General features: G+C 32.5%; 2 protein-coding genes across 9 annotated transcripts; both read left to right on the top strand.

Moving 5' to 3' along the window:
• The first annotated feature begins 24,326 nt into the window (after positions 1 to 24,326).
• Positions 24,327 to 42,494, top strand: LOC143233994 (G protein-activated inward rectifier potassium channel 3-like). 6 transcript variants are annotated; one of them, XM_076470973.1, is made up of 3 exons: positions 24,327 to 25,026; positions 34,450 to 35,977; positions 39,999 to 42,494. In XM_076470973.1, exon 2 carries the CDS (start codon positions 34,692 to 34,694, stop codon positions 35,970 to 35,972), a length of 1,281 nt encoding a protein of 426 aa, XP_076327088.1. In that variant the 5' UTR covers positions 24,327 to 25,026; positions 34,450 to 34,691; the 3' UTR covers positions 35,973 to 35,977; positions 39,999 to 42,494. The 6 variants fall into 6 exon arrangements, with proteins under 6 accessions (XP_076327088.1, XP_076327089.1, XP_076327086.1 ...); XM_076470974.1 differs by lacking the exon at positions 24,327 to 25,026 and adding an exon at positions 26,449 to 26,578; XM_076470971.1 differs by lacking the exon at positions 24,327 to 25,026 and adding an exon at positions 26,458 to 26,582.
• Positions 42,495 to 54,626: 12,132 nt separating this feature from the next.
• Positions 54,627 to 117,375, top strand: LOC143234879 (3-phosphoinositide-dependent protein kinase 1-like). 3 transcript variants are annotated; one of them, XM_076472569.1, is made up of 14 exons: positions 54,627 to 54,762; positions 77,894 to 78,067; positions 89,160 to 89,202; positions 91,576 to 91,722; positions 100,306 to 100,450; positions 101,915 to 102,006; positions 107,737 to 107,830; positions 108,480 to 108,548; positions 110,235 to 110,331; positions 111,378 to 111,554; positions 112,413 to 112,649; positions 114,064 to 114,161; positions 114,722 to 114,776; positions 116,000 to 117,375. In XM_076472569.1, exons 1-14 carry the CDS (start codon positions 54,739 to 54,741, stop codon positions 116,096 to 116,098), a joined length of 1,551 nt encoding a protein of 516 aa, XP_076328684.1. In that variant the 5' UTR covers positions 54,627 to 54,738; the 3' UTR covers positions 116,099 to 117,375. The 3 variants fall into 3 exon arrangements, with proteins under 3 accessions (XP_076328684.1, XP_076328686.1, XP_076328685.1); XM_076472571.1 differs by lacking the exon at positions 54,627 to 54,762 and adding an exon at positions 66,243 to 66,452; XM_076472570.1 differs by lacking the exon at positions 54,627 to 54,762 and adding an exon at positions 71,820 to 71,838.
• The last annotated feature ends 2,090 nt before the right edge of the window (positions 117,376 to 119,465 follow it).

Genomic DNA, 119,465 nt, shown 5'->3' with positions numbered 1-119,465 from the left:
ATAAAATATTGGAATGTGACATAAAGAAAACGGCGATACAAAAACCGGAAATTCGAGAAATATTTTTTTTTAAAAAAGACAAAAAATAAATTGGCTAATTAATAATTTAAATATCGTATTATTCTAATGTTGTTACCAAAATATGTTACAAAACTACTCTACAAAATCTTGTTTCTGCCCCTTGACTTGAATTTTTTAACCGCTATATCCGACATGATATACAAATATTACCACTTTGCCATAACACTGTCTTTTCATTCTAGAAAAAATTCAATAATTAAAAAAAAAGACTTTAAAACAAAGACAATCTTCACCAACCTATGTTTTAAACATTTATGGGAGTTAATGTGCATTGCAATGACACTACAGTATATAACCTTACTAGATGTTATTTTGTCGTAGACCCTGTTATGTTACCTGTAATCACTTTAACAGTTGTACTCTAAATTCTCTCTAGTGGCACAGCGGCATGTCTGAGGACTTGCAACACTAGAAACCGGGTTTCTATTGGGCAGAATACAAATAGTCCATTGTGGAACTTCGTGCTTAATCAAACAAACATACCCTAAACTAACTAATCATAACACACTCTACACAGTTCACTAGAATACTACAAATAACACCATACATACAGTGACCTGAGGACGAAGGGCAGAAGACTTTTGAAACGTTGTCCTTTCATCATGAATACTTTGCCTATCATAGTAGTCATACCACTGAAATTGAATTTGCGATCAAATAGTTGTTCTCACTTGCACCAGAGTCGAGCATTTATTTTGTGATACGCAAACTTTGTCATAAGCGTTTATGTCAGTAAAACTGGACACAAGATTGGACCACAATTCAAAATCCATTGTCAATGCAGATAATGACAACACGGACAAACATATTTTTCAACGTTTTACTGAAAAAAAAAAACAGGATTTTTTCACTTCTACCTTGTAATATAAGATCTGCTCTAAAAAACACTGAAATAAGAGGAACGTAGATTGATCACTATTCTCGGCACTTAGTACTTTAACGAAACGTGTACCGTTCGGTGTTATTTCTTAACACTTCTATAAATATATAAAATGGTATTTTGCATTATACTGTAGTTTTTATTATCTCTTTTGATAATACATTTCACTCTTATTTTTTATTGAATTTGGTCTACTTGTCATAAATTTGCAATAATTATTCTTGTTTGTTAATATTATGCTTCTCTTCGATAAATGTTAGCTTTCGTTGTTGTAATCGTTATCTCGATACGTCGCGTTACTGTTATTATGCCACTGATTCGTGTCTCTAGTGTTAACTGTAATCAATCGACAGCTTATAATTAAAATAAATATTTATATTTCTGAGCTATTGTCATTTGTAACCCAAGTATGTGTCACTGTGTTTTGTTTTTGTCGTATTCTTTTTTAATCTAATTCATGAAGCAAGTGTTCTTGTTATATAGTACGTTTAAATCAGTTTAACTTCAACCTTTTAGTACATTCTGAAGAATCGCTTAAGATCAAACCTTTGAAGAGAATAATGAACCTATAATAATTACTGGTTGAATTTTTATTCCTTATTTCTTACGGAAGTACTAAATAAAGTGTCCAAACATAATCACTTATTTTCACTTTTTCTAGCCGAGTTTCATGTTCATTTATAGCACTGAATAATTAGCAAGATATATAATTTCTTATTTTTTAAAAAAACTATTAAATAATATAAAAACAAAACTAAATCTAATTATAATTTACATATGCAATAGTCCATCAATTAAAGAAATAATTCTAAGCTTCGCCTTTGCTAAGCAAAACTGTGTAGCTCACGCTCAATTATATTATTATTGGCTTAACAATGTTTGTGCGAGTGTCTCACATAATTTGTCCATCGCACGTTGAAATAGCTACTACTTCTAGAGGAAGCCCTTCAATAGACGTATTCTAGGAATAACTTTGTAAATATATATATATTATATGTATTCTCGTAAATATCATAAATTAAACGTGGTGCTCGTTTTATTACATAGATGATCGATAAGTGTACATGTTCAAATGTTGATTAGTAATAACAGTACAAACACTTCATGCTGCTTGTTAGAATCAAACTAATAAAAATAAGCAGACATAAAAACTATTTATCAAACACTAAGCCTACGTTGAGGTTGTTAGGAGCAGCTTGTTTGATTTGTTTAGAGAAGCGTTTTGAACGACCAAAATAACAAATATGCTCGAGGTTTGTTGCTGCTTAGTTGAAAATTGTTTACATTTCATTTATCTTAAGGTGAATGGTCGTACACAAGCAAATAAGCCACAAGTTAAAAACAGGACAAATGTATTTTTGTTCAGATAACTTCTACTGTAAAATGTATAAAATAAAATTGTTGGGTTAATTACGTTCCAATTTACATACTTCTTTATCATGAGATTTTATTTCTTAATAATTAATTGTCTTTGTATTTCCTATATTCTTTTCGTTGACTTAATTTACTTTCATTGTTTTGTGCTATTTCCATGTTTCATTCCTGAGGTAAATTAACTATCTGCACAAATGACTAATATTTGATAATACCGAAACTAACAATATATAGGTTAAACATTTGTGCTACTAGTGTTTTTGTTATTGTTTTTGTTTTTAGACTTTAAGCGCAAAGTTTTCAAATAGTTTGAACTAGTAGACGTCTTTCACAACTACCTGAACAAATAGTGAGATTCGACCTTAATCAGTGCTGAGCACGTTCTTGCAGCAACGAGGCGAGAATTATAAACCCACAGATTTGCAGTCTGGGTACGCTAAAGACCAGTGTTTAAAAAATGATAAAAATTGTTATCACTGCGCTGTCAGTGTTTAAATGCTGGTAATAGCAAGTGATTATGGGTTACTTAAATGTGATACTAATTTTTAGCTAACATCAATAATTTCTGATCACTGGTTAGTTAGCATGTGACAATGATTAAAGTTTAATATGTTTCACGAGCTTTATTATTTAACATTCTAAAAACCTAAATAAAGATTTCAGTTAATGTTTCAAAGATTCTGGTAACACATATACATGTATTAGGTTTTCAAATGAACTATTTTGGTAAAAAAAAAAAGACTTACATATTTGTAAAGAAATAAAACTATAATCAATATAAAATTCAAGTATTTGAAATTCAACAATCTCATAACAACTAAATGAGTTTTTAATCTAAGCCGAAAAGGAAAACGTATCACGATTTCAGCTAGGCCTTGTTCTGACTGCATATGTTAGTTTACACTAATAAAACGAAAAAAAAAAGTTAATATTTGCTAAGCGTACGCGTTGATTCGAGAACTATATGAGCTGTCCAGTTATTTAATAACTAATCGGCAGTTTCAGGTTTGATGAGCCCACTTGTGCAATCAATCTTTTTTTCTCATATGTAAAATATTCTATTACATTACCAAATAGGTTCCAGAAGAACTATAATTTAATAAATGTTCATGTCAATAAAGACTATAAATAAAAAGACACATGTTATCAAAACCTATAACTCGTAATGTTAATAAATCGTGTTATAAAACGATAAAGCCTCTTTTAAATTACATCATAAAAATAATTAAAATGTACAGGATAATAATGAATATTAAGGTGCAAAAGTGTGTCGATTATTACAAAACTGGTGATATATATTGAAAATCACTTTAGAGGATTATGTTGACTTTCAGTAAATATTACTATTTTAAAAATTCAGGAGAGAGCTTTGAAAGTTTTTATCTTAAACTTTGTTCATAACATGTTTCATCTGAATTTTTCAGAAAATGACATGTTATTAAAATAACAAGAGTTATGTAACATGTAATAATTCAATTTTATTTTTCCGTGTTATAGAAAAAACTTATTGGATGACAAAAGCAATTTTTATTTTGTGTGTAATACTTAAGATGAAATTCATACTAAATTTTAAGTACCTCAGTTGTGTTAAAAGATATCTTCCATGTATATAGAATGTGTATTTAGTATATACTAAAAATGAGAAGTACGAACTTTAGTTTCGTTTTTTTTTCTTTTATAAAGTGAGGGTCCATGCTCCGTTGCCACTAAAACATGTTCATCACCGTTAAAAAGAAATGTCATGTAGCCAGCTTTTGTTTTTCAAGCAGAAACAGTATATGACACTCTAAACATACGTCTATTATATCGTTCTCTCAAGTGAATGGCATCTAAAAATTCCTTATGGAAACGGTAGATAGCGCTCGAATAATCTCTGATTGTATCGTTCTTCTATGAAAGTAGTAGATGACATCCAGAAGATGTTTAATTGTATCATCTTATCATGTAAATTGTAGATGATATACGAAACATGACTTATTGTATCGTTCTATCATGTAAATGTCAAATAATATCTAAAACATATTATACTGTATCATTCTACTTGAGAAATAGTAGGTGACATTCAAAATATCTTACTGTATCGTTCTACCATGGAAAATTCACACTCATTTGACAGAATTCAGGAAAAATATGACTTATTTAAAATTATTTTTTCATAAGTTTGTAGCTTTAGGTTAATATTCATTTAATGTGTTATGCATTATAATTAATTTTGGACGAGTCTCAGATTTATGTTACGTATGCTAACGTATTACTATTTCAAATAACCAGAAATTTTACTTTTAATTTAAATGTTAATATGTATCAAATTTATGGTATTTGCCAACAAGATTGATACACATGATTTCCTTTTTTAACACTAATATATTTAAATATACAAGTCCACGACGAGTAATTTAATTCTGAGTTGATATTGTTACATCTTGCCTAATTTGCTTCACATCACTATAAGTTCACTTCTTACCGAAGAACATATTTAATATCCTTGTAGAAATTCTAACGTTCGAAGTTGAAGTTGAACGGTTGGTAATGTTCGAAATCATTAAACTTTCCTGGTCAAATTCTGTAGTTTTCCGATAACTAAGCGTTAATCACAATTACAGCTTTTTAGACTTATATCACACTAATTATACCTGACGAATAATATTATTCTACTTTCTCTTGCTTCCTGCTTTTAACATGAATCACACGAAGTTTTGAACGTTCACCAAAGTTCGCTTGGCAACAATACTGTCAATCACTAGTATTACACACACACCTACTACATTGTTGATTCTTACGCTCAAGGATCTTCTACAAATTTCGAGAACATACGGGACTTGCACAACACACAGTCAAGAATATACGACACATGCAAAAAAGAAAACTATAAAGAAACAAGCGTCGGCACTAAAATAAATTTAAAGGAACAAATGTGCCACGAATGTAAATAATACCTTTTACATATATTACATATAAATTCTAGAAGATTCCATTCTTTTTGCAAATTACAAAAGTTAAATAATATGTTCGATCTAGCAAATACAAATGCAAATATCTAGTGAATTTACTAACAATCAAAAAGTCTACGACCTAAAAGAGCTATGATGCTGTTATATTACTTGTTTGTTTGAAGTTAAGCACAAAGTTGTACAATGAACTGCAGACATATCACTGGGAGGCTGCTGTTATACAACTTGGAAACAGATATGATATGGACGTGAGAAGTCGAGCTAACTTACTTTAACAATAAAGTTATAGAAACGTTAATTCCAAATATATTTTCCTACAGAAGTCGCATTGACCATGAAATATAGCCTAGTAGCACAGAAGTATGTTTGCAGACTTACAACGCTGGAAACCGAGTTTTGATAACCGTAATTGACAAAGAACCATTGTGTAGATTTGTGCTTAATTCCAGATAATCAAATAAATCTATAAAATTTAGCAACCATTCTGTATTTAAGTCTTGAAATTACATTTATTGATTTTTTAAAAGTGAAATAACTTACAGCGAATCTAATTAGGTATATTTAGTATAATAAGTAACGTATCTTTTTCTTGAGCGTTCACGTTTAAAAGCGCAGAAACATTAACGTTTCGTTTTATCAAAAATTAAAGACTTATATTAAAAATAAATTTTGGTAGTTATATAAACTTTGCAGTGTCATAAAAAAGAAAAGGAAACTTATAAATTTATAATGAATTTGTGTATGTCCCAAGATAATATAGTAATTAGCCTTTCCTAGTAAGTTGCCCCCCAGTGGCACAGCTATATGTCTGCGGACTCAAATGGGTTTCGATATCCGTGTTTGGCAGAGCACAGATAGCTCAATGTATAGCTTTGTGCTTAATTCAAACCAACAATCCTAGTAAGTTCTAATATTAGGTAAGATAAAAAACAACAACATTAGACAAGTATTGTTTAGACTAGAATTTTATGAAAATCGAAATAATTAATATGCTACGAAGTGAAGAATAAACAAGATAGCTACAACATAGTTAAAGATAACTGCGATAATGATGATGGAGAGGGTTGTGAACAATCCACTAACATGTCTCTTGTTCCAAACTTACATTCCACAAAATTTGGTTGAGATCGGCTTTACGATCTAGAAGTAGTTAGATGACAGACACATATTTTTTGTGCTTTAAATGGTTTAACGGTTACTTAAGTCAAAAGTATTCATTGTTTTAGCCTGAAAAGCTTAATACTTTGGTTTAAATTGAACTGAACTGAAAATGGTAATGTCATGAAAAATATTAATTTCTTTTATAATTCACTGTATATTTATTTAAATGTTCTTTAAGGTATTTAAGAAGCAGCTCATGTTAAGGTGCCAGAATAATGAAATTACTAAATCAAAATAATTCTTTGTCTTCTTTGAAGAGTAAATCTTCTGTTTCCCAACTTTCTGTGGATATGGCACCGAAAGGTACTGGTGTTATTACAAATGAAATATTAAATATCGTACCTATTTTTTTTTTAATTTTGCCTGAATATTCAGAAATATTAGCCATGCAAAAATAACGGTCAGTTAAGGGATCTTTGGGCTCATCTCGTTCACGGGAACTGCAAATGACATATTGGCTCTCTTTTTATTCAGCCATTGTGACAAACCAGATGTACAAACTGTACGACACACATGTGGAGTATAGTGCTTTTTTTGGCCACCAGTTCTACACCGAAAATAGTGGTAGTAAGCTACCTTTGCCTTGTGTGTGACGGTTGTAACAAATTTTACATAAACATGGCAAAAGCTGTTTGGGTAATGTTTGCACTTGCAGATTTTACTTGAACTGGAGGAAACCAGAAATTCAAATAACTTTCTAAAAGTTATAAAAGAATTTATGTTAGAATAATAACTAAATTTAGGTTTACAAAACTAGAATTGAAAAGATTTTAAGAAACAAATTTTACAGAATTTGAATATATCACAGTAGGAGATTATTAGAGAAATAATTACTTAATTAATTTAAAAACAACCAAATCCATTACCAAAACGATCGAAACAATCCATAGATAACGAAGAGTTCGTCAGTTCACGGTCTTAAGTGTTAACTATCTGATGTCATTGTTACAAATAATGATTTTTTTCAACTAAAAATAGTTTGTCTTATTGTTCCATTAAAAAGCCTAGCCATCTAAAAATGTAAAGCAGAAGGGTTGTTTATATGTTGGACTTTCCCTCCTAAACCTTCGTAACCAATCTTTATCAAATGTAGCATGCATCATAAGAGCCTAGTGGGATTGTTTGGATCTGACCATTCATATCTCCCCGGGGGCCCTTACATCTTCTCCATACTAATCTTTTGTTATCCATCAAATCTCAAAAGCACCCTTCTGATACCTCGGGAGTGACATAGGGTGTCAACTTTCGGATCTGGTTCTCCTAGCAACTCTTCTATGGTCTGTGCTTTGAGGGAGTATGTCGTGGTATTTACATATATATAGATAGAATGACGTTGCAAATGGAAAATAGGCCGAAATTCAAGGGTTACAGATATGAAAAAGTTACTACAGGAAGAGACGCAGAAAGGCAACATTAACGTGATTGTAACTATTTTAGGAACAAGCGCTTTAGACAAAGTTGAAAACTTCATGAAAAAACAAAATGAAAATTGTAAGAAAAAAGAAGAAAAAGTAAATAATTCAGGATAAAAACAAGAATTATTTTAATTATGCCAAATGATATAACCCAGTATAGTTTTAAAAGTAATAGTGAATGCTAAATATTACTCTCGTCCCCCCTTTAAATAAATATAAGAGAGGAACAACAAGATAGGATCCAGTTGAAAACAAAAAAGACAAAGATGAGTATCGTCGATGTAATTTTAGGGAACAGTCCAAATGTGTATATTGGATAATAGTGCAGTAACTCTCACTAGCAGGTTAATAACCATCGAGAAAATTAAAGTAGATATTCCAAAGATGTATATTGGCAACAACACTGATAATGATACTATTAATGGAACTAAAATAAGTTTTTCTTCAGCAGTTGTGTCAGCAAAAACAGAATTTTTATGGGATTTTCATACATGAGAAACTTCAATAAGAAAGACTACAGTAGAGCTATTCACAAAGACTGCAGTAGAGTTATTCACAAAGACTGCAGTAGAGCTATTCACAAAGACTGCAGTAGAGTTATTCACAAAGACTGCAGTAGAGCTATTCACAAAGACTGCAGTAGAGTTATTCACAAAGACTGCAGTAGAGTTATTCACAAAGACTGTAGCAGAGCTATTCACAAAGACTGCAGTAGAGTTATTCACAAAGACTGCAGTAGAGCTATTCACAAAGACTGCAGTAGAGTTATTCACAAAGACTGCAGTAGAGTTATTCACAAAGACTGCAGTAGAGCTATTCACAAAGACTGCAGTAGAGTTATTCACAAAGACTGCAGTAGAGTTATTCACAAAGACTGCAGTAGAGTTATTCACAAAGACTGCAGTAGAGCTATTCACAAAGACTGCAGTAGAGTTATTCACAAAGACTGCAGTAGAGTTATTCACAAAGACTGCAGTAGAGCTATTCACAAAGACTACAGTAGAGCTATTCACAAAGACTACAGTAGAGCTATTCACAAAGACTGCAGTAGAGCTATTCACAAAGACTGCAGTAGAGTTATTCACAAAGACTGCAGTAGAGTTATTCACAAAGACTGCAGTAGAGCTATTCACAAAGACTGTAGCAGAGCTATTCACAAAGACTGCAGTAGAGTTATTCACAAAGACTGCAGTAGAGTTATTCACAAAGATTGCAGTAGTGTTATTCACAAAGACTACAGTAGTGTTATTCACAAAAACTGCAGTAGAGTTATTCACAAAGACTGTAGCAGAGCTATTCACAAAGACTGCAGTAGAGTTATTCACAAAGACTGCAGTAGAGCTATTCACAAAGACTGCAGTAGAGTTATTCACAAAGACTGCAGTAGTGTTATTCACAAAGACTGCAGTAGAGTTATTCACAAAGACTTCAGTAGAGCTATTCACAAAGACTGCAATATAGTTATTCACAAAGACTGCAGTAGAGTTATTCACAAAGACTGCAGTAGAGTTATTCACAAAGACTACAGTAGAGCTATTCACAAAGACTACAGTAGAGCTATTCACAAAGACTGCAGTAGAGCTATTCACAAAGACTACAGTAGAGCTATTCACAAAGACTGCAGTAGAGCTATTCACAAAGACTGCAGTAGAGTTATTCACAAAGACTGCAGTAGAGTTATTCACAAAGACTGCAGTAGTGTTATTCACAAAGACAACAGTAGAGCTATTCAAAAAGACTGCAGTAGTGTTATTCACAAAGACAACAGTAGAGCTATTCACAAAGCCTACAGTAGAGCTATTCACAAAGACTGCAGTAGAGTTATTCACAAATACTACAGTAGAGCTATTCACAAAGACTACAGTAGAGCTATTCACAAAGACTACAGTAGAGCTATTCACAAAGACTGCAGTAGAGCTATTCACAAAGACTGCAGTAGAGTTATTCACAAAGACTGCAGTAGAGTTATTCACAAAGACTGCAGTAGAGCTATTCACAAAGACTGTAGCAGAGCTATTCACAAAGACTGCAGTAGAGTTATTCACAAAGACTGCAGTAGAGTTATTCACAAAGATTGCAGTAGTGTTATTCACAAAGACTACAGTAGTGTTATTCACAAAAACTTCAGTAGAGTTATTCACAAAGACTGTAACAGAGCTATTCACAAAGACTGCAGTAGAGTTATTCACAAAGACTGCAGTAGAGCTATTCACAAAGACTGCAGTAGAGTTATTCACAAAGACTGCAGTAGTGTTATTCACAAAGACAACAGTAGAGCTATTCACAAAGACTGCAGTAGTGTTATTCACAAAGACAACAGTAGAGCTATTCACAAAGACTATAGTAGAGCTATTCACAAAGACTGCAGTAGAGTTATTCACAAAGACTACAGTAGAGCTATTCACAAAGACTACAGTAGAGCTATTCACAAAGACTGCAGTAGAGCTATTCACAAAGACTGCAGTAGAGTTATTCACAAAGACTGCAGTAGAGTTATTCACAAAGACTGCAGTAGAGCTATTCACAAAGACTGTAGCAGAGCTATTCACAAAGACTGCAGTAGAGTTATTCACAAAGACTGCAGTAGAGTTATTCACAAAGATTGCAGTAGTGTTATTCACAAAGACTACAGTAGTGTTATTCACAAAACTGCAGTAGAGTTATTCACAAAGACTGTAGCAGAGCTATTCACAAAGACTGCAGTAGAGTTATTCACAAAGACTGCAGTAGAGCTATTCACAAAGACTGCAGTAGAGTTATTTACAAAGACTGCAGTAGTGTTATTCACAAAGACTGCAGTAGAGTTATTCACAAAGACTTCAGTAGAGCTATTCACAAAGACTGCAATATAGTTATTCACAAAGACTGCAGTAGAGTTATTCACAAAGACTGCAGTAGAGTTATTCACAAAGACTACAGTAGAGTTATTCACAAAGACTACAGTAGAGCTATTCACAAAGACTGCAGTAGTGTTATTCACAAAGACAACAGTAGAGCTATTCACAAAGACTGCAGTAGTGTTATTCACAAAGACAACAGTAGAGCTATTCACAAAGACTACAGTAGAGCTATTCACAAAGACTGCAGTAGAGTTATTCACAAAGACTACAGTAGAGCTATTCACAAAGACTGCAGTAGTGTTATTCACAAAGACAACAGTAGAGCTATTCACAAAGACTACAGTAGAGTTATTCACAAAGACTGCAGTAGAGTTATTCACAAAGACTGCAGTAGAGCTATTCACAAAGACTGTAGCAGAGCTATTCACAAAGACTGCAGTAGAGTTATTCACAAAGACTGCAGTAGAGTTATTCACAAAGATTGCAGTAGTGTTATTCACAAAGACTACAGTAGTGTTATTCATAAAAACTGCAGTAGAGTTATTCACAAAGACTGTAGCAGAGCTATTCACAAAGACTGCAGTAGAGTTATTCACAAAGACTGCAGTAGAGCTATTCACAAAGACTGCAGTAGAGTTATTTACAAAGACTGCAGTAGTGTTATTCACAAAGACTGCAGTAGAGTTATTCACAAAGACTTCAGTAGAGCTATTCACAAAGACTGCAATATAGTTATTCACAAAGACTGCAGTAGAGTTATTCACAAAGACTGCAGTAGAGTTATTCACAAAGACTACAGTAGAGTTATTCACAAAGACTACAGTAGAGCTATTCACAAAGACTGCAGTAGTGTTATTCACAAAGACAACAGTAGAGCTATTCACAAAGACTGCAGTAGTGTTATTCACAAAGACAACAGTAGAGCTATTCACAAAGACTACAGTAGAGCTATTCACAAAGACTGCAGTAGAGTTATTCACAAAGACTACAGTAGAGCTATTCACAAAGACTGCAGTAGTGTTATTCACAAAGACAACAGTAGAGCTATTCACAAAGACTACAGTACAGCTATTCACAAAGACTGCAGTAGAGTTATTCACAAAGACTACAGTAGAGCTATTCACAAAGACTACAGTAGAGCTATTCACAAAGACTACAGTAGAGCTATTCTCAAAGACTGCAGTAGAGCTATTCACAAAGACTGCAGTAGAGTTATTCACAAAGACTGCAGTAGAGTTATTCACAAAGACTGCAGTAGAGCTATTCACAAAGACTGTAGCAGAGCTATTCACAAAGACTGCAGTAGAGTTATTCACAAAGACTGCAGTAGAGTTATTCACAAAGATTGCAGTAGTGTTATTCACAAAGACTACAGTAGTGTTATTCACAAAAACTGCAGTAGAGTTATTCACAAGGACAACAGTAGAGCTATTCACAAAGACTGCAGTAGTGTTATTCACAAAGACAACAGTAGAGCTATTCACAAAGACTGTAGCAGAGCTATTCACAAAGATTGCAGTAGAGTTATTCACAAAGACTGCAGTAGAGTTATTCACAAAGATTGCAGTAGAGCTATTCACAAAGACTGCAGTAGAGTTATTCACAAAGACTGCAGTAGAGTTATTCACAAAGACTGCAGTAGAGTTATTCACAAAGACTGCAGTAGTGTTATTCACAAAGACTGCAGTAGAGTTATTCACAAAGACTGCAGTAGAGCTATTCACAAAGACTGCAGTAGAGTTATTCACAAAGACTGCAGTAGAGTTATTCACAAAGACTGCAGTAGAGTTATTCACAAAGACTGCAGTAGTGTTATTCACAAAGACAACAGTAGAGCTATTCACAAAGACTGCAGTAGAGCTATTCACAAAGACTGTAGCAGAGCTATTCACAAAGACTGCAGTAGAGTTATTCACAAAGACTGCAGTAGAGTTATTCACAAAGATTGCAGTAGTGTTATTCACAAAGACTACAGTAGTGTTATTCACAAAAACTGCAGTAGAGTTATTCACAAAGACTGTAGCAGAGCTATTCACAAAGACTGCAGTAGAGTTATTCACAAAGACTGCAGTAGAGCTATTCACAAAGACTGCAGTAGAGTTATTCACAAAGACTGCAGTAGTGTTATTCACAAAGACTGCAGTAGAGTTATTCACAAAGACTTTAGTAGAGCTATTCACAAAGACTGCAATATAGTTATTCACAAAGACTGCAGTAGAGTTATTCACAAAGACTGCAGTAGAGTTATTCACAAAGACTGCAGTAGAGTTATTCACAAAGACTACAGTAGAGCTATTCACAAAGACTGCAGTAGAGTTATTCACAAAGACTGCAGTAGAGTTATTCACAAAGACTGCAGTAGAGTTATTCACAAAGACTGCAGTAGAGTTATTCACAAAGACTGCAGTAGAGCTATTCACATCAGTCGCTTTGCACATTTATTGATGATACTCTTTTGCCAAAATATCGATGTTTTCTCGATGCTAAAGTGATTTATCCGCCGGAGGTCACTCCATAGCACAATACTTGGATTTATATATCAAAATCATTAATAAAATATTTACACTCAACGTTTTCAATAAAAAAGGCATTTTCAACTCGGCAATTATAAATTTCCATTCCTAAATATGAACATCTCAAACAAGCTGTATTACAATGTTTATTAATTCCAGTTTGTTCATCATTAGAATATTTTGTGAATAGAACTCATAAACTCACTCCCATTTATTATAATCGAGGTTTCGCGTTGTACATTGCAAACACAACATTTTTGCTGCTGATTACGTGTGAAGTAGTTTTACAGAGTATCAAGACATTTTTTTTACATCTTTTACTTTTTAATTTTTTGGGATATTGTTTAGGTTAATAGGAAATCACGTTATTGTGTCGACCTACATTGAATTTAAGACTGTATTATGTATAATTAATATTAGCTATGTAACAGTTCCCTATATAGTATGTGTCATTAGTCTAGTAACAATACTTTTTGATCATTACTTTCTTTGCCCTTTATTTCCAAAGCTTATCATTAATACTAAATATTCTACTTTCTAGATAATTATAAGTTTTCCTTTTCGGTTTTCACAGAAGATTTAACACTATATATTACTTCATGTAACCAGCTCTGTGTTTGTTACAGGGTATTAGTTAATTGAAAAGCGATAACATTTATAAACATGCCATATATTATGTTTAGTTTTCTGTTTTCTTTCTATTACATTTAACATTGTTATAGTTTGATGAATAGTTCAGGTATTATTTTATTTATTATTTGTATTTTCATAAACATTATTCATTGGCTGTACTATCGGCAAAACGCTGCTACTAACTCAACAGTTTAAAGGAGTAAACCTGTCTCATAATTTGTTACAAATGTCACTCTTCTCTAACGTAAGAGAGTAGAAGAAGCTTAATGAGTTTTCTTTGATCAAAAGATGTGTTAGGAATAACTGTAGAAAAAAAAAGTTGTGTTAGAGTTACATTAAACAATTATTTCTTCGACAGTAGTTCAAGCCAAGAATTGATGTGTCTTTGTTCTCTGAGTAAGGTACACTATAGTACTCATTTATTGCTACCTTCTTTAACAAGAGTAATGGTCACACTGTTTAGTATATGCAATATAATTATTTCTTCACTTGATTTATTTTTTTAATATAATTTTAGTATACACATTATTTTGCGTTGTTTAATACCTGTATTAAGGATTAACCTAATCTTCCCAAGCTGACAGAACCTTGTAAAATATAATTGTGATTACGGCAGAATTATAACGTTAACAGCGAGGGTACCTAAGTGATAAAACAGTTCATTCTAATGTTTATAAGTATAAATGTAAGAATGATGTATTTAATTAACTACACTGATTGTCACGTTGATTTTTAACTTCGCTGTTAGTATATAATTTGCTTTAATCGGATCTATTAGTAATAGCTAATAATCAATCAGAAGTGCCAATTGTCGCTACTAAATATACTTCAGGGATAGATATTAATATCAAAGACTGTTTCTAGTACGCCTAACTCTATAAAAAGAGTCGAGACATTTTGTTATTGTAGCTTACAGACAACCGAAAACTTGCGCCTTTTACATTGTTGTGAACAATATGGTGAAAATAGACAAAAAAAAAAAGACATTACTCAGTATAAGAACTTAAACACACAGCTACACGATGGACTATCTGTACTCTGCCCACCACGGGTACCGAAACCCAATTTCTAGCAGCGGAAATCTGCAGACATGCCACTGTGCTTCTTGGAGGCGTGTAAGAAGTTGAGAAGTGAACTCTGTAATTTAGGCTTTATTAACAATACTAATGTCGTTAGAAATATAGATATATAGATCTAACAAATATTCTTCGAATCATAATATCTTTCCCTAGCATTCTGAAAACTATATTTGTATGATAAAAGGTTCAGTACTTTGCTAAATTTACGTTGACTAAAAAGATAATTTAGAATTCAGAATGATGCAGTATAAGTTTCAAGTTGGAAGTCCAATTTGGTAATTTACAAATAAAATAGTTTTTATTTGTTTAGAACTAAATTTATCTGTGTCTGTCAATATCAAGTGTTACACGCAGTCATGATTCCCAGTCACGCTGTTTCTCGTTCTCTCATTCGTTTCTACTACTTTAATGGTACTTTATGTGAAGGATGTTCTACTTCTCATGCTGTCCATTGAACTACTTTCATTAATGATCATACTCTGGTGCCCATAATTATGTGTTATTGCCCAAAGCCGCATTTTCATTGCAGAAAGCTTTTTCGAAGGATATCCATCACAGACCGAACTTCCTAGAAACCTTCTAGTGTACGTGAAAGTCGATTTCCAAAGTCACATTTAAGCAAAACAAATTTTATTTCTGTACGTGTATCTGGAGTATTTAAACGTCTTTGGTTGAATAAATTTGTGCGAATCCAATATCTACAGCCAATTTACTTAAGACAACAGTCATTGTTTTTTGAGGTGTGACTGGGAACTTGTGAACTCATGAAAGATGACCCTTCAAATCCTTCTTTGTTATCTTTCTATCAATACAAGAGACATGTTTAGCTTCGTGATAAAGGCTTTTGTAATAATATAATTCTTTTCACACCTATAACCACCACTTTGCAAATGAGGATATCACTATATAATGACTTTAGTATGGTGTGGTTTAGAACTCGTTATTGTCCTAAACTCCGAGTTTGTTTACTCCCACGAAACACTTTGAAGATTACCTTTTTCAAAATGGTATATCTTATGTCTCTACATTCTTAAACTATCTCGTGATATATGAATATCCTTCCTATAAAAAAATGTATATCCGTGTCAGCATTGCGTTGTCGAATGGTCTGGCATTCATCTTCCATCAAACATATGTCATTGAACTAACACGCACAAACAATATATATAAAACGCAGTTAATTCTTTATCCCAAAACAACGTTTTTCATAAGCAAATGTACTTGTTGATACGGTATCGAATTGTTGACTAATTGCTGCTATTAACATTTTCCTCTCTTGCTTCACAAATAGGAATGGAGAAAAAAGGAAAGTAAAGATCTTCTGAACGTCCGGACGTTAGTTGACATGAATCTCGTAACGTTAGAATTTTAGATAATTCTATTTTACTTCTTAATTTATATTTCAAATGAAAAAATGGTTTTATGCGTCCTAAATGTTTTTTACAAATTATTTTTAAGGGAAAGGACAATAGATCTCTAATATATTTCATGATCAACTAATAAAGTTAGTAATTATAGCGTTTTGTTCATCTTTTCAAAACAGGTGAAAAACTTTAAACTTTACAATTAATTTATGCTCGAATTATGTCTTTCCGATCCTCATTGTTTAATCTGTACCTTTACTGATTATCTATTGGTACGTGTTTTCGCAATACTTCTGTTTTTTATCTGTAACATAAGGCTTATCCAAACAGAGATATAGACATAAACTGACTCCATTTCTCCACCTCTTACGCAAATGATTTAATACAAACACAGTGTAAAACACGTTATCTTCGGTATAAAAAATATTTTACATTTTTTGTAATTTTAGCTTTTAATACAGTAAACGGTCAATTTTCTCTCTCACTAAACGGAACAGTCTGAGTGTTGTAATATAAACACTAGTGTTGAACCAATCAATCATAATGACGATAAAAACTTTGTTCTTGATCTACTCATCCTTCTGCTACGGTTTCTGGTTACAGATTCAGGACAGTGTTACCACTATGCCTGTATTTGAGGCCTTTTAAGCAGAGAAATACACTGATCCATGTCTTTGAACCATTTCTACCCTTTCCATCTTTTACAGGCTCATTTCTCTTCAAGTACGCCCTTCAACCCCCTTCTTTAATCAATGTTACCACGAAAATGAAAAAGTAAGATTCTTCTGAAGGAGATTTCAAAATCAAGAGTTACTTAAAATACGACTTGCTTACTGTTGATTAACAGGTTACAATTGTTGTTACTTTTCTTCACACAAAAAAAAGAAAATAGATCAATATGAACTGTTGATAAAATGGATTTGTTTTGTTCATAAGCCGACTTGTTGGTTCATTCAAGTGAAATTTAAGTAGTCTGGAATATTTTAGTTTAAGTTGTTTCACAGGCCTATGAAAATTAAGAATTTATATTCGAAAACTTTTAGGTACGGATAGAGAAGCAAAACATTAGCATCAGGTAATCGATTAATAGTTTCAGATCAGTAGTCATATAAAGCTTACTAAAATTGTTTTATGGGAAATGTAACAAAACATAGTGTTGATTATAATCAACTGTTAAACCTATTTTAAATGTTTGGTCCTGCTATAGCGATTTCCAATAATGCATTACTTTAGCTATCAAAAGCTCAACAGAAGAATTTCGTAGTAAACAAAACATTAAATACAGAAGTACAGAAAAAGTTCTACGTACGATGCCTCGGACGTTTAATTTTGTGCACGTCTCTTCAGCATACATCAGCTGACTAAAGCAGAGAGAAAGTGTTGAAGGTAATGCCATCTCTTGTCTAAAGGATAAAATATTATATCTGTAATCTTAATCACCATCAGATAACACTTTATTTTGAATTGTTTTCTTATATTTCATAGACCAGTTTTTTGTTTCCAGTTTTTTTAAACTCTCTAATCATGCCACTATAATCCATCAAAATGTGGTTAATTAACAAACTTGTTGAAGTAAGTAAACCTCACGTGTTTTACGAACAACAATGTTAATAAAATAAAGTTTTTGAACGACAAAAATTGTAAATTTTATAAATTATTGCTCACTTAACAACCTGAGAAAAGAAAACTTCAGGAATCTTTTCCATCCAGCAGTCTGATTTTCAAAATTCTCTTGTTCGTATCTATAACTTCTAACAATTAATCTTCAGGAGCCTGGTTCACCCAAAATACTGAAAAAAAAACTAACCTTTAAGAGCCACTTGTCTACATATACTACTGCCACTTTAGATAACTCATATTTAAGAATCTTTTTCATCCAACATCCTGAGCAAGTTAATTTTTAAAAGTGATTTGTTCACCCCTAAAACTTCATACACTTAATTTTAGGAGTCTTATTAACCCAACGTCCCGACAAAACAAACTTCTGTCAGACTATTTCAGATAACCAATATTCAAAAATACTGATCCCTCAACAAACTGAAATAGCTATTCTTCAAGAGTTCTGTTCACACTAGCTACATGTAATTACTAACCTTCAGGATTCTTGTTCACCAACAACTGGAATAAATAATCTCAGAAGCTTTGTTTACTCAATGCCCTCGCCTAACTAATTTTCAGAAGGGTCATTCACCTAACAACCTGAAATAAGTAAGATTCAGAATTTTTTTCACAGCAACAGCAACAGATGAGTAATTTTCAAGAGCTTGTCCACCCAGTGACCTGAGATAAATAGTTAATGTGTCTTGTCGATCAACACCTTTCAAATACTATTAAATGTAGATATGTTTGTTTGTTTTACAATTTTAACTCAAAGCTACACAAGGGCTATCAGCATTGAACTTTTTATTTAAGATACTAAAATTTTAAATTTTGAAATAATAGACTAGAGGGAGAGCGACTAGTTAACAACATCTACTTGGAGCTGACTATCACTCCTATAGCGTATCTCCGGCCCCAATGTGCAGAGTGCTTTTTCTATTTTTCTTTTTTTTTGCAAAGGACCACGAACCACGCACTCTCAGATACGCAGTCCCGGCATCTATTTTCAAATCCCGGCTGACTAGTCACCGGGCTATACCCGATATAATCAACTCTGCTTTGTAAACCGAAATGCTGAAAAATCCTAGACGACACGTATTTTTATAAACGAGCATACTGAAAAATACTATGGTGTTTTATTGACATAAAGAAATATCTAATCGACAGCTGTCTTTTTTTTTATAAGTAATTTCAAATAACTTGTTTGTTTGCTGTTAAGAACAAAGTTACCTGTGTTGTACTGATCTCGGGTATCGAAACTCAGTTTAAAGTGTTATAAGTCCGCAGACTAGCTGTTGTGTCATTGGAGAGGCTTCAGATATTTAATGATTTAATGGCTAAAATCCGGTCTTTTCGACCAGCTTGCTAGAAAAGTAACTTAGCAAGTATCTTTCTGACCAATATGTTTAAATAACTAATCTTCACGTATCTTAATGACAAATAAAATTCATTATGAACAATATGCTAATAAAATAAATTAATGTTTGTATTTTTCAACAACACGATAATTTAATTCATTAAGTTTTGTCTGGGATGCTACGAGAACTAATTAACTGGCGGGAACAAATTTTCAAATTTCTTCTCGACCGACTAGCTCCCCCCTCCATGTGCCAACGTTAAATTTCAGACTTACGATACTAAAACGCAAGCTTCAATGCCCTAGAAAAACAGAGCATAGATAGCTCATTGTGTAGCTTTGCCGAAACCAAACTTTCTCCGACCAGTATGCTGAGTTAGTTAAGGGTCTTGTGTCTTGTTGACAAGCATGCTTCATAAAAATCAGCGCATGACCTTTTGATAAACATGCATATAAGTCTCAGGTTAACCAAAAGGTCAAGATGGCTAATCAAGACGTTCATGTTGAACAGCATTCTGCATAAAAAGCAATTAGCTCTTGATCTCTTGACGAACAAACTAAGTTAATTAAAGACTTTCTTGCTGACCAACGTATTAAAGTAACGAAATAAAAAACGTTTTTGAACAATATGATCAAAATACTAATATTTTCGAAAAATATGCTCCGATATCAGCGTTAACATTTTAATATTCTGTAAAACTGACCAACACAAGTCTCTTTGACTACCATTCCTGTCCGGCATGGCCAGGTGGGTTAAGGTGTTCGACTCGTAGTCTGAGGGTCGCGGGTTCGAATTCACATAACTCCAAAATGCTCGCCCTTTCAGCCATGTGGGCGTTATAATGTCACGGTCAATCTCACTATTCGTTTGTAAAAGAGTAGCCCAAGTGTTGGCGGTGGTGGTGATGACTAGCTGCCTTCCCGCTAGTCTTACATTGCAAAATTAGGGGCGGCTAGCGCAGATAGCCCTCATGTAGCTTTGCGCGAAACTCAAAACAAACCAAACTACCATTCCTCAGAAACTGGTATTTGTGTTTGTCGTTAACAAGCATGTTAGGAAACTTGTTCCTAATTTGTTTTCTTCTTGTTCGTGTTCCCGCGAAGATATGTGTTTTGCAAACCGATATTCTCAGAACACTAAGCAGCATGTTACCATAATAAATCTTTCATTTGTCTTATTAACAAATGTGCTGAGAAAACTTATCATCATGGTTACTATTGATAAAAAAACATTGATGCAGCTACACCCTTGTGCAAATTAATTGAAACAAATGGTCATTTTACAATATTTTCAGCATGGCGGCCGGTGTAGGCTCACTGGACTCGCTGATTTTCTTTAATAGACATTTTTTTCACACAGACGGCGTCATTAGCTGTATTTTGCAGTACGGTCGATCTGTTTTGGGGATATATGACGAAATTTTGTGAAATATTACGTCATTTGAAATTGCGTTAGAAGGGCAAGGAGACCAGTCAAAAAACAACTTCTTACAAACTCAATGAAGAAAAAACGGTATCAATGAGGTCTGAACTGGACGCAAAAACAATGGAGGAAGATGTTATTCAGTGACGAGACTCATTTCTTCGTACAGGGTCAAAGAAGTCTGCATGTTTGCAGATATCCAGGTGAGAAACTTCAAGAATCTCACATCAATCTGTTCGTAAAACATTCATTGAAGAAGATGTTTTGGGGCTTTTTCAGCTACTGTGGTGTCGGAGGCTTACATATATCGTAGAGGGTATGATGCGAGGACCACAGTACATCGAAGTTTTTGCAGAGAGGAGTCGTTCCAGAATTGAAAAAGAGATTTCCAGATGGATCTGGCATTTTTCAGCAAGATATGGCTCCGTGCCACACATCGAAACCTAAGAAGAATTTTATGACTACAACGCGAATATAGGTGCTGGACTGGCCTGGAAACTCTCTGGACTTAAATCCTATTGAAAATATTTGGGCGATTTGTAAAGAAAGACTTCGGGGAAAAGACTTTACTACGAAAGATAAGCTAATTGAGACCATAATTTAGGTGTGGTACCGCGATCCAAGAATTAGTAAAGATTGCAGTCAACTCGTGGACTCAATGCCAAAGCGGGTTAATGATCTTCTAAAAAATAAAGGCGGTCATATCATGTATTAATTTGTGAGTAATTTTTGGATTCTCAGAAATAAAACACAAACAATTGAAAAAATTGTAATTTTCCGTCTTGTTTTAATTAATTTGCACAAGGGTGTAGTAGAGACGGCATTGTTAAACAAAATGCTGAGAAAGTGAGTCAATATATGTGGCTAATAATCTTCACTTAATTTGCTGAGTAACGAGCAGAGAAAACTAATTATCATGTTTCTGTTGACTCGATTTTGTTATATGTTGATATAACTAATCTTCATTAGTTTTCTACTTTACCGACATATAGTTTATCAAGAAGAATTTTATCGATGAAATGCTGAGAAGATTGATGAACGCTTGTTTTTTGTCACAGTAGTTGACATATTCGTCTAAAATCTGTACTGATTATTACCATGGTAATAGATAAACTTATATGTTTATTTTTGACAATTAGTGTTGAAGTATTACTGCAAAAAAACAAAAAGTGACAGCACTTGACCTGTTAACCAACATACTATTTATCAGGTCTCTTTTTGATCAACCTGATGAAATAACTAACCAACGCGGATTTTTTGCACCCAAAAAGCAAAAACAACCAGTCAACACGTATCTTGCTAACATCTTGCTAAGATAACAAATATTTATGTATTTTTTTACCAATGTGTTAAGAACACTAATTAATGGATGTCTTGTTGACCAACTTTCTATTATGTGTACGTAATAATCACGTGTTTTGCTGACCAGCATACTGAGAAAAGTAATCAACACGTGTCTTGTTGACCAGCCTTCTGAAATATATAATCATCACGTGTCCTGCAGACTAGTATACTAACATAAACAGACAACTAGTGTTTAGTCAGCCAACAAACTGATTACCTAATAAATCCTAATCTTCAGCATCTTTATAAACTACTTGATCAACACTGATCTTGTGAGACGCTTTTTAATAAATGTGTCAAAATAACAATCTTAAGGACTGAAATTACTAATGTTCCTATTCCTAGTTAAGAAATCCTCACCTAAAGATTGACGAATACTGAGATAAGCAGTCTTCATGTTTAGATGAGAAGGGTCCTTTGCTTTTTTGTTTTCCCAGCCCACCTAGATACGAAATCTTCATGCTTTTCTGAACAATAAATCAAAATAAGCGGTATTCCCGTCTTCTGTTTAGTAATGTGCTACAATCAGAGTTCTTCCCATGAGGCTTTGTTACTGATAAGTTAAAAAGACGTTAAGCTATTAAAACGTTAATTAAGACGTCTATTAATAGACGTTAAGTCTATTAAGAAGCCACCACTTATGTATTGTTATCAATACTACAAGAAAAGCAGAAATATAAATAATCTATCGTATATCTTCGATTACTGCAGTAATAAATTTATTTGTTGTTAAGTATAAAGCTAACCAGTGGAATGTATATGCTGGTATCGAAATCAGGTTTGATTCGCAGTGTTATAAGCCCTTCAGACTTATCACAGAGTCATTAATGGGCCACCACTATAACAGATTTTGTTAAGTGATTGATTGATTATTTGGAATTAAGTACAAAGCTATACAAAAGGCTATCTGTGCTGTGCCCACCACGGATATCAAAACCCGGTTTCTAGCAGTGTGAGTCCACAGATATACCACTGTGCCACTGAGGGACGACTATGTCGATAACAGTCATCGGGTTATAAAATTTCAAATATTTTATCAACTCAGAAAAGTACAAAAAATGCGTATTGCATGTGCTTGGCCCACCACTGGTAGCTAAAGCCATCTTTTCCTGTTATACATTCTCAGGCTTGCCGCTGAGCCATCTTTGGTTCCTTTGACTAATAATTACTAGTTATGTTACTTACCAAATCCTAAATAAAAATGTTTTTCATGTAGATTTTTGAACAAACCCCTAAGAGTGATAACCTCTTTATTAACAACGTCGGTGAACAACTAACTTATAGTCAGGTAAATAGTTATCACATATTAAGCTGACAAACAGGTTGGCATAAACAACACACAGATAATATTACTTAACCTCTTGAACAAACAAAATATTTAAATAACTAAAATCTGCTTGGCAAAAGAAATCAAAGAAAAAAAGATGCAATACCTGCAATAGTTAGTACTTCGAGTTATTAAATGCTTAACTTCCTTTTAACAAACATGTAGACATAATTAATTTTCACCGTTTTCGTTCACACAAAAAAAATAATTAAGACCAATATTTGAAAGTAAGTAAGCATCATATGTGTACCTGTTTAGTAACATGTTAAAACAATAAATCATCAAGTGTGTAACTGTTTCTTAAAGTGCAGAAATAATACGTTAAAATAGCAAATCATTAAGTGTGTCTGTTTATCAATGTGTTGAACTAGCTGATCACCAGGTGTTCGTTTGTTTATAAAAATGTTGAAATACTAGATTGTCATTATGTGCTGGTATATTAATATGTTAAAATAGAAAATAATTACTTTCGTGCATATTTACTAACATACTTAAATACCAAATCATTAGGTGTGTGCCTGTTTATTAACATATCAGAATAGCAAATCATTAGGTGTGTGCCTGTTTATTAACATATTGAAATAGCAAATCATCAGTAATATGCCTGTTTATTAATATATTAAAATAGCAAATTATCAGGTGTATGCCTGTTTATCAACTTGTTGAAATACCAGATCATCATATGTTCGATTGTTCATTAGCATGTTAAAATAGCAGACATGCTTGTGTCGTTTTGACCACCATGCTGAGAAAGCTAAAATTCATGTATCTTGTTAAAGAACTCCACTTGTTAACAAAGCCTCACCTGCTTTGTACGTAGTCATCATGTGAGTACCTTTGAACCAATAAGTTCTTAGATAACTACTTGTCATGCAGGAAACGTTGTGTGATAGAAGCGTAACTATACGCTATATAAGCGTTAAAAGTGTAGTAGAAGCCTGTAACTGTTCTATAGGCAAGGTTAAAAAGGCCCACAGGCATATCAGAAGTTAATACATTTATCAAAACAAAATAGTTTAATTTTACTTTGGTAGTAAAGCGTATAGAAAATGTATCCGTGTATAGTAAATTTAACAAAAACCTCGTGCATTTTAGAAAAATAACTGAAGATTTATGTATATTAGAAGGACAATAAAATCTAAAAGTGTGTAATTCAGGAAGTTAAAATAATTTGAAATTATACAAATGAAACCGATACCTGCATGCTTGACAAAACTAATGGCTGAAATCGATGTGTGTGATAAAGGTGAAACGAAATATCGAATGTAAAGGATGCATACTGTTCCACACATCAATTTGTTCTTTTAAAAATAACTTTTATGTCTGTTTTTCGTTGTACTGAAACATCGGTTCCACATTGTCAAAGCTGTATGTGGGCTATTTTGAAAGATATATGTAAAAGTTAAAACAAAGAACAACACTTTACAACTCCACTTAATATATTGTTGTCTTCGTGACCTAACAAACCATAATTTTATCAATACTGTTCTTTCATGGTAATTGGCTATAATGTTTGACCCATTTTGATTATCATTTCCATTAACAAGAAGCTGCTGGTGGGATCGTCATTTGATATTTATTTTGGCTACTACAAAAGAAAAACGTCTTACGAGACTAAGAGCTGTCTATCTTTTAACTTTCACTTCTATGAAAATAAACTCCGAAAAGCTAATGAACCTGTAAAGGTAAGTTTCAATATACTTGGAAGTACTGTAACTGTTTGTTTGTTTTGAATTTCGCGCAAAGCTACACAAGGGATATCTGCGCTAGCCGTCCCTAGTTTAGCAGTGTAAGACTAGAGGGAAGGAAGTTTGTCATCACTATCCACTGCCAACTCTTGGGATACTCTTTTACCAACGAACAGTAGGATTGACTGTCACATTATAACGCCCTCACAGCTGAAAGGGCGAGCATGTTATGTGTGACGGGGATTCGAACCCGCGACCCTCAGAGGAGGAGTCGAGCGCCTTAACCACTTAGTCATGCCAAGCCACACATGTTTCTTACTCTTTTATGATAATTAAACCTCTTAACATAAAAAAAACATAGCATAGCAATGACATGTGTAATAAATGTACGATATGGTATTTGAGAGGAAACAATGAGCTACTTCGCATTTCTTAAAATTTGTCAAACTATTGATAAAGCACGTAATATACTTTTAAACATTCTTCAATGGTAATTAAACCCATGTTTTCCAAAATAAATGAAGAAAATCCATTTCACAATGTTTATTTTTAGGACACGACGTAACTAATGGTAAACAAAAATAATGATTAACTTTCATAATTTCTTAGCATGTTAAGAATTTTTAAATCACGTAGAAAATCGGTGTGTTACTTTACCAACAGTCACATAGTACGGAACTTAGCCCTAAAGAAATCGGTGGTAATCATGTATAACTTATCATCAACAAAAACATTTTGTTGCCATTTCCAAGTAACTGAAATTAGCATCGTATTTACTTAATCACCAATTTAGTCAGGTAGACACCATTTATAAGTTATCATCACGAAATAATTTGGACCATACACCTAACAACGTCACCATATTGACAGTAGTTAAACAATGTCACCATATTCATTTACAGTAGTTAAACGAGGTAGTTTTCATGTTTACGCTGGTTTCTAAATAAAAAAAATCATAATGTAATTGATTCTTCCCCACAATTATATATAGTAATTTCCATATTTAGTTTTCAGCTCGTGTAGGCGACATCAATCAAGTAGTTTAATACACACATATATAGATTAAAGAAATAATGGCAATGGATAATATTTTATTGGTCAGATTTCCAAGCTAAGTTCAAGTATCGTCAACCAGTGATGACGAGAAAACCCACTTGTAGAGAAAAACATATACGTAAAAACGGTTGGTTTGGGTTGAGAAAGTTTTACTTGTTAAAATCATTCATCAGGCACTAAATACATACACACATAAATATGTATGTGCGTGCAAAGACGCAATTTGTCTTTACATTTGCGACTTACCCAGCTTTTTGCCAGTTAGAAATACAACGAAAGAAATACTGCATCGTCATAGATACATGTGAAATCACTTTAAATTTTCTCGTGATAAGCGATACCTGAGACGATGTACTTGTAGTATGGCCGTGCTAATTTCTTCTTACATAATCATTAGAAGATTTCAATCATATGACAAAGCATATTGCGAGCTCAAAGTTATTTGTTAAGGTGTTGAAAGTGGGTGATGATTGGAGAGCTGCGCATGAAAACTGTAGGTATGATGATTGATTATCTGATTATTAGTGACACTGTTTTACGTAATTAAGTTCGTTATCGTATCCTGAAGCGAACTTTGTTCATCATTGTAAACTTTATGTAAGTAGTTGCGTATTTATCTATGTTTTTGAGCTTAGCTTTATTTTTGAAGTCCTTATTTATGTTGTTTTTGTACTTACATCAATATTCATTTTCTATAACAACCTATGTGCAGAACTGAGTTCTACAAATGTAGTTTTGTCCATAGTTCCAGCCCAGTTGTTGAATTCTATTTCTGAGCATTATCTTTAGATAATTTTAAATGCTACTTTCATGCGTTTTTATTCGAAATTCTTAATTAAAAAGAGTGTAATTAAAAAAAAATCTAGAGTCAAGTGTTATTTTCATCACTTTTAAAAAGCCGAAAAAAAAACCGTTGATTAGCAAGCTTCGCACACGTTTCACAACTTCATAGTCTGCACTTTTCAAACTTTGCAATGTTATTGTTCTCATAGTTTTATATTATTAAATGAACGAAGGTGGAAAATAGTAGAGAAAAAGGACCACAGGCCATTTATCGCATAAAACAATAACAATCAAAGAGGGTGCTTACGCAACATTGGAAAACAACAACAAAATATTGAAAGGAATGAAATATTTTTATCTAGTAATAAATAAAGCCTAAACAAATATTATAGAACAATCTAAAACGTACAGCTTAAGTATTATTTATCATTGTGGAAAACGTGTTAAAGATATTGTCAAAACGCGAATGTACGAAAAGGAGATTACATAGTCACATGCCTGTCATAGGGCAATGCCACAAGGTGACGCGCCTATCTATCTATGTGATAGATTAAAATAAGTATGAAGTACTATATGTACTTCATGCCCATTCTGTATCGTCAAATCTGATTCACGATTATGAAACAAACAAAAAACGATATTTGTAGGATATATCACACATATTATTTCAGGAACTTCTAATTTGATGTTCACGTAATAAATTTATCAAACTACCAGAAGCAGAACAAATTACGTTATTGCCTTTCTTTTATAACCTATCAACTCCTACTATCTAACATAGGTAAAATGACAGGAGACGTGGGTTCACATATATTTCGTTCAATAAAACAAATTTAAAATTTAACGTTATTACACATTCAAACCTTTTTTCATTCGTCTACATAGTTTACAGGAAAGTAATTTTCAACCAAAATTCTTGGTAATTAAAACATCATTTTCGAACTTTTGCTTACGAAAAATGTAAATCGTCTAATTGGAGTACCATTTTTGCTGATCTAATATGAGTTTTCTAAGCCAAACAAAATCAAATATTTATTAATAAGTGCTAAAAAAGTGTAACTTACGCAGTAGCTAAAGTGAAAAATCTGGAAATATGAAAAGAGTTAAATTATTATATTTATCAGATTGGAACTATGATTCATAGCTTAAGAACGTTTTAGCAATTACATACACTGCTGGCCAAAATCGTAAGGCCAATGAACATAACGAAAAAATATGCATTTTGCGTTGTTAGACTCAAGCACTAATTTGAATAGAGCTTCGAAAGATGAAAATAAGAAAAGGGAAAATAAAAATAAAAACCTTTTTAACATTTAATAGGGAAAATCTGAACACTACGAAATTAGCCTAAATACTAGCTGGTCAAAAGTTTAAGACCATACCAAAAAGAAATCCTAAACGGGGTAGGAAATGCCCGACAAGAGGTCTTAGTAATGAGTTGCACGGCCGTAATTGCGAATAACTTCAAAAATTCGCTTTGGCGTGGTCAATAAAAACGTTTTCAGAAGGCTGACTGGAATGTTATTCTATAGACTTCCCTTGCCATCCACCCCGAAACATTTTCAATGGGGTTCAATTTGGGCGAACACGCTGGATGGTCCAAAAGAATCACGTTATTCGCCATGAAAAAGTCCTTTGTCCTGCGGGCATTGTGGATTGAAGCATTGTTCAGCTGAAAAACCCAGTCATTTCCACACAAGCGAGGGCCTTCAGTCAATAAGGATTCTCTCTCCAACATGCCAATGTAGCCAGCTGCTGTTTCACGCCCCTGTATAACCTGAAGCTCCAATGTTCAATGGAAGGAGAAAGCACCCCAAATCATGATGGAATCTTCTACACAGTAGATATCCTTATTGTGCCAGTAACGTTGAAAGCCATTTGGACCATCCAGGTTAAATTTTTTCTCACCAGAAAACAAAACATTCTTTCACTTTTCTACGTCCCATGTTTGGCGCTTCTCAGAAAGGTTTAACCAAGCTGTTTCGCGGTGTGGAAGGAGGCATGGCCTTTGAAGACGTTTACGGTTTTTAAAGCCTTTCTCTCGTAGATGCCGTTTTATTGTTCTTGAGCTGCATTCTGCGTCCGTAAGGGTTCGACGATCGGCTGGTGTCTTGCCAGACAACCCGTCGAATTCTCCTGCTCAACGCCGGCACAATTTTCTTGGGCCGACCACTTGAAATTCTCGTTCCATATCTCTCAGGGTCTTTTAAGAAATTTGCAACAGCAGTTTTACTACGCTCAATCTCACCAGCGATGGCACGTTGAGAGAGACCTTGCTTTTGCAGCTCGACAATTCTGCCACATTCAAACTCTGTCAACTTTTTAGATTTTGCTATGTTTTTACCCAATGTAACACAAGAAATGTCAGTGGGAGATGTTGACAACGCTAATGCTTGAAAACAAATGACTAAATTTCGTTACGTGTTTACCGATTAACGTTTCGTTTCAGTATAATCTTAAACTTTTGACCAGCTAGTATTTAGGCTAATTTCATAGTGTTCATATTTTCCCTATTAAATGCTAAAAAGGTTTTTTTTTATTTTCCCGTTTCTTATTTTCATCTTTCGAAGCTCTACTCAAATAAATGGTTGAGTCTAACAACGCAAAATGCATATTTTTTCTTTATGTTCAGTGGCCTTAAGAAATAAATATATTATATTGAAACGACTTTGAATATACAAATTAGCATCTCACGTGACAACTAAAGTTGATGGAAAGTCACAGTGGAAAGGAATGCATCAGAAAGAACTACGTGTTTACATTGTTTGGAGTATTTTAGACAGTGTAGTGCCACTGAAAATTGTTCACTTTTGGGAAAAGTATATGTAAAAACCCTTTCCAGCATAAATTATTCATATACTGAGATCACAAAGATATCTTCATATTGGGGATGTAGAATCCCTTATACTTAATAGCATTAGAAAACAAAGGAATATGGATCAGTGTAGGGTCACTGGACTATCCATAATAAATACTGATGAAAATTGTACTTAAACTGTGATAAGCTACTTGTGCCGTCTTATTGCAGGTGAGAATTCATGGACACCAAGATCAATGGTAAAAATGTTCCAGTTATCAGCAGTACACAACATAATTAAGAAGGATCAAAGTGTGTAAGCACGACCAACAGGCTGTTATGGGTTAACTAAGATAAATCATATTCAACCATTGCATACCACATGTAGTTAAAGGATGATATTCCATACATAGACATACTAATTAAGCTTCCTATGGATTTATGTGTGATCAAATTACATGTTACAAGCACTATGAAAACCTCGTACACCAGGGAGTAGTGGTGTGCTTTGGACGTGACAACATTACAATGTAGCCTTTTGCAATGTAAACTATGGTCATCAGATAGAAATAACCAGACGTAGCCAATGAACTGAAACTTTTTAATTCAACTTTATGCGTACGAGGAGATAATGTTTATAAAGTTGGTGTAGCTATTACGCACTAAAATATTTTAAAAGTAGCTACGTCTGTCTCGAAATAACTTAAAAGCGACAAATACACGTGTAAGCTTGTGTTTCATGGTCGCCTCACAACTGGTTACAAAGATGCTATAAAACACTAAAACGTGGTTTGTAAATTTAAAGATTTTGTGAATTTGCCAGAATTTTAAAACGTTGGAGAATTTCGTTATACATGTAAAAATGATCTGATGCTAATCTCGAACATGGTGTTGCCAAAAATGATTTGGAATTTCAGCCGTGGTTGTATTATATGTAAGACTCAATCCCACTATTCGATTCAGGAGCCGGGTGTTATCGGCTGGTTGCCTTCTCTTTGGTCCACTATTCAGAGTTAATAACAGGTATATCCGAAACAATTGTGTCTCTGACTTAGTTGTTTAGTCATAAGGTGTCATCGAGACAAACAAACAAACCATGTAATAATCTGTCACATAAGTATTATAAGATATTATAATATAGTTATGATTTGATCGCAATTCAAACTCGTTAATGATTTTCGGGAAAACCGTACTTGTTTAATTTGTATTTCCTTGTCTGTGTTTTGCTGTTTTTAGTGTAAAAACAATATTTACTGTCAATTGGTCCAGTATGAAATCCATAACTTTGATCGCCCACGTATAGAAAAAGAACCAGATGTTTAGATCCAATAAACATCTGTTCTTGTCCAGAACGTGAAAAATTGGGGTTTTACGCTTTGCTTACTACGTGTGAGAGATTCATAACCCTGGCATTATGGCAACTGAGAAAAATACTTGCACTCTTGCTTGAACGTGACTACATTTAATTCAGAGAAGGATATAACGACAGTCATCAATATATATATATATATATGCATCTGATTAGTACTCTGGTTTTCGATCTAGTATGATCTTATTTACTGAGATTTAATCTTAATCACGTGAGATACTGACGTCCCAAGAGTGTTCAATGATGAATAATAAGTCCAGCCAATCAGCAGATTCAAAGGCCTGGCATGGCCTAGCGCGTTAAAGGCGTGCGCTTCGTAATCTGAGGGTCGCGGGTTCGCGCCCGAGTCGCGCCAAACATGCTCGCCCTCCCAGCCGTGGGGGCGTTATAATGTAACGGTTAATCCCACTATTCGTTGGTAAAAGGGACGGCTAGCACAGATAGCCCTCGAGAAGCTTTGTGCGAAATTCCAAAACAAACAAACAAGCAGATTCAATCCGATTTCGATAGAACTTGTTACAGAAAAATACTCAGTCCGTGGTGAAGAATACTGTTCTGAATATATTCATGATCAAGTTTGTTAAGCTAAACTTATATTCGTATAGAAGTCGATACTTTCTTAAAGAGGGTGAGAGAAATGAACGAGTAAAAAATAAATTGTGTTTCGTCGTAGGGTGGAAACCAAACATTTAAAATTTATTTTAATGGCAGAAGCTATAGTTATTAGTTATTTTGAAGAGTGATTAGAAAACCACCATTTCCATTGATTTGGGCTTAATTGGAAAGATAATTTAAGAGTTTTAAACATCTCAAAGAAAATATATACCGTGTCACCGAATAATGTAGAACAATAATGGAAGTTTGTTTTCTTTTTTAGCCTGTTCTGTCGAATATTTTGTGAAGTTGTGGTGTGCTGAAATATTTTATGTAATTTAGTTTGTTCCGCAAGCAAAACGATCTGTGGAAAAAAGAAAAACACCAAATGCTTTGTTGGGCTTCTTTTTTTTAAATATAATTTTTTTTCTCATTCACCAAAATTTGTATTTTGTAACATATTGTTTCTAAATAATCTATTTTACTACCGTTAAATATATTTAAGTTGTTCGGTAATACACATTGAAAGTTCATTGAAATACATTTCATATGCCTGGAAAACTCATTTTTCTATTGTTTTTCTTTTCTTTTCTTGTTTGTTTGTTTGTTTTGGAATTTCGCACAAAGCTACTCGAGGGCTATCTGTGCTAGCCGTCCCTAATTTAGCAGTGTAAGACTAGAGGGAAGGCAGCTAGTCATCACCACCCACCGCCAACTCTTGGGCTACTCTTTTACCAACGAATAGTGGGATTGACCGTCACATTATACACCCCCACGGCTGGGAGGGCGAGCATGTTTAAGCGCGACGCGGGCGCGAACCCGCGACCCTCGGATTACGAGTCGCACGCCTTACGCGCTAGGCCATGCCGGGCCCTTTTCTTTTCTAAAATTGCACACACACATATAAATGCGTGCGTAAAACGTGTTAACGTAAAATGAATATCTAAGCCTAATCTGAGCAACCTGTTCGTCCTATTTAAGACTCTTCTGTGCAACACCTTACTATCAAGGAAACAAGCACTTGATCATGTAAGTACAAATAATACTGATATAACTTTTTGAAATAATATTATTACAGTTTATCTGTGATTGAACTCATAACATTTTACTTTAGAAGCGTAGATGACTTATATTCCTGTTTTAAAGACCTACTTACTACCACAGGCTGTCTTGATTTCAAATTGAAAGAAATTCCAGGTTACGAAAATTTTAAAAACAATTATTTTTTTTACAATCAGAAATTTAGGATTAGAATAGTTATATACCAAGAAAAACTGGCTTCATTTTATTTATTATTGGTTATTACAGAAAACTTTAAATTCACTCAGGTGAAATTAAAGTTCTCTAACTGAACATATCCTGATATATTCGGACGAAGTTAAAGTTCTCTAACTGAACATGTACATATTTACCCAAATGAAATGAACATTTTCTAACTTTAACATATCTGTATGTATTCGGGTGAATTTAAAATTGTCTAACTGAACATATCAACACGTTTTCAGGTGAAGCTAAAGTTCCCTAACTAAACATATCCATGTTTATTCAAGTGAGGTTTAAGTTTTCTACCTTAGCATATACAGATGTGTCTATGAGAATTGACGTCTTACTCATCTATATTTAACATTGGTCTAAAAATTCCTGTAACTGACATATCCAGGTTTTAAAAAGGGAGTTTAAGACAGCTCATACTTAACTATTTGACACCAAACTGAAAGGTTTCCGTAAACAAACGAATCAAGATTTTTACTAATAAAGTCACAACGTTTATTTAAATAGTGAATACTCATCCAGTACTTCTGTAACTTACTGTTTACATGTTTTGCAGTTATAGTCACAAATGAATCGTATAGAAGAAAAGAAATATTTATTTTAAGATAAATACTATAAGACTAGCTCAGACTTCCTTTGGATAGACATGCTACGTTTACACAACCTTGTCCGAGATAAACGTTATGAAACTAGCTCAGGCTCCACTTGTATATCCAGTTGTATAACTTTTCAGATCAGTATTTAGAAATTAGTAATGTCTTTGTGACAATGAGGAACTGAATTTAAACATAAATTTATGTAGAAAAGTATAGGGTAAGATACAAGCAGCATGATTTAAATAATTTTGTGGTATAAATTTCTATTCTTTCTAAGAAAAAATTATATATCTTTGGTATGCAGACAAATTACATAATGTTAAAACTTTTAGCATGTATAGTAACAATTCTCTATCATTATTGTATATTTGTCAAAGATTATTCTGAGAAAATAAAAGAGAAACGTGTTCTTGACTGAGGCTAAACTTGAACATTAATTTCTGTTATTTGCAATGTATTCTAATTTTGACTACTGAAGATTTACAATGTTATTTTCGTAACTGGATATTCTCTGTTTTAGTTCTTATGCTAACTTTTCAATACGATAATCATTATCATTGCATAGTCAGAAAATCTTCACTAAGTTGTATAAATAACATATTCAGTGATATTATGACACATCCAGTAAATTTATAGATTATTATAATACTTAAAAGCCATTGTAGCTTATTTAATAAGTTAAAATATATTGTAATATGTCTGTTAAAGCTAATAGGATGATGGAAGGTCATGTAAAAAACAAAGAAACACTTAGTCATGTAGACTTGCTGTTTCATTGTTAATTAGGACTTCTTGAGAAACTCCATTTTCGCATTCTCATTCCTGCGAGTTCTTTGAAGTATGGTCAGTTCGAGACTCCAATCTTGTAAGCCATGTCTCAATTTTATTTATTTTTGAATTAAATAATTCTCTCAGAATTGAATGCTAAATAAAATAGTTTATTATACTTACAGGATATTGGAATCGAAGAATGTAAGAATGTAATACGTTGAAGGACACGCAGCAGCACGACACTTGGCAGTAGATATTCTACGCTCATGATATTTAGGAGTAACAAATATATGATACAAATTTTGTTTCAAAAGGCTGATTGTAAATCAACACGATCAACATCACTGTGCTCAGATACAAATTAATAAATACACTGTGAAAATTCGCCGTGAGTCTCTTGTAAGATTTCTTAATATCGCTAAATATGAATAGAGCTACAGTTTGGCAAGAGTTGATCCCCAGTCAGAAACTTAGTAACTATGACATACATATGGGCATGCCTTTAAGTGCTTCCGAAAGTGAGCAACCGAACAGAGAAAAGACATTAGCGAAACATTTGTTTGAAGAGAGCACCTTTCAATGTAATAATAAATATAAACAGAATAGAGTTCTTCCTAGTCGCCATCGGAAAAGATTAATTTTAAAGAACGGAACTGTAAATTCTTCAGTTCAGCACATCGCTAAACGAAGTCAGAGGTATCTTCAAGATATTTTCATAACTCTTGTAGATATACAGTGGAGATGGAATTTATTAGTTTTCGCTATGGGATTTATTCTTACTTGGCTTGGCTTCGGGGTAGTTTGGTGGCTAATTAACTATGCTCATGGAGATTTTGAACACATAGGTGAAGATGGTTGGGAGCCTTGTGTTCATAACATCAAATCCTTCACATCAGCGTTTCTCTTTTCCCTTGAGACCCAGCACACGATTGGTTATGGTTCTCGTATGATCAATGAAGAATGTCCAGAAGCTATATTTATTATGTGCATTCAGTCAATAACTGGTGTTATGATTCAATCTTTCATTGTTGGTATGGTATTTGCAAAATTCTCTAGGCCAAAAAAAAGACAACAAACGCTGATGTTTAGTCGCAATGCAATTGTTTCCGTTCGAGATGGTAAAATGTGTCTGATGTTTCGGGTGGGAGATTTACGTAAATCGCTTATCATTGGTGCTCACATTTCTGCTCAACTCGTAAGAAAAAAAATTACAGCTGAGGGGGAAGTGATTCCTTACTTTTATTCTTGGATCGACATTAAGTGTGACCAGACTAATGACAACCTTCTTCTAATCTGGCCAACAATATGTACACATGAGATAAATGAAGCAAGTCCGTTCTATTCCATGGGAGCAGAAGATATGATGAAGGATAAGTTTGAGATTATTGTCATTTTAGAAGGAACTATAGAATCGACTGGACAATCGTTTCAAGCACGATCTTCTTATCTTCCAAATGAGATTCTCTGGGGTCATCGATTTGAACAATTAGTTTCGTACAGCAAGGAAACCGGGGACTATGTTGTAGATTATGGGAAGTTTAACAACACTTTTGAGGTAGAAACCCCTCTCTGTAGCGCTAAGGAGTACATTGACTATCAAAATGTTTATTCACAATGCGGAGCATCACCCCAGTTTTCCAGGACAAGCTCCTCCTTGGCCAAAATCAGTTGGTCTCAAATGGAATCCGATTATAGTCATCATTAGAAAAGGTAATGTTATGTATACTGGTTTTTAGCTAGGTATTTTTTTGTAATTGACATATAAGAATTAGTTTATTTGAAAGATACAAATAATTATTTCGCAACAGTTTCGTACATAAAAATTTACAATTTAACAGATCAACTTATTGAAGTTGTCTTAAGTTTATAAAGGTTCTACAATGTAACAGATCAACTTACTGAATGTTTATAAGACAGCTGATATTGGTATTAAAAACTTTTATTTAACTAGGTTCAATTAACACAAAGACAACCTTCCGTCTTTTCGAATGCTATAACTCAAATAATTGCGGTGCAATCGCAAAACACTGTAGCATATTAAACAGATAAACAAATGTACACCAATGAAAAATTAAAAGAGTTCTTTCAGTACAAGAACTTAAAATTTCATTCAACTAGTTCCAAGGCAGACTTTTTTGCCTATATTAATTATTTTGTTAAATGTTTTCACATATAATATTGCGTTGTTAATTACCATATAAAATAAAATTAAATAGATGCAGCGCCCCTAAAATATTATACCTGTCATTATAGTTGTCCCATGGCACGTGATCAATAACAGTCACTTTTTCAAAAACCTTTGTTAAACTAACGATGGCTAACTAAAGAAGTCGAAACGATGTTATATGTTTTAATATCCCTATCACCCGTTTCTATAACATATTTACTTCAAGTAGGGTCCTCTTCACCATGAGATAGACTAAGTTTTATTTCTCAATATCTGTTTGTTTATTTTTTGAATTTCGCACAAAGCTACTCGAGCTACAGTGCTAGCAGTCCCTAATTTAGCAGTGTAAGACTAGAGGGAAGGCAGCTAGTCATCACCACCCACCGCCAACTCTTGGGCTACTCTTTTACCAACGAATAGTGAGGATTGATCGTCACATTATAACGCTCCCACGGCTCAAAGGGCGAGCATGTTTAGTGTGACAGGGATCCGAACCCGCGACCCTCAGATTACGAGTCGCACGTCATAAAACGCTTGGCCATGCCGGGCCGAGTTAATAATTGCTATAAAGCATAAAGTAAATAAGATTGTTTTATTTTCCACTAAAACAATCCAGTATAAAAAAGCTAAAACGTTTGCTGTATTGCTTTTATTAAATTTCTATAATTTATAATTTTAATATATTATTGTTTCTCAAATTTCTGTAATATCCTTGATTAGATTATCATTATTTTCGCATTTTAATCAAAAATCATGGCCAAGCGTGTTAAGGCGTTCGACTCGTAATCCGAGAGTTGCGGGTTCTAATCCCGGTCGCACCGAAACTTGTTCGCCCTTTCAGCCGTGGGAGCGTTATAATGTAACGGTCAATCCTACTATTCGTTGGTAAAAGAGTAGCCCAAGAGTTGGCGGTGGGTGGTGATGACTAGCTGCCTTCCCTCTAGTCTTACACTGCTAAATTAGGGACGGCTAGCACAGATAGCCCTCGAGTAGCTCTGTGCAAAATTCAAAAACAAACAAACAAACAATAATCAAAAAATCCTCTGTTAATGGGCATTTATAATACTAAAATATGTTATCGGTGCGGGCATTTCCTACCCACCGAAACATTATTTTTAATAGTTTGCTTTTGTTGTTTTTCAGTGCAATTTCTTGATTTCTATTTTTGTCATATAAGTGTAAGAAAATTATCTTAAAGTTGTTTATAGGGGGAAATGTTGTGTAAGTGTGCCTCTCTTATATTGATTTTTTTTTTTTCTATCAAGGAACGTAATTTCTTCTCGTATCTTATGAACTTCACTGAGATTTTAACTCTGATCTTTGTGCATGTAATTAAATAATGACTTCTAACGTAGAGTGTTTGCGCTAAACCTGAAACGTAGCTGATCCGGCTAGTGTTGTGCTGTGCTTTGCATTAAACAAAAAACAAATTTTCCGTAATATGACCTCTTTACAAACATATATCCTAGTATCATAAGTACGGTAGTATTTACAATAGGAATGGGCCAAATGTGCAATACAAATTAACATCTCAAAAACACTGCAAACAGCATGTAAACAAAACATTATAAGTCGTAAACAAACTAACTGCAGAGTAACAAACCACCAAAGTACTTGAGAAAATCGGTAAAGGAAAAACAAAAATTTCACAAAACCATCAATTTGTCAATCTGATGATCTGGTTGACTGATGTTGTTGGAAAGGCATAGCTTCACCATATGCAAATCTAAATACACGTGACTGAATTACGCTACCGTGATTAAAAATATTTTTCCTAGTTTTACTTATAATCTTGGTAATAACAAGTACTATAAGTAACCATTTTACAACACTACTAACGACTTATCAATGCATCAGTAGCCATATTCTATGATTACAAGCAGATGTACGGTTCTATATGCAAATGAGCTACATGATCAGTCTGAAGTTGAAAAAAAACGTAGACTATGTAGTTTCTCTAGATCTAGATTCTAACTATGATTTAACCTTTGAAAATGAAGCTTTCAGTTCTATACATCTGACTTGAGGGTTCTGTGTTGGACTCAGCAATTCTATAGCAGCATTCACTGTCTAAGACGTGAATCTTATACGTAAGAACGAAAGCTATCACTGCCGAAACTTAGCAAAACTTTTCTTGAATGCTCTGGACTAAAAACAAGATTGATAAGTGGTATAAGTTACCTTTGGATTGTTTTCAAACTAAACGTCACCTATTGACACTTAAGACTGTACTTGAAACAATGCAAATTTTAAAACATTTCTTTTAAGGAAACAAAACGAGGGAAAAGGAGAAAATCTTACGTTGATAATCTTGAAAGGTCTTTGTCCCAGCAAAGAGAGTATTGCTGCAAGAATAGAGGTAAAGTTAGAAACTGTAATGTTGAATATGCGAAACAAGTCTCAGCCATTAATCTAGCAAAAGAAAAGAATCCACCCTTGCTAGATGGAAAGAAAACTATGAAAAATATATAAGTAAAAGCTGAAAATGTTGAAAGACAACTTTAAGAAAAGCCACGATAAGAACAGGTGTAGAGCCCAGCCAATTTCGAGACTTAGTATCAGAGAAACCTATGAGAGAAATATAAAGAAAAATGTAATTTTAAAAAATTAGGAAGTAGGAATGAAAGCACCAAAAAGTAAGGAAACAAGATAGGAATGGAGGGTTAACATTCCTACTTTGTATTTTACTATAGACTTTGATCCTATTATAGACTTGAAATGTGTTTTCTCAGCATGTAATCCTTTTTAAATACTCAACAAATTTAAAATTTTCAAAAACCAGCAGCTTTATACTATTCTATTGACTCACCCCTTATCAATCAGATAGCTATAATGTCTCCCACAAGCATGTCATTATCATGTCATTCATTTCGTTATGGTCACGCAATTTGATTTGAACTATTTGAACTAGGTTGCTGAAGTAAAGTTTACAACAGCAAAATTTAGCTATACACATCTTTAATTTACTTCGAACAATTACCAATTTGCACAAAACACAAGAAGTTGGAATGAGCAGAACAATAGTCGCGCTTACTTTGAGATTACACCATGTCAGAAACCATCAAATGTTGTAAATCTCATCCATTTCTATCTTGTTTCTTTACTTTTTGTTGCTTCCATTCCTACTTCTTAATCTATTTATTTAATTTTTTTAATTCTAACTTTTGCTTCCTTTTAAACGCTAAAAAATCGTAACTGTAACATTTCCTATTGTTCTGCTAAATACTTACATATACAACATTTATTAGATTACCTTTAGTCTGTCAGTTTTAAAATTGGGAACGACTCTGTACAAATAACCTTTTTTGTAGCTTTGCGAGAACATTTGTAAAATAAACCAGTCATTAAAAAAGTAAGTTTAGGCTTTTTATAAAGTTAAATAACATAAATAAAAGCTTACCTCAAATCTATTATTACACGCGTGGATCATTTGACGGACCTCAGTAAGTTCGCAAGCTCTAATGATCAAGTGTACGTATCAATCAACAGTTAACTTAGGTTATAAGTATCACTAAATCTTTTGAAACGTATTATACCGATTAACTTTCAACATTTTTTTCGTAGAATGAGAGCAAGGAAGAAAGAATATTGTGGAAAGAGAACTTGGAACACAACTCTTGTCACAACATTTCGAAACACCCTATAGTTTTTATTAAATGGCATATTACTGTTCGACAGTATTATTATTCTATGACAAATTTATCTCCATAAGTATAATATTTACATTTTATCTTACTATAAGTATACATAATAAGATCTTCTTTCAAATTTCAATATAAATTCTATTGTGTGTGTGGTTTAGCGATGAACATTTTAAAAATCATCTACAAACACAACAACTTGTGGTACTTATTTTAAAACTAAATTTGAAAGACGAGAGTTCCATTCATATCGTAAAAAACATTAGAAAAATATAAACTACTGAATTTTGGTAGTAATTTGGAATTAACATGACATATGAATAATATGTAATTATTCTTTCAAATGTATATTTATGGAAGGACATAATACTTCTAATTGTATTGTATGATGCTAACCAATCACATTACACAGTATGCAGATTGTGAAAATTTATTACATAAGTAATATTTTATTTCAGAACAAGAAATTTATGTTGGCTAGAATTAAAACTAACGTCGACATAGTAATAACTGCCTTTTTCCAAAGGTTCTTGTTTACTTATAAATGTGGTTATGTTTATTTTATTTGTTTCGAAATTTTGTGTATGGTGTTTTAAGTGTACAAAAGATAAAAATATGTAAATTTATACTTGTGTGTAATAATATACTATACCTAGAACGGAATTATATATATATATATATAAGTTGAGAAAAAAACAGTTCAGCTATAATAGAAATTCGAATTGATTAATTATCGTAATTTACTACCAATTTCACTGTAAACAGCAGTACAACAAAATATTTATTGTAACTAAACAAAAGTATTTATTTATATTGCAAACAATGTTTTGTTTACCTTAGAATCCACAGAATAAAATATCATAATGTAGTTAACAACACAGCAGAAAATTATTCATTCAAAACAAGAAGAAAAAAAAACAACAAAATATAACATAACAGTTTATTACAACATTTGCTACTTAATACTCCTTGTGTGATTTTTAAGTTTCTGTTTTAGAGCTGTTGTAAAGCCAGTACATTTTGAAAAGAAAATTGGCTAAGTTGGTATCAGAGATTAAGAAAAAAATTAGGTCATTTCTTTTTCTGATTACTTTTCCTGTGAAATCTAAACATAAAAAGTAAATTATATAGGAACAGTGTGAGGGAATATGAAACCAGTGAACAAGAATTTTTAAAATTCTGTGGCACCTCTGACTCAGTAATCTAATTAGTAAGAAAGTCACAATAAACCAAAGTTCAGGAACCTGCCAAGTAAAAATAAGTGAAAAGCGATACAAATATATTAGTCACCAACAACACAAAATCGGGATTTTGTTTATAACTCACCCTAAAAAATGTTTCCTGGTGATATCACTAAAAATTCTTTGAACGTTCAGAACATTTTAAAGTTTGTTTGTTTTATTAATTTCGCGCAAAGATACTCGAGGGCTATCTGCGCTAGCCGTTCCTAGAGGGAAGGCAGCTAGTCATCACCACTCACCACCAACTCTTGGGCTACTCTTTTACCGACGAATAGTGGGATTGACTGTAACATTATAACGCCCTTACGGCTGAAAGGACGAGCATGTTTCGTGCGACCAGGATTCGAACCGGCGACCCTCAGATTACGAGTCGAACGCCTTAACTCACCTGGCCATGCCGGGCCCATATTAAAGTTAATCCAGCTTGCTTTTGAGTTGGCTTTAAAGATAAATAATAACAATGTAAAATAATATCTTTATGTCTATACGCAGATGAGGAACATTATTTTACGAATTATGAAATGAAACCCTTTAAATATCTCCAATTACACTTGTAAAAAGTAATACCATTAATTTGTATTTCACAAACAAATTTATTGACTGTTGTGGTAAGCAGATACCAAAGCTTTAGAATTGCCATTTAGTTTTCATTTGGAACCTAATGCAGCCAGTCATGTGCTCATTTAACCATAGCTGTTGCTTTGTATGGCTTAAGACAGTTAAGAACCTTATATCATGTTTCATGGAATAGATGTATTGTATCCCACATTATCAGGAATGTTTGAATATTTTAAACATGTCACACGAAACAACGATATTTCCAGATAAGTGCGATCAAACCTGTGATGGTTCAACCACTAAGAGATAATATGAGTATGAGAGCAGTTTTAATTGTTTTAGGGAGACTTTTTATTCTCTTTTCAAAGAGCCAGAACTGCTATACAATTTCGTTTTTGTATGTTTTTTCTCGCTTGTTTAGAGTTAATTTTCATTCTGCTATCCATGTTTGCTGCTCTTAATTTCAAATTCACTGAACCAGATCTTAGTGTAAAAAGTAATTCAGCTTTATTTTCATTTAATTACAATTTATATATCACTTTAAATAAATAGTGCTGTCATTTATCATCCGTTGGCATATTTACGTGTTTAAGCTAATAAAGTGTTTGTTTCTATTTGCATCTATATAGTCTTGTCTTTTACATTCAGTAAAACTTAAGAAAATGTAGTGCTTATTAAAGCAAACAGTATTCGTTTCAGCATAAAAATTAACTAGAATATTGATCAATGAAAGTTTGTTAATAACACAACGCCATGTTAAGCTCAATTAAAGAGTATTTCCGTAGATTATCAATTTAAGAGAAACCAGAACTAAATGTTATTAGATGATGTTTCCAGTACTACAACAAAAACTTTCGTTTTAATATAAAAAAAAACAGGACAATACAATAATTTAGAATTATAGTAAAAAATCAAACCTGGCAACACAATATTTTTAATAATTTCATCTACTAGATGAGTAATAACTATAGGAGTAATATTGTAATGTTACTAGTGTTATGATACGATAACTGTGTTAATATAAACAGGCACAACCTACTGCAACAGATATTTTATTTATTTGTTTTTACTAGTAATACGTGAGCAATTTAATAAGTGATTAATCTATCATAGAGTGTAATAGTTTTAATAATTACAGTATTGTCCAAATGCTGCTCTTAATCAAAATGACGTTTGATGTAAGAGTTTTCACAGAGGTATGCTAATTTGAAACAGCAGCTATACAGTATATTATTTTATTCCACATGTTTATATATACAAAAATTATATTAAATTGTTGCTGTTTTATTTTTAACAATCCTGTTAATCATTTCGATTGTGGATTTTAAATCAGAAGCTATAATTACAAATATCTGATTTGAAATCCCTAATGAACAAATTAGGAAAATGCTAATAAAAAGTCATAGGTTGCCTATAGTTGTTTCTATCAAAAATACTAGGTTTTTTTTTGTTTACAAACTTTCCCCATCTTTCAGCGTTCAAAACCGTAATAATTTTTTGTCGCTCGCTGCAATTCGATATAATATTCTTTTTCGTATATCAATAGCAAGATAAAATATTATTTCCGGTGTATTAGCAATATAATAACAGTTGTTGTTTAAGACTCATACATATGGATTTTTGTCTATGTTAAAATATAATTCAACAAAATACGTTAACGTAGAGAAAAGGACATTTATGTATATAACAACATTTTTACTGGGAATTCAACATGCAATTCTTTTAATGCACAATGAAATAGAAAATTGAGAAAAAAAATAGTAATAGAAGAAACAGCACGCTGAGTGTTGGTTTGTCTTAATTATCGCATATTTTTATTTTAATGTTATAAGAGTGATGCTAAATATCTTAACGTGGACAATGGTATTACCCTCTCGTCAGTAATCCAAAACGAGGGACGAAGAGAAATAGCTTATTAGCCATGTTATAAATAAATCGTACACATACAGAAACAGCAAGTGTATTTTTAAGATTACGTATAAAATATTCCAACATTACAATATTAACTATTAGATGCAAAATATATTATTATAACGTTTCCAACAGACGTGCCCCCCAGTGGCTCAGCAGTATGTCTGCGGACTTACAACGCTACAAACTGGGTTTCGATACCCGTGGTGGGCAGAGCACAGATAGCCCATTGTGCAACTTTGTGTTTAATTCAAAATAACAACCAAGAGACGTACTTTTTCATGTAAAACTTTCGTTTCAGGTTTGCAAAAATACACTAAAATGTGATAATAGTGTTTTTCCAAATCCTTTATTGACCAGATGTATTGTAATTACACAGCCATATGTCAATGTTCAGGGATACTTATGAGAAACAGAATTTCCTTAAACCACTTAAATATCAATACTGTGGAGCATTTATTCTTTCGTTTTAGTGCACAGTTACAATATAAATTATCTGCGCTCTTTCCATCTCAAAGAATCGAACCCCCTATTTTATCATTGCACTAGCAGAAGCGCCGCCTTAGGAGCAACTGTTTGGTCAGGACTTTAAATAACTGGACGGTGAACTTCTCTATCATGAAATTGCTCCTCACTTCTTCTGACTGCATATTGGCAAGAAATTTCATGGGCTTCTATATTTCGGATTTGTTCCTGGTTTCTTCTCATTGGAACTTACCTCATAAGTTTGTGAGCAAGCCTACCTCTTTCTGTCTGTAACTTGCATCCTGAGATTTTTGTTTTCTTTCTGAAAGTTTCAAACTCTCTTTGGAAGAGATCGCTTTTCTGTTTGGCAATTTTTGGCATTTTTCGGTGTTTTTTATCATTTTATACTCACACTGAAATAAAGAAATATTTGTATAACATACGAAAATCGAATTATTGCAAAATGTTTTCAAATTTGCATGTAACGAACTTTTTACGAAAACTTGCGATTCCTTTGGTCAAAGAACAATTTAATTCATAGCGTGCACTTGGATTCTCTACCAGAAAAAATCACTTCTCTTCTGAAATATCACACTGATTCTTCACTAGGAGGAGTCACTATAAAATTTTGCATTAAACTCACTTTACCACAATTTTAGAAGTTTTATTTAAAAAATTAATTTTGATGGTAATAATAAATTTACAAAATTAATGTATGTTCTTAAAGAGGAAAGATGTACCATTTCTCCTTTAAGGAAGCAAATTTGGGAAAATAAATGGTATAAAACAAGTGTTTATTATTATTTTTTAAATTTTAATAGGGTCAGTTTTATAGCATTTTCCATTTTGGTGTGAGATATAAACTTATTTTTGACTTATTTCATTGTAAAAGCAGATACATATACTAAATAAGCTTTTACGTAAGAATGTGTGTGTTTTTTTTATATTAAAAACACATCACCCTATCTTCTACTTATACTGATGGGAGTTGAACAACTGACTTTGAGCGTTATAAATCCGTAGACTTACTGCTGTTCCAGAGGGGGGCTTTTTCATACGCGACACAACTGTGATGAATTTTTTATGAACATATCCTTACGATGTTAAAAAATTGTCCGAAGTTTCATCCAAATCTGACTTAAACAGTATAAGTTTTGTGAACATACAGACATTAGCCTTTTATATATAGTTGTCCGTCGTCTCTAGGTTTACTGCGTACCGTTCAGACAAGGCATCAATATATATAAAGCACCTGAAGCTACCCACAAAGCTAGAACTGGCATGATATAAGAAAATTGTGAACTGTCACCATGGATGCTGCTGCCAGAAAAAACAGCATAGACACAACTCATCAGCTTCACCACAATAAAGAAGTGCTATCACCTTGATTAAACAGTACATGATTCATGGTCAGCTCAAGTTAAGATGTGAGTCAACAGTGTCAATGGTGATCAGAGCATGTGACAAACATCGAAGTGTGCCAACAAACCACAACATTTCATTAGATGAAAACTATTTTGGGGACAGGAAAATGAAAGTCCTATGAGGCTGTAGGTCCAGAATAACACCCAGTTTACTTCTGATGAGTAAATGACAGGCAAGGTATATCTGTGTGTGTGCTAACTGATGGGAGATGTAAAACTTTCCCACAGCATGAATAAAAGTGGGCACTCCTTACTACATGGCAGACTTTGAGGCCAGGTAAACGAAGGCACCCATCTACGACTTGATGATTGGCAATATACCAAGCTGTAAAAGTTTGGAGGAGTCCGGCAGAAAAGAGACTGATGAGTTTCCTGCAATCACCACTCAATAAAAGAAAAGCAAGCAAGACATCAAACCCCTGCAAGTCTCAAAAGGTGACATCCCGAATGTAGGTATATGTGAACTGTGTACAGACCTTCGTTACAATGTAAATTATTACAACTGCATCCAGAGCTTTAAGTAACTGTCTTTTGTTTTTTTGGTTTTTGTCAATGTCAACGTGCGAAATATCTTTCCATTTCGGAAACTGTTTTTACCACATTGTCACAAAGTTCATAATCATGTGAATGTTTAGCATCTTCTCTCCACTGTGTCAAAGACTTGGGTGCTCTAGCTGTAACACATGATCGTTATGGCATTGGTATTAACAGTAAGATATTTAAGAAAAAGCAGCCCAAAATAATGGAGCATGCTATTATGTTATTCCAGTAGTGCGTACTTTACTTGTACGTATATAATAGACAATGGCTGAAATAACTAATATAATATTGTTGTACAGCGTTGTTTAAATTAGTAATATAACAATTAATAACTACTCTGCATGCAGATAGTACAATACTTTTCAATAATAAAACGTACATATTTATGCTAATTTAAATCTAGTTCCCTGTGTAGTGTTACAACGGAATGATGATTTCTTGATTTTTCATTCAGTGTTTGTGGGTTTTATGTTGACAGCTATATAATTGTTTAAACTACATTTCATGTCAAATTGCTTCCAGATTTAATCTCATATCATCATTTTTTAAACAAATTTCCTGGGAGGCATGCCCCCAGACTCCCTTAGTATTATATACCGGCTTTTTCTCTCACAAATTGGAATTCTCCTTTCAAACATTTTGCTTATGGGTCTGATAACATTGCAGTTTTCATTGTAACATTAATTTAGTTTCTTTCAAGAATAGTGAACTTTTCACAAACTCTCCAATGTGATTAAAAGTCGGTTTTCAAGACTACAAATAATTATCACAAAAACACAAAAGTCCATGGTCAAATAGATTTTTAAAATTCGGTTTTTTTGTGTGTTTTTTTGCGCTGTTTTTCTCCTCAAAACAACATTGTCCTCGAAACATGAATGGAACCTTAGTAGATCTTAGGACTTGTGAGATTTTGTCAGATTCAAACTTATTATTTTGTTAATGATACAATGAGATACGTCTAGTTTAATCACAAAGAATTTTTGGACACTATTGTTTTCACTTCATGGATGAAAGTGTCATTATAAATGGGTTTGGGATGTTTTGGAATATGTTTCCTAAATATTGTACCGTTCAAGCTCTTTACGTTCCATGAAGAGCTATGAAGGCCTCTTTTTCTTAGAATGTTATGTCATTTGGCTCAGCTTCGTTTGAAAATATTAGTATATATCATTTTTCCTTGAAAGGTAAAGTGATATATCTTTCAGCCATAAGTCTACTTGTGAAAGCATTGAACAGTTATTAATTCACTGTGAACCACACATTTAGGAATAGCTAGGTATGGTAAATCAAAATTATTTTTAATATGCAAATCAACAACTTAAATGACAATCACGAGCAATACAAAGCCACACTGGAAGTCATATATACCAGAACTACATTTACACAGTATTTGGTATTATACAGAAAGTGTGGTGCCACCAAAAATTTATTGTTTATAAAATATTAATACACTCAGATCATAAAGATGCGTTTATAACGAGGATTTAAAATTTCCAATACAGTGATATCCTTGTAGTTAATGGCATTGGAAAAATAAAGAATTATGGACCAACTTGAAGAAACATGATCATCCAGAAAGAGATCTGCAACAACTCAAATCTATGTTATGGTAAGCAAAATGTTGTATGGTCTAACAGATGAGAATCCAAGAACACTAATGTCAGTGGCAAGAGACTGTTGCCTGTCTCAGGTAGCAGTGTGCAGTTAATAAAAAAATCTTCATCTTTAAAAGTGACACAAGTTTATGTACTGACTCTTAATAAGATGGTATGTACATGTAACAATATAAAATATGAGGTAGAGTTAAATGTGATTTCAAACTCATAACATGCAAACATTAAATAAAATTATGTGAATTTTTTCCAATTGAATACTGATTTGTTTATTATGAAAATTTGGAAATAATAAGTAAATTAATATTTACAAGAGAAAATATCCCAGTGTTCTATTTAATAAAGTGGAGTTCTTGTTGAATACAAGGTCCAACAAGCTTTAATTTAATTTACTTCAAATTGTATTTTATTTTGTAAACTACCACTTTGGACAATAACTGTAGATTTTACACTAGTGAACAAAGATACATATATATGAGTAGAATATTATGGCTTCATTATGACAGTATGACTTCATCTTTATAAACTCCTTTGTTGTACCATCCATTTTGGCTGAAATGCAACACTGTGGTACTGACAACTGAGCTTCCATTGACAGTTTGTTACTTCTTGGGCATAAGTAAAAATGTCATGTCTGATCTTGGTACAAAAATAGGAGTTTTAAATTTTTCTTTGTCAAAGCCATCTGTAAAAATTGCCAATCATGTAAACTGCAAGTCTGTGGTAAAGTCATGAAATGCTAACAGAGCCTAATCCAGGAACTATAGGTTTCTAGATTACAATTAGAAGAATAAATTGGTTTTATGTCAAAACACGTTACCTTTTCACAGTTTCTAAGTTAACGATGTCTCCAAAATTAGAATATATGTAGGTAATAGTGTGTAGTTTTGGAAAAATGGCTAAACTTAGTGTGGACATAATGTGTGAGAGAGAAGTGAGCAAAAGTTTGATACACAGTGGTATTACTTCAGTTACACCACATCTTAAAACAAATACATAGCTTTCATAATATATGAAGTCACTAACAGAAGACTTGAAATCAGTGAAAATAACAGGATGATTTTAGTGAGATGCTAGTAAAATCATATGAGTAGTTTTGCAAAACCAAATAGGTGCATAAATAGAAACAATAGTGATTTGATATCATATGACACCAGAGGTGTGCTACCAATAAAACAAACAGCAGGCAGACAATTCTGGACATAGCTGGCACTAGGTTAGAGAAAATATTGAAAGAAATGATCATGCAACAATCAGATGTTACACAGTTGGCATTAGTATAATATTATAAGTCACTGTGAAAAAAGAAAGGATGTTAAGGTTCTGTATGTGTTTCAGTTTTGTAAATAAAGTAATATGTATTGATGTATTTGTACTTTCTTATACAGATAAATCTTTGTTTTACCAAACTGTATTTGACAAAGAAAACAGAAGTAAATGTGTTTTCAGTATTTAAATATTATCAGTTCTAAGTACTGCCATTTGGACTTTGTAATGTTCCAGTTATTTTTAAGTGGCTCATGAAGAAAATTTTGCATGATTTGTAGTCATCAAATTATTCTATATATGCAAAGACATATTGGGGTTTAAATGCACATTTCAGACAGTAAATGAAAATTAAGAACTTGTAGTGCAGTAAATAAGAAAGACAAATTTGAAGTTGAAATAGTGATTGTATGTGTTAATCCATAGAGAAATAAGATTTATTGGGCATTAGCTGGTAAGCACAGCATGTTAACCAATTTAACCATAGTTGAAGCAGTAAATGACTGGCTAACCTCTGAATAAAAAAGAAGTTCAAAGATTTCTAGACTCAGCATCATAAGATTTATTGTAAATTCCAGCACCACTAACTGTTTCAACTAAGGTAGATCAATGCTTTATTTAGAAGCACAAAAGAGAGTGAAAAATTATCCCCAAATATTGAGGCAAGTAATAGCAAACTCAGAGTTGTAATATTACAAGTACCTGATGGTATCCAATACTGTGTGAAAATGCTAAAACAAAGTGAAAAATTAAATTTCAGGCTGCTTTTAGAGCATAATGGAAGTTAAATCACTGGTGAAACATCAAAAATGTATTAATCTTTTTATTTAATACAACGGAAATGCTTGAGTTTGTAAAACAGTTAATATTCTATGTGTCCTCCATTTGCTTTTGTAATTGCAAACAGTCCTTAAGACATTGTTGCAACATGTTTAATCAAAATATTCTTTGGGATTTTACTCCTAGTGTCTCTAATATACTCCCATAAAATTTCTTTTGAAGCAACTTTTGACTTCACAAGTTTTTGATCTGTAAAATCCCAGATCTGCTCAATTGAGTTGATATCAGAGCTCTGTGGGGGCTATTGCTTATTTTGAATGACTCCAGCAGCTTATTTCTTAATTAAGTAATTTCTGCTTAGGTTGAAGAATTTTTGGACTCATTATCTTCTTGGTAGTATAATCCTTTACCAATAACATGCAAACCACTGGATAAATATATAATGGTACTTTTCCTGGTTCATTATTCCATTTATTTTGCAAATATCTCCTGTTGCTTCAGCAGAACACCCCAAAATCACCACACTACCTCCCCCATGCTTCATGGTAAGTGTTATACATTGAGATAATTATCTTTCACCTTTCTTTCATTGGACATACAACCTACACTTTGAACCAAATATTTCAAATTTGTATTCATCTACTCACAACACCCTTTTCCAATCATAAACAGTCCAGCTTTTGTACCTTTTAGCAAATTTCAGTCTCTGGAGATTAAAGTAAAGGTGTGTTGTTTTTTTAACTATTACACGACCAAATATTCAATTCTTGTTGAGTCTTTTTGATACTGGATACTTTTCTGCCATTTCATACATGGTCATTTATCTTATGCTTGAGATCAGTGGAAGTCTTACTTCTGTCCAAAAAGCTGCATAAGCAAAGAAACTTCACACCAGTATCATTGAGTTTAGGTATTCTGCCTCTTCCTTTCCAATTTTCAAATCTATCTGTCTCAGTCTCATGATCTTGGGTGTACTTGACAATTTTTGAGGAGCATTTATTGTCTGCAACAATTTGTTGGATAGTCAAGTCAGCATCACATAAAGCTTTTATGCAAATTCTCCATTCTACTGACAATTCTCTATGCTTTTTGGACCCTGGCATGACAACAAAACTTAATATATATTCCTAAACACTGCAAAGTTCAAGGTTTATTTGTGGAGCGCTATTAAATTGATTTCTTCGAACAGTACTATATGCTAGCTCCTTGCTAATTTTTTCTATATGGTTAAGACTGCATGGGATATCGTCATAGTTATTTCAAACCCTAAATTTGATTAGTATCTTCATTTAAGCAGAGCCTTATGACATGCCCTTGATACAAGTCTATAGGAATTCTAAAGAATGATATGTGTTCTTACCCTGGCTCATTCAATTGTCAATAGGGATCAGTGAAGCTTTACCATAGTGTTGAAATTTACATTCTGTAATGGAAAGAATAAAACAAAATATTGTCTTGTCCTAAAACTTTTGCACAGTAATGTATATAGATTGTAATACAAAAGATTTTCACAATCAGTAGCAGTAATTTCCATATTCAATCAATTTAACCCTTGACATAACTGTAGGCAGTAACAACACAGGTTAAAATCTGAGGCACTCTTGTTGTAAGTGTAGTTAATGCTGTAAATTACTCCATTGTGGAATTTTTCCATTACAGAGGTTTCCATTTCAAAAGCCTTCTATTACTCAATTATGATAGCATATAAAGTATGAATTGTTTGGTTTGTTTTGAATTTCGCACAAAGCTACATGAGGGCTATCTGCACTAGCCATTCCTAATTTTGCAGTGTAAGACTAGAGGGAAGGCAGTTAGTCATCACCACCCACCATCCACTTTTGGGCTACTCTTTTACCAACGAATAGTGGGATTGAGTGTCACACTATAATGACTCATGGCTGAAAGAGCAAGCATGTTTGGTGTGACAGGGATTCGAACTTGCAACCCTCACATTACGAGTGAAGTACCTTAACCACCTGGCTATGTGGTGCCATGTAAAATATGAAACTAGAACACTTTGCATGCCAGAGATAGTGAAGAAAGTAATACAGGTTGTGACCAGAAATTACACAGTATTTTTGAGTATTTACAAGCCTCTTTCAAATCACATAACCAAACAAAAGATTTCCTTCTAAAGCTGTAGGATATAACCATATCACAATATAGTATGGTATATATTGCAATATAGACCTTAATGTCACAATATAGTGTGTTACATATTGTAATATAGCCCTTTATATCACAATATAATGCAATAGAAAAATTTGCAAAAGTGGATCTCTACCTCTAACAAAACTATAGAATTTGTAAATTGGATCTTTGAAACCAATAAGACATGGCTCCATTAAGAAAGAGCATCAGGTCAACATACCATTTCTTCTTCAAAATGCAAACATGTAGATATCTGAAGCAAGCCTCCAAAATTCATTTTCCATGTACAGTTTAAAGAGGATGGAAATTTTTTCCTCTGTGCATTGTTCAAAAGTCTCCTGAACTGCAGAGAAATTTTTCACCAAACCAGAGCTATTAGATAGAATATCATTAATTATTCAAGAATTATCTGTAAGGCTTAGACACTAATATTTGTAGTTTTACCATTGATAGTGAGTACCTTCCTGTAACATACAAAAACTGCCTGCTAACATCTACCAAACAAAATTACTACATAACAAAACATAACAGCTAGCAGTTGTCCTATTTCTTAAATATTTCCAATAATCCATATCAATTATATAAGTAATCAGAAGTGTAATAATGAGTACCTTACAACTATTAAAATCTATAGCAGGTTCTCAGACAGAAAATTCCATGTACTTTATTCAATACAAAAATCAGATGGCAACAGGGATGCCATATGTTATTGCATATGCATCAAAGTGTGGTACTAATACAATATGTTTTGTTCTATATAATGAAAATGCTAACAATGTCACACAAAGTTGCAGCATATAGTGAATGGTGTTCCAATGTAATGAACTGCTGTGAATATAGCTGGATCTCTTCTAAAAATAAAAACATTAGTAATCATCAGTTACTTTACTGAATGTGTTGAAATATACCCACTTACCTACTTAAGCACAGTCTGTGGCTGAAACATTTTCTGTGCATTGAATACTTTAATTCAGAGAACTAGAAAATATTAATATACATCAAGGAATGAACTTTAATAGCTTAACGTTTTAGGAATTAGAGAGTGGTGAAGAACTGACCTTCAACACATCATTCTTTGATGTCAAGCTAAATTACTAGTGTAAACTGTCAAGAATGTGCTTGCAAAGTTTGTAACTTCTTGTGATATTTTGATTTAGATGATCATCTCTAGTACATAAGGCAACAAAGCAAAAGCAAAACAGCTGATTCCCAAACTAGTTAATATTCAGCAAAGTTTACACTCCCTGTAATTTTGTTGAGTTTCCAGCCAGTACTGGAAATATTCTCAGGAATATGGAGTGGTTACAAACTATAAAACCTACTATTCTGACAAATACGATTTTTATGACAACAAATAGATAAAAGCAGATTTACAACAAAATGAGGATACAACAAAACTGTCAAAGGTAAACAGTTCAACATAGAAGTTAGATTTTAGAATGGTATGTATCAACATAAAATTAGCCTTTCATATCCAGTTTATATAGGCTGTATTTTGTGGCTTGACAGATTAATCCATTGAAGCACCTAACATTTAACTTTCAGGTTGGAACATGTCACAATATTATAAACAGTAATATATATATTTTTATACTGAGTTTATTTTGTAGTAAATTCTAAATCTTGGTTTCTCATATTAACTTAATCAAATAACGTTAATATACTATATACTACACATTGACTTCTTACTGTAATTTCCAAACTAAATAATTAACTTTGCAAGTTAGCAAAAACAAATTAAGATTTAACGAACATAACTAATCCAATTTTTCAATAACTGTATGTGTCAAATATGTATTTTTTTATATCAAACAGATGTCAAATTTTCATAAAAGTTACATTTATTTTGAAAGAAGATAATTTGTTTGATTATTTGTTCATAAGCTGCTGTTGTTGTTTTTGAATTAAGCAAAAAACTACCGTGCTCTGCCCACCACGGATATCGAAACCCGGTTTTTAGAATTGTAAGTCCAGAGACATACCGCTGAGCCACTGGGGGGCTGTTCATAAGCACAAAGCTACACGATGCACTATCTGTTTTGTATCCACCTCAGGTACCAAACCCCGATTTTTAGCATTATTCAACTTTCTCCTGAAACACCAAATGGGGCATTTATAAGGGGTACAGGACCCGGCCTGGCCAGGTGGTTTAAGGCGCTCGAATCGTAATCTGAGGGTCGCGGGTTCGAATCCTGGTCGCACCAAACATGCTCGCCCTTTCAGCCGTAGGGGCGTTATAAAGTTACGGTCAATCCCACTATTCGTCGGTAAAAAAGTAGCACAAGAGTTGGCGGTGGGTAGTGATGACTTGCTGCTTTTCCTCTAGTCTTACACTGCTAAATTAGGGACGGCTAGCGCAGATAGCCTTCGGGTAGCTTTGTACGAAATTAAAAAAAAACAACAAAGTATGCAGTGGAAGTAAAAAATGGAGCATGGGCTATATGTATCTTTTGATAGTATGTCTGATTTTTCTTTTTTTAGTTATTCAAAACAAAAGAAATTCTTCATAATTAACTTTGTGCAAGTATATCTGATAGTAAGAAACAAATTTTTTCCATTAACGAACCTGGCAAAAGTTGTAAACACTACGTATCGTTGATTTAAAACGTAATGCTTTGAGAGTATCCTTTCAGGGGGCGCTTTGAGGCATTTGACATGGCCGAGTTTAGGCAAGCGAGTGGGTGTTGGGTTTCTGTTTTGTGAATTTGGTTATAATGACATCCGTAAAAGAGGGATTGGTATGTAACATGTTGATATTTTTATCCGTTGGAATTTTAAGACCGATTTTGTACACTCATTATTGTGGTTTTAAAGTGAATTTTCTTTTCCGTTTTTTTTGTCGTAATGGTATACACGATATTAGCATTGTAAATTGTGATTAGTGAAAACTAAAATATAACAAAGTTGTAACGTAAATTTATGCATAAAGTGATGAATGTTGATACATATCCTACTCTTAAGCCTGTCTAACTGTAATACAGTGCTGTCTAGTGTATAAAGTAGTATAGAATAATATTAAATAGTTAGGCTTAGCCTAAAGTATGAATAATGTAAAAAAAATTATTGTGATAAATTAATATTAGTAACTTTATATATTCACTTAGTATTACTAATAACGAAAGTATGTTGCTTTCGAAAATGGTAAAAGAGGTGTTGTAATGTAAGACGTTGTGTAAAAACTATTTTGGACAATTTTCCCACGGCTACTAGAAATGTACTAGTAGTTGTACTGCTAATGACTCTAATCAACGTTAAAACTTAAGTTAGTACTTAAACAAACAGTAGGTTTGCATGATGACTTGAAATAGATTCACTTGAATGGTGTGTAGTGACACAAATTATCAAGTCAATAACAACTTACAAAGACAATATATTAACTTTTAAATTTAGTTTTTATTATTACTACTAGTACTAATGTAAGTTGCCATAAGTTACCACTTTTGACCATAAACTTACTAATAATGATAGGCCAGATTGATTAAGGTGTTTGACTAGTAATCTGAGGGTTGCAGATTCAAATCCCTGTTGCACCAAACATGCTTGCTCTTTTAGCTGTGGGGGCATTACAATGTTATGATCAATTCCACTATTCATTTACAAAAGAGTAGCTCAAGAGTTGACAGTGGATGGTGATGACTAGCTGCCTTCCTCTTGTCTTATACACCCCTCGATGTGGATTCCTGTACGTGGTGAGGGGACTTCCCAGAGAAGGTTCTGTTCTTACAGTTTACCTCCCCTTGGATCTCGGATCTAAACATCCACCTGCGTGTTTGCCGTGCGTGGTAACCCGTGCGTGGTAACCCGTGAAGGGGAGGAGAGAATTCTGGTGATTGAGGGGTCCATCTCCAACATGCCACTTTGGCCTTGAATTCCTGTAAATGGGCAGTCTTGGGGTGGCCCCCCAGGATCAATCAGCTAGTTCATTTGGGCCAGGGTCAATTGAGTACCAGCATAGGACATCCACAATGGGTGTTGTGGACATTGTGTCTGACACTGGTGTTCAGGTATAGTGCTCACGAAATTTTCTATTTATTATGGATACTCCTAAAACAAAAAAATAACACAACTTGAAACCATCGAGAAAAACCCGACTACTGGAGAACTACCACGCATTGATGAATCTGTGCAGCTTAACTACCACATGAATCTGTCCCGCAATTCTTAATTTTGCATTCCATAAGTGACAAACCTCTCGGGCAGATGTCCCCATTTTTTATTCAGAAGGGCTTGCTGGCTCCCGTAATTCGGTAAAAAGCTACATTCAAGAGACATCTTAGTGGAAACATCTTCATCACAGCATTTCAAACTCCTCCTGACATCAAAGGCCTTGGGTGACATACCCATTGAGGGTACTCCTCATTCCACTTTGAATACTTCCAGAGGAGTTATAGTTGAAAGAGATTTAAGGACTGTCCCCGAATTGGAGATCCTCATAGGTTTCACCAGCCAAGGTGTCACAGCAGTATGCCAAATCTTCACGCGAAAAGAAGAAACTCTGGAACCAACAAATGTTCTAATACTAACATTTACAGTACCACATCCTCCCACCACAATAAAAGCACTATATCTGAATTGTAAGGTGCGACCTTATATTCCAAATCCTGTACGATATTGTCAACAATTTGGTCATTCAAAACCATCTTGCCATGGTTCCTTGACTTGTGCTCGTTGTGGTGGCAGACCATTATGCCACCGAATGCTAACCCAAACCACGTTGTATAAACTGAACTGGTACGCATCCTTCTTATTTTACCTCTTGTCCTAAATGGATAGAAGAAAAAGTACAACATCTCAAGACAGTTAACAATCTCGCTTACGCAGAGGCTCGAAAAGTATTATTACCAATTCCGTCCAGCAGTAATCAACAGTATTCTACAAGCTGCTACTCGCTGCATCCCTAAAACCCTTGGTGGAATTATGCCTGTTCTATAACATTAAAAACTCAGAAACGTGCTTGGGATAAATTTTGAAGATATCCCACGCTCTCAAACCGCATTGCATTTCAGCAAGCCTGTCCACACACTCGACAAGTTAGACGTCAAAGCCAGAAGGAATTTTGGATTAAATACACCTCCAGCATTTCTTCAACCACCAGCACAAAATTTATATGGGATAAGATCTGGAGGGTGAATGGGAGATATACTTCTGCCCTCCTTTCTATTTTAATATCTGATGGCCATGAAGTTGCAGATGCACAGAGCATTGCCAGTACTCTTGTGGAATTCTTCTTCTCTTTCAACTTATCCCCTTCCTTTTTAGCCATTAAAACATAGGCAGAGCATCTGCCTCTTTCCTTTTCAACTGACCATTCCTATGACAACAATTGCCCTCTTACACAGATGGAACTCAAACTTGCAATTCATCGGTCTAGCAATACATCAATCGAACCTGATAATATCCATTATGAGATGTTATGCCACCTTTCCCAAAACTCTCTTACTATTCTCCTAGCTGTCTTCAATCAGATATGGCAGGAAAATGTCTATCCTGAAGCTTGGCGAGAAGCTATCATACTCCCTATTTTGAAACCTGGGAAGGATCCAATGATTCCTTCGAATTACTGTCCAATTGCTTTGACCAGTTGTCTTAGAGAGGATAGTCAATGCCTGCCTCATTTGGTTTCTTTAATCAAACAACCTTCTTTCACCTAGTCAGTGCGGGTTCCGAAGACAATGCTCTAAGATAGACCACTTAATTTGCCCTGAAACATCAATCATAGAAGCCTTTTTAAGGTGACAACATCTTGTTACTGTTTTTTTTTATTTAGAAAAAGCTTACAATACAACATGGCATCTTATGATGCATTCACTTGTATGGATTGCAGGGTAACTTATCACTTTTCATCATGCAATTCTTAATGATGTGCCAATTCCAAGTCCGTGTGGGCTAAATACTTTCTCATTTTTTCCCTCAGGAACTTGGAGTCTCTCAGGGCTGTATATTGAGTGTCACACTTCTCATTATATAGAGATTAATGCCATCAGTGAACAGCTACCCCCTACAGTTGCAAACGGTCTTTTTGTTGATGACTTTCACATCTCATGTCAGTCATCAAACATGAGATTTATTGAAAGGCAGCTACAAACTGCAATCAATCACATACTGAAGTGAACCACAGCAAATGGTTTTAAACTTTCATCCTCTAAAACCATTTTTATGCATTTCTGTTGCAAACTGGAAATCACTCAAATCCAGAACTCCGTCTTGATGATTATGTACTTCCTGTCGTCCCTGAGGCAAAGTTCTTAGGTCTTATATTTGATTGTAAATTAAATTTTGTATTGCATATCAAATGTCTAAAAGCATTGAACATTCTCCATGTCCTCTCTTCTACTTCTTGGGGAGCAGATTGATATTCCATGTTCAAAATGTATCGTGCCCTTGTCTGATCCAAACTTAACTATGGGTCTGTGGTTTACGGTTCTTCCAGAATTTCAGCACTAAAAATGTTGGATCCAGTCCATCACCAGGGACTTTGGCTTTGCATTGGAGCTCTTCGTACTTCTCCTGTGCAAAGTCTGTATGTGAAATCTCATGAACCCTCTCTATATATTTGCCATTTGCAACTGTCTCTAATGTATGCTTCCGATCTTTGATCCTTACCACAGCATCCTACCTAGAGTTGTGTTTTCCAATCACAGTGGACCACACTTTTTAATAACAGAAAACCTGCCATTGTTCCTTTTAATCTCCGAATCCAGGCGCAATTAGTAGAATTGGATTTATCTTTGAATAATATTGCAGCTTCTTCAAATCACCCTATTCTATCATGGCAAATTACTGTCCTCAATTGTAACCTATCTTTGAGTAATCTGAGGAAAGTAGATACACCCAATTGGAAATATCACTCTTTTTTTTGCTGAACATCGTTCATATAATCCATCCATTCCTATATATACAGATGGTTCCAAATTGGATGAATCAGTGGGCTCTGCCATGGTTTGTGACAGTTCGATTGTGGCACACAAACTCCCCCCTACAATGTTTTTTTTTCACTGCCAAATTGTATCCCATCTCTTTTGCCCTAAATCATATTGAACTAATGCAATATACAAATTGTACAATATATACTGACTCACTCAGCTGTCTATAGGCCCTTGAATCATTCCATGATAGTCACCATCCTCTTCTCATCAATATTGAAAACAAACTGGCCCATCTTTCTCTCTCATTTGTCTCTGTCCAATTCTTTTGGATACCAGGTCATGTTGGTATTTGTGGGAATGAGCTGGCCAATAGAGCAGCAAAGTCTGTTTGTTCTGGATCTATTATCCCAGTACCCATTCCATACATGGACTATGGTCCAGTTATCAAATCCAGACAGTACACCAGATGGCAGGCAACCTGGAATGAACAACAAAACAAGCTTTTTCAAATCAAACCTTTTCTAGGTCTTTGACCCTCTTGCTTCTGTAAGGATCAAAGAGAGGAACTTGTTTTTGCAAGGCAACGCATTGGTCAGTTTTTTAATCCACCACTTCCTTTTATCTGGTACTGCTGCACCAATGTGTGGTCTATGTGACACTCAGATCACAATCATCCACATTTTATTGTCATGCCATCGTTACAGCCTAGAACGACAACACCATTTTAAAGATATTTGTAAGGCAGGCTTGCCCTTGACTTTGGCCTATATTATAGGTGACACTGCCCATCTCACTCATGTTTTTACATTTTTAAGACCCATTGGTCTGTTGCACTTAATTTAAGGTTTTTAATCAGACTATATAGTGTTTTAGCATGATTTCTTTTACACATTTTAATGTTTTCACACAATGTCTTTTGCACATTTCAACTTTTCTTTTGACTGGAAAGACCAACTTCAGGTGACTAACTGCAAGGGTGTACTTCTTGCTTCAGTCTTCTTGGCAGTTCCTAAATTTACATATTTTACTTTTTACCTTAATTGTCCTATACCTATACTGTACCACATTTTGTCTGGCACTGATAGCCTTGTAACTTTGTTCCAATAAACATTAAATACCTACCTACCTTGTCTTACACTGCAAAATTAAGGACGGCTAGTGCAGATAACCCTCGTGTAGCTTTGTGTGAAATTCAAAAACAAACTAATAATGACCTTTAAGTTATTTCATTTACAATAAAGTAAGGTAGTTACAGAGAAGTAATTTAATGTTTTAAATAAATAATTACTTGAGTTGCACTTTATACAAAATTATTATATGTAAAACTTTTAAAAAGTAACTACTAATTGGAACAGTAATAGTGCATATGTGTAATGAGTGTTCATGCAATAAACTTTCAGCTCTACAGAGAATATATTTATAGCTCCATAAAATATCTTAATTTATACATATTGCTATTTTGATACATAGGTAAGGATAATGTAGGTTTAATATGTCAACACATATGAATAGTGGTTAAATGTGGTATAATTCTTGTGTTAGTAATTGCCAACTCCCTTCATGAATGGCCATTTCTATTGTAGTTAATTAACACTTAGTTTTAAAAGGGTATAAAAAGTGACTCAACCTGATGAATTATGGAAAGATTTGTATGTGCCCCACTTGTTTTTTAAACATGTTTCTAAACTATTTATGGATCATATTGCTTGTTGGTCCATTACTATGTTGTTCACAAAATTTATAACATAAGGTTCTCATAAAATAGATTTTAAAAAATACCATCAATATTAAAGTTAATTTCATTAAATATTGCTCAGATTTTTTTGTATAGTCTTTCCAGAGAAAAGTTATTTTATCCAGTTTTGTCAGTTCTTTAGTAAGCAAAATCATAAAATTATTTGATAATTTGCAGTTTGTTGACTTCTACTGATAGAGCACAGTTTACTAAAAAAGAAGAAATGGTTAATATAACAGTATGTTCACTTCTGTTACCTATGGTGTGCAAATATGACACTTATTAACAAAATACCATTTGTAAACACTTGGGAAAACAAATGCATATTTATTTAACAATGCTTCCACAGACCAGGCATCCATATAGCAGACCTTAATATATAATATCATTCTGGAATGAGCTAAAACTATTTTTAGCATTTTCAGGTTTAACTAAAATTCCACATAAAGGTTTACAAAATATTTGCACATTTAGTGACTCTGTCACAAGTTTTTGATTCTCTTAATACATAGAAATAAACTTTGAAGATGTATGTACAGTGTCTATGCTTCCACTAGAAAAATAACTCTCTTAGCTTAGCCATTGTGGCTAAACAAAGTAATTTTCTTTTAGGCACAGTGACAGCTGTTTAGCCACAATTTTAGGTTGCCAAAAACTGTGTGGTGCATGACTTTTAATATGCATCAATTCCATCCAGTAAAAAATGGTTGTAATTATGTGAAAATCTACAAGACTTTAAGTTTTGTATTATTTTTTTATTCCCCAGCAATCTTCCAACCAAAAAAATAATAATAAAATAAACATGATAAAGAGGAAAATAAAGAGATACATTTATCAAAATAACACAAAGACAAATAAAAATGACTTTAAACTAGAATATAGTAGCATGACTATAAGTAGATAAATCCAATGGCAGCTCTTCAGCCAAATCATTCTCAACAGAAGATGTGGTAGAAGTTGACACTTGAGGTTCCGAACCACATTTCTTCAACAGGGAATGGTAACCACGTCTGTCTTTGTGAGTGACTAAGTATCTGAATGCAGAGTTGAAGTTAAAATGATCTAAAGGTTTGGACTCCATGGATAAGTTTAGTAACATTTCTGTCTTGGCCACAGACAGACTACTCCTGGCATCTGTTTTGATGCTGTTGTACCTGCTAATTCCCTGCTCACAATCAACAGAGGTAACTGGAATTATTAATCCAATTGCTGCAAGCTGAGACAGATTTGAAAAAGTTTGATGGATCTGGTGGATGTATTTCTTGTAGAAGCTCTTCATGTTTCCGTTTTTGTGAGCATCCTGTTCCATTATGTTCCTTAGTAGCAGCCTTTCTGTCAGTGCCTCATTGACGAAAGGAGAGAAGTGCTGGATGAGTTTCTTCAAATCATCCTCATCAGATATTGCTCTGCTGTGACATGGGGTAAATATTGAAAAAAATGACATGATGTTAGTATCTGGGGATGCTACTTGTAGTTTGTGACAACCACTTCAACAAATGACTCAGCAGCTGATCTGTACTTTTCACATTGTTTATCAATATCTTTGATGTCATGGCCTGTGTAAGAAGTGTAACCACTGGCATCAGAAGCTTGTGGAAGTTCCTTCAGTGCAGTCTGTGTGCAAGGACCAGGGATGTGTACCAGCAACTGAATTGACCCATCAATAATTGCTTTAGCCTGATCATAAGATAAATCAGCTCTCTGTAGAGATCTTGATAAAAGTCCAAGAATGCCAACAGCTTCAGCCACAAAATGTGTCTTCATGACAAAGCTATAACATGACATTTGCTGGACTAGACCATGTAGCAAGGCTCAGCCTGGAGTACCACGTTCTATTGCTACAACCTGCAGGCAGCTTATCACAGATGCAATACAGTTGACTAGTGCATGGACATAATAATTAAAAGAAAGCCATCATGTGAAGAACACTTGCTTGATTTTGTTGCTTTTCACTCCATGCAATACTTTGCTCTCTTCCAGAACCCGACACAATTTGGTAGAATATTTCAGGCTTTTTGCAAACTGGTTCAAAACTGAAATGTACTTCACAAGGTATGGCACCTGGTTTACTGCCTTTTCGGCTGCCAACTGTAATCCGTGTGTCAAACAATGACTTCTTATTATCCAAGGGCATTCCTCCTTAAATTTTGTAGGAACTCCTGTTTTTATTCCCACCATGACATTTGCACCATCAGTTGCAAGTCCAACCAAGTCAACATCAAACAATCCTCGATCTGCCTTGGGAAAGACGATACCCAAAAGTCTGCCTGCATTTCATCCTGAACTACATGATTTAGGGCACTGTACATATCATCCACACTGGTTGTGGGTGTATATGAAGCTCTCTATTCCACTTTGTGATTGAGTCTGTAGTTTCTTTAGAAAGGTCACTCCCTGTTAAAAAATATATAAGAACTTGTGTGTTGAAATAAGACCACCAATTAAAGTAATAAACAAAGATATTTGGAAGAGTTGGCTAGCTACTTAATTTTTGATAGATATTTTCAAAATATTTCACTTTTAGAAAATTGTCAAATTGCCTTTTCTTTTAAGAAAATACTGTAGAAAACAGAAAGTATCTTATTAATACTAGAATGAAGAATATTCTTACATTGAATACTTGTAGTGAAAGGAAGAAATGAAACTTCACAGTTGGGATGGCTTCCTTTGCTTGTACAAGTAGAAAGTACAAGCCACATACACATTCACAGCAGCATTTGACATATCCTTCTTCAAAACTTGTGATGCTACTGCACTGTGATGATTTTCTGACTGCTCATGCTTCACCAAGTCATCTTTTATAGGTTTAGTAGCAGTTTTCACAGTGGTAGCATGAATATTTGTTTTCTTGTTGTCCCTGCATAATTTGCAATGAAATGTATTTTGTTGGGAAACATGTTCCAGCCAAAGAAACTGTAAAAACCAAGTTTCTTTAACAACTCTGTGAAAATCACGGGTATATTTTTTTTCACACCGATGGTCTGATCACTGCTGCGAGCTTTAGTTTCTTCAGAGCTGTCTTTTCTTTTGGAAGCGGATTTCCCACCATCAGTTGATGTTGTTGCTTCAACCTTCTTTTGAAAAAAATTTTATATCTAACTGTTTAGATGTCTTTTTATCTGATCTAGGAGTTGTCATGATCTCAGTTCAAACATGTCAAACAAAACTTGGGATTTCCACTTTGATACAGACCATATGTTGGTTTGACGAAAGTCAGGTTTTCTCTGATTACTGTTTGTGTACCATGGGCAGAATCAAACATGTAGCATAAGAAATGAAAATAAAAGAAATCATTAGCACAGCTGAGTAATAATTTTTTTTAAATTTAATTTTTTAGTTGTCATAGCCCTGAAATCATAAAAATACATATATAAAGGAAATATAGATTACAGTCAGTGGTAGTTTTTAAAGATGTTTCTTGTTTCTTCAACTTGCTGGGGGACGCCTCTGGTCATTTGTCATCATTAATGGTGTGGATGGCGATAAAAACCACGAAAGCTGTTAAGACCAAAACTTGAGCGGAATAAATAAAGAAAGACCATCCAAGACCGAAAAATTATCATCTTTCATCACTGTGGCGAAACCAACACTAGATTTTTTAGCCACAGGTGATGTGGCTAATGGCTAGTGGAAGCCTAGGGTGTAGTGTTGTTGAAGATTAGGCATGGTTTGTTGTGTTCTTAGCTGTTTGTTGCTTTTCTTGTTCTTTGTTTTCAGAGTAGATATAAATATCTTTGCCTCAGCATCAGTGGAAAAATTATCATCCACTTGATAAATGGTAATTTACCATTTTCACTGCACCTTGCTTGCAGTAATGCTGGACAGATCGTACTATAGGTCCAAGCTGAAACCTAGACTTCAGCCAATGAAACCACTATCTTGTTGTTTCAAAAACTTGTTCTCCCATTTTCAGTCTCTCTTTCACTTCTTTAAATATTGTCAGCTAACATAACAGTGCAAGTATAATTTTTATTATACATTTTTGTAGCAGAACTTGTTGCACATAATTGGTAGATGAAAATAGTTTTGTGTCATCAGATTTCTTACAAATGTTATTTCCAGCCACATTCATAAGATCATCTGGATCTCCTGAGAGTATTATGGTGCATAGAACCCCTAATACAGTTACACAGAATACAATAAATTGGTTGTTTTTGTCAGGAGCACTGAAACTTGTTTCCTTCTGTGAAGCTTCTTCATTTAAAAAGAGTGGTGTCTGTTGATTTGCTACCAAAGAACTGCCAAATTGAATAGACATTGTTCTCATATCCTGTCAGAGTACTACAACATCTTAAATGCCTTGCTTTCGCACACAAGTTCTTGAATGATCTGTGTTGTATCTTTGATGTTACAAAATCCAAGGGATCCTCTGAAGTATTACTAGACATTTCATCTTCATCACTTTTTCAAGAGAATAGCATAATCAGTCCTTCCTTTTTTCTTTCTTCAGGACTTTAATTTGCTCTGCAGCTGTTTTCCACCTGCTTTTCATGCCATTTTGACCTATAGTTCTAAACTGTTTCATGTACACTGACATCAATGTACTGCATATACACACTTTGCTCTTACAAGCTGTTTTCTTCTTTTTCTATGTTAATGTTGCTTAATTAATACAAAATTACTACACTTACTGAATGTCAATAGTACAGTGGAGCGCCGTTAAGCCGCAGTATTTGGGGGGTCAACCTGCTTAACTGCAGCTTAAGTGGTCCGCAGCTTAAACCTTTGTGACTGAAAAGCTGAAGTCGCCAACAGCTCCGCCGAGGAGCCTCATCTGGGCCATTGTGTGATCATTATATCGAATTAAAAATAATACTTTAATTATTTATCACTTTTTTCACGGATTTACTGCGGATTAACTTTAACGTATGGAGAGGTGTGATTCGGTAACAATGGCGGCCTCCATAAAGCTGACATGGAGAGTGGATTAGGTAGATTAATGGTCGATTTCTATTGTAATATATTTTATTTATTTCCCAAATTAAAGCAAATCCTTTTTAAATATCCCCTTGAAGTTATAAAGCCAGGATTAAATTCGTAAGCTGCGTTTTTACATGTTCTTAAATTACCGGTGAGCCTCAATAATCCTCGCTCACAAGACTTGCTACAGCAGCTTAAGCGATTTCGCGGTATAGTGATCCGCGGCTTAATTGATGTCAGTATTTGTTTTGTGGCCAGTTATGGATCCAGTTTTCACAAATATTTTGGCAATTATCTGTTTTTTGTCCACTCATATTTTGGTAACAGTATTGTCCAATAAACAAGTGATCCAGAATGACATGAAAAATTAAGTTCTACAAAATCCTTGATGTCTAGTCTGTATGGCCTGTAGAAGCACTGTTAAAAAAATGTGTAAAAAAAAGAGGGGTTCAGTATTGATTGTTAATGTAAATTTACCTGTAAGTGAAATAAACATGTCAGTAATTCATACTTTTTTTAATCATATTTGTGTTTGTAGGAAGACTATTGTTCTGATGTGTGTGTCAAACAAAAGTAATTAGAGGTAGCCCAGTTTTATTCTGTATCACTGTAATTTTATATAAATGTTGGTAATTAACACATTGGCTGTCACATGACCTACTGGTGAGTTGTGCTCTATTTTCTTTTTAAAGGGCTACTTATTGGCTGGGACACAGTGGCTACATAAACATTCTTCCTTAAAAAATTAATTGTAAAATGACTAGCGGGACCCTGGAAAGTATTGGCAATATAGGCATGGAAACCGACATGTTAAACTTGTTACTGATATTACAGAGGGAAATATTGAAGAAACGATAAGTTTTTTTGGTATGACAAGTAATAAGTACTTGAATTATGAAAATATAAGGTAAGAAGATAAGAATTATTTTGGTATTACTTCAAATTCAGAGTAGTTAATAATATTGTACTTACAGATTTCACTAAAAGTAAAATAGAAAATATAATCCGTGATGTAAAGGCCGAATATGTTCTTTTATTCATTTCATCCTCTGCTGTGGACTGCAGTTTGGCCTATTTGAGACTCCTTAGCCCTTCTTGACTGAGAAGACCAAAAAATACTGTTAGGCCTCTCGGGTTTTTTGTCTTCTTTTTTCTTTTTTTTTAACTCAAACTATATATTAATCACAATTAATTTATATGTATGTGAATAATAATATGGCATTATACCTCATTTATTAGTCAATATTATATAGCAAACCAACTGTGTAATAATTATATTAATTTTTGTGTTTTAAATCCAAGATAAAATATAATTTGTAACATACCTTACTTGTGGTGAAAAGAAATCTGTAAGATAATCATTAAGCAGTTGGTGTGCTGAATAATATCAAATAATAAAGTAGGCACAATTTCATAATATTATTCATACACCAAAATTATGTTAACCAACTATATGGTGCGTTAAAAAGGACTCAAATAAGTCACATAAATAGCTAATATATTTTTTGTATGTTTGCAGCTAGCAGGTTATATTATACTACATTAATCAAATAGTAGATAGAAACAGATAATTATCAAGTGTTAAACGAGTCGAAATACGAGGTAAAATTTATCATATGAAAGAGTTAAAATTTTTCTTCATTATTGCTGCTGGTAGTGGTACTTATGTTGGCTGCTAAGTATTAAGTATTGTTGTCTGATAAATTATGTTTTAGCAGAGCTGTAACAAGATGTTTTGTCTATGTAGTTGACGTATTACTAGTAATTAACAATATTGTTATTTATTAATAGGGGTATCTTAGTGATAAATTTATCTACACTGTGATGTATAAATTTGGAAATGAAATAGTTTACTTTTTTAGATAGTATTTCACTTCACTTTGGTAACAAAGAATAAATATTAGCAAAAGTTTCACACAGTGCTTATGAGTATTATTATTACAAATAATATCAGTGAGTTTGGGCTCTATAAAAAAAAAAGTACGATATAATGGAACTACTTAATGCTGAGTTGGAAAACATTATTAAAAAAGTATTTGATGGTCCAGGCTATAAGCTACTTATAGGTAGAAAATTTTTCATTGGTGATTATTATAGGCCATCTGATCAGACAGATGATGTTAGTTAGAAATCTATATAAATATAATAGAGCTGTCTGTTGTATATCCATGTAAATACTTCACATGGATGTACAAACATTCACCAGATTTGGTATGGAGGTTCCACGGGGAGATGAATAAAATTTTTCAGTTTTGCATTTTGCAAATGGTATTGGTGTTTTTGTATTTTTTACAACTACCCTTGTTGATGGATCTTCACCAAATATGGCATGATAGTTTGTTGGTTCATGGAGAGAGATATACCAATTTTCATGTTTGTATTTTGTGTTTCTTATTGGCATTTTTGCATTTTCTTTACCACTATCTTACCTCATGTGAATGGATCTTCACCATATTTGGCAACAAGGTTTTTTGGGTCCCTACAAGGATACATGCAACTTTGCAGTTTCACATTTTTTGTTTTGCAGATTTTATGTGTATTTTTGCACATCTTTTACAACTGCATGTCTTCAAAGCATCTTTTAATGCCTTAAGATAATGTTTCATTAATCATGAATTTACATAACTTCTGTCCAAGGGATGGGTATTCCAGCTAGTTATGTAATAAAATACGGTTTAATTAAGAGTACTGATGCAATAGTTATAAAATTTGATTGAGATTGTATAGGATTAGATAATGAGGAAGAGAGATTTCTCTGAAATATTTTCAGGATTTTCTTCCCCAAAATGGTCAACCAAACAAGGGTGTGAGTCCAGTTTTAGATACACTGTTAACTAGTAATGCAGGTTTTGTTACACAGATTGAAGTAGGGTACGCTGGGGAAGAGTGATCATTCTGTAATTAAGTGTTAATAAAAAGAAATGAAATTTTTGCTCATAATTTGTAGAAAAACAAGGTACATTAAAAGCTTTGTTATCTAGCATTTTTGCATCAGAAAGCTCTTATAACTGAAAATTTCAATATCTCCAAATTGTAACTTAGTTTTGCTGTTGTGGCTTTGTTTACATTCTTTTACTGAGAAACTTCAGTTTTTAGCTGCTTGTACTATAATTTCATTTAATATACTGTATTTTAAAACATTTTTATATACTTTATTTTTTGCATATTAATGTTTAAAATTTATGATGTAGTAATACCGTAATTTATAATATGAACAAGATGTCAAAATGTTTCTTCTAAAATATTGTGAGAGAAATGCATTCGTAACCTAAATTTTCACCTATTCATCACTGCTCTTGTCTGCCAGATCACAGAAATAAAGTTTTTATTGTATATCATTAAGGAATTGAAATAATGGGTTAAAAGTGATATGAGACAGGAAATTTTTCAAAGTATTTTGCTTTTAATTCAAGATAGGCATGACATTAAAAGAGGGAATGAATAACATAGAAAGTAATTTATAATTGGCAACAAAGAAAGAAATCAGAGATAGAATTAATTAGCATTTAAGGTGGTTATGTCAGAGCAATTGTAGGTTGTAATTGATGCCAGTAAAGCTGGACCTGTGTTATTTGTGTTGTGCTTAAAGGGTTATTGCTTGGACATCTGTTTGTTTTTGTTTCTATTAATATTATTAATAGTGACAGAATAAACTACTGATGGCGTTAAACTGTCTAGTATTTTTCATTGTATTTGTGATGTTGAGGTACAACAGATTAACTAGAATCAGTGGGTAAATAGGACAGGTAGTTTGCAAATGTCTTTTATAGCACATGTAAGATTATACATTTTGGAGGAGAAAATTCTTAGTTAAACCTCACATGGAATATTCTCTGCACTATTGACACTTTCTCATCTAAGTAAATATATTGGCTTTTTAGAGAAGGTTTAGACTAGGTAAGTAGCTTATAGAATAAGTTGCCATCAGCAGTAATGGAGGCCAGAAAATTGCAAGATTTTGAAAGGGAACCTATAAATTCCTGAAAAATAAAGGGTAGATATAAATGTTTACTTCTCAGTTGTCCCATGTGTGTATGTAATGTTATGAAGAGTGAAATAGGAGTAGCAAGTGTTTGCACAACTAATATACATATATATCATTAATATTTTATGCTGGATACATTACTAATCTTGTTTTTTACAAAATGATCAATTTTATATTTTAAATATTAATATATTAATTCATACTAATTACCTGTGATTTTGTATTTACATTAAGCATAAAATAATTAAATACCAACAATCTTTAAATATTATCCAACAGTTTTTTAATTGGTGACAGACAATTACATTTGTATTAATTTTTAAACAACAAACATTGGTTTTATTTGTGGTGAAATGTTATCTTTTGTGAATGTGATAATTTCATTAAAAGCTGACAAGTCAAAGGGAAGCATGCATGTTCATTTATTGTATGTACAGCCTGAGTTCATCTAATTAGAATATTTAGGTAGTGTGCTGTATGCATCAGCTTGCCTTTTAAATGAATTTTTAAAACTTTTCAAGTATTTACTACCTCAGATAAAGAACTAACTTACCTGTCAAGTGATTATTGTAGAAGAGTACTTATTCTTGCTGTATTTGATCTTAAAACTGTGATCAATTTAGTAAGAGGTTCCAGAAAGTTAATCATTTACTCAACTTTCACCCAGAAGATGTAATTTCCCAAGATGCAGGCTTTTATTGCTCTATATCAGACAGACATTTTTCAGTGTTGTCTTGAAGGCTGTGAAACAAATTGCATCATTGTTGTCAAGGCCATTATGTAGTATGTATGAAGATAGCAATTTTTTGCAGCACAGTAGAAATACCAATTCATTTGGACCTAATTTACAAACAGTTTTAGAAATAACAAGCATTCTAGGCAAATTTTGTGATGAATATACAAAGGTACATACTTTATACATTTATTTGTTTGATCACATGATGATGGGCATGTATATTTTAAAAATGAAACATTTTCTAAAGCTGACAGATGTGTTCTTTATTCTTAAAATATCAAAATCTTCAGTGGAATGTTCATCTGTAAAATTTACATGTAAATCCTGAGATGTAGGCTAAGTACTCTGTATGAGGGGTATGATTAATTTGATTTTAGTAAAATTGAAAATGGAAGAGGAGTCTAGAATAAAACAATTATTGACTGGTTATTTTGGACAATAGATCATTTGCTGTTTTCATAATCAATCAGTTCTTGTTCAGTGGACCATGGGCCTGGCATGGCCAAGTGTGTTAAGGGGTTCGACTTGTAATCCGAGGGTCGTGGGTTCAAATCCTGGTCGCACCAAACACGTTTGCCCTTTCTGCTGTGGGGGCATTATAATGTAATGGTCATTCCCACTATTTGTTGGTAAAAGAGTAGCCCAAAAGTTGGCAGTGGGTGATGATGATTAGCTGCCTTCCCTCTAGTCTTACACTGCTAAATTAGGGACGGCTAGTGCAGATAGCCCTCGAGTAGCTTTGGACGAAACTCAAAACATACAAACAAACAATGGACCATCTGATGTGTTTACACTTGTAGTTGGAAAGATAAACTCAATCTTTTATTACTATGGTTATTATCGAACAGCATCATTAGAGATTGAGAATCTTGGATATGCTTTGAAAATCTGTATATTTGATCAAGATTATAAAGCTTGCCTTCAGCTTTATGATGATTTCTTTAAGAATGTTCCAGGTACATGTATTTAGATTATTTCTTTGAAATGACTGACAAACTTTCTTCATGTTAGTGATGTTAACTGTTTCAACATCAAGGAACTTGTTAATAACTAAGATCTTGGGTATTTGTTGACCACGTATTTTCCTAAGTTTGCATGTGTATGTGGGTTGCATAAATGTTCTTTGTGTGATAATTATAAAGTACATGTTAATTCTCTAGGTAACTCCATCCACCACAAAAAAACAAAACAAAAAATAGCATTTGTGTGCTTCTGGTTTTTTTTTTTGGTTTTTTTTTCATTTTTAAATCATGATTTAATTCTTTCAAATTCCATGTTTAGTAGTGGGGAAGGGTTTTAAATTGATACCATCTTAAAAATTGTATAGCTGGATATAATGTGTGTACCGAAAGGAAGTTGACCAGTATGTACTTACCCTTTCTGTTGCATCTGTAGCACATGTGGCCAGTGGATAGCACAGTTGTGGCTCGTTCGAATATGGGAATCAACTTTTACATCATTTACTTTTTTATCACAAATTTGGTAATCAGCAATTGCACCGACTCATATCATCCTTAATGTCACGAGCTTCATCACTGCTACAGACTCTGCCCATTTTGTAACATCAAAATGGTTTGTATGTTTGTTATTGACAGTGCATTTTGCATGAGCTTGCAAACATATTTTTTATTGTGCAACTTTCAAGTGTTTAAATATATTTTGTTTTTAATCCCGTAACATGGATAATTCGAAAACAAAAGAATCCAAATGATGATCAATACTAAGAAAATAAAGACAGTTTAATTGATTCTGGCATTACTGCCAAAAAAGAGAGTAGCATGTGACTGGAAAAACATGAAACAACAATTTAATGAAAGTTGGGAGTTGAAATTTGCAGTGATTGAAGCAAATAATTAGCCAGTGTGTCTTTTGTGTAACATTGTTTTTAGGAATAATAAAGTGTACAACCTTAAGCAACACTTTAACAATTTTCACATTTGAATTTGATGTAAAATTTCCAGTTGATAGCAAAAAATCATATAAATGAACCTGGCCATTTGAAAGCACTACTTTATGAACAAAAGAGAGGCCTAAAATTATTTTTATCATTGATTGAACTAGTTACGTTACCTAGCTATAAAGTAGCTTGAATTCTAGCTCAAAAAACAAAATCATTTCCTGATGCTGAACTAGTAAAAGAAATATTAATTGTGGTCATTGAAACTTTGTTGGAGAATTATGATTAAAAAATTAACAGATATTCTTCAAAAGGTAAATAACTTGCAATTAAGTTGAAGAACAATTGTCTGCAGGATGCTAGAGTTAGCGAAAGACATAGAAAATCAGTCGCTTGAATAACTAAAAGACTGTTTGTATTTTTCTTTAGCACTAGATTAGTCAACAGATGTTAGTGACACTGCACAGTTGATATTTTGGGTTTGATATGTAATTTCATATCTTCAAGTGAGAGAAGAAATGTTTGGCCTTTGTGGATTACAAGATTGAACATGTGTATCTTTAAACAATTTATTGAAATGTTAAAAAATTCAATCTGGATTTTAAAAAACTGGTTTCTGTCACAACAGATGGTGCTCCTGCCATGACTGGGGTGAAATTAGGATTTGTTTCTCTTTTGAAGCAGCATTTAATTGAAAATAATGTGAAGTCTATGCTGCCATCTTTCTGTTGCATTTTGCATCAGGAAAATTTATGTGCTCAGATGTCTAAAAGTGATGAATTGAAAAATTAACGGACATTGTTGTACAAATTGTGGATTATATTAGAAGTGGAAACTTGTCCATCCATCGACAGTTTGTTGAGTCTTTGAAGAAAAGCAGTGCTTGTACTCTTGGTAATCTTACTGGTTTTGCAAATGTAGATGGTTAAGTAGAGGAAAAGTCTTGGAACGATATACTTCCTTATTTCCTCAAATAAAAAAGTATCTTATTGAAAAAAGTAAGATTGAAAATTGAAACTTTGTCATGGCAGTGGGATTTGCACTTTCTGTGTGACATGATGGCTCACTCGAATAATTTGAATACAAAGCCTTAGGGAAGAGATAAAATATTAAGTGAGCAATCACAGTCTAAAAATTTATTTCAATTAAAGCTAAACCTCCTTGCAGAACAATTACAAAAGAATGATTTGACACATTTTGCGAAGTTGAATAGTTTTCTAGAAAATAATGTCTGTGATTTCTCATACTGCATTGTTTATCTGTTTGGGTTGTATAGATACGTCTCTCCTCCAATAGCCCTGGTTCAGCCGATGGAATCATTCAAGGGAACCTTGGACTTCAGTGGTTCACTTGTCCCTTCCTTTACTAGAAAATCTGTATTAGTGGCAAGGACCAAACCAGTATCACCTTCAGTGTTTTATTAACTCCACCCAAACTAGATCTTTATATTTTGAAGACATCTCTGAACAACCCTAGAAAAAGCTTAAGAAGTATTCTTTTTTACAAAGAAGCAACAGCATTTTAACAATAACTTTATGTAAAGTTGGAAGTAGTAATTCTGATTTCTAGTAGCTAACAATATTTGGCAAATCCTGTTATTTATTCAGTTAGACTTTGTAAACTTTTTTTTGTGTAAAAATATTTATGTTCAAAAATCTTTCTGTATGGGCTAAATTATGTGGCACACATGTTTATATGATGTTTCTACTTTGTAGATGTTTGGCTCCACAGTCCTTTTGTGCATCTCAAACTTGCACAGTTTTACTTTTTGAATAATTATATTTATTTGTAAAGTAAAAATATAATTTGTTTAATATGTTCAGGTAACAATTAACACAAAAGACAAGAACTTTAGCAATTTTTATAATGAAGAACAACTTTGATTTGTAAGTTGAGTATAAAATTAATTAAGAATATACATTATATATAAATTTTTTACACGTGTATTAAATGTCTCTTGCATTTGGTTCACAGTAAACTGCATATTACGCTTACAAATACGTATGAACATAAAACTACATGTACTCTACATTAGTCCAAAGAAAGTTATTATACGTACGCTCTGTCTTGCCTACTTTAGTTATTTTACTTCACAACATTGTATGGACTTTAATCACACGAGTTCATGTTTTGAATATTAGAAACAGCAGTTGAATATTGCACTATATATCAAATACAACAACCTAACTCATAACTGAAAATTTTCAATGATGTAGTAGTTCTGAATAATGATACATTAAATAACAGTTTCAGTTTTTCAGCATAGACCTATGAAACTGTAATATAAAGGGTGATTATAAAGAATATTGTACAGTTCAGTGTGTTGTATTATGTGAATGTAAATATGTGTAGGAAATGTAGATTGATAAATTTCTTACACACTTCTGTGTTGCAGTTGCATGTGTTACCATACAGAAAGGCTTAAGTGTTTCATCAGTTCATAAAATATTGGCAGACCACTGATCATTGAGTTCTAATCTTACTAAGAGTTGCAACATAGATTTATCCCAACATGTTGATTTTATCTCTTTTGGTTCTTGAGCATGATAAAGCTTGTAAGAAAACATTTGCAAAGTTGACCAGAGAGCTGTACAAAGTAAAAATCTTGACACCAAAGTGAAGTAAAGTGTACTGCTGCATTCTTGTGCACTTCTACTGCTACAACATGGATAACCTCAGCAACAGTTTTCATAAATACTGTGGTCTCATATATACATGGCTCGTCAGAAGTGCACCCTGTTGTCTCAATTTGTTTTATATACTCACAGAAACAAGGCCCTCTGTGAATGTTATGGTATTCTGTTAGAGGTATCTCAGCCTTGCATCTTTTGGTTTTGTCATCTTCATATTGATTGGATAAGCTGCACTGAGATCAACGAGTTCACTTATACCCATAAAAAGTACACAGCTGTGTTGCCCTTTATGGGAACGTAAACAAAAGTGGCACTTGCATCCACAGGATACTGTTAAGACTCATGCAATTCCTCCTTTTGAGAGATACAGCATGTTGAACTGTAAAACTTTCTTTTTAATCTCCTTCTTGAAAAAAACAAAGTCAAATATATGTAATTAATATTCAAAACAGTAAAGTTTAAAACTCTAGCTCATACAAAACAATAACTGAAACAAATTAAGTATAGTTATGAGTTATATTATGTTTTATGATAATTGAAGTACGGTTTATGCAACTATTATTGTTAAATATTATGTGTAATATTTAGTTCACAGTTTTGTTTCAAACTGTAGTGATTAATCTATGCATGTAACTGACTTGGTTCACACTTAAAGGAAACCACAAATTGCCATCCTTTGCAAAAACTAATCTGAGTGAGGTGTAAGCTTTGAAGTGTTGTGTGTGTGTAATTAAAACATTTAGTTCATATTTTTCTAATGTCTCATTTAATTATAATTTCATTAAAATTTGTAATCTGCCTTTTAAACTAGAAATTTATTTATTGAGAATAAAATTTCTTAAGTTTGTCATGTTTTTAGACTTGATTGTTAACTTGCTTACTACTGTTTCAAATTCATTATAAGCAAGTCAAATACCATTTCTGTGTAAAACGTAAAATATAATACATCAAAGTTGTGATTTTATCAGTCACCAAAAGAAAAACATTGAAAGCTAGCTGAAAAATATTTTAATTATATTGCAGTTAAGTAGGAAAAAGCATTTGATTTAAAATCATATATAATCACTAGCAGAATATTGGAGTATTAACTTCAGATTCTTTAATTAGCTTTGTTTAATGCAACATGAAAAATGATAATAGAAATACATAATAGGAATTTAGTCCACTTGACTCAAGTGCTCTAGGGAATCATCTCATTCCTTTTTACGTTTAATGACTGACTGTTACAAAAGGCAGTAGATTGATTTGTCAACTTCTGTATGCTTGTCATTCATGTAATTGTTCAAAAATGAAGTGAAATACCTGAAAATGAAAAAATGACCTTTTTCTCCCAGTTATTTTTTTTAAACCCATATTTTTCATAATCCTGCAAAATATATACATTTGTATAGTGTATATGTTGTTCTAATTATAAAAAACTTGCAATGAACACAGGTAATGACTGAAACAAAATTTAAATATAAATATGAGCATCATCTAGAAAATATTTCACACTCATGCAATATCTTACATGGACAAGTGGTTTTGGTTCTGTTTCTACAATTATCTTGTAAAACAGACAAATTTTACAGGGTTAAGAACAGATTTCTTTTTTAATGTACTCATCTCCTAAATGATTGTTATATCTATTAAACATAAAAACAAATAATTTAATTTTTTCTAATTTTACCATTTTTCCTTGTCTATACCTGAAGGTCTTAATTGCAAAATTGAAGTAAAGTTTTTATGTCCCACCTTGCTTTTTGACATTACACATTAAACATAAGATGCACATTCTTTATGATACTGATAATGGTGGTAACTTATCTTTGCTTATAGAGGGTTTACTCTATTCTTAGTTAAAAATTGAGAGTGGACATTGATATATTCCTTCTCACTGACTATCAGCTTAACATTATCTGTACTCCCAGTTTGCCACTGAAGAAGAAAGATCCATCTTTTTGAAAGCACTCAGGTTATAGAGTTTCTATTTCATTTTTATCAAGACTTCTTGGACTTGCATGTTTTTAGAACATGATGAGCTTGACATTATCTGTACTTATACCATGCATTGTCTCAAAATGGGTGTGGTGTGGCAGTTTCTTCTGTTTTCATAACATGTTTTGTTTCTGTGTTTTTAACTACTGTTAAATGGTCAAACTTTTGTCTTTCCAAGGAATTTTGAAATACCAGTAACTTTATTTGCACTGGCACAATCAGATTGAGACTTTCAAGTTGGTCTATGTATTAGTTATACCACTAAGTGTAATAGACCTTGTAATTGGATTTTTTCAAGTAAATTTATAATCCATTTGTATTATTTCATTGGTTTGGGGTAAACTATGTATGGCATTTTTCTACATTTCTTACACTTTTACTTTTTTGATATGATTTCTTGATGGTCTTTGGCTTTATTAGATTCCTAAGTTGCCTAGTGAGTGAATTGTAGAACTTAAGTGAGAGGTGGTGAGGAAAATACCATTTTAACATATATACCTATGTAATACTTCATAGAAACCACGTATATTATTCCTATCATATACCTTTGTAAATTCCTCTTGACTTACTTAAAGCTAGGATATTCTTTATACATATGTGAAGCTTCATTTATCCCACTCAAGAAAGGGTTTTGTTTCACACACTCTTCCACTTTAGTGTAAGGACTATCTACTGTTCATTCATACAACAGTAACATACTTGAAATATATATGTTTTGGAATTAAATTGATTCATACTAATACTTCCTGATATTTGATTGTTGTGTTTGTATCCATGAAAATGATTCTCTAACCAGCACTAGCTTTAATGTGCAGTATCTTAAATGTTCTGATAAATATGTGAAGATATGAATACACTGTTGAAAAAAGAATCTGATGACAGGTGTGAGAAAGAATTAGTAAGATATATGATATGACTAGTGACACATTAAAAGTCATTGAAAAAGTGCTAAAATTACCAGATTCACAAAGCTTGCATTACTACTTATATACATTAACAATGTATATGAATTCCATATTTTTTTTTACTAAGAAACAAGATACTTTTATCATTAAAACTATCTAATAATTTGCTGTACTATGAAAATGCTCTAATTAACTACAAAACTTTATTTATCTAGCAAACAATAAGCCAACATCCAGAATCTGTGAAAAGTGCATCAGTGACAATGCCAACACCTGTTTTGTCTAGCCATTCAGGTCCATCACCTGCAAGAATGCAGCAGCAACAAGCCAAGAAATCCCCAAAAGATTTCATATTTGGAAAACTAATTGGAGAAGGGTCATTCTCAATGGTAAATTCAAATGTCTTATAATTTACAAATATAGTTAATTTGTACCAGATCATGAAGAGTTCAAAGCTGTGCTATTTATTGTTAAAATTCTTTATCAGTTTCAACATTAAACTCATATTAAAGAATTTTGCGCATTTCATATATTTAAAAATTCACTCAATATTTTCTGGAAGCTATTGTTAATTTGGTAGACAACTAAATATATGTGTGTATGTATGTAAAGATGTATTGGAGAATTATAAAGATATTTTTCCAATAATATGTGAAGTACAAGCACATAACTAACCTGAAAACATTTGTATGTTCACTCACTTAGGCTTACCAGTTGTGTATCCAAGAGTGTGTGAATTTTCAGGCCTTCCAGTGAACCTTTAAAACCTGTTTACTGAAGCTTAACCTATAATAACCTATTTTTGTATGCTTTTTCTGCATAAAGCTTACAGAAATAGAATTTTTGATATTTATATAAAATATAAAGTTCAGTTTATAGTTGGAGCTATCATGCATGTGACCTAAAGCAAACACATTGCAGCCAGCAACATATGAAGTGTGGAAGCAAGACATTAGAATACATTACAGTCCATTTTTATGTTTTCACTGAAGTTATCCCAGAGGTTGATATGTGTGTTCCTTGTATTTTACAAGTTAAGTGAAAGTAATTATAGAAGAATCTGTCTGTGGCTCCTTCAGAAACCATAGAGGAGAACTTGAAGATTGAGTTTTGGAACCAAAGTTGTCAGTTACATGATGAGAAGGTTGTTATTCACCATTAAATAGAATGTAGGAAAGAACTACATTTGAAATATACATTAATATTTATTTCCATAGGATGTAATTATAATATAGCCAATTTTAGTCTGTAATTTATCAAATCTAGCCATTGTATTACTATCTGGCATCACCAGTCACTTTTGGGAAGGCTCATTTTGTTTATTTTGAATTTTAAAACTGCTTTTAAAAGAAATTTGTTGTTTCATTAACAAAATGCTGTGAATAAATGGCTTATATTTAATATGTTAATACAGGACTTCTTTTACCTCCTAAGAGGAAAAAAAATTTTTGAGTCCCCAAGTGTGCCAATATGTTTGAAATAATTCTGGGTTATCTGTTCGTGTTCCTTTCCAGGTTATGAATTGAGATATCACAGTAGCGTCCCCCACTGTAACAGTTGTAAGTTTATGGATTTACAAAGCTAAAATTAGGGGTGCAATTCCCCTTGGTGAACACATGCAAACACATCACGTTGGTTCTTTATGCATTATCATGTCCATCTTTTGAACCTTAGGAGTCATGCTTACTATATCATCTTTCACTGAAAACATGTTTTCTTCTGTTATTGGATAGCAGGCATTGATATTCAGATGTGTTTGAACTTCTTTTTCACTGAACATTGTACTGTTCCAACTATATTCTGTGGTATCCAGACAAGGCTGTTTCTGAATAAAGCCAAAGTAGTGAGGGAAAGAGATAAGGCTTTCTTTCCTATTCATGTACTCTCCATTTTCCATCTACACAACTGTGTGTATCCCATATGTCTCAGATGTCCTGTTTGGGCTTTCTGATGTTATGTGGGTGCATTGAAGCATTTTAGGGTTCTCGTCACAGGTCCCTGTCACTTTGACAAGTTGGATTCATCATTTGGTTAAGATAACTTACTCTGGTTCATCATTGGAGGAGCAGAGACTTTTTGGATCTCATCTCATCAAGTTTGACATATCCTGATGGTTCTGATAGCTTAGTTGCATTGTCCACAGGAGGAAGTTACACAGACTGGTATGTATTACACCTAACATCTTTATATTGCACTTCTTACATGACTTAGTAGTCTGCTCCATGGATGGGTTTCAGATCCCTGGAGCTATTCCACATACCTCGCTCAGTTGTGACAGAAATGAGTAACTTCATTTCTTTTCTGCTCTATAGGAACCTTCTTTTCATTATTCTCATTTGGATCCCATTCAATGGTGAGTGTTGTCTGGTCAGGTATGATTTCACAAATCTGTGCTAATTCCAATTAGTTTAATAACTAACTTCCTTGTAGCAATGAGTTCTGTTGAGATGGGGTGTTCCATAAAACCGCTTTGACAATTTACAGGTGGTGAACAATTGTTCTATATCAAATATTGTATACAAAACTGGGCTGCCATTCATTGGATTATCATGAGTAAAAAATAAAGTGACTTTGCTTGACATGCTAACCCCTGGATTAAACAAATTAATCTTGTTTTACTTTTCAACATAGGGAGTGTGGCTCACCTATTACATCTCCCTAGCATTGTTCTTCAAGCCTCTCCCATGTGAGTCTTGCTCCTTTCTTTTAGTGATGCTAGAGAGTCCTAACCATTTTCAGTTTCCAGTTGCTGTCGTGGTAGACAGAAGTGTATTCCTCCTGAGTGACATTTTTATTCCACTCAAGAGGAAGAATGCAAAGTAGGATATCCTTCACCCTTAATGCTGGATAGTTTTTCCCAGTAATTCAAATTCAGAGATGGCAGTTTGCTGTTTGGTTGTGTAAGCATGGCCTTTTTATTTCATCATTCCGTTGCTTCCTATGATCATGGAACATAGTCCTCAACTCTTCAAAATTCTGTACGTGTAGTATCACATTTATGAATCATTGCTGGAACTTTCTTTGTTCCACATATTCCTTGTAATTCCATAAGGGGTCCCTTGCCTTCCGTGTTGATGAGTTAGGATTTTGTTTCATAATTCTGTGTTGCATAATCTCTGTTTATTCAGGTTAAGTGAGATCTGAATTGGGAGGAAGACTTGTCTAGATGGGTGTTGCTAGCTTTCTTTTCATAATTCCATTAGCTCACATGCAACAATATGTAAATTTATAGCTGAGTACCTAGGGGCATAATTCTGAGTTTGATTTGTTGTATTTTGTGTTCTTCAGGTTGAAGTGACCACTTTTTCCACATTGCTGTTATTTTACTGTTCTTTATAATTCTCAGCTTAACATGCATCTTTCTGTAACTTTCAGTTTTGGTTTCTTTCATATGGTATTCCTATTATAGAGTTATGTTGTATTGCTGTTTCCATGCCATAGCCACTACATCTTGGATTTAGCTTTGCATCCACAGCCTTATAATTCCAACAACAAGATGTGGAACCACATCTGTATGGATGGGGCCTGGACAGATCTTGTTATAATGTACAGTGTTGACTCTATAACTGGTTGGCCTTTACCACACACTTTGAGATTTCACTTCCTCTGGGTGAAGAGCACATGTTTTTCTGCACAGACACTTTTTGTGTGAATCTTGCCCTCACTGGCCTTCCTCCATCTTGACATTGTGTGAATATAGCTAAAGTGTGACAGGAAGTAAGTATGTTTCAGAAGTTTACATTTTCCTATATTACATATGAATTTCTGATAATCTTGTGTGTTAAAAAAATACAAAAAGAAAACTCAAATCAATAAAGATTAAACTATCATTTCTGACGTTAGTTGCTATGCTTAGAAAACTAAAAAAAAAATGTTTTTTTTTCTTTATTTAAACATATAAAAATAAATTATTTATAACCATCATTTAATGTATTTTCTTATCAGTAACAATAGTAATGTGTTTTTGTTAATTGTAGAAGTTATTAGTAATATTAATAATTATATTACTATAAGGAATTTGTTCAAAATTGAGTGGTAGCATGACATATTTTGACAATTGTAAGGTTATGGTGAAATACAAATCATGCCATCTGCCAAAACATTTAGCACATGACTAATATTTGGAATATTAAAATGTTAACACCCTCTAGACATGATAATATCATTTATGTTTCTGCTGGCAATCTCCATTCACACATTTTGTGAAAAAAGCAACATGCTTTGACCAAAATGTTTCACATAAATTTTTCAAAGATAATCATAACATTGCAAATTGCTAATATCAAGAAGAACACAAAGTTTTTTTGCTTATTTTTAAAATAGGTGGTGACTTCCTTCCCATGAATCACATTAAGATCAAATAAAATGATAATCAAATGAAATATTTTACTGTCATTAATAATGGTAATGCTTTTATTTAAAACATATCACGTATGATATATAAGTGATTAAGTAGCTAGTTGGTAAATGTATTATTGTAAGTTTGATTATAATTAACATGAAATGATGGTCAATAAATAAGAATTTGAGTCATCAGAATATTTTCTTCTTGCATATAGCATTTACTAAATCTAGCATAATCTGGCATCTTTTCATCAGAAAGAATTTATCACAAAAACTTTATGAAAAATTTATAAATAAACAATAAAATATTTCCATATCTGGTTTGTTGTTTGTTCCTAGTTATAAGAACTTCGATAAATACTTTAAGTATTTTGACTAGAACATTTTCCACTAAATTATAAATTACTGATCAGGCCATTTTATTTACTTTATTGTGACTTAAATGGGTTAACATCTTACTCATATTTAGGCTTTATAACTGTTTCCAAAGCTGTATTTTATTTTATAAGTAAGTAATCAAACTGCTTAATATAATATAAAAGGTGACAACTAAGACCTGTGAAAAAAGTAAATGTATAAAAATCAAGAAATGTATATATTATGTTCTATAGGAGTGATAGTTTTCTAGCAAAACTAAAGTTATTCTTTCAGATTGGCAGAAATGTTTTTATACAAATCAAAAGCTGTGCTGTTAATTTCATCTTGAAGATATTCAAAACATTTTTATTATTTCTCAATGTGAATTATACAAATTAAATGTTAGTAAAATGACAGAATATCAATTCTAAAGTATTTTTAAGTTAAAAGTTTTGAAACTAATAAATAAAATCCATTTTGTAAAAGTAATGGCAAAATACATATATAAAGCAAGAAAAAACCTTGTTCTCAGGAAAAATGATTTAGGATAAGTTACTTTTTATCTCAAACTGTTGTACATGAATATTTTTCATATTGACACAGAGTATGAAACCTGTAAAACCTGAAGATATGATAAATAACATTATTTGCATTTCTCCCTTCTAATTACCATAATATCACTGTAGTGCATTTTTGTTGATAAAAATAAATAAATTGTCATGACATTTTCAAACAACTTGTTTTTTTTTAAATAAAGTTTATCATGTATTTTAAAATATGAATAATTTCTACTATAGACTTAAGGAGATGCCAATCAATTGAATACATCTTTTTTTGTTGGATAGAAAATTATTTAGTAAAGCATGTTCAAGATTGCATGAGATTTGAACAACACTGCAATATTTTGGAGAATAAACAAATATCACAGCTTGCTTAGATGGAGTAATTATTTTAAACATTTCCTAACACAAAAAAATTACTGGAAAGATTTTAATGCTTTTACACCAGATTCTTTCTGGCAGACGAGAAGTCAGTTGTTTAAGAGTGCCAAGGCTTCCTCACAAAATACAGTTTTTCTGTTATACTCTTTCTACCTGCTTATTGTGTATACTTCATTTTCCTTTTATATAATTTTCAAGTTAAGTTTGTTTTATTTGACTTTGATTCATATAGTTTAGTTTTTCTTATTTTGCAATGCAGTAACCACAGTTATTTCATTCAGTTCATCTTATTTAAATAAATTATTTTATTTCTTATTTTGACTTCATCATCCTGTCTTATCTTTCTCATTTTCACCTGTAATAAATCATTGTATCTACTTCCCACTTACAGGTATTAAGTCTCAAGTGCTTGTATGATAAGTTGAATTTCAAGATTACCTTGTATGTAAAATTTAAAAATTGACATAAAATTTCCATGTCCTGACAAGTCTATATAATATAGTAAATATTGTGTTAATTAGATTGATTCTTCATGTTGTACTAAGATAAAGCACCTTTTTAAATTTTTATTTATTAAACATGTACATGTAAAAATTTTTATCATGAAACAAGGGTACAAAAATGTAATAGGAAAGTCAAAATATAAATATTGTTTATCAGTTTACTTTGCTTCTTACTGAATTAACCTTGATGGAACATTACATTGTATTGAAAAATTCACATTTCTTGATCCCAGTTTAAGCCCTTTGGTGTGGATTCCTGTTAGTGGTGAAGGAATCTCCCAGGGAAAATTCAGTTCTTTCAGTTTACCTCCTCTGGGATCTAAACATCCACCCACGTTTGCTGTGCATGGCAACCCTTGAAGGGGAGGAGAGGATCCTGGTGGTTGATGGGTCCAACCCAAACACACCACTTTGGCCTTGAATTCCTGTAGATGAGCAGCCTTGAGGTGGCCCCCCTTGGGTCAATCGTCTGGTCCACTTGGGCTAGGGTCAACCAAGTACCAGTGTTGGATGTTCTCCACAAGTGTTGTGGACATTATATCTGATGCTGGTGTTTGGGAATAGTGCTCATGAAACCTTGGAATTGCTGCAGTGTCCTTGTTTGACATTGTAGTGCATCCTCTCGTAGGGCTCTATGGTGGGTGGGGTCAATGGGCACTGAAATTTCCCTCTATTATGGATACTCCAAATAAAAATATTAATAAAGTAGTGAAAATCAGTCTATAGGTAAACAACCAAATCTTGAAGATTCTGAGCAGCAATTCTCACCATTTGTATCACCTGTTGTACCTCATTTTCTTATATTGCATTCACTTTTAGACAAACCTTTAGGGCATATGTCTCCATTTTTCATCCAGAAGGGACTAGAGGGACTTGCAGGTTCTCCAAAGTCAGTAAAAAAGCTTTGATCTGGTGACATATTGGTGGAAACATCCACATCTCAACACAGTGAACTCCTCTTGCATTCAAAGGTAATTGGAGATATGCCTATAGAGGTTACACCTCATGCTACTTTGAATTCATGACAAGGAGTTATTGTTGAGAGGGATCTGAAGAACATCCCGGAGTTCGAGATTCTTGCTTGGTGGATAAAACATCAGAGCCAGAAGGAATCTTGGATTAAGTTTACAACTAGCATATCTTCTACCACCAGTTCCAAAGTCATATGGGACAAGATTCAAAAGATCAGTGGGCAATGTAATTCTGTCCCCCTTTCGTTCTTGCTCTCTGATGGCCAGGATGTAGCTGATACCCATATCATTGCCGATACTCTAGGTGAAAGCTTTTGCTGGGTATCTAGCACTTCTGCTTCTTCTACCACCTTCTTAGCCATCAAGACTCAGGCAGAGCAATCACCTCTTTCCTTTCAAGCTGATTGTTTCTATGACTATAATCGTCCCTTTACACTGGTGGAACTCAAACTGGCCCTTCATCGGTCTGGCTGTCCATCTGTTGGACCTGATGATATACACTATGAGATGCCATAGCATCTATCTCCTGCTTCTTTTGATATTCTTCTCATTATTTTTAACCAGATCTGGCAGGAGAATGTTTTTTTCCTGATGCCTGGCACCAGGCTATTGTCCTACCTTTATCTAAGCCTTGGAAGGATCCTAAGATTCCTTTAAACTACCATCTACTTGCATTGATGAGCTGTCTCTGTAAGGCCTTAGAGAGGGTGGTTAATGCTCATCTTGTTTGGTTCCTCAAATTTAACAACCTCCTCTCTCTCACTCAGTGTGGGTTTCAAGAACAGGGCTCCACCATGGACCATGTGATTCGACTTGAAACGTCAATCAGAGAATCCTTTCTCAAACGATAACATCTTGTATCAATATTATTTGAAATTGAGAAGGTTTATTATACAACATGGAGGTATGGTACTTTGCGAGACCTCCATGTATATGGGTTACGTGGTCATTTGCCCATTTTTATTAAAAAATTTTTAATGGACAGGAGATTCCGAGTTTGTGCGGGTTTCGCACTTTCCCATTCTTTTCTACAGGAACTTGGAGTCCCTTAGGGCTGTGTTCTGAGTGTCACACTTTTTAGTATAAAAATTAATTCCTTCACTGAATAACACCCTCTCACAGTTGCAAACAGGCTCTATATTGCTATGTTGACAGCTTTCGCATCTTGTATCAGTCATTGAACATGAGGTATATTGAGCGGCAGTTACAGACTGCCCTCAGTTGTTTACTGAAGTGGGCCACAGCAAATGGCTTTACCTTCTCTCTCTCTCTAAAACTTTGCATGCACTTTTGCTGCCAACGTGGTATTCACCTTGATCCCGAACTCCATATCAGTGAAGTTATGCTGCCTGTAGTCCCTGAGACTAAGTTCTTGGGGCTTTTCTTTGACTGTAAGCTGACCTTCATACCATGCATCAAGCAGCTACAGTTCAAATGTACAAGAGCACTGAACATCCTTCGTGTCTTCTCTTCCACCACTTGGTTAGCAGATCAACATTCAATGCTAAAGATGTATCGTTCTCTTATTCGATTGAAACTCGACTATGGATCACTGGTGTATGGCTCTGCCACGATCTCGACCTTAAAGATGCTGGACCCCATTCACCATCAAGGACTTCAGCTCTGCACTGGGGTTTTCTGCACTTCCCCAATTCAAAGCTTATACATAATCTCATGAAAAGTCTTTGCACCTCTGTCGTTTGCAATTGTCTTTACTATATACTTCAAAACTTTGTTCCTTACTAAAGCATCCCACCTGGGATTGTGTTTTCCTTCCTCGATGGGCCATGCTTTATTTAGAACAAACAATTTGCCATTGCTCCTTTTGGCCTCCGTATCTAGGCACAGTTGGACGAATTGGGTCTGTTCTTGGATAACATTGCTGTATCCACTGGTCAGCCCATCCCACCATGGCTTCTTACAGTTCCCAAATGTGACCTATCTTTAAGTCATCTGAGAAAAGCAGACACCCCTGATTGGAAATACTGTCTGCTATTTGCTGAACATCTTTTGAATCATCCTTCCATTCCTGTTTATACAGATGGTTTGAAATCAGGTGAGTGTGTAGGCTCTGCCATGTTTTCTTGCAGTTTGGTGGTTGTGCACAGAATCCCCTCTACAGCTTCTGTGTTCACTGTTGAACTGTATGTCATTTCTCTTGCCCTGGATTACATATAAGATAAGCAGTACTGAAACTGCACTATTTATACTGCCTCGTTTAGTTCTCTACTGGCCCTGGAATTGCTTCACGTTGGTTCTCGCCGATATTTAAAACCGACTAGCCCATTTCTCTTTAACATATACTTCTATCCAGTTTTTCTGGATACCGGGCCACATTGGTATTTGCAGGAAGGAGCTTGTCGACACTGCAGCTAAGTCTATCTGTTCTGGCACTATTACCGCTGTGCCTGTCCCACACATGAACTATGGCCCTGTATTCCAGGCTCCATGCCAGCTGGCAGTCTACTTGGAGTGAGCAACACAAAAACAAACTTTTTCAAATAAAACCCTATATTGTACTTTGGCCGTCTTGCTTCTGTATGGATCGGAAAGAGGAAGTTGTTCTAACTAGACTACGCATTGGTCACAGTTTTTAACTCATAGTTTTCTTTTATCTGAAACTGATGCACCAGTGCGTACTCTGTGTAATACTCAGGTCACAATAAGCCAGATTTTATGTTCTTGTCATTGTTACAACTCTCAATGAGGGCACCATTTTAAATATGTTCTGTCCCAAGGTTTGTCCATAATGTTAGACAGTGTTATTGGTGATGGTGACACTGTCCACCTTGGTAATATTTTTTGTTTTTTAAAGGCCATTAATCTTTTTACTACCATTTAAATTTAATTTATACATTACACCTTTTAATGTGGCTCCCTTTTAAAAATCACAGTACATCTAGTTTGATTTGAAATTAGAGACTGGCTGTAACATTAAATAACTTGAAACCAGGAACCAGGACGGGAAAAGCCAACTTCAGGTGACTAACACTGCGTTTGAACTGTCCGTGTGAACTACCCGTCAGTCATCCTGGTGAGTTGTTATTATAATTTTGCTCCACATCTTTTAAAACCTTTTTATTACTTTCCTTTTTGAAAATGGCCATAATGTCAAGTAACTCAGAACCAGGATTGGAAAGGCCAACTTCAAGTGACTGTCAGTGGTTTTTATATGCACCTCTTAGTTTTCCTGGCGAGTTATGATGATTACAGCTATGCTACAGAAAGTCGTTTACAACTTGAATTACTGTAGTTTTTCTCATGACGTTGCAGACTAGATGTAAACATTGGTTTTATGCTATTTATTATTTGTTTTACCTTAATTTCCTTTTAAAAATTTTACTAAATTTACTTTTGACTTTTTACTGGATGTTTGGCACAGATAGTCTAGCTGCTTTGTGCCATAAAACACTATATCAACCAACCAACCCAGTTTAAGATAACATAAAATACTGCAAAGTATGATTGTTGAAATGTGTTTGTTGTACATACAGTATTAGAAACTAGTGTATATGCTGTTTTATCATATGAGGTTTTCTAGATGTGGTTCTGACAACCTACTGCCATATTACTTCACAGATTTTACCATTTGTTATCATTATTCATTTTACTTCTTTTACTTCCTACTGTGTTTGGAAAATACACACATCATAATGAATAAGAGACAACCAAGAAACACCATGCATATATATTTGACATAAAACCAAGCTTCTTTCTGTCTTCATCTATAGTTTACATAATTTTCAAATAAATTTTATTCTATTTAGATGTTTTAGAAACCGTTGGTGACTAGTCCTGGGTTTTGTAGGCTCATTTCACATTTCAGAAGTGTTTGTTTATTGAAATGTATTCTTGAAAATAATAAATTAACCCTTTATAACAAAATAGCTTTGCTGTTTAGAATAGTGTACATAGCTTTGCAGTTCTTTGAGTTGTTGCATTCTGTAATGTCTAAGTCTCAATGGTTTTATACTCAGTATGAATTTTTAACATAAAAAAGAGAAAGGTACATGCATGAAACAGTGGCACACACCAATGAATCAGAGTTGTAGAGGATTTTAATGTTGTTTGTTTAGGTCATGTTTTATATTTTTTTACAAAACAAGGTGTTAATAATGACTAATTTTGTATTACAGTTTACTTATGTCTTTAACATAACATAATGGATTTACAATAATACGGCAACAGCTGATATTTAGAATAATGTAGCTATTAAAGTTGTTTTATCATGTTGTTAAACATAACAAGCTAATTTATTTCATCAGATGAATTTTGTCTCATTTATTTTTCTTTTGTAAGACCCATATGGTCTTGGCTAAGTAGTGATGAAGGTTAAATAACCAGAGGAATATTTTTATATTTTAGGTGTATTTGGCAAAGGATATTCGTTCAGGCAAAGAATATGCAAGTAGGTATTTTAGTATGTGGTTTTACATTTCATAATTACTAATAGTGTGTGATTTAGACTACTATAACATGAATTAATATAGTATAATAAGGCACTTTTTTTCATTTAAGAGACTAAGTTTTCATGTTGATTAATTATAGTTGCATGCACTGAGTGTCACACTATAATTTTTTGCTCAAATAATCAACAGTATTTATCTATTGGGTTGAGGAATAATTCGTGAGCGTTTTTTCAAGTTAACAAAATATATTCATAAATGAAATGCTTTCGCAAAATATTTCATGTCATTTGGTAGATAATTTTTTGCTCTAATAGATGGTGTGTTTGATTTTCATATGTCTTTAATTTTTGCTTTCATTTTCAGCTCATTAAATGGAATATCAAGTGGACAAAATCGAGCATTTTCGACACCATCTGCTTTTCGCATTTAATTTATTGCAATTTCGTTTAAAACAATGCATACTATATACCTAGGTATTACATGAAATAAAGTATCATAATAAATGTTTTGGGTGTAATGTGTTCATGCTTTGAAGTATTGTATTGTCTTGCATGTAATGCTTGAATGAAATTATTTAAAAACACTCACAAATTATTCCTCAACCTAATATATTCACCATTGTGCCTTTATCTGATCTTTAAATACTAGATTAACTAAAATATAAATTAGATTATTCAGCATTATTGTGATCACACTGTAAGCCTTCTTTTCCATTATGTAACAACCTTTAAATCATTACATTTATTAATTCTGTATTTTTTCTTCTTTTATACAGTAATTTTCATTGTGTGTGAAGTTTGTTTTAGAAGGTTAAATTTAACCTTCTCCCTTCTTGTTACTGTGTATTTGTAATAAGTCTGAAGTTAGTATGCACATATGAATATGCTAATACAAAGAAACTATTGTTGTGAAAAATAATGTTTTAGTGCCTAATAATATGGCACTTAATTACAAACATAACATCAAAGTTAAGAAACTGCTTAACATTATGTTAGGAAAAAAGACTCAACATTATATTAAAATATATGAGATATCTGTATGCTGAGAAACCTCAATCAGTAATGTATTACCAGCTGCTTTACATTATTTTAGTATAAATGTCACATCTTTGTGTTTCCAATGCACAGAATTTGAAACTGGCATTTTTACAGCAACATTTTGATCAGTTCTTTGACAAAAACTATCCAAGTATCATAAAACTGGTGTCTGTAGTAAAGACTTGTTATGAGTACATTTTGAACTAGCCTAACAATCTTCACACTCACGTATAGCAAGTTTCTGTACTGAAATGACACAACATAAGAAATCGGGAAAATCTACATCAGATTTTTTAACAGTGGAATGTAGTATGTGTTATACATACAGTATTTGCTTATTTGTTTATTAAGAGACTCACCCTACCATGTAAACAAAACCTAGTTAAAGATGCACAAGCAGTCAGCTGTTGGCATTGTTTGCCTGAATGAAATAAAATATATTTCATACTATAAGTAAGCCTTGAATATAATTGTAGCATACAATTCAAACTGCTTATTTATATTAGTTGAAGGAGTGATTTGCTTACATGTGTGAAAAATTTATATTTTTGTTTTCATGACCCCTTTTTTTACCTGGTAAACAGACTTTTTCCCTCCTGTTTACTCATTGAATTTTTCTCCCAAAGACTTCCTGAAATTGTATAGTTTTAATCATTTCTGTTTGTCTAAAACTGATGAGCCATTTTAGACATAATTCACTATCCTACCCTACCTGTTTCAGACTCCATTTAATAAACTGGTCTTCTACAAGGACTATTACTTAATTGTGAACATCATTAAGTAAGGCAACATTTCTTAGCCAACCACTAAACTTTGCATTATGTTTAGTGCTTTGATCTTATTATTTTCTGTTATCTGTTACTATTACAAACTATGCACTGTGTATTGTAACTGTAAGATATATTATATGTGGTTGTGTTTGTTTTGCCTCTAACAGTATCTGCAGTTTTCACTCACTCTTCCATAATATTACAATATTTCCACCTGGAAAGGTCACTGTTGTAAAATGCACAATATATATATATATTGTCCTTGATGCATACAAGTATTTATGCAGTTGGTCGCAGTTCAAAATGTAAACTAATTTTATTCTGGGCATTGGACCCCAGACTTTGTGTTTTTGTAGCATCGTGTTGAGTAATCAGCAGATCGCAAATGTTTACATGCTATAAAAATTCTTCACAAATATTATGTATTATAGTAACCAATATATAATGTTGTTATTTTCCAGTTGTTTCGTACTTAACTGTATTACAAATATTTTTACATTTCACATTTTTTTTTATTGCATTATATAATTGTTACATTCACAAAATTTCTTTGCTTATTTCGTAGTCAAAGTCTGTGAAAAAATTCACATCCTTCGGGAAAAGAAACAGAAAGCTATCATGAGAGAGAAACAGATTATGAATATACTCAACGATCATCCCAGCCCCTTCTTCATCAAGTTGTTCTGTACCTTTCAAGATACTGATAGACTTTGTATCCTACTAATTACACTACATTCAAATAATGTGAAAATTTTATACAGGTAAATATTTGATGATCCACATTAAGCGTGGTTGATAAATGCAATATTTATTTTCTGAAATTTCAAAAATACACAAGAATAATCTTTATCAAAATATTAACAAATAAAAGTATTTCTACAGTTTATTATAGTATGCCTTTGGCATATCCACACTGGATTGTGTTTTAAGCTATATGTTTTGCCTTTTTACAAAACATTGTCTCTTGGGAAAATTATTGTGTTAATCTAATAATTCTATTTTTTTTAAAGAGATGTATCAACCTCAGTATTATTGTCAGCCTCACCAAATGACATATATAATAGAAATTTGATTTTCTATTTTTAACAAACAATGAAATAATTACTCACTTTGATTATTTAATTTCCATTTCAACTTATTATTTTCCTGGAACTTTTATAATCATGATAGGGTAAAAAGGTTAATTTTAATTTTTGTTTTGGTTAAGGTTTTCTTCTGTAGTTTAAAAGGACATAAAGTAAGAAAGATGGAAATAGTAACAGAATATGCCATCTGAGCTTTATCTTCCATGAAGAATTGCATTCTGGCACCTGATATTGTTCAATAATAAGGAATGTTGAACTTATACAACAACAATAAATATAGCCTTTTGCTTCTGTAGGTTTAACTGGTTTATAGAAGTTCATGTGAATATATTTTTTTTGTATGTTAGTCATTTCCAATATGGTCATATCTTCTCTCACTCAAAGCTATCTTAATTTTCTTTCTGCTCTCTGAGCATTACTAAATTATTTGTGAACTCAGTACACTAGTCTATTTACCCCATCAATTTCATACTATTTTTGAAGGTGTTCATATTATATGACTACTCTCCACCAGTAGCATTGTGCCACCTACATTGGTACAGCTAGTTCAGATGGATACTCAAATCAACAATTTATACACATTAAGTTTAAATCTTTATGTTCAAGATGATGATGATTTTACTAGATTTCATGTTCCTGTTGCCATGACTCAGCATCATTCATTTTGGTGGAGGTTTGTTCTTCTCCTTTCTTCAAAATCTCCTAATAGATTGGTGGTAAGTTTTCCATTTGTACACTTTGCACCTTTTGGCAATATCTATGATAGGCAAGGCTGATATGCCCTTTGTGGCTTTGTCCTTTATACAGGGAAAAATTAAGCATTTCATATGACCAGTGCTTAGATATTTGTCTTTTGTTTTTTTCATTAATTTAAATGTTTTAAATTGGATGGATATTGATTATTTGTTTTCTAGGTAATTTTCATTATTTTATACATTCATTTTTACTAAATACTTTGAAGACTAAGAAAGTGCAATGTTTTGTCAGATCGATATTGGTACTTTCTCAGCTAGATATGCTAAAGTAGTTTGCATTTTACATACAATTGCTACTTGTGCTCTATCTGAATTTTTTTTTAAATCATTGTTCAATATGTGTTTTATAATTTTAATTTTATTCAGTGTACAATTTAATATTTTTTGAAACTGCTACATTGTTGACATGTTCATTTCTTTCCTTTTCATTGGGATAAGGTTTGCTTCAGCTACATTTCCTATGTTCTTGACACTAGATTCAAATTTTTCTCAGATTTTACAATTTGAGGTTTGTTCTCATTGTACAGACATTGTCAATAGTTATTTATATGTAGAAGTTGAGTGTTCCAGTTTAGGGCCCACATGTTTGGACTAACCTCAGCTTGTTATATATTTTGTAAGATGATAAGAACTTTTGCTCAACATCTTCACTTGATGAATATTTGTTCTCCTCATGAAATGGATGAGTGGCTTCTGCTTGATTTTTCCAGTAATCAAATCTATGCTCTACCTTTCTATCTGACTCCTTCTCAGAGTTCTATCCTTAATCCCAACCAATCTGTTTCTAATCCTACTTTTGGCTCTATGTTGACCAGCACAAGCATAGTTCCTTCTGTTCATACATTTACTTATACAACCTCCCTTATCCTTACCTTTGTCTTGGTCTCTACTATGTCAACCTCTGTCAGATATTGTTAATTCATACTTCACCACATTTCATCTACATGCCTTTTGTCAGGTTCCATTTCTTCTTGTGTTGCACAATCCATCAGACCTTCTTCCACGTCCAGTTACCAAAGGTGATGAACTGGTGATCCATCTCTCTCAATTCTTTAAATAGTTGTTTGACAAGTGCTTGTCCCCTTCAACTGTGTGTAGCTATTAGTAGGTTTTGTTTATTCAGGGTTTAATTTTAAGGAAATTTTCAGGTTCTTCTTAGAGCAACCTAACCTTTATCAGATTGTTTGAGAAACTTTATTAGTTGTCCAAAAAATAAAATACATAGATCCTAAGAAAAAATATCTAGTTACAACAGTATTGATGTACAAAGATCTAAAAAAGACCCATTTACAAAACTTTCATGTTTTTATATCTTAATTATTTCCAAAATGTACAATTAATGTTTAGTAGGCAATTTTGCGTGTTTATTCAACAAATGTTTGATGCTTTATTTCCCAGAAATTTTCATTTTATTGGAAAGAATAAACCCAAACAATGCTAATGTTACATGATAAGGAAACAAATAGTCAATAATTTATAAAACTTTTAAACAGAACAACAATCTTGGCTAATTGCATTCATTGTTTTCATTCTAATGAGCTTGATCTGTCTGCCAAGTATGGTAAAGTACAGAGTGTAGTAAGTCTAGACTTGAATTGGAATAGTTGCACCTTAAGTATACCTTAATATGTATGTAGTGCCTTAGCACTACACTTGCACACGTGCGCATACACCATTGTGTTGTCATTCCTGCTCCTAGTTTGTATTTCCCTGGAAAGAGGCAACCCATATTTTATTTATTGTTGTTATGTACAATTTTGTTTATACTGTTATTATTATTATTTTCTGTTTCATAGATTTTTCCAGCTACTGTCATGGTAGCTCGGCCTTCTATATTTTCTAGGCTTGATTAATTGAGTCTGTCTGAAGTGAGGTTTAGGCTCATATGTATGTAACTGAAAGGCATCTCAGTGTTTCAACTGGGATAATTATTGATGAAAATTCTAAGTTTGATTTACTAAATTTGATTAATTTAGCTCCTATTGAGGAATTACCACTGAGAAGTTTGAGACAGCCATGTTAATTTTATTGCCCTAAGCATCTACACTAAAAAATTAATCACACTGGCAGTTGATTTTGTTGCAAGTTCCCACACACAACAATATATCAAAAAATACAATGTGTTATAATAGTGTTATTTTGATTGCACTTGCTGATTGTTTGTGATTTTTTCTATTTTCCAATCAGTTAAATGTTGATTTAAATACTAAACATTACTTTACTGTTAAAAATTGTGTGCTTGTGAATGATTACAGTTTGTCTGTGACAGAAAGTTTAGTGACTAAAGCAGCATTATTAGCCAATCACTGTGGTGAACTTTTCCATTTTTCAGGCCCTTCTGGTGTATTGTACTCTTGCACACACTACAATCTTTTTTTAAACATAGAAGTGGACCAAAATATAATTTTGTGTATTTAGAATTTTCAAGTTCATAGTTATGGAAATTACCAGTGATATTGGTTGAGGATCGAAGTCAACATGTTTCTAGGCACACGCAGATCAAGAACTGCAGGCAGCAAAGTCTCTGAGTAGAAACATTTTTGTTTCCCACAATTTGCCAATCTGCTCATTTTTTCCATACTTAGGCCTATAGGTGGTCTGTATTCTGAAAACACAAAATTTCTTTCCAGTATATGCAGTTGACCTTGAACCTGATAATAGTAATTATGACTTTTCATCGAGACTGACCTATTCTGTATGTTCTTGTTACAGCAAATTTTTGGTGGTGTTTTCAAAGGTTCTATTGGGGTTTTATGTTCAGCACTCTAAAGACGTTTCTAAAATTGTCATTTTTGACTAAGCCATCAGCAGATACACCCAAGTAATCAACTTCTCTATCCACAAAAACAAAAAATCCATAACAACCTTTATGTAATAAAGTTTTTTGTAAAGTTTTCATAATGTTTGTTGTTTTACTGTATTTGTGCAAGAATTTATTTCATCTTACAAATTACTCTTAAAATTAGAAGCAGTAAGGTATTTTCTACTTTCTATTCCTTCTGTTTCTCTCTCTCTCTCTCTTTTGTTTTCAGCCACATGAGTACTTAATAAAATCTTTGACATAAGAGTATTCACTTTATTCTTGCTGACGTCACACTTTTTACAATGTGATCAATAATCACTGCATCACTATTATTTGTATGAGCCAAGATCATTTCAATTCTATTCATCTTTTCCATGTTTTTGACATCATAATTCGTCATCGAACTTGCTCTCATTTTTTATTTTTGTTGCATATTTCTGTAAAGCATACTAGGACTTTTGTTTGGACTTTTTTTCCATGCTACAACTTGCCATTGGGGTCCAAGTTGGTATGGTAAACCAGAACCAAAACAGTGTCAGTTATAAGGTCCTCTATTTCTGACCAAATAATTTGTTTCCCCCAAGTATTCTTATTATTATATCCATGTAAGTCTTTTCTGCATTGTTTTATCACCTGGAATGAGGTGATGAGTGTTTTGGTTGAGTCTGATGTGATTTGTACAAATATTGGTCAAGGAAAGGATGATATGAAACTTGCTGCTAGCTCAGTATTTCCAAAATTTTAACAAAGTATGCTTTACACTGCCTGTGGTCTCCCAAAATATGAAAAAGCCCATTTCTGAAGTCATTTTGTCAACTGTTATTTTGTTCAGCATTGTAACTAATGGCTGCTCTAGCACATTGCTTCAGTTGAAGTATCCTTTATCAGAAATGATGCATACTCAACTGATTCATTTGCAAGAGTGAAAAGTGGTTTTGTTTTTAGTCAGGCTAAATGAATAACTAATGTAGTTATTCTTTATCACTTCAATATTAACATACTGTTTACTGTTAACATTGGTCACATGACCATTAACTGTCATTTCTGGAATTTCATTATTATAATGATTTTCCTTACTCCTGTGGGTAACTGTTGTTTTTTTTTTTAATTACATCCACTACTGTTTCTTTTTTGTTTCTTGCTAGAAAAGTTGCCTTTTATTTTAACTATTTCTAACTCAAAACTAGGCTCATAGTTCAAAAAGCTCTTGTTTCCTTTAGAAATTATTTCACAAATTGAGAAAGGTTAGGACTTTAGCTTTTAAGGTTCTCAACACAGGGCACAAATCATATAACCAATCATGTAATGTTACATAGTTTGAGTTGGGAAACTGCTTTGAGAGTACCTGTCCCTCAAATGATCTAACAATTATAGGTGACAACTACTAAACTTCATATCTAAATATCTTTCTCTGAAATCTTTTACATAGCAATTTACTAAATGTATTTGAACAGTTATTTTCCATAAATTATATAAACATATTGTTAGATCAAACATGATTTATTCCTATGCTATTGCATTAAAAAATCCTGTGGATTTTATTAGATAGTCGAATACCATAAAAGTTCTGAAAACTAATAGAAGGAAGATCCATTTTTATACTGATATGAATTTTTTTCCAAATCAGCAGAAACTAATTGTGCAAATTTTTCCAGACCATTTTGTCTGTTTTTATTCCAAATATTAATTATTAATCTCAATTTACTATTATGTATTTTATATTTAGAACTAAAATTTAATGGAACTTAGTGATAATATTTATTACCTCAAATAATTTGTTTGCACACTTGTGCTTTCAGAGTTTACGCTTTGAATCTGGAGCATCCATTTATGAATATATACACACACACAGGAAGATTAGTAAGCTAGTGAAGGAAGCTATCATAAGTTAAGAATAAAGACACTGTTATTGTACTAATCACTACTCATGCTTTTACTTATTTCAGCTTTAGGCTCAGGACTGGTAGAACATTCAGCATCTGTCTTGTGAAAGTGGGTTTTCTCGGGGCACTCGTGTTTCCCCCACAGCAAACTCTGATGCACTTGGATTTATAGATCCTAGCCACTCCGTGACCTTGATTATGGGACATTTAAGAAACAGTTCGTCGACTTGTTTCTTTCCATTCTTTTGTCAAGTTTGTCCATTAAGTCATGTCATCAATAGTGCAAGGACAATGTTATGCCACTGATTATTTTCTCTCTGCTGCCTTGATCTGACCAGACACCTTTTTTCACACTTTTCTGAAACTACTTCAACCTTCAGTATCAACTGAGTAACACAAAAACAAACCAGACCAAAAATTAAATCCGATTTCTCAATGATCACATCAAAATTCTATCATGAGCAGGGCAAAGAGTAATATCAGTATCCCTGAACACCCCAGTTGGGAAATTTACCTTTGTATAAAACTAAATAACTACCATGGTATTTTCTTCTTCCTTTCTTTTTTGGAACTATACTGTACTCCCTTTAATAATTTTTTAGCTTATTACAATACTCGTAACAGCAACTGCTGTGAACAATTGTTGGTGTTAGACTGTTTCAGTAATGTAATTAGAAGTGGATTATAATGATTTATGTTTCCTTATTTATTAAACTTCAGACCAAAGTTGTATCTATCCCTTCATAGCAAATGCTTATTTTGCCTGCATTTTGTAATTGTGCATCTAAACAATAATCTTTGGGATGGGGATCAGAACTATACTATACTCCCTTTAATAATTTTTCTTAAAAAGTAATTTCTTGAATGTTATATTTATTCACTCGTATTTGTAATAGACACTTACAGGTTAGTGTTTTAGTTAGTTTTTTTGCAACCAAAACTTCACAAAATGCATTCTGCTCAATGCTGAAAACAGGTAGTTTCAAAGATGTGTTATAAGGTCATTAGTTTATCAGGGACTCAAAATACTTTAGAACTTTATTTATGTGGAAGAATTTGAAAATACAAAATTTTAGCTATGGTTCGAACTATGTATAACTTACAAGCACAATTTCTCAGAAAAATATATGTATACAGCTTTGTTTATATGAAACATTTATGCAGTATACTTGTATGTGATAACATATTGTGGCAGTATAACAGTATTGAAAAATGAGTTAGATTGAAAGTTTTTATGTAGAGAATGTAGGTATTTTAATAGAATATTGGTCTGTCTTTGGGTACTACATACAACAAAGTATATGGGGTTATGTACAAAATCAGTAGTACAGTTTCTAATTTCTAAAAGTATCTGAAGATATAATGAAATAAATAGTAAAAATATTTTTTTGTTGTGATGCTGATATTGTTATTATTTTGATACCAACCAAGATCTAATGTTTTCTGTAATGCATGTAATTGTATATTGGTGTTTTTGAAGGCAGTATAGACTAAAATAAATGAATTGGTTTTAAATTTAATGGAATTGGCTATTAGTTTTATGGCTTCCAAATTGATAAAAAGTGCAAGCATGTTTGGCAACAACAGTTTTATGTGATCTTGAGTAGAAGGAGTTGTCTAATTTAATATGAAAACTATATCCTCAAGGTGTCATGTTGACTAGTTGTTTTGCTTACACTTGTCAACATTGCAGAAAGTTACCACCTGATGCTGTTCAACACTGTTTTAACCGGACCTTCACACTTTTCCATGGTTGAACTAAAACCCAAATGCAACTTGAAGCGATAACATTTCTACAAGTGCAGATATGGCAAGTGGGGAATCTTAGAATTTTATGCAAATTTCATGAAAGATATTTCTAGTGTTCTTCTCAATACTTTTGTTCAGAGAATTTGGCTTATTTTATAAATTTGTGTTATAGTCTACAGTATAGTGATTTTTGTATTGGAAAGGATGGGTGTTAATATCACCAAAAACTTTTTGCTTCATACTATGATACATATTAAAAGCAAAGGTTTTACACTGTTTTATTTGGAAAAATTCAAATATTCAGTTTTCATTATTTTTCTGGGTTTCTTGTTAAAATGAATAATAAAAATTCAAAAATATTAGTTTTTAACCACTAAAATTTTTAACTGGTATACGTACAACCATGTACATTAAAGAACATTTGTGTCTATGCTTTATACATCTCACATGAGTAACAAACAACAGAGTCATGTGAGAAAAGTAATGCTTTATATATTAAATCACATAAACAGTGAGAAATTAAAAATTCTCACCAGGAATGGATTTAGATACAGATAAATAATGTTGAAATAGTCTTCTATAATTATAATACATTATGATTGGTTAATAATTATTTGGATAAGGATTAACTGATAGTTTAAAAAAAATGAAGAACAAAGTCCTAGGCATACACAATATAGAAACTATTATTGGTAGAAATAACAATGTGAACCATTCTTTAATTGTAGTTAAACATTGGTCATATAAACTTGTGAATCCACCCTCTTAGAAATACCAGTAATCAACAATAAGTATCTAGATTGATACTTTTTGCCCTTTTGCATTAAAATTCATTAATATGTCAGGCTTTAGAAAAACTTTAAACTTTATATACAAGTACCAAGTAAGATTTTCTACCATTATATAAACATTCATTGCAATATCGTAATACTTTGCTGGGTATGTATTTGTATTTTGGTCATGAACAATATGAATATTTATGTGAATACATATAATTGTTGATCTTAACATTGTATTCAGATTTTGTAATGAGCTATGCAAAACATGGAGAACTTCTGCCTTATATAATTAAGGTGGGATCTTTTGATGAAGAATGCACTAGATTTTATGGAGGAGAAATTCTGTTAGCCCTAGAACACTTGCATAAATTAGGAATAATTCATAGGTAAGTCTTATTGCTATCAGATTATAAGTTAACTATAAAGTGGTTGTTGAAATATATACATGTGTATAATATACATATTTTTTGAAAGCCATCGAATCAGAATGTTCAATTTTGTTTGTTTACTTCTGGTTTTAATTATATTGCAGTATTTCTTAAGTGTATATGTATACATTTGATCTCTCAGTGTCAATTGAAAAATGTTTTTACTTATGCTTAAAAACATTATTGTTAAAGGTTTTTGGTTATTTTTATAATGTTATTGGTTTATCCTCCTCATATTATTTCAGTATGTACTAAGTATATTTTTGTGCAAGTCTGTATAAATTTAATTTTTTATTTATTTAAGATACCAAAAAATAGAACTTTTTAAATGCTTTCTTGTGGTGTAGATAATTTCTAAGTATCTTCAATAAAACAAACAATCCAACTTTACTACCACAATACTAGATCTGTTTCAAGCTTTTTAAGCTTGACATTATATCTAAAAGTTAATCTACCTTGAATAATATATTTTCAATTTAGAGCCTAATATGTATAGATATATGATGGATTTTAGGTATTTAAAATTGTGAGGTTTTAACTTTAATTAAGTTGTTTTTTAAGGTTTTTTTATTGATAGTCAAATTTCAATTACTCCATGTTGGCTGGAGGAGAGATGGGAGTAAACTTGTGGAAATATTTCTTTCTTACATTGTCTAAGATTAATTAATCCAGGAGTTAAGATCAGTAGTTTTAGTGCTTGTTTAGAACCATCATGCTCAGTAGGCTCACCTTTAGTGCTTGTTTAGAATCATCATGCTTGGTAGCTTCACCTTTAGTGGTTATTTAGAACCATTATGCTCTTCTTTTTTTTGTTATTCTACCAGATTTTATATTAATCTTATCCCCATTTACTTAGTGGCTAAGCTTTGTGATCTTAAGATTTTGCATTGTAGAAACTTTAGTTAGGTGTTTTGTTGCTCATTTGAAGTTGTTGGTAAAATGAGTTAGACTTTATAAAAAATTTCTACGTTGAAGTACCTATTATTGAACTTCATGTATTAACAAATATCAAAAAGTAATGTTTTTATAGGACATTTTTTTTACATGTTTGATAGTTTTTTGCTAATATTTTATATGGTATAGAAAGTAGAGGTTTCAAACCCAAACATTTTTGCAAGGATAATGGTTAAAATATGTTAAGATATTTTTTTGTAAACTTCATATGGTAAAATATATTTTATATAATGTATACATGTGTAATAAGTTAAAAGAAAAAATGTTAACAATTTTATCAATTTACAAATGCATCACTGTTAATATTAGAAATATGTATTTAGACTAGAACATGTATTGCTTATGCATAATGTTTCTGATGAAACTAATAGTTGCAGAAAGTGCTTTTGTTTGGAAATGGGTTTTTTTCAATATTTTGTAGTGTTTTAATGTCTGAACACAAAAACTTGTAAATCTGTTTTTATTCAGAGACTTGAAGCCAGAAAATATTCTTCTAAATGAACAGATGCATGTTCAGATAACAGATTTTGGGTCAGCCAAAGTTTTAGACAGTATTTCAGGTTAGTATTTATTTATTTTATAACAAAACATGATATATGTGTTTATGAAAAAAAATACACTTAATAATTCTAATTATATGTTAAAATCATCATTTGCATTATATTCACATTCTTGGTTTGTAAGTAGTTAGCATTGTCACTTACAAAAAAAAATTCAATCTTTACTTTTGTTGTTTGGCAGTGTGCTAGCATTCTCAGTTTTCCCCTTTAGTTTGTTTAGTTGTACTGTACTGTCTAAAGGAATATAAACAAAAATCTGTAACTGATTGTGAGATCAAATTTATAGTTTCAGTGTCCAAACTTTTTCACTTGCTAAATATCAATACATTTTGCCAACCTACAACAGAAACACCATCCATCTTTCATTAACTTTTAAGACAGTTTTAAAAATTGTTTATAATCAATCAAAAGAGCTTATATTTTATTTCAAGCTTGCAATAGTCAATTTCAATTTTGTTTCAGTAAACGTTAGACTAGGGGAAGTGTTCAGTTGTGTGTCTAAAAGAAAGTTAATGCTAATGGTATTAATGATATTTTGATGTTTTTAAAAAGGCATTTAAATTGCATTTAGTTTTGGACTTTATAAATTGGTGACATATATTAGTCAGTTTCTCAAGTGCACATTAGAAGTTTCATTACTATTATTATAAAAGTAAGACCAAGCTTATCTCTGTTTGTATATTGAGGGCTCAGTACATCAGTGTTTAATGGTTCCCCCTTTTGAATGTTAAATGAACCAATGTTGAGGAGCCAGTGAGAACATTGCTATCATTTTTCTTTAACTTTGTTTTTGTTTATAAAAGATTGTTTACAAACATAATATGGCTCTCCCATAGTAATTAAAGAAGAAAATTTGAGTTGTATGCCTTCAGATCCACTTATCTTGCTCAAAACTAAGATATATAAGTGGATTATATTACAATGGATGAGGATCTTTTGTCTACATTTCCACAAGTAAACTGTAAGATTGTTACAGTGATTACCAAATTTAAAAGTTTTAACTTAATGCAGTGCAGTATATGATAAGTCTGTGGCAAGTAATAAAAGTTAATATGTGTGATTAAATTTTTAAAAATAATTGAAATTCTTATTTCGTATCCCTCAGGGTCTTTTAAGAAATTTGCAACAGCAGTTTTACTACGTCCAATTTCACCAGCGATGGCATGTTGAGAGAGACCTTGCTTTTGCAGCTCGACATTTCTGCCATGTTCAAACTCTGTCAACTTTATGGCCTTTGCTATGTTTGTACCCAATGTAACACAGGAGATGTCAGTAGGAGATATTGACAGTGCTAATGCTTGAACACAAATGACTAAATTTCGTTATGTGTTTACTGATTAACGCTACATTTCAGTGTGGTCGTAAACTTTTGACCAGTTAGTATTTAGGCTAATTTCATAGTGTTCACATTTTTCCTATTAAATGCTAAAAAAGTTTTTTTTTCCCCTTTTCTTATTTTCATTTTTCGAAGCTCTACTCAAATAAGTGGTTGAGTCTAACAACGCAAGATGCATATTTTTTCTTTATGTTCATTGGCCTTAAGATTTTGTTGAGCAGTGTATAAATATTTAGAGTACAAAATGTGGAAGTTCTTTCACAACAGTCTTACAAACAATTACCTATACCCATTAACATATTCAACTGTCCATATTGAACATAAACATTTTTAGGAATGTCTGGGGATTCATGGTTTTCATACAACGTTTGCTAAAACCATGGTTTCTATGCTTCATGTATATCTATAATAGGCAGGACTGACATTCCCCTAAAAAAATATAATTATATGTTATTTTGCAGTAACTGATGTACAACTATAAACATAAGTCTTCAGTATATTGTAGAAGACATTAACCCTTAAACAACAGCCATCATCAATTTGCAGTCAATACAGCTATCATCAATTGATGATACAAGCTAAAATCCTCAGTTGGCAACCCACTCAAAGTGTTGTGTCTGAGTCATTTTCTCAGTGTCAGTCATAGAGCAGAAAAAGAATGGTGCATCAGCTAAGGGAATGATGCAAAGGCATTTTTCAAAACTGAAGTAGTAGCATATGATAATTATTCCAGTGAAAAAGAAAACTTTTCAGATTTTTCATTATCATCAAATTCAATTATTTCAAGCTTTGAATGTGATATAGATAGTGAATCAGAATCCATAAGTGAATTAGAATCCATTGGTTCCCAATGGGTAAGGTGTCACAGGAAAGTTTGAGAAGTATTTACAATGGTGAAGAATAAAGCTAAGGAATCTTTTTCTCCATTTCAAAAAGTAGTTATTGATGAATTTTATATTTTTTTCAAGGGTTGCTTAGTTTTCAAGCAATACATTCCAAGCAAGTGCCATAGATTTGAAATAAAAATCTTTGTATTATGTGATTTTGAGACAGGAATTATAATATATATGATTATCTATTCTGCAAGTGATGTAAATGTCCCCAAAGATCCCTGATTGGGATTTGCAGAATCAGTTGTCAAGAGATTGATGAAAGACTACCTTGGAAAAGGTCGTATATATTGATAATTATTATACAAATCAAGAATTATTGAGCTTCCTTTTTGAAAATAAGACTGGTTTTATTGGAACAGTTACAAATAATCTGAAGAATGTGCCTAAATTTGTATCTCTGAAGAAGGGAAATGTTGAGACCAAGAAGCAAGGGAATATTTTAGCACTTAAATGGAAAGACAAATGTCCTGTTATTTTGCTTAGTGCAGTACATAAAGGTGAAATGAAATACAGTGAGAAGGATGTGTACAAAAATAAACAATGAATAACCAATCCTGATATGGTTTTAAATTATACTGTAAACATAAGGCTAATTGACAAAAGTGACATGCAAGTTGAACAAATTTATTGTTTTTGTAAATGTGTGCAGTGGTACAAAAAGCTATTTCATCACCTAATTGATATCTCAGTTTTGAATTCTTATAATACATATCAGGTAAAGACTGGCAAGAAGCCATCACTAAGGCAGTTTAGTTATAGTGTAATTTACCAATTATTGGAAAGGTATTGAAGGGTGACAAGACCTTTCCCAAGAAGACATAGCTTCACTGTTCATGATAATCTTATTAGAAAGGAAGCATTTTCTTGGCACTTTTTGGAAAGCATTCCATCCTCAGGAACTAGAGAAAGTGGACAATGTTTCATATGTATGCATACAACAAGAAAATAAAATATGCAAAAGATGGTGACTACCTGGTGTAAAGATTGTGGAGTAGCACTGTGTATTGAAGAAAGTCTTCATGATTTTCATACCCTAAAAAACACTGAACTTGTAATAAAAAAGTTTTATTATGCTTTTCTTTTATATTTTGTTCAAAATTTATAATAAAAATACTTAAGATTATGTTTAAGAAATTTTTTCCCCAATTTTTAACATCTTTGGTGAGTTGTTATCTACAATATTTCTGCTGTTTAAGGATTAAACACATATAACTAGTAGATCTGGGTAATTAGTGGAATTTGCTGGTTGATTAATCATGAACTTCTTAACTCTCAACATGGGCTCATTCAATTTGACTGACCACACATGGTCTCTTTGTACTCATTTGAAGTCTTTATAGATTTGATACTTCTAACTTGCAATATAGTATGTATACCTTAAAATTTTTCAGTCTTTCAGTTAACATTACAAGTCTTTCATATACAAAAAAGTCATAATTCTTAGTGAAGTATTTTTAATGTGTTAAAATAAATATTTTTCTATGAATGTATTGAATATTTGTTTTGAATAGTCTGTGTGAAAATTAAATTTAATGTCAAGATTAAAAATACTTTTCCTCATCTCAGAAACCTCAAATTTTCTTTTGTGTAATCCCTAAGACCTCCTAAATACATTTCAAACATTTTTTCAGTAAAACGTATTTTTCTGTTATTTCTTTTCCATTTCTCTATACTGTATCAGTCAATTTGACCTACCTTGTAACCACCAAAAAATCAGAATAAATCTAAATTAAACTTTATTTTTTTCTAGAATAACTTTAAATAGTAACATGAAATTACATTTGTTTATCCTAAATAACTCTAAAACTGATAACAGTATGCATCTATTTATAATTACATTTTATTGTTTTATTGCCCTTTGAACCATATCTAACTGGTGAACTTGCAGCTCACACTACGCTATTGAATTACATTACCCATGAGTTGCTTACATGCATGCCTCACGAAACATTTTTATTATAATTATTATTTATTTTACCCGACGGAATTTTAACTAACCTAAAAAGATCCCTATTTTTACATTTTAGTTACTTTTCTAACAATAAATAAGGAATAAACATGAGAAACAAGAAATAAAGTACTTACCCATTCTTTTTTCTTGCTGTTGATTGTTGAAGACACTTAATCCTATTTTTTTATACTAATGGCAACAGTGCACTAAATTTTCATTTAATTAAATAATGCAACATAGAACATAAACTAATAACATACAAAATTTAGAGAATTTTCCCTCTTAAAGTGTTCATGGTTTTTTAACTATGAGACAAGAGCCAATAAAAATTCAGCCAAGCTAAGTTGTAAATTTTGTTGTGGGAACTTAAATTCTAGTCTGAGTGAAATTGTTGCTTATATGCTCAGAACATATCATTTAATAGACAAAAACCTTGACTTTCTATTGGTTATAAGTAACGTATAATTACATGTAAGTGAGAACTATTAACTAATCCTGAAAGAGAATGTATGACAGGGTTTTATTTTCTGTTTGATAACTCTATAACCAAAATTGAAAGCTATAAAAATTATGGTTTGTCTCAACAATGACAATTGTATGGTGGGTAATTTATATTCAGTTTCTTACTTTAACAAGGGGTGGTGGATGAAATGAAGACACTTAGAGAAAATGTGTCACACTAGTGGAATTTAGGATGTTTTTTTTTAATATTACCTTGTAAAGTTAATAATTAATAATTAGCTATGACTTTATTAGAAAAAAGTAGTTTATTAAAATGTTGCATGCAAGACACCAAAACTTTGTCATGCTGTTGATACCCATAGCAAGAGGTTTAATCAATTACATCCAACTAATTAGTTATTCTCACATTATACTTGGTTAGTTGACATAATAAAAAAAAGTAATAATATTTAGAAATCCTAATTTCAATTAGTTGATCATTTGTGTGGGCCATAACACTAATAGATTAAGCTGAAAAGCCTTGAATTAATCAAATATAATGATCAGAAATGAAATTTGGATTGGTTGATTATTTTCATAACTCCAGTTTAATGGCAATATGGGCATTTTTATTAATCAAGCAGTTAATGTTCATAAGTAATTAACTGATTTAATCATTCTGTTCTGACAGACAAGTATACACCACATGCTCATCAATTGCTGTCACAGCAATAGGTGTGTGTGTAAAGCAATGATTGGTCAATGGGTGACATTAAAAGAGATAACTAACAGATATAATATATTTAACCTCATTTATAATAATCATATTTGCTTGTGAAGTGTAGCATTCTGAGAGAAAAAATCTTATTTAAAACATGTTTTACTTAATACCCTATTTTAATACAAATCCACTGAAAGCTAAAGTTTGCTGAGAGATTTACTTAAAACTTATTTCTGTATCATTTAATCTGAAACCTTTCTCATTAGAATTAAGATAATGTTACCTATGATTAAGATTTATTCTTTTGAAAAATAAATGAAAAGTAATGACACAGATTTTTTAACTCTTTCTATCTCCCCTTTTTCTTTATATATATATTTATATATAGATTTAAATACAGTCAATGCAAGGAAGAATTCTTTTGTTGGGACTGCTCAGTATGTTTCTCCAGAAATGTTAACAGACAAAAGTGCTGCTCCAAGGTTTGTCTTTCACTAATATATTCGTCCAGTTACTTGGCTAAGTTTGTAAGATTTTGCTGATGTAAATATTTAGGTCAGTTTTACTTTAATGCAACTGCATATTAGGAGACAAAAATCCCACAAAAATACTATACTGCTGGACAACCCATTCACTGAAGTTCCTTTTCAGGAAAGTCCATTTCGTATTAATTCATTGTTGTTATACCAGTCAGAAATAGTAAAACAATGGAAAATGTGTTTTTAGACTCTTGAAGAACAGACAAGATATCATTGTCTTAGGAAATAGCTCTACATATTCATTAGAAACTCATAAGAAAATATAAACATTTTTAAGTGAGTTTGATTGATTTTATTTGTTTATCTCTTTTTATTTTGTAAATATGTACAGAGTATAGATAGCATTAGAGTTATCATGCCTCACTTATTATTGTAGTTGGTAGTTGCAACATATACAGAGTATAGTTAGCATTAGAGTTATCTTGCTTCACTTATTATTACAGTTGGTAGTTGTAACGTAATCAGTACATCATTAATAAACACTCAATTAATTTAAACGATTGTGGTTTGCAATGTGATTGGTGTATTTGGTTAAACTTAGATGGTTAATTTTCACATACATGTCTTTTTTTCTCCCTTTATATTTTTACAGCTCAGACTTATGGGCTATGGGATGTATTTTATATCAGATGGTATCAGGACTGCCTCCTTTCCAAGCTTCGTAAGTAATTACATTTTTTTTAAATCCCACATTTGGCACAACTACTACAGTTTAATTTTGTTGTACATGTATTTGTATTTCACTAACACACAGAGATTGCCTGTTTCGTGTTTAGTAGTATTGTCTCTTGTATGACCAGGTACAAAAAACCTAATAAATTACTATTAAGATTCTCAGGCATTACAATGTAATGTACATATTTTAGACATGAATTTAATTGTGGAATTTTATAACTGGCAAAAACTTGTGTGATTGGATATACTACATGTTTACTTAGTTATAAAAAAAAAATGCAAAAGACAAGTTACATTCTTCTGTATCATTAAATACCATTCTTTTGAGCCTTAGTCATAACTTTTCACACAAGTACTGTGCATTTGGTGTTAGAATATATATTATACCATCTCATGTCGTTAGTAGATCAAAATATATAGGCATCATGTCATACGTTACCCAAAGTAATAAAACATTAGTCAATTAAATATGAAATACATGAAAAGATTTTACAGATTTTTTATATTTTTAATATATGGTAATTTGTAACTTGTACCACTCCTGTATTTATTATGTGAATAGAACAAACAATAGCATAGATGTTTTAAAGATCAATATGTTTTGTGGCTGTAAGGAGAAACATGATAAAATAAAATGCCCAAACTTAAAATGTGTAATTTTACAAGAATAATTTTACAATGTAATTCTCTAAAATATTATATTAGCTAGTTCTAGGGTGACAATAACTTGTAACTTCTTTATTTTTGTAACAGCCATGGCACTAGAATATTTATAAAAACTAAATTTGAAAAATATGTTCACCGATATACTTTATTGGTCATAGTACAGGATTTGAGTATAATTTATTGGTGCTCTTGCTGTTTTTGTCACCATTTCACAGCTAGAATTTTCTAATATACTCTAGTGTTTCTTTACAGATCTCAGTTTTCTAACTAAAATTTGTACATCTAATTGCACAATACTGACATTTAGTCCTCTTTACTTTTACTTGTCTTGCTTTTATTTATCCTACAGTCATAAGTTCTGTCATTGTAATTATGTTTGACTTATTGTGCATACAGATTTGTTTTTCTGCAACAGGCCCATGGGGAGTTTATTCCTTGTTTTATGATTATTGTTGTATATATTCTTAAAATATTATGGAATTTTTTATGTATTACATGCTACAGTAAACATTTTCCTGAGATGTTTGTTTTTTATCCATTTCTTCTATTTTTTTAACTTGAAAATGTTTATAGTGAGGTAGTATTATTACAAGTAGCTTGATGGAGAAGAGATGTTATTAAGTTTAATGTAAAAAAGCAACAGCACAAAAAGTAGTAGTTTGTATAGCTGGTCTTTGCTATGATCTAAATCCAATTAGTAATGCTTTGCTACAAAGAATTATGCATTTAACTTTAATTACAAGGTTTTAACACTTATAATTTACTTTGATCAGTCAAAAACATTTCTTGTAATTAATAATATGGGCATTTGGTTGCTCCTTCTGTCTGTTTACAAATGATGAAATAATATTGGGCATAATATTATGTGCTTTATATTAGGAAGAGCAGATCTGTAATCCAAGTGTACTGGTAACTCTTCATAAGTTTACAAAGTGAAATACCATATATAGTATTTGATATGACTTATGGTACATCAAACACTAATGAGTGATGTTTGGCTTTTTAGAACTGAGTACCTGATATTTCAGAAAGTCATAAAATTAGAGTATGATTTTCCTGATGGATTTCACCCAGAAGCAAAGGATCTTGTACAGAAATTGTTGGTAAGTTCATGACTGATTATTTGCTTTCAATCTTATAAGTTGTTGATACTGTTTATCAAAATGTGTTTTTTAACTTGCATCTTTAAACTTAATGTTACACTTGTGAATAATGATCACTTTTAATTTTTAAATATTTATGCATCTCTCTCTTTTTATGACTTGTTCTGCAAAAACTTCTTGCTGTATGAATGTTTGTTGCACATTAATTGTTAAATGATTTTCATCTTGATTAGCTCACTACTGTGTACATTATGGTAGATGTTTGTTCTTACATACAGTATATCAGTTTAAATTTGTTTAAGGTATGTTTGAAAATATCTGTGATTTCTTTGCACACAGTTATATAATAACAATGATTTGTTTCATTTTGGTCATTTTTATGCAGATTTACTGTATAATAATAGTAACTTAAATGTATTGTTAAAGTATAGGAAATTTATATTTGAAGTAACAATATATCTTAAAATGATGAAGTAAACATGCATTTACTACCCTCAGCTCCAGAAGGGGGTTGATTGCAGTTGAGTTTGTGTGTGTGTTTCCATGTGCATATTTCAAAACTAACTGACTGATGTACATAAAAATGTAACATAAGATGAAAAGTCAATGTGGAACAGTCCTCCCAACTTTGGATCCAGATTCTGGATCATTTGGATGCAGTTTTTATAACGGGGAAATAGACCTTTTGCAGTTTTGGCTTAAAAACTCAGTAAAGCTTGATCAAATTTGTACCATATTTCATTATGCAGCTTATTGATCATTCTGGATCTTGGAAGGATTTTCTGAGTTTTTAAAAGATGAAATTTGATGTAATCCAGTATGAACAAATGCAATTTTGTAAAGGAGTGGTGAGTCAAGGATATGCAGTCTTTCTGATTGTTTTAGTTTGTAGTTTAAATACTTTGGTAATTTCTATTTATTAACTGTAGTGTAATAATTTTCTCCAGATTACTTATTTTTATCAAATTAAAATGCCTTTCGTTGTTTTGTTTTTTTCAGTTTTACTAAGCCCTTTTATGTAGTTGTTTTTTCCTGTTTTCATCTAGGTCATTGAGCCCTCTCAGAGATTAGGTGCTACAGACGAAGGTGGTTACTCTTCCATCAAAGGGCATTCTTTTTTTAAAGATATGCCATGGGAAAATCTTCATAAGAAAACACCTCCTCGCATTCTTCCTTATTTGCCTGGAACTTCCAGTAATGAGGAACTGCGTAGTCAGTATCATGTAAGTTAAATTTTATTATCTTCAAATGGTTCAGTAGAAATGTGTAAGAGAGTTTATTAAAGCAAACATTGCAGGTAAAACGTTTTACTGGGGTTCCAGTGTTAACATATAATTAAATTTATTAAATGCCATCCTTTAGGTGTGGATGAATAAAATTGTGATTCCTATAAAATAGATTTATATTGTTAAAATGTTATTTACAAGCTTTTATTTGTGTTGAGATAATGTTTGTGTTATGGATGAAACGTGACAGCTGATGTTTGGTAATTAAGACTTTCACTTTTGTTAATAAATAGAGAAAAAACAATTTCACAGTGTGTCAGTAGTATTGTATAGTATCTAAAAAGTTTAGTCCAATTCATTTGTATTAACAAGTTTGGTTAGGAAGTAAGCTTACCTATGTATAAATTTTGTAAACCATGGGTTGTTAATATTTGTAGCAGGTGGATTAATGTTAAGTTCTGAATTTATGAATTTTATTATTCTGAATAGAATTTACCATGATAAATTGTAAATCACTTGCAGCTTCTGACAATCAAAATGCTTTTCTAACTGCTGAGATGGTGTTCTTTGTATTGTGATATAACTTTACCACTCATGTCTAGTATTTTGGTATGTAAGATGTTTAAGTGGCTTTACTGCTATTACTTGGATAAAATATATCTTTTATGCATTTTATTATTTGTAGTGCCCTGGTGTATTGTACTTTCAACCTAGTTTCAATATAATTTAGCTTTTACATTTGAAATTTCAGAACAAAGGTGGTTTATTTACATGAGAATAAGTACTTGAAACACAAATGTATAAAAGGTTCATTAGACAACTTTGTGATGTTACTCTAGTTTGTTTTCCCTCTAGGTTCCTGATCATTTAGAACCAGGGTTAGAAGACAAGCAGATGACTAGGTTGCTTGGTCTGGCTCTTCATGAAGAAGAAGAAGAAACAAAACTGAAACCTGCTAAGAAGCCTTCAATTCTGGACATTTCTCCCTGTGAGATGGCTCAAAGACTGGAGGCCCAGGCTCGTGAAAACTCTTGGCATCGATTTGTTCAAGGCAACCTAATATTGAAGCAGGGATTAGTAGATAAAAGAAAGGTGTAACTAAAGTTTTGTGATAGAAATTGATGACTAACTTTTTCTGACAGATGTTAAATCTATCAATGATTATAGAATTTTTAAGATTATGTTTAAAACAGTACATTTTGTTTTAATATTATATTTCTTACTAATGAAAATATTAAAACAGTACATTTTGTTTTAATATTTTCATTAGTAAGAAATATATTTTTTTTTTGTGTATGACAGAATTAACAGTTTTTCTTTTTCAAGTAATTAAATATAAATTCTATTTCTTGTTGTTTTCTAAAACTGTTTAAACTAGATTAGAATGTCTGTCCGGGCTTTATTGATACATGTAAGACAGTTTTCAAAATACAGGTAAGATCACACAAGAAGAGTAATGCTTTCAAAAGGTAGAATGATAGAAATGAAAGGCTAATCACTTGATCATTGGTAAACATATAGTGGCTTACTTTAACAACACTGAAGTGTAAATGTAAATGAAGTGATATGGTTAAACTTAGATTGTTGATGGACTTAACTGGTTGAAGCATTGATCAACTTGGGAGTTTTTTTACAGTGTTCTATAAGGGTCTTAAAATTTGTTTATTGATAGTTAAATGTTTCATACGGTATGAGACAAATGATTTTTATCATGAAATGTTTTTTTAATGCTTTAAATTTATTTTGGTAATCAATAAAATATTGCTTATTTTCATATTTTTTCAGGTAAACCAGTGATAGGGTGATAAACATTTTGTTATCAGATACAATTAGATTTGGCTTAAACCAAAATATCATTGAGATCCAGAGAGTGTTAAAGTGTTTTTGAATCATGGATGACAGCTGATTACAATTTTTTTTTTCATTTCTTTGTGTTTCTTTGCTTCAGACCTAAGAGTATTGATTATTGGTAGTTTTTTCAACCTTTTTAAAAAAATTTGGAAAGAACATTTGGTTATTTGGGTATCTTTAATTTACACAGTACTGGCTCCCCTGAGAGTTAAACTTTCAGAGTATTCACCCTTCTGATACCATTTTCTAATAAGTAGTGTAAAATAAGTGTTTTCATTCATGTTATTGGCCCAGCTAAGAAAGACCATTTTCAAGTTCCTTGTTTGAACTGTAATGAAATGATTTCATTCAGGTTATCAGGCTGTTTAAAAAGTAGTACTTTTGTCATGGTTGTTAACAACGAAGTTGGTGCATTCATTCAAAATGTAATCATTTATGAGTTACTGCTTCATATGAAGTTACTTTAGATAATTGATGTTTTAATCAAATTTAGTAATAAATGTTTATTTTCTGTAAAATGGTAGGATAATTTCTGTGATCATGCAAAATTAATGTTTTGTTAAACATCTTATCCAAAATAGTAGTTGGAAACATTTGGTGTTTATTCTTAACAGAATGATATTAAGTTTCCCCTATATATAATCTTATTGTTTAGGGGCTCTTTGCTCGCCGACGAATGTTACTTTTGACAACAGGGCCACATTTATTCTATGTAGATCCTGTTGGTATGGTATTGAAAGGGGAGATACCTTGGTAAGTGGTGTGTGTAGTTTCGTATGATGTAATTTTAACAAGTGAGCAACCAAATGAACTGTTTGTAAACTGTTAACAAGTATTTACAATACTTACTGTGGTAACTTTCTTTTTATGTAACTATTGTTAATGTAGTGTTCAAAGTGTAGAAACTGTAGTAAATACTATATGTGTAGAGATAGATAGTGTTGGCAGTCATTCCAAATGAAATATAAATTTACAGTGATTAATATGTATAATTACATATATAAATAATGTGGAAAACTGCTTATTAGGTATTTTTGCATTTAATTTAAATTCAAATAAATTATCATTTAATTCACTGATGTCACTTTGTAGAGAAACAAGATTATAAGAAATGATAAAAATTTCCCTGAGATTATGTTTTATGTGATAAACATTTGTGTAAACTGAAACCTCAAAGGAATCTTTGAGTTGTAATGTTCACATTTTGTTTGTTGAAATGTACAGTGAATAAAATCTCACAATCGGTGATAATGTTTTCAGTCAATCTAAGTTATATGGTATTAACTAAAAATAATATACGTTAAATTGTATAGGTCTCCTGAGTTACGACCAGAGCCAAAAAACTTCAAGATATTTTTTGTGCACACTGTAAGTATATTAAGTTTTGGTTTTTTATTCAAGGAACCAAACAATGCACTTAGTTTAAAGATTAAACAGACAGATGAAAATAGTCAGGTAAAGCCCAGAAAATATCTATTCTATCAAATAATCACTGGTAGTTTATTGTAATATACACAACAAACACACTGTTTTCATATTTAGTTTAGATTCAGTGCAGTAGCTGTTATTATAGCATAAAATTATTTGCATCCTTCTTTAAAATTTAGTCTTGTTAATTGAGCTTGTGCCTTACTCATTCTGCACAATTCATTGCACTTTGTAAGCTTTATTAAGTTCTGATATGTTTATTGTATATAGTTCTTTCTAAATAAAATCTTGCAAGTTTCAGCCAAGTTATGACATTATAATTACGTTTTTTTGTAATTATATAAAAGTCAGACTTAATCAGTTAATACCAGTATAGACCAGTGTTTTTGTCAATACTAATGTCATATCCTGTACCATTAACCTAAAAGATGATATGCAGCTATCAAATAGCTGCATTATCAAGCAGGTAGCACCCTCTTATAGCTTTTTCCTTTAACAGTGGTTTCTTTAGTATATCCACAAAGAATTATCTGTGTGGCAAACAGTATTAATTTTATTGATCTAAATACATCAAGAAACTTTACATGAGCTTTCTACAATGGATGAATTATATGATCTGATGTTACTCACTGAATTTATCATTTAACTAACTTTAAGGTTAATTTCTGGTATAAGTTCTGTTGAAATTTCAACATTAATCCATTAAACACAAACAACAACTCCTATTTAAAATGTTTTTCTTTTTGAACAAAATTATATTATTATACAGGTTTTCCTATGCTAAATTGAATCACTTCAAATTTTATATAAATGGAATTACTGATATTTCATGGTTATGTTTTGAAATATGCTTAACTTGCCAGCAACCTTGTGGATTGAAAATGGTATATGAATTAGAGCTAATGACTAAAGTTAGAATGAAATACAAGTCTGTTTTATCATAACTTTAAATAAATAAAAATGTATAATACTAACACTAACATATAAAAAGAATGCAAGTTTCTTAAGCTTGTGATAAGATGAACTTTTAGGAATTTTTAAACATTTTTTTCAACAAAGCCTAAAAATCTTGTCATTCAAAGCTCAAGTTTAGTTTGTTTGTTTTTTTATTTATATTTTTATTTCCTTAGACTTTTAATTTTGAAGCTTTTTGATTATTCTAGCCAAACAGAACATATTACTTAGAGGATCCTGAAGGCTACGCCCTGGAGTGGTGTCGGGTTATTGATGAAGTACGGCGGGCAAACTACAAGATTCAATAATGCTAATATTGCATCTTCCTATTTGTGTAAATGTACATAGCAAGATGTGAGAGGTGTGGTATTTCATTGCATTGGAGAATTAATCTATTTGTTGCAAGACAGTCCATAACTTACTTGAGTTTCTGATTTATATATTTGTGTGTTTGTATTGCTGTGGATACTTAAAAATATCATTAGGTCAAAGAGACAAAACCTTTAGACGTTAGGGAGGTGTCCGCAGATGATGAACTTCTGAAAATCAGATTACCATGATAATTTGTTTTAAATACTTAGTGTGTGCTTCCTCAAATGTTAACTACGTCTTAATCTAAAAAAACTGAAAAAGGTATTGTAATGAATGAATTGTAAAACATAACCAGTTTTAATTAAGAATGCATTTCAAATGTATCTAGACTAAGTAGTTTGTATTAGGTATGATACTTAGAACAACCTTAAAATAGCACAAATCCTTTACTAGAGGTAGTTTGTTGTACATTCCAGACTTTAAATAAATACCTTTCACTATCCCCCCCCCCCAAAAAAAAAAACGTCATCATTATCTGCTAACATATTTACAATGTATCTGATTAAAGCTTATACATACAGGTTTGAAAGATTTGCTAATTTCTTGTTTTTATATCAGTAACGTTTTTATGACTGTGTTTGAGAAATATGGCAATGTTTTATATTTATAGGAATTGTTCCACATTTTAATAAAAGGGTAGGAGATAAAAAATTTATGCTACAAAGTGTAGCTTTAAACAGGTCAAAAAATGCATACCATGTATGCATGGGTATCCAAAAACTGCATTTATAAGAAATGGTCATGTGTATACAGTGATAAAAAATTTATACAAAACTTATTTATTTACACTATATTCAGTTAGTTCTTGTCTCTGTATTTCAGTGGCTTTATTAAAATTGAAATCAAGTTACCTAAAAATACTAAGTACACATATCATGTGCACTTAAAAATGTGTACATCAAATAATTACCAAGATTTCTCAAAGTTTGATTGGCCATAATCACAGAGCATGAACTTAATTTTCCCAAATTGTGCAGTGCTGTTTCTTCTGTATGTCAGTTGCACTGTCATAAAATAACCACACTACATCTGAAGCTTATGTTTGTACGCTTTGAAAGATCTATCATGTGAATAGTATTTCCCAAGAAAACTTTGTCAAAAAATAAGACGAAAATATTGTACATTGTGACAGTTTTTGTGTAATATCTGTACAATTGTGTTAATGCAACCTCTGTGTAAATAAAAAATATGGAAAAATCCATTACACATAAAAGTCAAATTTAGAAATTGACATTCAGCTCTTAAAATATAAAAAAAATTTGGGGGTAGTTTTAAATGTAAAAATTTTCATGGGCATAACACACACACCCAGTGCACAAAATTAATTTCTGCAGGCTTACATTGCTAAAAATCAGATTTTATACCAGTGGTAAACTGAGCACAGGCAGTCCATTGTGTATCTCATGTGCTTAACAACAATCAAGTCATCAAATTCTTTAGATGTGGATAGAAATTAGAAAGTGAAAGTTGAATATGTAAATCTGAATAACATTCTGAGATATTGGTTTTAAAGGTTAACAGAGATAATTATTTATAAATCACTCTCAAGCATTTCTATTGAATTAAGTGTTTAGAATCACTAAATTTTGATTGTAAAATTTAAAATAAAAACTAGAAAATTACTTTTTATGTATTTTAAAAATTGAAAATAACATAGTAGTTAAAAATTTAAAAATAACTATAGCTTTAATAAAATAAGGCTTTAAATAAAGTTACAAATGAAAATTTAAAAATATCCTTCAATTGCACTTCATTAAATATAAAATGGTAAATAAAATTAAATTTGCAAGTAAGATTGAAAAAAATTAAAATAAAGAAAAAATTATTTAAAACATACTGGATGTGCTGTGGAAGCCACCAGAATTACTGAACCAAGTTAACTTGCACTGGGCTGAACCAAATCTGGTTCTTCAAGAAATTTGTCTATAATAATAGATCCTTGGATTATCCATTAGGCCACTACATAAAAAGATGTTCTGGTGCTCATGTACAAGATCAAATCAAGAAAGTGGAAAATCAAAAGTAGCTGATCAACAAAATGAAAAACATTGACAAAAAAGGAAACAGTGACATAAGAAAACTTTAATGGGTGATCTAACAAATCTGCAAATATTACCAGACAGATGAGAATGCCAAAAATAACACTCAACTATGCAACTTTAAATACTTTTGCTCCTCCTTACAGCCCAAACAGCTAAGATAGTCTCTTAGAAGCTGAAAAAGAGGTTGCACATTTTTTCCCCAGGGTAATAATTACAAAATATGTATGACAGTAGTTGCTTTTAGAATAATAATCAGGAGTAGAATTTAAACTAATGGATTTTCTATGAAATAATAATGTAAGTTCATCAAGAACAGGGAACATATTCAATACACACAAAAGTAAGCTTTCGTGTGAATCTTTGAACATAGTATTTACTGATTCAAACTTGGTGTGCTGTAAAGTTTGTTTTAAATATGTAGTGTGTGCTTTCTTCAATTGGTGGTGGGTGATGATGACTAGCTGCCTTCCCTCTAGTCTTACACTGCTAAATTAGGGATGGCTAGCACAGATAGCCCTCGAGTTGCTTTGTGCGAAATTCCAAAAAAACAAACAAACAAAACTTCTTCAACGTTAACTACGTCTTATTCTAAAGAAACTGACAAGGGTATTGTAATGAATGAATTGTAAAACATAACCATCTTTATTGAGAATGCATTTCAAATGTATCTAAACTAAGTAGTTTGTATTAGGTATGATACTTAGAACCACCTTAAACAGCATATATTCTGTACAAGAGGTAGTTTGTTGTACATTCCAGACTTTAAATAAACACCTTTCACTACCAAAGTATTTGATACAAAGGCCCAAAAATTAGGAATAATTTAGAATTATTCAAGACAGCCGGAAAAACCATAGGCTATCCCTGCTTATAAAACATCCCGGTCACACCAAACGTGCTCGCCCTTTCAGCCGTGGGGGCGTTATAATGTTACGATCAATCCCACTATTCGTTGGTAAAAAGAGTAGCCCAAGAGTTGGCAGTGGGTGGTGATGACTAGCTGCCTTCCCTCTTGTCTTACATTGCTCGAATAGCTTTGTGCGAAATTCAAAACAAACAAACAAGCTTATAAAACATGATACATAAAATACACCTTGAATCCAACCATCTTCTAGCAAAACTGTTATTTGTGATATGGAAGTCGTGTTTTATGAGGAATTAGTTAAAGCAAGTACGAGAAAAAAAATACAACAAAAAGGAAATAAAATTTGCATAGGAAAAATTCAGAAATAAGAATGTAAGTCGGTCCATTGGAACAACA

The sequence above is a fragment of the Tachypleus tridentatus genome, chromosome 12, assembly GCF_004210375.1.
Source record: "Tachypleus tridentatus isolate NWPU-2018 chromosome 12, ASM421037v1, whole genome shotgun sequence".
NCBI lineage: Eukaryota > Metazoa > Arthropoda > Merostomata > Xiphosura > Limulidae > Tachypleus > Tachypleus tridentatus.
Note: the sequence above shows the minus strand (reverse complement) of the source record. Positions and strands in the feature narration are given on the sequence as shown.

What these genes read in the sequence shown, in the direction of transcription:
- LOC143233994 (XM_076470973.1), top strand. Translation starts at nt 34,692, where the DNA reads ATGAATAGAGCTACAGTTTGGCAAGAGTTGATCCCCAGTCAGAAACTT.
- LOC143234879 (XM_076472569.1), top strand. Translation starts at nt 54,739, where the DNA reads ATGACATCCGTAAAAGAGGGATTG. An exon ending in GAGAAGGGTCATTCTCAATG is followed by an intron (nt 78,068 to 89,159) that starts GTAAATTCAAAT and finishes TTTATATTTTAG; the next exon opens with GTGTATTTGGCAAAGGATAT. An exon ending in GATTAGTAGATAAAAGAAAG is followed by an intron (nt 112,650 to 114,063) that starts GTGTAACTAAAG and finishes CTTATTGTTTAG; the next exon opens with GGGCTCTTTGCTCGCCGACG.